At 41.0% G+C, this 126,302-nt stretch overlaps 2 protein-coding genes and 1 long non-coding RNA gene across 27 annotated transcripts; 1 reads left to right on the top strand and 2 right to left on the bottom strand.

Annotated features, from left to right (window-relative positions):
* The first annotated feature begins 22,827 nt into the window (after nt 1-22,827).
* On the top strand, nt 22,828-111,128 carry Slco1a5 (solute carrier organic anion transporter family, member 1A5). Of its 25 annotated transcripts, none has more exons than XM_087659403.1 (18): nt 28,840-29,086; nt 32,296-32,451; nt 50,732-50,834; nt 50,936-51,031; nt 71,721-71,830; nt 77,180-77,321; nt 78,664-78,796; nt 83,682-83,788; nt 87,229-87,375; nt 93,078-93,176; nt 94,233-94,454; nt 96,927-97,091; nt 98,627-98,822; nt 102,321-102,486; nt 103,836-104,008; nt 107,698-107,762; nt 108,894-109,011; nt 110,326-111,128. In XM_087659403.1, the coding sequence occupies exons 5-18, from the start codon at nt 71,771-71,773 to the stop codon at nt 110,543-110,545; spliced, it is 2,013 nt and encodes a 670-aa protein (XP_087515529.1). In that variant the 5' UTR covers nt 28,840-29,086; nt 32,296-32,451; nt 50,732-50,834; nt 50,936-51,031; nt 71,721-71,770; the 3' UTR covers nt 110,546-111,128. The 25 variants fall into 25 exon arrangements, with proteins under 25 accessions (XP_087515527.1, XP_087515545.1, XP_087515540.1 ...); XM_087659400.1 differs by having other exon boundaries at nt 28,888-29,086; nt 50,712-50,834; XM_087659404.1 differs by lacking the exon at nt 28,840-29,086 and adding an exon at nt 30,512-30,778.
* On the bottom strand, nt 39,094-46,360 carry Iapp (islet amyloid polypeptide). Its single transcript, NM_012586.3, has 3 exons — nt 46,278-46,360; nt 45,895-45,989; nt 39,094-41,260 (listed from the first exon to the last, which is right to left on the bottom strand). Exons 2-3 carry the CDS (start codon nt 45,975-45,977, stop codon nt 41,062-41,064), a joined length of 282 nt encoding a protein of 93 aa, NP_036718.1. The 5' UTR covers nt 45,978-45,989; nt 46,278-46,360; the 3' UTR covers nt 39,094-41,061.
* A 3,409-nt stretch (nt 111,129-114,537) lies between the features above and the next one.
* Nucleotides 114,538-120,516, bottom strand: LOC148006351 (uncharacterized). Its single transcript, XR_015686249.1, has 2 exons — nt 120,200-120,516; nt 114,538-115,617 (listed from the first exon to the last, which is right to left on the bottom strand). It is a non-coding gene; the product is annotated as an uncharacterized LOC148006351 (long non-coding RNA).
* Between the last annotated feature and the right edge of the window lie 5,786 nt (nt 120,517-126,302).

Raw genomic sequence — 126,302 nt, 5'->3', positions numbered from 1 at the left:
TGTGTGTGTGTGTGTGTGTGTGTGTGTGTGTATGTATGTATGTATGTATGTATATATGTGTGTGTATGTATGTGTATATGTGTGTATGTATGTATGTATGTATGTATGTATGTATATATGTGTGTGTATGTATGTGTATATGTGTGTATGTGTGTATGTATGTGTGTATGTATGTATGTATATGTATGTGTGTGTGTGTATGTGTGTATGTATGTACATATGTGTTCATAAATTTTCCTGGGGTTTACTGTTGGCCTGATTTATATAGGTCAGCAATGTTTATTTGTTTTTTTTTCTTTTCTTTTCTTTTTTCTTTTAATAAAGGCCAAGAGAGTAATTGTGTGGCTTGGAGAGCCATGTAGTTGCTCTGTCAATTCATTACCAACTGTTTTTGAAATGTGAGGATAGTCATGGTGGTGAGTGAATGAATTAGGGCAGCTATACTCGAATACAGCTTTTGTGGATGCTGAAATATGAATTTTATAACTCATGCATGTAGTCTCAGCCCAGGGAAAGGTGAGGTAGGAATCCCAACCTTCAAGACGGAGGAATGAGTTCTTCAGTTCCAGGGCAAGAGTTCATTTCAAAACCCAAATAGATTAGCATTTTAATTCCTTTCTTTTTCTTTCCTTCCCCTCTCTCCCTCCCTTTCTTACTTTCTTTCATTCTCTCATTCTTTTTTTCTTTTGTCTTTCCTTCTTTTTGACAGGTCTATCCTGGAAATTGCTTAGTAGCCATGCTGAATTTGGCTTCTGATTCTCCTCTTCTACCTCTGAAATGTGGGTTACAGGCATGGCTCCTAACACCTTAAAATAATTAGTACTGGACATTGTATATGCTAAGTGAATACTATACTAACTGGGCGATATACCCTGTCCCCAACCTGGCTTTCTCTGAATATCCATACTCCCTCTACCCGCTGTTCCCTGCAGGGAGTATTTTGAAAGCTATAGTACAGCATCACAGGCAGAGTACTCACACCTGTGCACACAAGGCACTGAATGGTTTCCCTCATATAGATTCCTCCTGTCTCATTTATAGTGATGTCTGCACACACACACACACACACACACACACACACACACACTCATGTTCTCATAAGCACTGGTCTGTTTTCTATTTTTGTAATTCTGCCATTGAATAGTACAGAAACAAATAAAATCAGGCAATTGAGCAGTCTTTCAGAATTGTCCCCTTTTACTTCCCTTGATCATTTGGAGATCTTATTTTTGGCATGCATTGATCATTACATCTGTTTAAGATGGCTCTCTCTGCTGACCCTTCAGGACTGGAGTGGTTGGCTGTCATTTACATCAAGGGGATGGACTCAGTCTCACATGTGGCTCCCTTGGTTGTTGGGTGACGGGTTGAGCCTCTTGCTTATTGCTGGGAGAGGATACTGTTCTCAGGTGGTCCCTTCAATGGGAGTTGCCGTGGTACCCCTGGGGAATAAAGGCTTCCACTGGCTTTTCTATGGAAACATAGGAGCAGTGCATCATTACTATGCTGCATGGACATTTTGGCTTCTCCTGTGGTCGGAGGCATGTATGGTGACAGGCAAGGTTGATAGTCCCGACTCCAAGTTTTCCTTTTGTGATGACATCACAAGGACATTTGCAGGGTTCTGCAAGGCTGGGAATCTATATTCCACCTCAGTTGGCATCAGTCTTCACCACCATTTCTCTGCTATTTCCTTGCCTGTCCAGGTTGCCTCTTTCCTGCTTCTCTAATTGCAAAGAACAAAGATGTCTTTGTTATGTTTTGGTGTTGTCTGTGACGAATGGTATTTTTGGGTTTCTGGTTTCTCCACCAAAGGTGGATATATGAGAGAAAGAAAACAGAATGAAACAAAGGAAATGGGGTCCCCATGCACTTAGTCTATTTATCTTCCAGAGATGAAGCACTGTGTATTTCATGTGATTTCTCTGGACCACTGAGTACTAAGTACTTGTGTTACATGTCATTAAATGTCATTTAAAGACATAAGAATTGTCCTTCATTTACGAGTGACACAAACACAGGTTATGAGTCAAACTTGGCCCATGGGCTGGCAGTTCATTATTGCTCCATTCTAGACTGGTACTGCCTCAGTGGAAACCATCTTACCCTTTAAAACCTTTCATGCATGACTTTTATAGTCCATGTCTTCTTGGGAACAAGCAAAAGAAACTCATCCTAAGTATTGCTGTTCTGTTCTGAGACTCCATTTCAATCATAGAGTGAAACTAAGTTCAAGTTTCAAGGTCTGAGGGGATCCTGGGGATTTCCTAACAGCTGACCAGCTTCTAATTCATCTTTTGTTCCCCTAAACATAATGACTATTCCTAACCACAGAAGAACAAATGGACTTGATTGGTTGGATTAAAAACCTACAGTTAACATAAATCAACCACGTAAGGAAAGTCCTTTTCCTAAATCCTTATTGGTAGAATGTCACTGTAACTTGGCATAGGTGTTTGTGATTTTCCAGCTTAAAAGCTCTGTAACATTCTGGCTCAGGGTCACAGTCCAGATCCTGAGTCTGTTCTGCAGCCCTGATTAGTCAGTAGTGGCTTAATTATAATGATTTTTTTTGTCATCTGCATTGACCTGGTGTTTGAGTTGTGTTGAATCTAAGCAGACCCCATAACAGTCGGAGGCTTCTACAATCTGAAAAACTCCTTGTCTTTTCTACATTGGTTATCTCTTATGTTTTCCACTCAAAAGGCTTCCTTTTGGGTAGTCTGTGGAGTTCCTCACTGGGCCACACTGTATGTGGGAAGAGTTTCCTCCTGTATCTGCTGACATCCAGGATATAGATTAAAAAACTTCCTCTAGAGTTTTGGCTCCTTTGTAAGAGTCCTCTACTAGATTTTCTTTGCTGTCCCTCCCCTAAGGTATCACGTCTAAATGCTGGCTAAAATTGCCCTTACTTTAGAGCAACCAGAAGCAGCCTTTGATGAGTGTAGGGCTAAACCATATTGATCTTTTTTCCGTTTCTCCATGGAGACCCATGGTATGCAGAAATGTGTACTTTTTGGGCAGGAACTAGGTATTCTGTTGTGCCGAGGCCTTGCAGTGCCCTGATCAAATCTGATCTAGAGCAAAGGTCAGGATCTTATTTTTACAAGGTTAGTTATTATCTGAACATTGTAACATGCGTGCATGTCCTACACTCACACTAAGGTCTAACAGTCTTTCCAGTATTTTCTCAAACATCTCAGTAAACTCGCATCTCATGTCTTTTTATAAAAGCATTTCTTTTTAGTTTTTATTTATGAACATGTTTCTGCCTATGCTCGCAGATGACTTTGAGAGCCAGAAAAGGCTGTCGTATTCCCTGGAGATAGTGTTATAGGCCATTGTGAGCTGTTGAGTGTGGGTGCTGGGAACTGAACTCCCATCCTCTGCAAGAACAGCAAGTGTTCCTAACCACTGAGCCATCTCTCCAGCCCCAGCATTTCATTTTTTCTTATCCTATTCATTAATTTATTTAGTTATTCACTTTACATCCTGATTGCTGCCCCCTCCCTCCCCTCCACACAGCCAAACATTGGATGGAGCTTAGGGAGTCTTATTGAAGAGTTGGGGGAAGAATTGAGGGCACAAGAGGGGATAGGAACTTCATAGGAAGACCAACAGAGTCAATTAATCTGTACCCTTGGGGACTCTTAGAGACTGAACCACCAATCAAAGAACATACATGGTCTGGACCTAGATCCCTTACACACATGTAGCAGATGTTCCATCCAGTCTTCATGTTGGTCCCTCAACAACTGGAGTGGGGACTGACTCTAAAGTTGTCAACTATCTGGATCCCCTTCTCTTAACTGGGCTGCCTTGTCTGGATTCTGTGGGTCTCTGCCTTGTTTCAGTCAGCTGCTGGGTGGAGTCTCTCAGAGGGCAGTTATGCTAGGCTCCTGTCTGCAAGCATAACGGAGTATCGTTAATAGTGTCAGGCGTTATTACTTACCCATGGGATGAGTCTCAAGTTGGGCCAGTCAGTCACTGGTTTGCGATTAGCCTAGACTCTGCTGCATCCTTCTCCCTGCACTTCTTGTAGACAGGACAGATTTTTGGTCAAAAATTTTGAGGGTGGGTTGGTGTCCTTATCCCAGGTGTCCTGACTGGGTACAGGAGGTGGCCACTTCAGGTACCATATCTCCACTGCAAATAGTCTCAGCTAGGGTCACCCCCACAGACTCCTGGGAGCCTCTTCCATGCCAGATCCCTGGCACATCCTAGAGATACCCCACCCTCGAACCCCACCAGCCACCAATTTCCATTAATTCTTACCCTCTGGCCCTTTCTACTGTCTCTCCCTACAGCTGATCCTGACCCCTCCATTTCCCTCCCCCTCCCACCTTGGTCTCTCCCTCTCTCTGCCTCCCTGATTAGTTTGGTCCCCCATTGAAGTGGGATTGAAGCATCCTGACTTGGACTTTCCTTCTTGTTAAACTTCTTCTTCTCTTCCTCCTCCTCCTCCTCCTCCTCCTTCTCCTTCTCCTCCTCCTCCTCCTCCTCCTCCTCCTCCTTCTCCTCCTCTTCCTCCTTCTCCTCCTCCTCCTCCTTCTCTTCCTCTTCCTCCTTCTCCTCCTCCTTCTCCTTCTCCTCCTTTTCCTCCTCCTCTTCCTCCTCCTCCTCCTCCTCCTCCTCCTTTGGATTTTTTTAATTTACATTTTAAGTGTTACTCTCTTTCCCAGTTTCCTGGACATAAGCTCCCTATCACATCCCCCTCCGCTTCTACTATAAGGGTGTTCCACTCTCCATCCATCCCCACTTCCTATCCCCCCCTAACGTTTCCCTACACTGGGGGTTCCAACCTTGGCAGGACCAAGAGCTTCTCCTTCCATTGGTACCCAATGAGACCATCCTCTGCTATATATGCAGCTGGAGCCCAGGGTCAGTCTATGTATAGTCTTTGGGTAGTGGTTTAGTCCCTGGGAGCTCTGGTTGGTTGGCATTGTTGTTGTTTTTATGGGGTTGCAAGCTCCTTCAGCTCTGTCAATCCTTTCTCTAATTCCTCCATGGGAATTCCATTCTCAGACTAATGGTTTGTTGCTAACATTCGCCTCTGTATTTGACATGTTCTGACTGTGCCTCTCAGGAGACAGCTATATCCGGTTCCTGTCAGTATGCACTTCTTAGTTTCATCAATCTTTTCTAGTTTTGGTGGAGATATATATATATATATATATATATATGTATATATATACATATATATATATATATATATATATATATATATATTGTATACCCATGTAGGGCAGGCTTGGATATTTTGTTCCCCCTTTTAAGAAGAAGTGAAGCATCAACACTTTGGTCGTCCTCCTTCTTCAGCTTTATGTGGTCTGTGGATTGTATCTTGGGTAATTCGAGATTTGGGGCTAATATCCACTTATCAGTGAATGTATACCATGTATATTTTTCTGTGATTGGGTTACCTCACTCAGGATGACATTTTCTAGTTCAATCCATTTGCCTATGAATTTCATGAAGTCATTGTTTTTGATAGCTGAGTAATACTCCATTGTTTAGATGTACCATATATTTTTTTAAAGATTTATTTATTTAATGTATGTGAGCACACTGTTGCTGTCGTCAGACACACCAGAAGAGGGCATCGGATCCCATTACAGATGGTTGTGAGCCACCATGTGGTTGTGAGGAATTGAACTCAGGACCTCTGGAAGTGTAGTCAGCACTCTTAACCATTGAACCATCTCTCCAGCTCCCATATTTTCTGTATCCATTCCTCTGTTGAAGGGCATCTGAGTTCTTTTTAGCTTCTGGCTATTATAAATAAGGCTGCGATGAACATAGTGGAGCACGTGTCTTTGTTGTATGTTGGAGCATCTTTTGGATATATGCCCAGGAGAGGTATAGCTGGGTCCTCAGGTAGTACTATGTCCAATTTTCTGAGGACCCTCCAGACTGATTTCCAGAGTGGTTGTACCACATTGCAATCCCACCAACAATGGAGGAGTGTTCCTGTCACCTGAGTTTTTATCTTAGCCATTGTAACTGCTGTGAGCTAGAATCTCAGGGTTGTTTTGATTTGCATTTCCCTGATGACTAAGGATGTCGATCATTTCTTTAGGTGCTTCTCAGCCATTCTATATTCCTCAACTGAGAATTCTTTGTTTAGCTCTGTTCCCCATTTTTAAAAATAGGGTTATTTGGTTCTCTGGAGTCTAACTTCTGGAGTTCTTTGTATATTTTGGATATTAACCCTCTATCAGATGTAGGATTGGTCTTTTCCCAACATGTTGGTTGCCGTTTTGTCCTAATGACAGTGCCCTTTGCCTTACAGAAGCTTTGCAGTTTCATCAGGGCCCATTTGTCGATTCTTGATCTTAGAGTAGAAGCCATTGGTGTTTTATTCAGGAAATTTTCCCCAGTGACCATGTGATCGAGACTTTTCACCACTTTTTCTTCTATTAGTTTCAGTGTATGTGGTTTTATGTGGAGGTCCTTAAGCTTTGTACAGGGCAAAAGAGTGGATCGATCTGCATTCTTCTACATGCTGACCTCCAGTTGAACCAGCACCATTTGTTGAAAATGCTCTTTTTTCCATTGGATGGTTTTAGCTCCTTTGTCAAAGATCAAGTGACCATAGGTGTGTGGGTCCATTTCTGGATCTTTAATTCTGTTCCACTGATCTACCTACCTATCTCTGTACCAACACCATACAGTTTTTATCACTATTGCTCTGTAATACTGCTTGAAGGTGATTCTTTTATTGTTGAGGATAGTTTTCACTATACTGTTTTTTTTTGTTATTCCAAATGAATTTGCAAATTGTTCTTTCTAACTCTGTGAAGAATTGTTCTTTCTAACTCTGTGAAGAATTAAGTTTGAATTTTGATGGGGATTGCATTGAATCTGTAGATTGCTTTTGGTAAAATGGCCATTTTCACTATATTACTCCTGCCAATCCTTGAGCATGGGAGGCCTTTCCACCTTCTGAGATTTTCTTCAATTTCCTTCTTCACAGACTTGAAGTTCTTGTCATAAAGATCTTTCACTTGCTTGACTGGAGTAACACCCAGATATTTTAAGTTATTTCTGACTGTTGTGAAGGGTGTCATTTCCCTAATTTCTTTCTCAGCCTGTTTGTCCTTTGAGTAGAGGAAGGCTATTAATATGTTTGAGTTAATTTTATACCCAGCCACTTTGCTGAAGTTGTTTATCAGGTTTCATACTTCTCTGGTGGAACTTTTGGGGCCACTTAAGTATACTATCATATCATCTGCAAATAGTGATATTTTGACTTCTTCCTTTCCAATTTGAATCCCTTTGATCTCCTTTCGTTGTCTGATTGCTCTGGCTGGGATTTCGAGTACTATATTGAATAAGTAGGGAGAGAGTGGACAGCCTTGTCTAGTCTCTGATTTTAGTGGGATTGCTTCAAGTTTCTCTCCATTTAGTTTAATGTTAGCAACTGGTTTGCTGTATACGTCTTTTACTATGTTTAGATATGGGCCTTGAATTCCTGTTCTTTTCAGGACTTTTACCATGAAGGGGTGTTGAATTTTGTCAAATGCTTTCTCAACATCTAACGAAATGATCATGTGGGTTTTATCTTTCAGTTTGTTTATATAGTGGGTTATGTTGATGGATTTCCATATATTAAACCATCCCTGCAAGCCTGGGATGAAGCCTACTTGATCATGATGGATGATCATTTTGATGTTTTCTTGGATTTGGTCTGCAAGAATTTTATTATTTTTGTATCAGTATTCATAAGTGAAATTGGTTTGAAGTTCTCTTTCTTTGTTAGGTCTTTGTGTGGTTTAGGTATAAGCATATTTGTGGCTTCATAGAAGGAATTGGGTAATACTCCATCTGTTTCTCTTTTGTGGAACAGTTTGATCAGTATTGGTATGCGGTCTTCTATTCTGCACTACACCCATCTGGTCCTGGGCTCTTTTTGGTTGGGAGACTTTTAATAACTGCTTCTATTTCTTTAGGAGTTATGGGATTGTTTAGATGGTTTATCTGATCGTGATTTAACTTTGGAACCTGGTGTTTGTCTCGAAAATTCTCCTGATTTTCCAGTTTTGTTGAATATCGGCTTTTGTATTAGGACCTGGTGGTTTTTTTGAATTTCCTCAGATTCTCTAGTTATGTCTCCCTTTTTATTCCTGATTTTGTTAATTTGGATACACTCTCTGTGACCTCTGGTTAGTCTGGCTAAGGGTTTATCTATTTTGTTGACATTCTGGAAAAAGCAGCTCCTGGTTTTGTTGATTCTTTGTATAGTCCTTTTTGTTTCTACTTGGTTGTTTTCAGCCCTGAGTTTGATTCTTTCCTGCCTTCTACTCCTCTTTGGTGTATTTGCTTCTTTCTGTTCTAGAGCTTTTAGGTGTGCTGTCAAGTTGCTAACGTATGCTTTCTCCTCTTTCTTTCTGCAGACACTCAGAGCTATGACTTTTCCTCTTAGCACAGCTTTCATTGTGTCCCATAAGTTTGCGTATGTTGTACCTTCATTTTCATTAAATTCTAAGAAGTCTTTAATTTCTTTCTTTATTTCTTCCTTGACCAAGTTATCATTGAGTAGAGCATTGTTCAACTTCCATGTATATGTGGGCTTTCTGTTGTTTTTGTTGTTATTAAAGACCAGAATTAGTTCTTGGTAATTTGATAGGGTGTATGGGATTATTTCAATCTTGTATCTGTTGAGGCCCGTTTTGTGACCGGTTATATGGTCAGTTTTGGGGACCATGAGGTGCTGAGAAAAAGGTATATTCTTTTGTTTTAGGAGAAATGTTCTGTAAATATCCGTTAATTCCATTTGGTTCATAACTTCTGTTACTTTTTCTATGTCTCTGTTTAGTTTTTGTTTCCATGATCTGTCCGTTGATGAGAGTTGGGTGGTGAAATATCCTACTATCATTGTATGAGGTGACATGTGTGTTTTGAGCTTTAGTAACGTTTCTTTTATGAATGTAGGTGCCCTTGCATTTGGAGCATAAGTATTTAGGATTGAGAATTCATCTTCTTGCATTTTTCCTTTGATGAATATGAAGTATCCTTCCTTATCTTTTTTGATAACTTGTGGTTGAAAGTTGATTTTATTGAATATTCGGATGTCTACTCCAGCTTGTTTCTTGGGACTATTTGTTTGGAAAATTATTTTGCAGGCTTTTATTCTGAGGCAATATCTGTCTTTGTCACTGAGATGTGTTTCCTATATGCAGCAAAATGCTGGATTCTCTTTTGTATCCAGTCTGTTAGTCTATGTCTTTCTATTGGGGGAATTGCGTCCATTGATGTTAAGAGATATTAAGGAATAGTGATTGTTGTTTTCTGTGATTTTTGTTATTAGAGGTGGAATTATGTTTGTGTGCCTCTCTTATTTTGTTTCTTTGCAAGGAGATTAGTTTCTTGCTTTTTCTGGGGTATAGTATTCCTCCTTGTGTTGGAGTTTTCCATCTGCTTTCCTTTGTAGTGCTGGATTTGTAGAAAGATATTGTGTAAATTTGGTTTTGTCACGGAATATCTTGGTTTCTCCATCTATGTTAAATGAGAGTTTTGCTGGATATAGTAGCCTGGGCTGGTATTTGTGTTGTCTCAGGGTCTGTGTGACATCTGCCCAGGATCTTCTGGCTTTCAAAGTCTCTGGTGAGAAGTCTGTGCAATTCTGATAGATCTGCCTTTATTTGTTATTTGAACTTTTCCCTTCCTTCATTTAATATTTTTTCTTAGTTTTGTGCATTTGGTGTTTTGATTATTATGTGATGGGAGGAATTTCTTTTATGGTCCAATCTATTTGGAGTTCTGTAGGCTTCTTGTATGTTTATGGGTTTTCTATCGCCATAGTTATCTCCCTTTTTGCTTTCTTTTTTGTTTCTCTTTCTATTTTTAAATCCTGGATGATTTTGTTCAATTCCTTCACCTGTTTGGTTGTGTTTTCTTATAATTCCTTAAGGGATTTTTGTGTTTCCTTTTTAAGGACTTCTATTTGTTTACCTGTGTTGCCCTGTATTTCTTTAAGTGGGTTATTTATTTCCTTCTTAAAGTCCTTTATCATCATCATGAAGTGTGATTTTAAATCCAAATCTTGCTTTTCCAGTGTGTTTGGAATCCAGTATTTGCTTTGGTGGGAGAACTGGGCTCTGATGATGCCAAGTAGTCATGGTTTCTGTTGCTTAGGTTCCTCTCACCATCAGGTTGTCTCTGGTGTTAGCATGTCTTGCTGTCTCTGCACTTGATCTTAGCCAAAAGACTGAGAAGCGATGTCTTGCTGTCTCTGACAGTGGCTTTATCCTCCTGTAGGCCTGTGTGAGAGAACTCCTGTAGACTTGCTTTCTTTCAGCTGGATCTGGGAACAGAGAGCTGCTTCTGAGGTTGTGTGACCTGAAGCCTCCAGGGGGATTGCTTGGCTGACAAGAGTTGATCTTATCTCTGCTCTCAGGTGTGTAGGTGCTCCTGACTTTCTGCTCTCAGCTCAGGCAGAAACCTGAAAGGTCCTGCCCCTGACCAATCCTAGGTCCCTGTGCCCAGGGGGCACTGATGACACTAGGCAATTTCCTCTTCAGTCAGGAATGTGGGCAGAAAGTAGTTGTCTCCTCTGAGTTCTCAGGAGTGTCTGAACTTCTGGGAGTTCAGCTCTCTCCCTCATAGTGTTTGGGTGCAGGGAGCTGTGGGACTGGTTCAGTTCAGTTCGGGGTACAGGTAGAAGCCAGCAGGTTACTGCTGCTGACTGCTCCTATATTCCTGTATCCAGAGGCCACTATGCAAGTTCCTCTTGAGCCAGGAATGTGAGCAGAATTGGGCAGAAGTGGTGGTGTCTCCTGAGGTCTAAGAATTGTTCACACTGGGGTTGGGGATTTAGCTCAGTGGTAGAGCGCTTGCCTAGCAAGCGCAAGGCCCTGGGTTCGGTCCCCATCCCTGAAAAAAAAAAAGAATTGTTCACACTTCTGGGAGTTCAGATTTCTCCCACATAGGACTTGGGTGTAGGGAACTGTGGGACTAGTTCAGTTCAGTTCTGGGAACAGGCAGAAACCACCTTGTTAAACTTCTTATGGTCTATGGTTTACATCATGGGTATTCTGTACTTTTGGGCTAATATCTATTTATGGGTTAGTACATACCATGCATGTCCTTTTGAGTTTGGGTTACCTCACTCAGGATGGTATTTTCTAGGTCTATCCATTTGCCTGCAAAATTCATGATGTTCTCATTTTTAATAGCTGAATAGTATTCCATTTTGTTACTTTATGTATCCATTCTTCATTTGTGTTGTTTCCTTCTTTGGGATATTATCAACAAAGCTGCTATGAATATAGTGGATCATGTATCCTTGTTTTATGGTGGAGCATCTTTTGGGTATATACCCAGGAGTGATATAGCTGGGTCTTCAGGTAGAACTATTTCTAATTTTCTGAAGAACCATCAGATTGATTTCCAGAGTGGTTGAACAAGTTTACACTCCTACCAGTAATGGAGCAAGTGTCCCTCTTTCTCTAGATTCTCTCCAGTATATACTGTCAATTGAGTTTTTGATCTTAGCCATTCTGATGGGTGTAGATAGAATTTTAGGGTCACTTTGATTCTTCCCTGATCACTAAGGATGTTGAACATTTCTTTAAATGTTTCTTGGCTGTTTGTTATTCTTATGCTGATAATTCTGTTTAGCTCTGCACTCCATTCTTAAAATTGGGTTATTTTTTTTGTTGGTATCTAACTTTTTGAGTTCTTTACATGGTCTTGATATTAGCCCTCTGTCAGATGTAAGGTTGGTGAATTTTCCCAATCTGTAGGCTGCCATTGTATCCTATTGACAGTGTCCTTTGCCTTAAAGAAGCTTTTCAATTTCATAAGGTCCCATTTATTAATTGTTGAACTTAGAGCCTGAACCATTGGTGTTCTGTTTAGGAAGTTGTCTCCTGTACCAACGCATTGAAGGCTGTTTCCTACTTTCTCGTCTATGAAATTTAGTATATCCAATTTCATGTTGAGCTTGTTAATCCAGTAGTATTTGCATTTTGTGCAGGGTGATAAATATGGATCTATTTGCATGCAGACATCCAGTTAGATAAGCACCATTTGTTGAAGATGCTTTCTGTTTTCCATTGTATGGTTTTGGCTTCTTTGTCAAAAATCAAATGTCTATAGGTGTGTGGGTTTATTTCCAGGTTTTCAATTTGTTTGCATTGATAAATATACCTGTCTCTATATCAATACCATGCTGTTTTTATTACTATTTCTCTGTACAACAGCTAGGAATCAGGAATGTTGATACCTCCAAGAAGTACTTTTATTGTTCAGGGATCATAGCTATCCCGAGGTTTTTCTTTTTCCATATGAAGTTGAGAGTTGTATTTTCAAGCTCTGTAAAAAATTGTGTAGGAATTTTGATGGGAATTGCATTGCATCTGTAGAATGCTTTTGGTAATATGGAGTTCTGTGTTAATTCTACTGATCCACAAGTATGGGAGATCTTTCCTCCTTCTGATATCTTCTTCAGTTTCTTTCTTCAGAGACTTGATGTTCTAGCCATACAGGTTTTTCACTTGCTTGAATAGCAGTAAGCAAAGATATTTTATATTATTTGTGGCTATTGTGAAGAGTATTTTCCTCCTGATTTCATTCTTGGTCCACTTATTATTTGTATAAAGAAAGCTACTGTTTTTTGTTTTTGTTTTTTGATGTTTTTTCTTTTGCATGAATTTTGTATCCAGCCACTTTGCTGACAGTGTTTATCTGTTGTAGGAGTTTTCTGGTAGAGTTTTTGGAGTCACTTATATATACTATTACATCATCTGGGAACAGTGATATTTTGCTTTCTTTTCCAATTTATAATCCCTTGATCTCTTTTAGTTGTCTTATTGCTCTAGCTAGAATGTCAAGTATTATACTGAAGAGATAGGGAGAGGGTGGACAGCCTTAGCTTGTCCCTGATTTTTGTGGAATTACTTTAAGTTTCTCTACATTTAATTTGATGTTGGCATCACCTCCTGTAACCAGAGAGGAACCTCAGTGGATAACGTTGCAGGCTAGGAATGGGACACAAACTCCACAGGAAGACCAACAGAATCTCAGAGCCAACCAAAGAACATATATGGGCTAACGGTTGTATGTCTCCTGATCATGTGCTGCAGATGTGCAGCTTGACCTTCATGTGGGTCCTGAACAACTGGAACAGAGTTTATTCCAAAAGCTGTTGCCATACCTAGGGTGTGTTCTATAAGCTGGGCTGCCTTGCTGGGCCTCTGCGGGAGAGAAGGCAGAGAGGAAGTACCTAGCCTCACAGAGACTTGAAGTGCCAGGGTAGGGGGAATAACCAGGGGAGCCTCCACCTGCTCAGAGGAGAAGGGTGACTGGGAGTGGGGCAGTGAGCAGGATATAAAGTGAATAAATAAAAACAATAAAATTAATGATAAAAATTTATGTTGACTGTTGGTTTGGTGCATATTACCTTTATTGTGTTTAGGTATGTGCCCTATATTTCTTATCTCTCCAAGATGTTTAACACGGAGTAGTGTTTGATTTGGTCAAAGGCTTTTTCAGCATCTAATGAGATGATCGTGTGGGTTTTTCTCTTTCTGTTTGTTTATATGGTGGGTTACATTGGTGGACTTTCATGTACTGAACCACCCCTGCATCCCCGGGAAGAAGCCTACTTGATCATGGTGAATGATGTTTCTGATGTATTCTTGGATTTATTTTGCAAGTGTTTTAGCATCAGAGTTTGTAAGGAAGATTGTTCCTGTGATTCTCTTTCTTTGTTGAATCTTTGTGTGTGGTTTAGGTATCAGGGTGACTGTTTGGCAATGTTCCTTCCTTCTGTTTCTAGTTTGTGGAATGGTTTGACGAGTATTGATATTAGCTCTTCTTTGAAAATCTGGAGGAATTCTGTGCTAAACTTCTCTCTCTCTCTCTCTCTCTCTCTCTCTCTCTCTCTCTCTCTGGAGAATTTAATGACTGCCTTTATTTCTTAGTGGTTAAAGGACTATTTAAACAGTTTACCTGATTTTGATTTAACTTTGGTAAATGCTATCTTTCTAGAAAATTATGCATTTTATTTTTATTTTCCAATTTTGTGGAGTACAGGTTTTTGAAGTAAGACATAATGATTTATTTGACTTTCATCATTGTCCGTTGTTATGTCTCTCTTTTCATTTCTGATTTTGCTAATTTGGATACTGCCTCTCTGCCATTTAGTTAGTTTAGCTAAGGATTTGTCTATCTTGTTTATTTTTTCAAAGAACCAGCTCTTGATTTTGTTGATTCTTTGTATAGTTCCCTTTTTTTCTTACTGATTGATTTTGGCCCTGGGTTTGATTATATCTTGCTATCTACTCCTCCTGTATTCCTTTCTTCTTTTCTTCTTTCTTTTTTCTTTCTTTCTTTCTTTCTTGCTTTCTTTCTTTCTTTCTTTCTTTCTTTCTCTCTCTCCCTCTCTCTCTCTTTCTTTCTTTTCTTCCTTCCTTCTCTCTCTTTCTAGAGCTTTCAGAATCGTTAGTATAAGAACACTCCAATTTCTTCGTGAAGGCACTTAGTGGTATAAACTTTCCTCTTAGTACTGCTTTTGTAGTGTCCCATAAGTTTGGGTGTGTTATATCTTCATTTTCATCGAATTCTAGAAAGTATTTAATTTCTTTCTTCATTTTTTTTTCACCCAGTGTTCACTGAATGGGAGGTGTTCAGTTTCCATGAGCTTGTAGGCTTTCTGTTGTTGAAATCTGGTTTTAATCCATAGTGATCTGATAATATGCAAGAGGTTATTTCAATCTTCTTGTATCTGTTGACAGTTGCTTTGTGTTCAAGTACATGGAAAATGTTCAATGAGGTGCTGGGAAGAAAGTGTATTGTTTTGAGTTTGGGTGCAATGTTCTGAAGGTATCTGTTAAGTCCATTTGATTCATAACTTCCATTAATTTCATTATTTTTTTTTTTGCTTAGTTTCTATTTAGATTACCTTTTCATCAGTAAGAGTTGGATGTTGAAATCTTCCGCTATTACTCTGTGGGTTTTGATGTATTACTTAATCTTTAGTAATGTTTCTCTTAAAAATGTGGGTGCCCTTGCATTGGGGCATAGTTATTCAAAAATCTTGATGGACTGTTCTTTTGATGAGTATGAAGCGTCCTTCCCCATCTCTTTTGATTACTTTTGGTTCAAAGGCTATTTTATTAGATCTAGAATGGTTGTTTCAGTTGTTTCTTGGGTACATTTGCTTGGAAAACCTTTCCCTACCCCATTACTCTGTGGGAGTGTCTATCTTTATCTTATAGGTGTGTTTCTTGCAGGTAGCAGAATGATGGATCCTATTTATGAATCAAGTCTTGTAGTCTGTGTCTTTTTATTGGGGAATTGAGTCAATTGATGTTGAGAGATATCAATGACCAATGATTGTTATTTCCTGTTATTTTGATGTTGTTGTTGTTGTTTGGTGGTGGTGGTGGTGGTAGTTGCAGTGTGTGTGTGTGTGTGTGTGTGTGTGTGTGTGTGTGTGTGTCTTCTTTTGGTTTTGCTGTGAAATTACTAATTTTTTTTGTGTTTGGTGGGTGTAGTTACATTCCTTGTGTTGGAATTTTTCTTCTAGTATCCCCTGTAGGCCAGGATTAGTAGAAAATTATGGCTTAAATTTAGTTTTGTCATGAAATATCTTGATTTCTCTGTTTTCGGTGACTGAAAGTTTTGCTGGGTATACTAATCTGGGCTAACATCTGTGCTTTTGTAGGGTCTACAAAACATCTGTTCAGACCATTCTGTGTTTTACAGTTTCTGTTGAAAAGTCAGGGGTAATTCTGATAGGTCTGCCTTTATATATTACTTGTCCATTTTTTTTGTGTGGCTTAAAAACATTTTATTAGATATATTTATTTCTTTACTTACATTTCAAATGTTATTCCCCTTCCTGGTTTCCTGTCCATAAGCCCTCATTCCCTCCCCTACCCCTCCAACATACGGGTATTCCCCCATACATCCCCCTCCCCCATACAGGGATTCCCCCGTATACATCACCCTTATTGCCTGCCCCATATTCCCCTGCACTGGGGGTCCAACCTTGGCAGGACCAAGGGATTCCCCTTCCCCTGGAGCCCCAACAAGGCTATTCTCTGCTACATATGCAGTTAGAGCCCTGGGTCAGTCCATGTATAGTCTTTTGGTAGTGGTTTAGTACCTGGAAGCTCTGGTTGGTTGGCATTGTTGTTTCTGTGGGGTTGCAAGCTCTTTCAACTCTTTCAATCCTTCCTCTATTTCCCGGCAAGGGGGTCCTATTCTCAGTTGGGTGGTTTGCTGCTAGCATTGACCTCTGTATTAGACATGCTCTGGATGTGTCTCTCAGTAAAGAACTATATCCGGTCCCTTTCAACATGCATTTTCTAGCTTCATCAATCTTATCTAGTTTTGGTAGCTGTATATATATATGGGCCATATGTGGGTCAGGCTCTGAATGGCCATTCCTTGAGTCGCTGCTCTAAACTTTGCTTCCATATCCATTCCTATGGATATTTTTTTCCACTTTTAAGGAGTGGGAGCATCCACATTTTGTGGTCTGTGGATTGCATCTTGGGTAATTCGAGCTTTTTGGCTAATATCCAGTTATCAATGATTGCATACCAAGTATGTTTTTCTGTGATTGAGTAACCTCACTCAGGATGATATCTTCTAATTCATTCCATTTGCCTATAAATTTCATGAAGTCATTGTTTTTGATAGCTGATACTCCATTGTGTAGATGTACCACATTTTTTCAATCCATTCTTCTGTTGAATGGGTTCTTTCCAGCTTCTGGCTGTTATAAATAAGGCTGCTATGAACATAGTGGAACATGTGTCTTTGTTATATGTTGGAGCATCATTTGGGTATATGCCCAAGAGAGGTATAGCTGGGTCTTCAGGTAGTGCAATGCCCAATTTTCTGAGGAACTTCCAGACTGATTTCCAGAGTGGTTGTCCCACCAACAATGGAGGAGTGTTCTTCTTTCTCCACATCCTTGCCAACATTTGCTGTCTCCTGGGTTTTTTTTTATCTTAGCCATACTGACAGGTGTGAGGTGGAATCTTACAGTTGTTTTGATTTGCATTTCCTTGATGACTAAGGATGTTGAACATTTCTTTAGGTGCTTTTTGGCCATTCGATAATCCTCAGCTGAGAATGTTTTGTTTAGCTCTGTACCCCAATTTTTAACAGGGCAATTTGGTTCTCTGGAGTCTAAATTCTTGAGTTCTTTGTATATTTTGGATATTAGCCCTCTATCAGATGTAGTATTGGTAAAGATATTTCCCAATCTGTTGGTTGCCATTTTCTCCTAATGACAGTCTCTTTTGCTTTACAAAAGCTTTGCAGTTTTATGAGGTCCCATTTGTCAATTCTTGATCTTACAGCATTAGCCTTTGGTGTTTGGTTCAGGAAATTTTCCCCAGTGCCCATGTGTTCGAGAAACTTCCCCACTTTTTCTTCTATTATTTTGAGTGTATCTGGTTTGATGTGGAGGTCCTTGATCCACTTGGACTTAAGCTTTGTACATGGTGATAAGAACAGATTGATTTGCATTCTTCTACATGCTTACCTCCAGTTGAACCAGCACCATTTGTTGAAAATGCTATCTTTTTGCTATTGGATGGTTTTAGCTCCTTTGTCAAAGATCAAGTGACCATAGGTGTGTGGGTTCATTTCTGGGTCTTCAATTCTGTTCCACTGATCTATCTGCCTGTCTCTGTATGAATACCATATAATTTTTTTATGACTATTGCTCTGTAATACTGCTTGAAGTCAGGGATGGTGGTTCACCAAGAAGTTCTTTTATTGTTGAGTATAGTTTATACTATCCTGGGCTTTTTGTTATTCCAAATGAATTTCAAATTACTCTTTCTAACTCTTTAAAGAATTGAGTAGGAATTTTGATGGGGATTGCATTGAATGTATAGATTATTTTTGGCAAAATGGCCATCTTTGCTGTATTAATCCTGCCAATCCATGAGCATGGAAGATCTTTCCATCTTCTGTGATCTTGCTCAATTTCTTTCTTCAGAAACTTGAAGTTCTTGTCATAAAGATCTTTCGCTTGCTTGGTTAAAGTCACACCAAGATATTTTATATTATTTGGGACTTTTGTGAAAGGTGTCATTTCCTTAATTTCTTTTTCAGCCTGTTTATCCTTCGAGTAGAGGAAGGCTACTGATTTGTTTGAGTTAATTTTATACCCCAACACTTTGCTGAAGTTGTTTATCAGGTTAAGTAGTTCTCTGGTGGAACTTTTGGGGTCACTTAAGTACACTATCATGTCATCTGCAAATAGTGATAATTTGATTTCTTCCCTTCCAGTTTATATCCCTTTGACCTCCTTTGCTGTCTGATTGTTCTGGCTAGGGCTTCCAGTACTATATTGTATAAGTAAGGAGAGAGTGGGCAGCCTTGTCTAGTCCCTGATTTTAGTGGGGTTGCTTCAAGTTTCTCTCCATTTAGTTTGATGTTAGCTACGGGTTTACTGTATATGGCTTTCACTATGTTTAGATATGGGCCCTGAATTCCTGATCTTTCCAGGATTTTTATCATGAAGGGGTATTGAATTTTGTCAAATGTTTTCTCAGCATCCAATGAAATGTCCATGTGGTTCTTATCTTTGAGTTTGTTGATATAGTGGATTACATTGATGGATTTTTGTATATTAAACCATCCCTGCATCCCTGGGATGAAGCCTACTTGATCATGATGGATGATTGCTTTGATGTGTTCTTGGATTCAGTTTGCAAGAATTTTATTGAGTATTTTTGCATCAATATTTTTAAGGGAAATTGGTCTGAAGTTCTCTTTCTTTGTTGGGTCTTTGTGTGGTTTCAGTAATTGTGGCTTCACAGATGGAATTTGGTAGTGGTCCATCTGTTTCAATTTTGTGGAATAGTTTGGATAGTATTGGTATGAGGTCTTCTATGAAGGTCTGATAGAATTCTGTACTGAACCCATCTGGACCTGGGCTCTTTTTGGTTGGGAGATTTTTAATAACTGTTTCTATTTCTTTAGAAGTTATGGGGTTGTTTAGATGGTTTATTTGTTCCTTATTTAACTTTGGTACCTGCTATCTGTCTAGAAAATTGTACATTTCCTCCAGATTTTCCAGTTTTGTTGAATACATTCTTTTGTAGTAGGATCTGATGATTATTTTAATTTCTTCAGATTCTGTTGTTATGTCTCCCTTTTCATTTCTGATTTTGTTAATTTGGATACACTCTCTGTGCCCTCTGGTTAGTCTGGCTAAGTGTTTATCTATCTTTTTGATTTTCTCAAAGAACCAGCTCCTGGTTTTGTTGATTCTTTGTATAGTACCTTTCTTTCTACTTGGTTGATTGCAGCTCTGGGTTTGATTATTTCCTGCATTCTACTCCTCTTGGGTTTATTTATTTCTTTTTGTTCTAAGCTTTTAGGTGTGCTGTCAAGCTGCTGACATATGCTCTTTCCTGTTTCTTTTTGCAGGCACTCAGAGCTATGAGTTTTCCTATCAGTACCACTTTCCTTGTGTCCCATAAGTTTGGGAATGTTGTATCTTCATTTTCATTAAATTCTAAGAAGTCTTTAATTTCTTTCTTTATTTCATCCTTGATCAAGTTGTCATTGAGTAGAGCATTGTTCAACTTCCATGTATATGTGGGCTTTCTGTCATTATTGTTGTTATTGAAGACCAGTTTTAATGTGTGGTGATCTAATAGGATGCATCGGATCATTTCTATCTTCCTGTATCTGTTGAGGTCTATTTCGTGACCGATTATATGGTCAGTTTTGGAGAAGGTTCCATGAGGTGCTGAGATCAATGTATATCCTTTTGTTTTAGGATGGAATGTTCTATGAATATTTGTTAAATGTATTTGGTTCCTAACTTCTGTTAGTTTCTCTACATCTCTGTTTAATTTCTGTTTCCATGATCTGTCCATTGATGAGAATGGGGTGTTGAAATCTCCTACTATTATTGTGTGAGGTGCAATGTGTGCTTTTAGCTTTAATAAGGTTTCTTCTATCAATGTAGATGTCCTTGCATATGGAGCATAGATATTTTAATGGTTTTTGGTTGAAAGTCAATTTTATTTGATATTAGAATGGCAACTCCAGCTTGTTTCTTCGGGCCATTTGCTTGGAAAGTTGTTTTCCAGCCATTCACTCTGAGGTAGTGTCTGTCTTTGTCCCTGAGGTGTGTTTCCTGCATGCAGCAAAATGCTGGGTCCTCTTTATGTATCCATTCTGTTAGTCTATGTCTTTTTATTGGGGAATTGAGTCCGTTGCTGTAGAGATATATTAAGGGATAGTGATTGTAGTTTCCTGTTATTTTCGTTGTTAGAGGTGGAATTATGTTTGTTTGTCTCTTTTTTGGTTTCATTGCAAGCAAATTATATTTTTGCTTTCTGTACAGTGTATTTTCTCTCCTTGTATTGGAGTTTTCCATCTATTATCCTTTGTTGGGCTGGATTTGTAGAAAGATAATGTGTAAATTTTGTTTCATCATGGAATATCTTGGTTTCTCCATCTATGTTAATTGAGAGTTTTGCTGGATACAGTAACCTGGGCTGGCATTTGTGTTCTCTTAGGGTCTGTATGACCTCTGTCCAGGATCTTCTGGCTTTCATAGTCTCTGATAAGAAGTCTGGTGTAATTCTTGTAGGTCTGCCTTTATATGTAACTTGACATTTTCCCTTACTGCTTTTAATATTCTTTCTTTGTTTTGTGCATTTGGTTTTAACTATTATGTGACAGGAGGAATTTCTCTTATGGTCCAATCTATTTGGAGTTCTGTAGGCTTCTTGTATGTTTATGGGCATGTCTTTCTTTAGGTTAGGGAAGTTTTCTTCTATAATTTTGTTGAATATATTTACTGGCCCTTTAAGTTGGGAGTCTTCACTTTCTTCTATACCTATTATCCTTAGGTTTGATCATTGTGTCCTGGATTTCCTATATATTTTGGGCTAGGAGCTTTTTGCATTTTACATTATCTTTGACAGTTTTGTCAATGTTTCCTATGGTATCTTCTGCCCCTGAGATTCTCTTTTCTATCTCTTGTATTCTGTTTGTGGTGCTTGTATCTACTGCTCCTTGTCTCTTCCTTAGGTTTTCTATATCCAGGGTTGTCTCCCTTTGTGCTTTCTTTATTCTTTCTATTTCCATTTTTCAATTCCTCCACCTGTTTGGTTCTGTTTTTCTGTAATTCTTTCAGGGATTTTTGTGTTTCCTCTCTAACAGCTTCTACTTGTTTACTTGTGTCTTCCTGTATTTCTCTAAGGGAGTTCCTTATGTCTTTCTTAAAGTCCTCCATCATTATCAAAAAATGTGATTTTAAATCTAGATCTTCCTTTTCTGATGTGTTTGGATATCCAGTATTTTCTTTGGTGGGAGAACTGGGCTCTGATAATGCCAAGTAGTCTTGGCTTCTGCTGCTTAGGTTCCTGCGCTTGCCTCTAGCCATTGGCTTGTCTCTGGTGTTTGCTTGTCTTGCTGTTTCTGAGAGTGACTTGACCCTGCTATAGGCCTCTGTGTCAGCACTCCTGTAGAACTGTTTTCCTATTTTCTTTCAGCGTTTCCTTAGAACAGGTGCCCTGATTTCATGTGTGTCAGCACTCTTGCAGACTGTCTTCCAGCTCTAGGCATGCGCAGGAATCAAAGGAGCCCCTGATTGCTCCTGTAGGTCCTTGAACCTTGTGGGCACAGTTAGCATTATTTGATTCTCTCTTGGGTTTGGACTGTGGGCAGAGGGTATTATCCTCTGACTTCTCAGGAGTATCCACACTTCTGAGGGTCCAGCTCTTTCCCCCATGGGATTTGGGTGCAGGGAGCTGTTTGGCTGGTTCAGTTCGGTTCTGGGCGCAGACCAGAACTGTGGGAAGCAGCGGTTGTCTGTTCCTATATCCCTGTATCCAGAGGCACTGTGCAGTTTCCCTTTGAACCAGGGATGTGGGCCATGGTGTGCAGAGGTGGCAGTCTGTCCTGCGGCCTCAGGATGTCTGCACTCCTGGGTGGTCTGCTCTCTTCCCCACGGGATTTGGGTGCACGTAACTGTTTTGCAGCTTTTAATATATATATATATTTCTTTTTGGCTCCAATATCTTTGAAGTTCTCTAAACTTCTTGTATATTTATAGCCATCACTTTCTTTAGGTTAGGGACATTTTCTTCCATGATTTTATTGATATTTTCTGGGCTTTTAATCTGGAAATCTCCCTCTTCTATTCCTCTTATTTTTTAGGTTTGGCCTTTTCATGATGTCCCAAATTTACTGGATGGTTTGTGCTTGAAACTTTTAGATTTGCCATATTCTTTGACAAGGCATCAATTTTTTCATTCATATCTACTCCGCCTGAAATTCTATCTTGTGTCTCTTATATTCTGTTTGTGATGCCTTCATCTGTAGTTCCTTTTCTCTTTCCTAGGTTTTCCATTTTCAGGGTTGCCTCTGTTTGTGTGTTTTTTTTAATTGCTTTTATTTTCATTTTAATGTCATAAATAGTTTTATTCATTTCCTTCACCTGTTTGATTGTTCTTTCCTGTATTTTGTTAAAGGGTTTATTTCTTTCCTCTTTTAAGGCCTCCTATCATCTTCATGAGATGAGATTTAAGCTCATTGTCTTGTTTTTCACGTGTGTTGGGATATCCAGGGCTCAGTGTTGTAGGGAGAGCTGGGGTCTGATGGTGCCACATTGCCTTGGCTTTTGTCAATTGTTTTTGTTTGTGTGTGTGTGTGTGTGTGTGTGTGTGTGTGTGTGTGTGTGTGTGTTTGTGTGTGTGTTGGTCTTCAGCCGTCTGGTGGTCTCTGATGTTGAGTGGCCTGGGAATCCCTAATGGTGGCAGGCCCCTGGTTGTTTTGGGTGGCAGCAGGCCTCTAGGAAAACAGGTTGAGCTGGTAGTCCTGGTTGTCCTGGGTGGCAGCAAACCTCCAGGGAGGCAGGCTGTGCTGGTTGTTCTGAATGGCAGCAGGCACCCATGAAGCCAGGCTGACCTGTTACCTGTGGACTGGAGTGCAGATCTGGGATTGCAGGTAGAGGTGTTGATTACAATATAGAACTTAGAGGGGATGGGGTAGACCTCCTGGCTGTTGGGTTTGTGTGTGTGTATGTGGGGCAGGGTTGGTCCAGCAGGCAGGGCATTGGGGTGTGGTTATTACAGGTGACTGTCCCAGGTGGCAGCAAGTCCCCTGGGATGCATGATGAGCTGTGGCCTGGGGAGTAGAGTGCTGAGTTCATTTCTTAAACTTTAATTTCTTTATGATATTGGTTGCATCCTATCTTCTTCTACATATTTTTGTTTTGTGTGTTTAGGGTTTGTATTTATTTTATCTTGTTTTAAATTAACCTTTTAGGAATATTGAACAAATGAAATTATTTTACAAGACTTAAAGACAACAGCACCAAATGCCTTTAGACACAGCTGTTTTCATGCCTTCATGTTGTTACTCTATTTTTTCTATTTAAAAAGCTAAAATCTGTCCTTTTTAAAGATGTGTTTACTTCTTCAGAAGACTGTAAGTCATCCAGTGTACACAACATGTTTTCACGTATACCAACGTATATACAATGCAATATTCCTTTATTTGAGAGAGGACCTTGCTATGGAGTCTCAGTTTTCCTACCAACTTGCTGCATAGCTCTGCCTGGCCTGAGAACTTGTGCAGATCTGTCTAGCCTAGAATTTGTGGTGTCCCTCCTGCTTCTACCTCCCAAGTTTTGACATTACAGTCAAGAGCTTTCACTGGATTACAAAACTACTTTTTGATACATTCAATGCAATTATAATTGTAGGACCAGAATTCAGTGTTCTCATGTGTTCCTCCTTTCCCCAAATCCCCAGACATTCTCTTTGTTGGCTTCCTCCCTCATTTGTGAAGTGACTCAAAGCAAGAGGCAACCACGTCATCTTTCAACCCATTTCATTTCCTGTTCTGACAGAAGACAAGCGGCCTTGAATACATGTCTATTCAAAGAGGAGGCATTATTTGTGACTAAAAAAATGAGAGCTGCTGGCTGAAACAAAGAAATGGGAAGAACATGTTGTTTGTAACCAAGTGGCACTTATCAGCAAACAAAGTTTCTAGATGGCGATATCATTCTTTTGACATTCAGTCAGACATGGCTCTGCTTTTTGGGCAAGTCAGTTTTGTCAGAGAATAATGGAGTTTATATATTAAAAAAACTTATCAGAATGATGAATAGTAGACATAATAATATGGAGTCCATGACCTAGAGACCCTATCCAATGAGTTACCACGGAGTTTTCTAGACTTTTCCTTATAAAAAGCATTGGTCAGTAAGTCCTTGGTGTATCTGCCCAAAGCACTCTGAATGTGCACAGGAGATATCTGGTAAGATGGGGCAGGAAGAATCTAAGAGTCAGGATGGAGAGGAACATCACAGCATGCTGTCATCTGTGCATGACATGGTCATTGCACACACAAACTCAAAACTCAAAAGTAACTTTGGTTACTTTCTCAAGACCCGCACAAAATTGTGTCAATGAAAAATCCTAGCATGGATTGAGGAGAGGTTCCCAGGCTCCCAGACTACATGAAGACTATTGGTAGCTGGTGGCTCTGGCCCAGGGAGAGTCACTTTTCTTTCTTTCTTTCTTTTCTTTTTTTTTTTAAAAGATTATTTATTTATTATATATAAGTACATTGTAGCTGTCTTCAGACACACCAGAAGAGGGCATCAGATCTCATTAGAGATGGTTGTGAGCCACCATGTGGTTGCTGAGATTTGAACTCAGGACCTCTGGAAGAGCAGTCAGTGCTCTTAACCATTGAGCCATCTCTCCAGCCTGAGAGTCACTTTTATTTTTTTAAATTCCATATATATAGATAATATTTCAATTCATTCTTTGAGAGTTTCATGTTTTGATCATATTCATAGTCTTTCCTAACTCTTCCCAGATTCATCTCTCCTCCCCAACCCACACAATTTGTTTCTGTTTTTTTTTTTCTTTCAAGACCAGTTAAAGCTATGTGCTACTCTAGTTTTAATTCTGTAATGGAGTTTTTGGGATCGGCATGGAAGCATACAAAGAATTTGTAAAATTTAATGTGAAGCCTCACAGCTTCCATTTTGAATGACAATTCTTTTTTTTTTTTTTTTTTTTTCCGTAGCTGGGGACTGAACCCAGGGCCTTGCGCTTGCTAGGCAAGCGCTCTACCACTGAGCTAAATCCCCAACCCCTCGAATGACAATTCTAATTTATGTAAGTTTATTAAGTTGTGTAGACTTTGGGTCTAGTTAATTTTGATGTGCGATGGTTTTGTTTATTTGCAAGTTTGTATTTTTAAGCAATAAAGTTTACTTTAACAAAAGAGACCAAAACTCCACAGCTAATAAAATAAAAATACTGTCTTAATGCTCACTGTAGTAGAGGCACTGTCTCCTCACAGATCTTCCCAGACCACCACAGCCTGCAGCCTCTTTGCGTCTTTTGCTTGTGTCTGTCACTTTGGTTGGTTTTGTAGTTCTGGTGCCTACCACAGGCTGTTTTCTTAAATCCTTTCATCAAATCTTTGGGGAACATTGACAGAAGTTGAAGAAGGGCAGGAGCACAGCAGGAGGAAGGGATCAGATAGGGACAGACCTACCCTTTTTGACAGACGTAATTTTTTTTTTTTGAGGTAGGTCGGAACTTGCTTATAGAACAGGCTGGCCTTGAGTTCACAGGGATCTGCTTGCTTCTGAATCCCAGGTGCTGGGATTAAAGGCACACATGTCACCACTGCCCAGTCCAGACACAGGGAATTTGATTATTTCTTTTGAAGAGAGATGGCATATATGAATGCACGATGTGCCATAACTTCTTCTGGAGAAAGAAAAGTGAGAAATTAGGGAGAAATCTTTTGCTACATCTATTTAGTGAATATACTTAAAGGCTGCGAGGAGTGGATGTATGAGTGCTTGTGGGCGCAAGGACAGTTAACCAAGACAACTGGAACATGTTTCCAGTCTCCTTCGGTCTCAGATGTCACCAGCTTCACGCATCAGCTGCTGTGGGTGAGATTTCTCATTATTTCAGTTCTTCCATTATTTCCAGAAAAACAGACCTACAAATGCCTGCACAGCATCACGCTCCATGGGTAAAACTGGGCACTCTTCCAGAGTGGGAGGCTGGTTGATCTCTCTGGTCACCTCACCCAGAGGGTGACTTAGAAGTTCCTGAGTGTTTCTGTGCACGGGCCAGCCTAGGAACCTATGTGTACTAACTGCCTATTTTAATCCTCTTGCTAACTCAGAAAATGGCTACTGTCATGATAACATCTTTGCAGAGGAAGAAACTGAGTAGTATAGACAGACTCTGATGATCCCAAGATCCTGCACATGGTAAGCAGCACATGGTGAGGGGGAGGTAGGAAGAGCAGGAATTCAGTGCCAGCCTTGGCTACACAGTGGCCTCAAAGCCAGAACTTGTCTCAAAAATAAAAGTAAAAATGAAAATAAAAGTAGTGACTGGATAAAGGGCTCAGAAGTCAAGAAAACTTGTGGTACAGTCTTGAGGATCAGAATTTAGAATCTGTCCCCACTAACAAGCCATTGTCCCACAGACTTCTATAATTTTAGCTCTGATGCAGGAAGAGACAGAGGCTCTCACTGGGGCTTGAAGGTTTCCAAATTTGGCCTAGAAATGTAAACTTCGGGTTCAGAGAGAGAGACAGGGCTTCAAAGGGATAGTGGAGAGTGACAGAGAAGGACACTGGTGCCCTCTTCTGGCCATTGTGCCCACGTATAACTGTGCATCCCTCCTCACCAGCATGCGCGCGCACACACACACACACACACACACACACACACACACACACACACACACACACACACATGCGTGCACATGCACACAGCATGTGCATGCACACAAAACACACAAATCTTTTTTAAAAAATTAAAGTACAGGCTAATTAGCTTACCCAAAATGACAGGTAGTGGCTGTTGGATGTTGGAGCTGGGATAAGGCAAGGCTTTAAATGACATGAATAGCATGTCACATTTCACCAATAAGTGAACAACCACTTTATTATTCAAGATAACAATCTACTATATTACTTTAATTTCATCCTAAATTCCCTAGGGACTATCTCATGGCTCAACATGGCTCTAGTCCAATCCGGCTAGAAAAAAGAAAAATCTCCGATCTGCTAACTGGTGAGCTCTAGTTCTCTCAGGGCAATCTGGTGTTCATGAGGACCAGCAGCATCCTGGGAAACAAAGGTCTGCTTGCAGCCATGACCCCATTTATTCCTGTCAAGGTTTCTGTAGCCACTCCAGACACACCGAAATATGGGCATTCATTTTATTAGACATATTTTCTTGGTTCACGTCAATGTATGTTGTGTGGGTGGCTTTCAGGGAAGAGGACATCAGATCCCAGAGCTGCAGTCACACGAGGTTATGAGCTTCTCAATGCAGATGCTGAGAGCCAAACTTGGTTCCTCCGAATGAGCACCAAATACACTTAACTGCTAAGTGAGTGAGAACGGGGGACATGGCTGAGGAGAAGGTTGGATTGTATATATAAAGAAGAGAGTAGTCAGAAGCATCTGGAAGGCTCCAGATTGAACAGGGCCATGAAGGGTGGGGGCAAGAGGAGAAGGAAGTAGGGAGAACCAGGAGAAGCCCAGAAGAGGAGCTGTGGGCTAAAGGGCCAAGAGGGTGCCTAGTGAAGATGGCCAACTTGTACAGGGATCAGAGAAGCTAGCATGAGGAAAGCAGAGCCTGGGCTGGAGACATTTAAGGTAGGGACAGGGTGAGAAGTGCTGGGAGGAGCCCTAGGTACTCAGAGAGACTTTGTCCTGGCTTTATTTGACATGACACTAAGTAACAGCATCTCTCTGGTCTCTTCATTTCTTCTTTTTATGCGTTCGTTGTTCTTTTGTGTGTGCAAAACCCTGTCCATGTGAGTCTGGGTATGTGTTCTTGCAGAGGTCACAGGTCAGTTTTAAGTGTCACAGAGGCACCATCCACCTTGGGTTTTTGAGACAGGCTACTTACTGGCCTGAAGATGGTCAAGTAGGCTTGAATGAGTAGACAGGAAGTACCAGGGATCTGCCTGACTCCACTTCTCAAGTGTTGAAACTGTGTATTTATGCCAGAACATAAGCTTTTAAAAATAGGGTTCTGGAGATTAAAGCCAGATCTCAGACTGTGGGCACTGAGAAGCAAGGAGGGGGGCATAACTCTATTTTATGCTTGTAAGTCTTCTCTCTCCTTTTCTCTTCTTATCCTCCTTCCTTCCTTTTTGTGTGTGTATGTGCACATGTGCGTGTGTGTTTGTGTGTGTGTGTCACCAGTGTACATTTCTATTTCTCTAAAACATACTCTGTTTCCTTCATATTCAGTGAGTCTCTCTTTACTGGCCAGAGGACAAAGAAGATTGGGAGACCCACTTTTACCCCAGAAGATCAATGATTCCAGAGACAGAAACATCTCTAGTAGAAATGTAGTAGACACCTTTACAGCAATGGACAAGAGTAGGACATCCAAAACACCCAAAACACCAAACACTTTTAAAGTTGCTGCCACATCCCCATCACACACACTGGGGCCTCCTTTTCTATATGAGTAGCCTGCAAGGCTTACCTAGAAACTCAGTGACTCTGTCTTTAATTCTTTAAGTGATGGAAACACAGAATCCACCTGGCAGGGATATCATGCCTCTACTTTGTTGATGGGTTAACCTCCCCAGACCCTCTGTGCACATCTAAATTTATGAAGTGAGCAATTATAAATGTACGTAAGGCTTGTTAATGAGGAGAAGAAAAAATCTGAGGGACAGTAACATGAAGTAACATTGAGGGAGTTTTCTGTGGTCTTTTGACAAGATGTTTCAAATGGAGCCAAGGCCACTGAGGAGTTAACTTCTTGGAACCAAATAAATCAGGAGGAGGAGTCCCAGGCTCCAAGTGGCTAATCTTGGAATCTGTTTTCAAGATTATAACCTGTTTTATGCAACCCTCAGAACCAAATAAACTTTAAGTAAGGATTAGAAGTTACATAAACAAAGATCTCTTTATTCGCCTGCCTGTTTTCCCAAGGCACAGGAGCCTACACTCTGCAGTGTGTCTTCCTGCCAGTCTCTGGGTAGTTACTTTTGACAGCATCAATGAACTTATAGACCAGAAGCAACTGTCAATGGAATTGGAGAGGAATGCTCAGGTAAAATTTGCTCATTTCCTCTGGTTGTTGTGGGTGCAATCCAGCAACTTTTGCTTGGGAAAACAAGAGGTAGATTTAATTGTAAATTATAAATTTAAGGTTCTCCGAGTTTTCTCATATTGGCTCTTTAAATTCTTGGTAGCCACAGCAACTAGATTTAATACAGGATTGATTCTGTGCAATGGCCACATGACTGCTTATTCCGACACAAAGTCTGGTGTGCCTGGGGTTCTTAAGTGTGTAGCTACAAGGGGTTTGGTGGATTAGAAGAGTCCAACCGGGTCTCAGGAGTGTTGTTTGCTTTCTGCTTTGTCAATGGCCTAGAAGGACTCTCTTCCTTTGTTTAGTTCTTCTGTGTCAACCTTTCCAGTTCCCATAAGCTTGCTTTCTCCATAGGTTCTTATCTCCCACCCTTCAAGTCTCAATGGAGAGCCATCTCCATCCATCCTGACCACACAGTGCTGAGAGTCTCACACACACACACACACACACACACACACACACACACACACACAGAGAGTCACACACACACACAGTCACACAGACACACAGACACACACTCTCACACACAGTCTCTCTCTCTCTCATACACACACACACACACACACACGCACACACACACACACGCACACACATCACACTCCTCATGGGCATTCATGCTAAAATAATTAAAAAAAGAAAAACATTGCTCAAAAACAAACAACAAACAAACAGTAACAGTCATTTGTTTCTTATCTTCAAATTCTTTTCTTTATTCACAAAGAACGTGTGAAAACAAATGTCACGGCATGTAGTCATAGACGTGGACCCCGGTCATTCCTTACTTTAAGACCATCTGATATTCAGACTTTGCTGCTATCTTCATGTCAAGGCACATTACAGACTACTTTCTGCGTCAGCACGCATATATAAAGCATGGTTGTTCTATAGGTGACAGCAGGTGGGTCCCTCAAAGTGAAATCACACAGGCTTGGTATCCTGGTGTTCACAGACCCACTACCCCGCCACTCCACACCCTGCCACTGGGTATTGGGCAGTTCTTCATTTCCTTCATTTACTGCCTAAAGCCAGGGTGTATATTGTTTGGGGTGTATTTTCTCAGCGCCTAACGGCTCCTGTAAAACCCCACGTTGGTTATTTCCCTTTTTTAGGAGTTGAATTTTCCCTCACATTAGAGTCCCAAACTGCCTTTCCTGTGTGTTTCCCACATTTCCCGACACCATCACTTTTATACAACTTGTGGTCTTTTTAAGCCTGGGAATTATCAAATCCATCAGTGGGAAGATTAGGTAAGGGGATTAAAACAAAGGGGATTCACCTCTGCTGCTGGTCAGGAGGTTTTCCTGGCAGTATTTCTAGCCTTTTGGTTGGCTGTAAAGAGGGTTCTCTACATTTCAAGTGGTTTATCCAATGGACACAAAGCTGTCAGTCCAGGCACGGAAGGCATTAAGTGGTTATTAAGAGAAATAGAAATGGTACAAGATAATACGGACCAGCAGCCCCACCGCCATCACTGACTGACTTTCCAATCAGCTAATTAATTTTGCAGAAGTTTCTGTTGTTTATGAAAGACAGAGGGCTCATTTTTAATTATTCTTATTTTGTATGAAGATTTAGTTTTATCATTACCATTTGATTATATGACTCCCCCTCTTCAAAAGAAAACAAAAACCAGAGTCCTTCTAGCTCAAGGTAAGCCTGAATTCACTGTGTACACTAAGCCAGGCTCGAATTTGCAGAAATCCTCCGGTCTCTGCCTCCTGGGTGCTGAAATTGCAGGCCTGTTCCAACAGTCCTGGCTACTTGAATTCTTCATAGTTACATATTTAAAAAAGGAACTAATATACCAATGATTTTTGGCAAGTGCTTATTTTCTTCAGGTTTATTAAAAGCAATCAAAAATCCACAGAGGAATTTGGTATTTGGTCATGAGATTCATTCCTTTGTCGATTTCTGAGAAATATTTGAACTATATTACTGAGATTTATGTAAGAATTACCCATGAATTAGATAATACTAACTCTAACCAAACGATGAGTTGCTTGCTGTCTAATGTGGGACTTCCTCACTGCCTAGTAGGTCAAGGAAAGGTTTATTTACCTTTGGTACCATTTAATTTTTTCCCCTAAATCTGGAACTCTCTGGGATGCTTCACTACAGATTTAAAACAGATTGAAAAATAACTTTTGGAGAATTTTGTACATAGGTTGATTAAAAATGTCCTTAATGATTCAACGTGCTTAATAAAATTAGAGAGATTATCATTCTCTGAGCAGGAGTAATCACCCTTTTATTTATTTATTTTTCATTGTTTTGCACTAATAATGTGTTTCCAATTTTGCACATTGGAAAACCAACTCACATTCCCCAAATCCATATTTTGGGAGCTTTATAAAACCAGCATTTATTTATTTATTTTTATCTAATTTAACTTTTTTGTTTTACTTATTCACTTTACATCCCACTCACTGCCCCACTCCTAGTCAACCCTTCTTACAGTCCTTCCCCATTTCCCCTCTCCTCCTCAGAGCACGTGGGCGCCCTCCTCAATATCCCCCCTACCCTGGCATTTCAAGTCTCTCCAAGGCTAGGTTCTTCCTCTCTGCTTCCTCTCCCACTGAGGCCAGAAAAGGCAGCCCAGCTAGTAGAACACATCCTATATACAGGCAACAGCTCTTGGGACAGCCCCTGCTCCAGTTGTTCAGGACCCACATGAAGGTCAAGCTGTCCATCTACTACATATGAGTGGGGAGGCCTAGGTCCAGCCCGAGTATGTTCTTTGGTTGGTGTTTCAGGCTCTGAGATCCCCAGGATCTGGGTTAGTTGGCTCTGTTGGTCTTCTGTGGTGTTCTTATCCCCTTTGGGGCCTGCAATCCTTCCTCCTATTCTTCCATAAGAGTCCCAAAGCTCCATCCACTGTTTGTCTGTATCTGTCTGAGTCAGCTGCTGGGTGGAGACTCTCATAGGACAATGCTCCTGTCTGTGTGGTTCGGGAGTCTGATGGAGGTGAGGAGAGACTGTAGGAGAATGGAGAGCAATCAATCTTAACAAAGGAAACAGTTTTCCTGAGGTTTAGGGTGTGGACACTTCAGTGGCTTTTGAGAACATTTGCCTTCATTCTGCAAACACCGCTCTTAGGATTTTAAGAGTGCAATGGAATCTTCTGTTGAAAACCTATAAAGCTCAAGTACTTGGCTCCTACTACATAGGACGCTTACAGGAAGCCTGGCCTCGTGGGAAGCTCCCTGAGGAAGAGGGAAGTGAATGCTTAGATGAAGGGGAAGGAAAGCATGAACATTTAGTGGAAGTGAGAAGAAACCATGCAAGAGGAGATTGGAAAGACAGACAAACAAGATGTCTAAACTGTGGGTACATTTTAGGTTTCTTTTGTGTTTTTGTTTAAAGGAAACTGACAATAAATTTCCTTAAACTTATTAATGCCTGTGCTAAAAACATCGTGAGTTCTAAATATACACATATGTTAATCAGACCATAGGGTTCTAGACTATCAATGGGCTTACAAAGAAAGTAGACTAGAATGTGTTTTATGGGGCTCACAAGATGGCTCACTGGAAAAGGCATTTTGCTGCCAATCTTGAGGATCTGAGTTCAATCCCTGGCACCTACATGGTGTAAGAAAAGAACTGATTCCTGTGACTTGTCTTTGGACCTCTACTTAGCAACATTTACTAGTGAATGAGTGAATGAATGAGGTATGAAAGTCCCCTGTGTTTAAAGAGCTAGGATTTCTTTTTAGTGAGAGAGTTGGGCTGTGTGAGTTTCATGTGAGATTTCCTCTACTTAGCAACATTTACTAATGAATGAATGAATGAACAAACGAATGAATGAATGAATGAGATATGAAAGTAGTCCCCTGTGTTTGAAGAGATGGGAATCGTTTAGTGAGACAGTTGGGCTGTGTGCTGGCTTCCAGCTCCTTGAGGCAGCGGCAGCTTTCCTGCTCTTGAACTCAAGCCCAGTACTCACGACTTTATGGAATTTATTCTTCCATGGCCACCTTCTTAGAGGACAGGGTTTGGGCTCCAGAACTACACAGTGGCTTACTATTATCTGTAACTTCCATCCCAGGGGAGTAATGCTCTCTTCTGGTCTTCATGGACACTGCATGCACTTGATACAGAGACATGCATGCAGGAAAAACTCACATAGACATAACATCAAGATAATAAAAAAATATTAGTAAAAGAAGTTCAAAGTCTGGTGAATTTGAGGCCATCCTGAGATACAAAGAACCCACGTGCAGCTGTCACATGAAATGCAAAGGAACTATGTTTACTTTTAAGATGTATTTGCTTGTTTACTTCTTTTATGTGAAGGGGTGTTTTGCCCTCATTCATGTCTGTGCACCACATGTGCAGCATGTGCAGAAGCCAGAAGATCCTCTAGGACCGGAGTTACAGACAGGGGTGAGTTGTATGTGGGTACCGGGAATCAAATCTGGGTCCTCTGTAAGAGCAGCCAGTGCTCTTAACCACCAAGTCTTATGTCTCCACTTTGTTCCTCCTTATCTGTTGGTGGTCAACGGAAAATAGTGATGCTATTGGGGCTCTGCTCTTCCCCATTCCCACCCCCATCAGAAGATTCTGAGGGGAGAAAGCAGGAGGCAGGTGGTGGTGGTGCTGATAGAGACCTCATGCAACCAGTGAGGACCAGTCTTCTCTCTCCAAAGCGGGTTTTATTTACCAGCTCATTTAATTGGGGGTGGGGAAGGGTATTTAAACCTTTGTGGAGGTAGAAGGAGGCTTTCAGAGTGAGTCTATGTCATTGGCTAGGGCTAAAGTCCTGGGTGTGCTTTATTTGACTGAAGAGGAAGAGAGAAAGTTTAACTTTGGCTACCACTACATGATCTCCTTTGGTGGGGACAAAGGTGGTGGGCACAGGACTACATGCTCTTGGACATCCTGGTCCAAGGCAGGGCAGGGAGTGGTCCTTACTCCTAACGCTCTTGAGATGAGATTTCCAGGATTGGATAGGACTTGACACCACTCCTGTTTCAGACCAGTTTCTCCAGTTTCCACAGTATCCTGGCCCCACATAGTAAGACTAGTATGAGATTAGATTTAGAATCAGGACTAGAAATGGCCCTATAATGTGTGGGAGAGAGAAGGCTAAAGTCCCCTTTGATGTCACTACAGGAATCGACTTGTTCAAGGTAGCCATGCTTGTTATCCATTTCTGTAAATGTTGCTTAGGGCAAGGGCAGACATACCCCTGCAGCAGCCTGTGTGGGCAAACTCATATTTGATATGAACGCCTGTAGAGCGGAAAAGAGTGTGAGACGGTAGCAGGAATGGTTGGGCGGGGCACGGAAATTCGAAGGCAAGAAACATCTTCCTTCTCTCACATTCTTCCTGGACCTTTGCCAGTTTACAACGATCTAAACTGTAGATAGGACAGGCATGGAAACTTGTTCCTGTAAACCCAGCACTTGGAAGGTCAAGGCAAGAGTATGGCTATGCGATCCAAGTCAGTGTCGGTTACAGACCTGAGATCTTGTCTTGATAAATGTCTTTTATACAAATTTGCATTCTTCCTCCCTTCTTAAAGATAGTATTAGAATGACTTTAAAGCTTGCATATTTATATGTATACAATAAAACAAAATGACGATATCTTAGAAACTGGACATATATATTATTTATATATTTTTATTTTATATATATAATGTGTGGGGTGTGTGTGTGTGTGTGTGTGTGTGTGTGTGTGTGTGTGTGTGTATGTGTGGTTATTGTACACTCCTTGACCTGGAAGGTTTCTCTATGTGATTGAAAACTTCTATAAAATTCTTAAACAACATTTGGGATAATACTATGAAAAGCCCAGAGGAAGTCTTTGATATCAGTGTAAGTGTCTTGTTAGAATGTCCCAGTGACATGGCATTTCTATTGGTATGACCCTGGTTGCTAGTCTATAAATTTTGGTGCTAAATGAAGCCAGTTGGTATGGCTACATAATATTTGAGTTCTGTAGCATACTGTAGCATCAGAAATATACACTTTCATGAATATAGCTTTGACTCTATTATCGTGACCTTTTCCCTATATTTCCACAAGAGAGAAACGTATGTGCATTTAAAGAAGGGTTCAAATATTAGACCATTTCCTAATCAGAACACTGTCCACTGAGGTCACTAAGACCTCTCTGAGTCTGTGGAGGCAGCTCAGGTGGCAGTGTACTCCTCGGGCAAACAGGAGGCCCTGCGCTTGTTCCTCAGAGTCCATGTAAAAGGAGATAAGTGTGATGGCACGGCTTTGTCACATCAGTGGTGGGAGACTGGGGCTGTGTCTTTGCGATCTTTGTGTGTGGATCTTTGACTACTTGTGAGCTCAGGCCAATGAGACACCCTTGTCTTCTAGGTATTTGTCCGTTTGCTTGTTTTTAGTGATGGGTGGTTACTAATGTGTTCCTCGAAGCCACGGGAATGAAAGTGTATGGGTGGTTATAAAAACAGAGGAAAAAGCCCCAAAGCTTCTCTGAAGCTGTCCTCCATCCACACAAGAAAAGCCCAGGGGAACCACAGTGATGAGGATGCATTTTTAAATAAGTCAACTTTGTTCTCCATGTCTTACAGCTAGAAAGATGATTTGCCTCAGGTTAGTGGTCACAGTGAGCAAGCTCTTTGTTGGAGGTAACTGTATTATCCATCTTGGATGATCCAGCCCCTGCAGCTTACTGTATCAAAAGGGAAATCTGTACTAGAGACTAGGGCCACCTCAGGCATTAAGGGAGCGTCACACATTTCTCAAAGCAGCCACCCTGGGCAGTTGCTGGACTGCAGTCTGTGCTCACAGTGGTGAGGTACACAGGGCTGCCTCTGCACCCAGATATATTCCAGAACCTTAGGCCTGCAGTGTTTTACCAGATGTAGCTACTAGGGTCTCCCAAACATTTAGAACCCATGAGTTTTCTCCCCTTATTACTGTCTGCTCAAAAGGCTTGGGATTAAGGTGGGCCCAGGTGTGAAATCTGTTGATTGATTTATTTCAACATTCCATGCTTTGGATGGTGTCATAATAATCTAGAAGGCAAAACTTTGTTGTCCTGCCAAGTGTTTTTTACTGAAGTCCTCTGCTGTGTTCTGTCCCCGTCTTCTCATGTGTATGTGTGCACATCTCTACTTCATGCACAGAGCAGGAAATTGAAACTAAAATTGTTCAGAATATATACAAAGGTTTGAAAACACATCTGGGGTGCTCAGAGAGCCTTGCCTAGTTCCCAAAGCCTGCACTGGTCAGCCTGCCAGCTGCTCAGCATGACGGTGGCCTATTATTATTTTCTTTTAAAAATATTAATTAATTAATTAACATCATACAGCTTTCTGCCTGCATGTGTACCTGCAGGCTAGAAGAGGGCATCATTACAGAGATTGTGAGCCACCATGTGATTGCTGGGAATTGAACTCAGGACCTCTGGAAGAGTAAGTTGGTGCTCTTAATCTCTGAGCCATTTCCAAAGTTTAATTAGTATTTGACTCTTTAGCATCTTAATACAAAACCCGACTTTCACTTTAAGACTCAGGAATCTGAATATACTTTGGTAGAATCTTGTGCGTAAATAATAAACTCAATATCAAATATAACTGTAGACTCAGACTTTGGATGTCTTCATGCTTAAAGGACTGGCTCTGATTTGCTGTTTAGTGGTAATTCTTTAGAAACTATTCTGGAAAGGTCTGGGGGATTCCTAGTCACAGCTGACTACTCCAACCCTGTCTTTTTCCTATTTAGCATTTCAGATCTTCAAATTCAAAGTGGAAGAGAGGATTTGGATCTCAGTCATGTCTTTTTACATGACAGAAAATGGCTGTGATTGTGTGCAGAGCCCAGAGCCTGTTCAGAGGCATTGGGAAGCCAAGTGGCTAGGACTCCTTGATGCATGTCTCTGGCCTTTCAGCTCCCCTGGGCCCTTCCCCTGCCATTTATCCTCTATGTTATGCCTATCCATTCCCTTAGGGCTTTGCTCTTAACTAGTTGCTAACTAACCTTAGTTACTACTCTGTAAGAATTTCCTCTGGAATATATATATATATATATATATATATATATATATATATATATATATATATTTGTTGTTGTTGTTGAATTAGAGACTCCTGAATTTTGCATCCCTTCTATGTACAGAAATTAATCCTCTCTCTCTATATATATATTTGTTGTTGTTGTTGAATTAGAGACTCCTGAATTTTGCATCCCTTCTATGTACAGAAATTAATCCTCAGAGGTCCAAGCAAATCCCTCAGTTTCATTTTGTTTTGAGAGAGCTCTTTCTGGAGAACTAAGGCCAGATTTGAACAATGCCCCTGCCTCAGCCTCCCAAACGCTGTGATAACAGGTGTGAACCATCATGTCTAGCACAGAATGAATTTCAAAAACTGCCCAGTTATAGGAATCATCATTTCTGTGATATGTAGAAACCAGATTTATCTGTCTGTTTGTCTGTCTGTCTGTCTGTTCATCCTATCTCTCTATCCATCTATCTGTCTATTGGTCTTTCTGTCTATCTGTCTGTCTATCTGTCTATCTATCTATCTATCTATCTATCTATCTATCTATCTATCTATCTATCTACATATCTCTGTATAGAAAGACACACACACAAAGACATACACTAGACTTAATTTCCCTTTTTATAACTTTTGCTTATGGAGTTAATTTGATATAATTTGTTAAAAGTTTGTTAAATATGTGGTGCGACTGTCTCAATCATCAACTTAATGAGATCTAGAATGACCTGGGAGATAAAACTTCTGAATATTGTGGGAGATTATCTTGATTAAATTAATTGAAGTGGGAAGACCCACCCAAATTCCTTGATGGTGTGCTGGTTCTGGTTTTATATCAACTTGACACAAACTAGAGTCATCTGAAAGGACAAAACCTTAATTGAAAAAATGCCTTCCTAAGATGCAGCTATAGGGCATTTTCTTAATTAGTGGTAGATGGCAGAGGGCTCAGCCCACTTAGGTGGCACCATCCCTGGACAGGTGGTCCTGTGTTCCATAGGAAAGCAGGCTGAGCAAGCCATGATAAGCAAGTCACTCTGCTGCAGCCTCCATGGCCTCTGCATCAGCTCCTGCTTCCAGGTTCCTGCCCTGTGTGAGTTTCTTCCCTGATTTCCCTCGGTGAGGTGATGGGCAGTGCTGTGGAGGAGTAACTGAAACAAACTCTCTCTTTCCCAAGTTGCTTTTGGTCACGATTTCACCACAGCAGTAGAAACTTGACTAAGATGGGATCCCGGACTGCAGAGACAGGCGAAAGGGAACCAGCATAGCTTCATTGCTCTCTGCCTCCTCCTGTGGGCACTTCCTTCTGGCCGCTTTCAGCTGTGCAGCTTGGTGTCCCCACCGTGATGCACTGACTGGACTCTGGAAGCATAAACCAAAATAAGCACGTTCTCCCCCAGTGTCATATGTCGGGGTATTTTACCACAGTAAGAAGTAACCAAGGCCCGGGGTAAAATTTCCACCAACTTAAGTTCTACCCGTGGAGGATTTTGGATTCTTCCTCCTCCTCCTCTTCTAATCTGTTTATAAGAGGATTTTCATAGCAGTCCTTGGGGACCCTAGCCTTTGTTCTAGAAAACAGCAGGACGTTCTCACAGGGAAGACAGTGGACTCGCAGAGCCTGAATCTTGCATGGCTGTGTCAAAAGTTTTGTAATTCTAGATGTGATTGTGCAGTACAGACGTTTTTGTGTTCCTTGGCTCTCAGAGCAGGAAGAGATCCGGTGGCATATACCCTATCAGCATGTGGGTGGATGATTGCTGAGCTATTTCTCTCTCTGTTTGCCTCTGAGGCTTTGTCTAACTTATTTTTATGTCCAATTAGGCTGCTGACCTTTACTATATTTCTCTTTCCCACTTTTCAAGTTCTGTCTTTTAACAACAGAAGTACACTCTGTGATATCAGTCACCTTACCCCTGGCTTAGGTACAGTCATCCTGGCTAAGTTAGCCATGGCTAATTGGACATAAAAGGCGTGTCAGGCACTTTAGGTTAGTTCTACCCTTTAATAAAACTATTCAAGGAAGGCATCGCTATCTTTGTTTTATAAAGAGAATGTAAAAAGCTACACTCTTTTAAAACCTCATTGCACTCTACAGAATTATTGTTATCCCAAAGCCCATTGCATTTGCTCGTCCGCAGATGACAGTGATTCCAAATGTATGCACCGAACACCTGTTTTGTTAAAACAATCATCTGAAGTAGTGCGAGGAGCATAGATAGCGACCATACAACTCTGACCTCAGGGAGCTTACCGGACAGACAGGCAGACAAATGAGCATGGTGACAAAACTGTATGTTAGAAAACTGTATGTTGAGCTTCTCCAAGGTAGTTTTGAGGTCATAATCACCATGATGGTATCAGATACAAAAGTTACACACACACAGTTGTCAGTAACCGAGGGAGTGTTTGAGCCAACGGGTGTCGGAAGAGTAATGTGGATATCTCAGAATTCAGAGGAATCGGAGAGGACTGGGAGAGGCTCTGCACACAGAGTATGCACCATTTGCACAGAACTGAGCACATCCCAGAGGTGACGGTAGCTGTTGGGAGTGACCAGAGTACATAGCCAGGCGTGGAGGTATGCTAAGTGTGAAGTGTGCAGTGGACAGAAGTCAGATGCCCAACGCCCATGAGTAGCTGTGATGAACCTGTGACCTGAGATCCCATGGGAAAGTCGTTGGAAGTCAGCGTGTAGCTGTGATGAACCTGTGACCTGAGATCCCATGGGAAAGTCGTTGGAAGTCAGCGTGTAGCTGTGATGAACCTGTGACCTGAGATCCCATGGGAAAGTCGTTGGAAGTCAGCGTGTAGCTGTGATGAACCTGTGACCTGAGATCCTATGGGAAAGTCGTTGGAAGTCAGCGTGTAGCTGTGATGAACCTGTGACCTGAGATCCCATGGGAAAGTCGTTGGAAGTCAGCGTGTACAGCGCGTGGTGCACAGCGCGAAGGCCTGAGCGTGAGTCCTCAGGACCCATGTGGAAACGGACAGTGGCTTCTATAATCCCAGAACTCCTATGGTGAGATGGGTGGAGGAGTAGGAGAATCCCTGGAAGCCTGGCATTTCTGGCTAGGGGACCAACAAACAAAGAACCAGTCACACAGGTAGATGGCGAAGACTGACACTGAGTATTGTACTCTGACCCCCACATACATACTTCAGCACATATGTGCCCCCACATGTCCATCAAACATATCACGCACGTGTGCAGACGACAGTCATGCCATTCTTCTATTTGTCCACGACTGAGCCAAGAGAATAAGTTGGCATACAGGTTTGGTTTCTAGTTTCCACAAATCTTTAAGGCATTCAGAATAGAAGACAGGATCCTTCTGCTGGATACAATTATGTTTGAGTTTTGCTGAAAGATTCCTTAGCAGAATAAACATGTCATTAAAGCTCTCTACAGAGAAAAAGAAACAATAAACTCCTCGTGGATACAAACAACCTTTATCCTTTAAAACAGCCTCTTACTACCAACAAGGACAACAAGAAATAGAATTAAAAAGTTTAATTAAATAAGTACAAGATTTTGCTAATTTATTTTGAAATGTCATCTTAGCAGGTATTTAGAATGCTTGCTTTCCAATGTCTAGAATCAGAAATTTACTATGAGCTGTTAATGACTTTTCAAGTCCACCATCCCACGCCCTCCTTTATTGTTAAACTTGAGTCATAGAGTTACAAGGTAAAAACAGAAATTTTAAGTGTTCCTACGATATCGATGTACAGCCAAGAACATGTTGTGATTAGAGAGGTATTCACCCTGACCTTTATCAACACTCAGTTTAAAGCACGTCTTAGAATAAGAATTTACAAACACAGCAAGCACAGGCACGTTGTTGTACATTCTCACTTGGGCGGGAATGGCAAAGGCACTGTTACATTATTCAGGAAATCATCAGAGCATTTACACAGGAAGTAATAAGAGATACGGGAGTACATTGACTTTACAGGAGTAAGAAATCCAGGGATTCCCTATTTGGATCCTCTGCCACATTCCTCTTCCCATATGTATTGGATCCCACATTGGTTGGTGGGAGGACTGGACCAAGGTTGTTGCTGGAGCGAACCAAGAAGTTTGCCAGACGTTGTGTGGCACATGTGGCTGTGTTGCACTTCCGTTTGTCCACCTGAGGGTTGGTACCACTGAACAAATAAGAAAGAAGAACCAGCTTGAGAGGCAGCCATGTCACCCTCACCATTGTTTTTTATAGCAGTCACTCAGTGCTTTGGTTTGCAAACATCTGTATCACAGACATTTAGAACATGCAGAAGAATCAATTGTTGACCACAAAAAGCACATAACACCTATCACTGGGATCAGCATTCTGGTTTGTAGTACAAGGAGTATCTCTTTGGGTACTTGGCATTCATTCTTATAATAATAAAGTCTTTATCTTATATTCTTCTAAGTGCTGGTGGACTTATTTTCTGTTACATAAAAGGGACAGGAATGTATGATTTATAGCTTGCTTGGAAATGTGGAGATTCACAAATTCTACTCCTTTCCTCCTTTTGATAAAAAGTAAAGTGTATTTTTAGTATGTTTCTTGAGCTTACAGTGCAAAGATGCCATAAAGGGAACTCCGCAGTGTGCAACATTGAAGACAAAGTGAGATAGCTCAGGTACAGGAAGATACGTACGGAGTCACCCAACCCTTGAGGCATCTCACCCAGTCACATTTGTGAATAAACAAGGAAGTGGCATTCTCCCAGTACATGTTCTTCATGGGTCTATAGCTGGTTATTAACCAATCTTCAAGGTGAAGATGTCTCAAGGTGGCTGGTCAGCAGTTGGCACACAGTAAAAAAGATTTGCACGCTAAAACCTTTGTTGTGAGAGCCGATCTCACGTTGAGTGTTCTTATTACAATAAACAGCATAGAAAAGACATTACAAAAGACAGGCAATGTCAGGTCATCTAAAAGTTACTATAGGCTCTGTGGTATAGAGTTACAGGAAGCATGAATTGATCACTGTTTCGGCACTCCTCTTCGTGAGAGTCCTTGACGTGAATATGTAGACTTCTGCTTCCCCAAAACTTTATTGTAGGGCTAGGCAAGCTGTGACAACCAGAATCTTTCTATGTCAAGGCTGTTGAAGGTCATTACATTTTTAGCCCCCAAACAACTAAATACTAATAGTAGCAATAACTCATAAATTATAACCATGACTTAAAATTCATTTGAATTTCAGCTTATTTATTTATGCATTTACTTATGTTTGAGTCTAGCTACATATCCCAGGCTGGCCTTGAGTTTTCCATGAAACCCAGGGTAGCTTCCAACTTGTCATTACCCCACTTCTCCTAAAGACTGGGTTTACACATATGAACCACTGCACCCAGATTTGTGCCTCTGTTTGAGCATTTACTTATTTCCACTCTACATTCCTGGAATAGCTCATGTCTCTGTTGCTCAGCTTTCTGCTTGTATAAGAACACCTGAAAGAAATCAAATTGAAGACAGGAAAGACATTTGGGCTTACGTTTCTGGAGTGTTCAGCTGAGGGCCATTTGGCCATTTTTTTTTTGGGTACTCTGGATGCAGATCTCAGTAGGCAGTTGGGAGATGAAACAGGCTGGTGATTTCGGGGTAACCAGTGAGCAAACAAAATACAAGAGGTGGAAGAAATTGTGTTCCCCAAACTCCCTCGAAGGCACAAGGCCAGTGACTCAAAACCCTCACTCTGCTCGCTCTCTCTCTCTCTCTCTCTCTCTCTCTCTCTCTCTCGGAGTGTCTACTGCCTTCTACAAGTTCCATGGGTTCAGGACCAAACTTTTAAGACTTGGGGGCTTTGAAAGCTATTTCAGTAATAAGAACTTTCAAGATGGAATTGTAAGTGGATATAAAGCAGTGACACTCCCTACGGTGTTGATTAGGAAGTGTTTTCATTTTCAGATCCACAATGGTTGAATACTGCTGAGGTTTGGATCCATGTACAGTGGGAAGTAATAGTTATGGGGTTAACTACTACTTGCCCAAGACCAAGTAGATATCACACCAGTGGGGAGTAAGTGCAATAGCTATCTCCTTGTGAGAACTTTCTGGAGGAAGTCTTGACTCACTATTGCTTCTATGTGGAGGTATCCTAAGCCTAAATGTTTTATATGAAAGATTTAAATTATCTTTCTTTCTTACTCCCTACTTTTCCCAGTTGCAGAAAGCTCATCACGCAGCATCAAGTGACCTGGTTCTTTGTTTGGTGTAAATACATAGTAAAGAAGCAGGCAGTAGCCAGAGGAAGCCCACCGTGGGACACGAAGGCTTGTTTTAATTTGTTCATTTTTGAAGCAGGTTCCCACTTCTAAATCTCAGGCCAGCACCATCTTCCTGCCTTTCCTCCATAGTTGAGGGATTACAAGTGTGTGCCACCATACTCAGTAGGATCTATATGTTTGGTCTGTATCCATCTCAATAGTATTGTCTCTTCTTTGAAACCATAGTATACAAGAACAGTATATTCACAGAAATGGCTTAGTGCTTTCAAGAGTTTTGGTAATGTTTCCAAACATTGGGTATTAAATTTTAAATAAAGATGACATTTTCTAAAATAAAGCTAGGATTAGAAGTTGCTCTGTGAACCAGAAAACTGATAGATAGATGATAGATTGATAGATAGATAGATAGATAGATAGATAGATAGATAGATAGAGCATAGATGATATATATAAGAGAGTAGACATCATGGACTACTAATGCAGTGTAATATCTGTTTGAGGATGCTCTTAGCAGTGATGGGGGCAGAGTATAGAGATCTTTACAGGCAAGTTGTGGGTCTGGACTTTGACAGCTGACTATCGGGAAATAACAGCATCTAAAATAATTCTAAATAAAGCATTATCTTATTGAGTTAACGAAAGGACCACCACTCTCAGGAAACGCTCATCAAGAACTCTTAAGCTCAGTTTCATAGATGCAAAACTGCTGCCCCCAGGGGAGCTTCCACCTAAAGAGGATGAGAGCATGCACAAGACTGTTCAAAGTAATCATTAGGATGCTGGGGAAGAGGGAACTGGCTAGTGCAAGAAATGATATCTCCACTTTAGGCATTTTTTCCTAATAACTTGCCTATATTAACATTCATATGTAGAGGTGTGCAGACACTCCTGGGAGCTCCCAGTGATCCAAGTACATATGAGTGTGTGCATGTGTACATCCCCCATCCCCAAAAAGGTACTGATATAAAGACATGCTTGAGACACATTAGGGAGATCTTGTTAGTGTGCACAAGAAAACTGATTATAAGAAAACAGAAAAATAATCTGACAGACAGTAATGCAGTGAATTATTCTATTTTGGGGCTAAGTTCACTGTATAATAGCACCCACAGACACACTTGCTAGAGGTGCTGAGCAGATCTCTGTATGTTCTAGGAGAATAATGCAAATTACTAGCAGATATATTAGTTATACTATTGAATTCCCATAATCACTCAATTGTTCTGCTTACTAGGGATTTCATATTGGTTTTACAGTTATTTTTAATCATAAAAAAAGCCCATTGAAAATCACAGTCAGTTCTGAGAACACCCAGTGAAGCCAGCCAGGAAAGTTTTGAGAAGACAAAAGCCATTTTCTGATAATTCCTGGTATTAGTCATAGTGGGTGCTGTAGAAATGTCTGCACATTGACACAGCCCTCCACCCAAGAACAAACACACCAGAGAAAATAAAGAGACGATGATGCTGATTCTAATGAGAGACGTAAATTGCATCCTTTTTCAAAAGTAAATTTAATTCTTTGAGCTAGCCATGAATGGCTAAGTTTGGTCTTTTAGAAATCTATGGCGCAAGATTGATTTGGGCACAAATTCTCATTACATTATTTAAATGAGATTGATAGAACTGGTCTCAGGAATCTTTTAAATGGATGGAGAGTTATAGTTTTAACTGGTTTCCATCTGAAGGTTATAATTACTACGATTCTGCTAGCTGTCTTAAATTACCTTCGATTTCTTCAAACTATCATTTAGTTGTCTTTGTTCACTTTTAATATTCCCAACAAGCCTTCCTCAGAAACCATGATTATATATATGTACAGTCAACTCATTAAAAACATTTCAGGTACCACTAGTTCACATTCACAGAGGCCCAGAAGTCACCTTCTGATGCAGAATAACTTCTTATATCTCTGTAATGTCATGTATGGAATGACTTTCAGATGACTTTAAAACTAATCCTAAATTTAACTCCTTAAAGCCATGCATTTGCTTCCTATTTTTTTTTCCGGAGCTGGGGACCGAACCCAGGGCTTTGCACTTGCTGGGCAAGTGCTCTACCACTGAGCTAAATCCCCAACCCCACTTCCTATTTTTATGACGTCGGTTTTCAGAAGAAGATGTAGAAGTTTGGATACTTACAGATCCCCCTGAGCAGGGAAAAGAACCTATAAGTATTCATCAAGATTCCAATTGACATGAAAACATTTTATTTTTGGTTGGCATTCCTTCAGTTTCTTTCAGTACTGCATTCAACAGGGTGAATGTCTGTGTCTCAGTTGCCCTGTTAGTCTACCCTAGCTTTACCCCTGTAGGTTCTAAACCATTTTCAGGCAAACGTCTCTAATGATGCCTTCTACTAAACGTCCTACGAGCCAATCCTCAGCTGCTGACCTTGTCCTTAAAGAACACAGGGTTATGAAACCATTCAGCCCCAAGTACTTCTCGTTGCCAGTATTTACGTAGAAATTAAACAACACAGAGGGTATTCATTACATAGCACTGTGGAATCCTGATTTCCCCACACTTTTCAAAGGAGGTAGGAATGTTCAGGTCACCAACCTTCCGACAGGTGTAGCTCTCAAGTGGCCGAGTGCCACCGAGAGGATGAGGAGAACAGCTGGCAGCCTGGAGATGCACCTCATGTCTCAAGATCCCTGAAAAGAAAGAACACCGAAGTCAAACCACCTCCTTCAGTTCTGGTTGACACAAGTGTAAATTGGAACCATCAAAGGAAATTTAAAGTTTATTTTACAAAGAGATCTCTGATGCTTATCATCTTTGAAATAGTTCCAAATGTTCAATTTTCTTTTAAAAACAGCCTGAGAATTTTTACTATAACACACTATTCATTTACTCTTTTTCCTGAAATGTGTCCTACGGGTAACACAAAGACGGTTTTCTTTTACTAAGTAATATCTTCCAAAGCACGGGGGATCCTTTACCTTTCAGTGGGCAGTGGCAGCAATAACAGATAGTGTGCTGGCAGCCTGAAGCTTCAGGAACTACAGCCCAAGCGTGCACGCACGGCTTGGTAATCGGCGAGCTGACTCTTATATATCCCTCAACTTGCTTAGCTCTGTTACCAGAGAGACTGTGTCATTAGTGTCCATCCTGCGGACGGAAAGTGTTTCATTGGCAGCTGGAGCAGGTGGGCCATCAACACATTAACACTTAGGTAAATATTAGCAGACCACATACTGAGTGCCTTTGTGTGGTTGATGGTGCATCAGGGCCTGTAGGAGTTTGGAGTTTCCATTTTGTGCAAAAGACAAGTGAATTTTTGAACAATTAAGTCTGACAGTAAGGAAGTGACTTTGAAAAAGATAGTAGTTAGGAATAATAATAAAGTGTGTTTGTATGCAAAGAGAATGCTAGGGAAATGGAGACATTATAGCCGAGAACAAATGATCTGTTTCTCAGTGTCACGGACACTCAGAAATATTTTATAATACCACAGTAAGATCTATTTTTAAAAAAAGTCCATAAGAGGGAAAAATAACTGGACTCAGATTATAAAAAAAGACTACAGGGAATTCAGGTGGAGAATATGAAGTGGGGAGCATTCTGGGAGGGGTCGGAGGGAAGAATGGGGGCTGAATGTGTTCAAAGCATATTTGTATGATCGTATGGCAATCTCAGGGGGGAAAGAAACAACGTGTGTTGGAAAAGGAAAACAAAAGCCACTCATAACGAAGTACAGAACACCAACTCTTTATGTCTAAAGATTTATTTCTCAGGAATTAGACACCTCATTATACATAGGCACACATGGTTTGCTCATGACTAATTGATTGATTGATTGTGTGTGTGTGTGTGTGTGTGTGTGTGTGTGTGCATGTGCATGTTTAAGTATGTTTTTAAGTGCCTACATGTAGAGACCTGAAGACAAGGACTGGAGTCATCCTTAGAAGGGCTGACTTGTCTCCCTTGAGACATACTCTATCATTGTCCTGGAACTCAGCCGTTTGGTTAGAGTGGCTACAAGGGGATCCCCAAAGACCCCTTGTTTCAGCTTCTCCCGTTCGGGGGCTAGATGCACCTACAATCATACGGCAGATCCTCATGTGAGGCAAGCACTTCACTGACCGAGTTGCCTCCTTAGCTCCTGATTCCTTACTCAAATGGAGTTTGTCCTACAACAGCTTTCCAAATTCCACATTGTTTTGACATGCAGCCCCACATTGTCCAACCTGGTATTGAACTCCGTATGTAGTGGAGGATGACCTTGAACTCCTAATCTTGCCTCATCTCTGAAGAGCTTGTATTGCAGGACCCACTCCTGGCCTTTAGTCCATGTTCACTCTCCTAAAAGTGGCTCTTTATGCATGATAGGTAGCATGTAATTTCTATGTAGACTGTTGTAGGCATTGTATGTCAGCTCTAACCACTTAACCAGCTGTACCAGCTTAACCATTGGTATAGACAGAAAACTGACTTGCCTGTAGACAGACGCAGTTCCAGATTGTACTGTGTGAATTTTATAAAGCCCTTTTGATCTTTACTTTTGGTCTGTGAAATTTCATCTGATGTGTTTTGGGCTATAAATTTCATCAGAGTTGGAAAACCCACATTTTAAATACATAGACTTGAGCCTTCCCATTCTGGGCTTGAACCCCAGGCTCCCTGCACACTAGGCTCCCTCCACCACTGAGGGATAGCCCAAGCCCTCAGCATCTCTTTTGTTCCTGACACTGAACTGAATAAGAGTTAGGGAGGTGACTTGGAGGTGAGGAGAACTCAGTTCCTGCTTGATGGAGCTTTAGGTCTAGCCAGTGTAGAGGCGTCAGCAGGCAGCAGTGGAGGGAGTGCTGATGAAATCATCCTGAAGGCATTTCAGCCTAGGATCTCATGCAGACAGGGATGCTCAAGTGACCATTCCAGCTGGAGTCAGACAACTTGGGAAGCCAGTGCAGCCCATCAGCCCGAAGGAGAAGCTCTCTACTGGTCAGAGCTTGGGGAACTGTGGGGAGTACTTTCCCCTGTGAACATTCCAGAAATAAACAGTATTGTTAGCTTTATATGGGTATGGAGTAGGGAGATTGTCCTGCGTACAGGGGCTAAATCTTGCATGGAATGAGTCTGTGATTAACTTGTTCATTTTATTTCTCTTATTTAAATTGTTTTCTGTGGTACTCATCTCAGTATGACATTATAACATTTCATGAACTGTTCCAAAAGGTTCTTTAGACTTAATATACTTACCTCTTTGGCATTGAGTGTGCCAAAATTCTAAACAGATATGAACAGGTACTTTTAATTAAAAAAAAGAGAGAGAAATACTGAAATAGAACCACTATTAAGATATGTATCTGCTTGGAAGAAACAGAAAACTAACAAGGTTGTGGTAGCAGTGCATTAGTAAGGAGTTACTAATGAGGCGATCTTGCTGGCGGGTAGGGTACAGATTGTGCAGAAGGCTTCAGGCAAATGGTTCAAGTGGAGGGGCACTTTGTCTCAGGCGTCCAAGATTCTCTGATCCATTAGGGATTTATGGGGGGTGGTGAGCTGTGTGTATTTCTTTCAGTTTTACAGATGTTACTCAAAGTCAATGCATATAATATTCAGTCCATCAGTCATTTGGTGAGTGAAACTTACCTAAAGTTTGAAAATACATGGGTCATTCATGGAGGAACCAATTCTAACTCTTCAGCATTAATTTTATCAGAATCCAAGGATGTTACTCCTTTGCATTTGACCTTTCTCTTCTCTTCTCTTCTCTTCTCTTCTCTTCTCTTCTCTTCTCTTCTCTTCTCTTCTCTTCTCCTCTCCTCTCCTCTCTTCTCTTCTCTTCTCTTCTCTTCTCTTCTCCCCCCCCTCTCTCTGTGACAGGGTCTTCCTATGTATAGAGAATGACCTGTAACTCACCTATATAGCTTATGCTAGTGTCATAGTTAAGCTTTAGTTGTCGACCTGACACAATATAGAATCAGCTGAGGGAAGAGAAATAGTTTCCATTGGGCTGGCTTGTATGTGGGGTTGTGTATGTCTATGTGGATTCTGTTGTTGTTGTTAATTGATATTGTTAAGACCCCATTCACTGTACAGATCACTATTCCCAGGCAGGGGTTCCTGCACTGAATTAATTGAAAGACACCTACCCGCCCAGCCAGATTTGCTGGTTTAATACTGATGATTGATGATCGACAGATTTCATTGCCAGATCTTCTTCACATCCTAAAGTACATGTTTGATAGGAAGCGCTCAGTGCTTCCTTACAGAAAAGCACAGAAAAAGAACCACCCAAAATTGGTGTTTTGGAGTTGTTTTCCTTAAAATTGCATCAGGTAGATGGACATTGTCACCCAGAGGAAAGAAAGCAGCATGCTGGAAAGTCCAATGGGGTTGTCGAAAAGGAATCTGAGTAAACGTCATCTATTTCCTATGACGTCGAACCCTTTCAGCTCTTGTGGAGATGAAATTGAAAGCAGATGAATTTCCATGAATCCATAATTATGGCCTGGTTATTAATAAATGTAAAGTGTCATTTAATTAACCCATACTGATGAGTCACAATTAAGTCTTTTGCAAAAAAGACTCAGGAGGAAATGAAGCCCTTGGCCATAGTCAATTATTGCCATGTCTGCCTAAGACACAGCCAAGGTGATGACAACCTGAAGACTGGATGAACTCAGAAAGGTCATAGTTTATATTTCAACACGTGTCTATGTGTGTTACACAACAACGTCTTTCAGGCGGGAGAAAATGCTCCAGTGATTAAGCACACTTAATCTCCCAGAGGATTCAGTACCCAGCACCCATATTGGGAGGCTCACGACTTCGTGTAACTCCAGCTCCAGCCGATTTGACATGTCTAGCATCTGTGGGCACTTGTACTAACATGCATACACCCTCGTGCAAATACACACATTTACGCATAATTAAAAACAGTAAAAAGAAAGTCTTAAAAAATAATGCCCTTTAGGGAGTTGCTTTACAATTTCTTGATGAACTGGAGATGACGCTTTAACTGTTCAGTGTCCTGACGTTAATTCTGTGCAGTCTCATAATTGCAGAATGGTGATAGCTCCCTTGCCAGAAACAACTGGTTTTAATGATTCCAAGGAATTCTGTTGTTATTTTCATTTGCGTTCATCCTCCTCACTTCCATCGGTGTGGATCCATCTGCCTTATTTTTGGGTATTCGTTGATCTTTGTTGACTAATTTCTTTATATATGATAATGTATCCTCAATAGACTTGCAGAAAGGAAGTATTTGTGGTTTCACCAACTCTAACTAATGTCCCAAGTGAGAGGCCGCAAGCCTACTTCCTGGTAGGTTTACAGAAACTATTGACTCATGAAACCCAGAATATGAAACTAGAGCATGGCCTCATGGTGTTCAGATTATAACGAATGTTTGTTTACCTGTAAGACAGTCAAGTGTGGCTCTACCTAGGTGAGTTTCTGCAGCCGACAAATGAGTGAAGACACATCCCGAATGTGGGCAGCTTCATTCTACTGACCGTACCACAGAACAGAATAGAGCAAGAGCAAGTCAGGTAAGTACCAATCTTATTCTCTTCCTGTTCCTAACTTAGGGTGTCATGTGAGGACACACGCTTGCCAAATGCTAACTATAAAATGTTTCCAAATTTTCCAGAAGGCCTGTTTGGAAAACCTTTGTTTTGCCTGAAAAGCCCTCACACCTTGTGAAAGCACCACTGAGTCACCGGCACGGCCGGGGTTTTCTACTTCAGTGAGTTCTCTCTGACCCTTTAATTAAGAGTCCCACGATGTTTGGATTTCCACTGGCCTTGTCATTTTAAATAATTACTACCTGTGAGCTGAGGACACAACTCAGTAGATAAAGTGCTTGCAAAGCAACCATGCAGACTGGAGTGTGAATTTTCAGAACCGTGTAAAAATAGGACAGGTATGGTGTCAGATAATCCCTGGAGATAGAGGATTCCCTTGGTGAGCTGGCTAGCTAGACTAGTGGTCGGGTTCACATGCGAGAATCTGCCTCAATTAACAAGGTGGAGAATAATCAAGGGAAATTCTCAACATGAATTCATGCCATGTCCCAGGTATCTATGGGACAAGTCCTGAAAGTTTAACAGACGTGGGAAGGGCATGGGTGGCACCATCCTAGGGACTAGGGTTTTCCAGACTGAGTGAAAAGAAGAAAGGGAGCTGAGAATGAACATCCATTTCTTTGCTTCTTGACAGTGGGTGCATTGAGACAGCCACCTCTCAGTCTTCCTACCACCTCCCCGCCATGGTGGATTACACCCTCAAGGTGTGACCCAAGTAATTTCTGCCTCATATTGCTTCTGTCAGATATTTTGTCTCAGAAATGGGAAAAATAACTACTGCAATGATCAGGGAAGTAGACTGTAACCCACTGAGTAGGATAAAATATGTAAGTCCATGCTGTATTAAATTAGTCTATATTGGGAGAGAAGGGAAGCCCTATTCTAGAGCAGAATCCCTCTAGTGCATTTAATACAACGAAGTGAGTTTTAAATTTTCACTGGAAGCTAAAAGTAATTAAGGATAGATAAGAGACGGTATGATTGATAGAACTCCATACAAACATCCTAAGAAACAAATGGGGAATTAGTATATTGATACTGATGGAATTGGAAGGTCCACATGGACTACATAGTCAAAGCTCACCTTTCTAATTCTGAAACAAAAGGGTGTCTTCGCACTTTGGGAAGACATAGAATCATTCAAATAGTATAGTATTTCCACTCAAACTGTGTGATATTTCCCCCTTTTCATGGGAATATATATACATCTATCTATCTATCTATCTATCTATCTATCTATCTATCTATCTATCTATCTATCATCTATCTATCTATCTATCTATCTATCTATCTATCTATCTATCTATAGAGACAGGAATTTTGAAAAGCTGACATTCTTAAAATATTTTAATTAAAAATCTAAGGATGTATGTCTTTGTGTCTGTTACAAGTGTGCTCATGACTGTGGAGGCTGGAAGAAGGTGTTGGCTCTCCTGTAGCTTGAGCTAGAGGTGGTACAGAACCACCCGATGTGTTCTGGGAAGAGCAACAAGTGCTCTTAACCAATGAAACATCCCTTCAGCCCCATGATACTCTCTATAAATGGTCAGGAATCTCCCTCTTCCCTAGAAAAGGTTGAGTCATTGCTTCTTATCCAAAGAAAGGACGGATACTCACATAGACAGGACGTGGAGAGTGGATTGGGTCTTGGGAAAATATTAACAAACCTATAAAGAGGCTGGGCTTGCTGGGCAATCGTCACTTGCTACCAGCCATGAGGACCCGAATCAAATCCTGAGAAAACACACACACACACACACACACACACATGCACACACACACATGCATGCACACACAAACCTCCCAATAAATAAGTGTAATTAATTGTTTTCCAAAAATTAAGAGAATTATTAGTACAAAGGGCAATAACTGGAATATAAATAGTATATCATGTACTTCGTATTGATCAGTGTTAAATCTAAAACTTTAATGGCAAGTGTTTTGGTTATATCAACATAAAAATTTACAAACCAACACTGATGCCTCAAGAAATGGCTTAAATAGATCTCTTTATTAAAAGTCTGTGTTGATGAAGTCATTTGTGGTGGGGTGTCCTCTGTAAACAGGCAGAGAAGTGATCAAGCAGTTAGTGACCGTATGCACCTGCTGAAAACAATGGGAATTTCAGCTTTCAAGGTCTGTGTTGAGGCGCTGTAGCAGGTCTGTGTGTGCATGGACTACTACAGTATTGTGTTTCCATGGTTACTAAAGGAGGATGTGATTGGACCAATGCTGTCAATCCCCTTTGACCTATGTGAGCCCTGCAGAAAGCTTGCCTGTCCAAAGAGGTGGGTGCTCTGAGTCTGCTGTTTAACATTGTACTCTCAACGTTGAGCCTCTGAGGTCATTCAAGGCAGGGGCATGTGGGTCTGGTTTTGAGGCTGTTGCTTCGGATGATTGAATGTGTTGTAATCAAACACGAGGAAAAGCTTAAAATCACGAAAGTAATCAACAGTACTCACAATCACATCATGCTTTCATGATAGGACATGCTCAAAACAGATGATCTCAGAGGGGTTCAAATCTACCAAATACCTGTTCATCATGTTAACAGTAGAGAAAATCATCACTCAGGTCACCTGAGTAGAAATGCCTCAAAGTTACAAATGTATTAAAGAATCGTAAAGGTGTGGTAGTTACAAACTGGATGGTGTCAGAGGCATTCGTTCCTCCATTATCCACAGTGTAGCTCTGCAGGCTGGCTACCCTTTGGAAATGGTCTTCTAGCAAACAGAGACATTATTTTCCAGAGGGTAGGCAGCTCTGATGATGTGTTTTTCAATATAGCACATGAACCCCTTCTGTAGGGAGCTCTAAGATGGGAGACTGGGGCAATATCTTAGTGCGTAGAGTATACACACGGCCTTCATACGTACATACATACTCATATACACAGATGCACTCAGTTACACACAAACACACAAACACACACACACACACACACACACACACACACACACACACACACGCGCGCGCGCACATGCACCCAGGCACAGAAATTAAAAAATGAAGAAAAGACATTAATACAAACACCACATGGACATCCTGAGTTCGGAGGACGAAGTCACTCACTGTCAAGTACTTGGTATTCACACAGAGTGGAACAGTATACGGCAGCTGCATTTGACCCCAGTGTTTGGAAATCACATTTCTGGTGTTATGCTTCAAACATAACAGAAGTAGAAGCTTCTGGAATGGTAATGAGGCTTCATTAGAGGTGTAGATAAACAGGTGCATCTAATAATAAGGTTCATGGCCTTCTATTATGATAATAAAAATCCATTATTCAATGGAATTGCTCAGATCCAGCAAAGAGAATTCAGCTGCCCTTGTAGAACCTGAGGGAACATTCTCTGCACCTTCTGTGTCTGCGAGTGTGCTCACCTTTGACGCACCCTGCACTCTACAACTGTGGTCATCACAGAGAGATCCGAGAAGTTCAATGATACTAAAAGGAATGTCCTTCATTCATTCTAAGCACATTTGAACTCAAACCCCTCATGCTGTATGGGTCATTGTTACGGAAAATTGCCAAGATACCCAACAGTAAGAGTCTGGTTGTTTTTTATTCTTAGTCACTCTCTTAGACGTATTTATAAAAGTAATACAAGATATGAAATTCAACCTCCAACACTAACTGGAATTAGTTCCGTCACGCTGGCTTACTGTCACCTTAATTCTCTGTGGAATCTCACCTCCGTGAACCTCTTGTTCCTCCCTGAAATGAGAAATAAATAGGTACTTCTCTGTTTTCTGCAGTGAGTGGGAGGCAGTGGTGTGCACTGGCGTTTCCAGTGGGAGGCAGTCCCTGCTTGAGGGCTGTCCACTTTTATTTCCAAGCTGCTCCTGAAGTAGTTCGAAGTTTGTAAGATGTCAAAATTGAGAAGCAGAAGTTTCTTAACCAAAAAAAAAATGGAGTATAGTTGTTCGGTTGTGTATATGACTTCAGACAAAAGAGATGAACATTTAGCAATCACCTGCTGTATACAGGACCTTGTCATGGCTGCTGTGGATAGGAAATCATAAGTGCTATTTGTGGTTAGTTCTCAGAGCAGGAAGAAATCATCACAGGACTGGGAATAATTAGTTTTGCAGACATTTTAAGGAGACATGAGAGGAGCTGTCAATCATGTGAGCCAGGGATGTAAGGATGGTATGGGATGAAAAGGTTTGTAGTTAGTAAGATGATTCAGTTGGTAAAGGCACTTGTCACTAAACCTGACGACCCGAATCCTGCTTCCAAACCTCACCCAGTGGAAAGAGAGATCAGACTTGTGACCCCCACAAATGTGCCGTAGCACACCATTGCTTGCACCCACGCACAGGAACCATGTATGTGCCCACACCAACAGTAACTTGATTTTTAATAATCAAAACGATTGAGCCTACAGAACTGAGCTGCAGCAGGACAACTAAAGTTCTCCTCTTCTGATCCAGTGGCCTGCCTTCCTGCACTGGCGTGCCAAGGTCACCTTCTGTGTTGATGATCAGCTGTGCGATGTCCCGCCACACACTGGATACACCTGACTGTGGAACACTTATGTCAGAATCTGACCGCCCTCCTCTCTCCCCTCTCACTATTTTATTCCATATGTCGCTTATTAGAGCCCGTGAGGCAGCAGCCTGTGGGTTCTTTTTTTTTTTTTAAGACCTTTGCTCTTTCTCCTTACATAGCTTGACCCCCAAAGTTTGCTGTTACTGATATTTTTTTTCTACTAACTTCTAAAATGATTGTTTTTAAATAGATGACCCCACCTAATATGCTTTGCTTAGGATAATGGGGAGATGGTGATACCTGGCAATAATTACTACAAACAAATGTCTTCTTTCTTAAATATGATGTTATTTAATGAGAGATATGCACTTTTGTGGTCAACTAATATTGTGTGTGAAAATGACTTGTTAAATAAATTCAAAGGTAGCAAGTTGAAGGTTGGCATTCACTGTATATGTTAGATTGTTAAATTCAGAAGACACTGGTTTCATAATATTTCAAAGACTTTTTATAAATGATCAATCAACTTTTATAATGTTCATTTTCTTTAAAATTGAAGAGATAACAAGAGCGGTTTTTAAACTTTATTTGCAGATATTTATCTAAGTCTGAAATGCCCAGAAATATATATACTTTCCTTTGTAATTTTTCCCAAATACTGATTTCTTTTTTTTTTTATTAACTTGAGTATTTCTTATATACATTTCAAGTGTTATTCCCTTTCCCGGTTTCCGGGCAAACATCCCCCTCCCCCCTCCCCTTCCTTATGGGTGTTCACCTCCCAACCCTCCCCCCATTGCCGCCCTCCCCCCATAGTCTAGTTCACTGGGGGTTCAGTCTTAGCAGGACCAAGGGCTTCCCCTTCCACTGGTGCTCTTACTAGGATATTCATTGCTATCTATGAGGTCAGAGTCCAGGGTCAGTCCATGTATAGTCTTTAGGTAGTGGCTTAGTCCCTGGAAGCTCTGGTTGCTTGGCATTGTTGTACATATGGGGTCTCGAGCCCCTTCAAGCTCTTCCTGTTCTTTCTTTGATTCCTTCAACGGGGGTCCTATTCTCAGTTCAGTGGTTTGCTGCTGGCATTCGCCTCTGTATTTGCTGTATTCTGGCTGTGTCTCTCAGGAGCAATCTACATCCGGCTCCTGTCGGTCTGCACTTCTTTGCTTCATCCATCTTGCCTAATTGGGTGGCTCTATATGTATGGGCCACATGTGGGGCAGGCTCTGAATGGGTGTTCCTTCAGTCTCTGTTTTAATCTTTGCCTCTCCCTTCCCTGCCAAGGGTATTCTTTTTCCTCATTTAAAGAAGGAGTGAAGCATTCACATTTTGATCATCTGTCTTGAGTTTCGTTTGTTCTAGGGATCTAGGGTAATTCAAGCATTTGGGCTATAGCCACTTATCAATGAGTGCATACCATGTATGTCTTTCTGTGATTGGGTTAGCTCACTCAGGATGATATTTTCCAGTTCCAACCATTTGCCTACGAATTTCATAAACTCGTTGTTTTTGATAGCTGAGTAATATTCCATTGTGTAGATGTACCACATTTTCTGTATCCATTCCTCTGTTGAAGGGTATCTGGGTTCTTTCCAGTTTCTGGCTATTATAAATAAGGCTGCGATGAACATACTGGAGCACGTGTCTCTTTTATATGTTGAGGCATCTTTTGGGTATATGCCCAAGAGAGGTATAGCTGGATCCTCAGGCAGTTCAATGTCCAATTTTCTGAGGAACTGATTTCCAGACTGATTTCCAGAATGGTTTTACCAGTCTGCAATCCCACCAACAATGGAGGAGTGTTCCTCTTTCTCCACATCCTCGCCAGCATCTGCTGTCACCTGAGTTTTTGATCTTAGCCATTCTCACTGGTGTGAGGTGAAATCTCAGGGTTGTTTTGATTTTCATTTCCCTTATGACTAAAGATGTTGAACATTTCTTTAGGTATTTCTCAGCCATTCGGCATTCCTCAGCTGTGAATTCTTTGTTTAGCTCTGAACCCCATTTTTAATAGGGTTATTTGTTTCCCTGCGGTCTAACTTCTTGAGTTCTTTGTATATTTTGGATATAAGGCCTCTATCTGTTGTAGGATTGGTAAAGATCTTTTCCCAATCTGTTGGTTGCCGTTTTGTCCTAACCACAGTGTCCTTTGCCTTATAGAAGCTTTGCAGTTTTATGAGATCCCATTTGTCGATTCTTGATCTTAGAGCATAAGCCATTGGTGTTTTGTTCAGGAAATTTTTTCCAGTGCCCATGTGTTCCAGATGCTTCCCTAGTTTTTCTTCTATTAGTTTGAGTGTGTCTGGTTTGATGTGGAGGTCCTTGATCCACTTGGACTTAAGCTTTGTACAGGGTGATAAGGATGGATCGATCTGCATTCTTCTACATGTTGCCCTCCAGTTGAACCAGCACCATTTGCTGAAAATGCTATCTTTTTTCCATTGGATGGTTTTGGCTCCTTTGTCAAAAATCAAGTGACCATAGGTGTGTGGGTTCATTTCTGGGTCTTCAATTCTATTCCATTGGTCTATCTGTCTGTCTCTGTACCAATACCATGCAGTTTTTATCACTATTGCTCTGTAATACTGCTTGAGTTCAGGGATAGTGATTCCCCCTGAAGTCCTTTTATTGTTGAGGATAGCTTTAGCTATCCTGGGTTTTTTGTTATTCCAGATGAATTTGCAAATTGTTCTGTCTAACTCTTTGAAGAATTGGATTGGTATTTTGATGGGGATTGCATTGAATCTGTAGATTGCTTTTGGTAAAATGGCCATTTTTACTATATTAATCCTGCCAATCCATGAGCATGGGAGATCTTTCCATCTTCTGAGGTCTTCTTCAATTTCTTTCCTCAGTGTCTTGAAGTTCTTATTGTACAGATCTTTTACTTGCTTGGTTAAAGTCAAACCGAGGTACTTTATATTATTTGGGTCTATTATGAAGGGTGTCGTTTCCCTAATTTCTTTCTCGGCTTGTTTCTCTTTTGTATAGAGGAAGGCAACTGATTTATTTGAGTTAATTTTATACCCAGCCACTTTGCTGAAGTTGTTTATCAGCTTTAGTAGTTCTCTGGTGGAACTTTTGGGATCACTTAAATATACTATCATGTCATCTGCAAATAGTGATATTTTGACCTCTTCTTTTCCAATCTGTATCCCCTTGATCTCCTTTTGTTGTCTGATTGCTCTGGCTAGAACTTCAAGAACTATATTGAATAAGTAGGGAGAGAGTGGGCAGCCTTGTCTAGTCCCTGATTTTAGTGGGATTGCTTCAAGTTTCTCTCCATTTAGTTTAATGTTAGCAACTGGTTTGCTGTATATGGCTTTTACTATGTTTAGGTATGGGCCTTGAATTCCTATTCTTTCCAGGACTTTTATCATGAAGGGGTGTTGAATTTTGTCAAATGCTTTCTCAGCATCTAAGGAAATGATCATGTGGTTCTGTTCTTTCAGTTTGTTTATATAATGGATCACGTTGATGGTTTTCCGTATATTAAACCATCCCTGCATGCCTGGGATGAAGCCTACTTGATCATGGTGGATGATTGTTTTGATGTGCTCTTGAATTCGGTTTGCCAGAATTTTGTTGAGTATTTTTGCGTCGATATTCATAAGGGAAATTGGTCTGAAGTTCTCTTTCTTTGTTGTGTCTTTGTGTGGTTTAGGTATAAGAGTAATTGTGGCTTCGTAGAAGGAATTCGGTAGTGCTCCATCTGTTTCAATTTTGTGGAATAGTTTGGATAATATTGGTATGAGGTCTTCTATGAAGGTTTGATAGAATTCTGCACTAAACCCGTCTGGACGTGGGCTCTTTTTAGTTGGGAGACCTTTAATGACTGCTTCTATTTCCTTAGGAGTTATGGGGTTGTTTAACTGGTTTATCTGTTCCTGATTTAACTTCGATACCTGGTATCTGTCTAGGAAATTGTCCATTTCCTGAAGATTTTCAAGTTTTGTTGAATATAGGTTTTTATAGTAAGATCTGATGATTTTTTGAATTTCCTCTGAATCTGTAGTTATGTCTCCCTTTTCATTTCTGATTTTGTTAATTTGGACACACTCTCTGGGTCCTCTCGTTAGTCTGGCTAAGGGTTTATCTATCTTGTTGATTTTCTCAAAGAACCAACTTTTGGTTCTGTTGATTCTTTCTATGGTTATTTTTGTTTCTACTTGGTTGATTTCAGCTCTGAATTTGATTATTTCCTGCCTTCTACTCCTCCTGGGTGTATTTGCTTCTTTTTGTTCTAGAGCTTTTAGGTGTGCTGTCAAGCTGCTGACATATGCTCTTTCCTGTTTCTTTTTGCAGGCACTCAGCGCTATGAGTTTTCCTCTTAGCACAGCTTTCATTGTGTCCCATAAGTTTGGGTATGTTGTACCTTCATTTTCATTAGATTCTAAAAAGTTTTTAATTTCTTTCTTTATTTCTTCCTTGACCAGGTTATCATTGAGTAGAGCATTGTTCAATTTCCACGTATATGTGGGCATTCTTCCCTTATTGTTATTGAAGACCAGTTTTAGGCCGTGGTGGTCCGATAGCACGCATGGGATTATTTCTATCTTTCTGTACCTGTTGAGGCCCGTTTTTTGACCAATTATATGGTCAATTTTGGAGAAAGTACCATGAGGAGCTGAGAAGAAGGTATATCCTTTTGCTTTAGGATAGAATGTTCTATAAATATCCGTTAAGTCCATTTGGCTCATGACTTCTCTTAGTCTGTCGACATCACTGTTTAATTTCTGTTTCCATGATCTGTCCATTGATGAGAGTGGGGTGTTGAAATCTCCCACTATTACTGTGTGAGGTGCAATGTGTGTTTTGAGCTTTAGTAAGGTTTCTTTTACGTATGTAGGTGCCCTTGCATTTGGGGCATAGATATTTAGGATTGCGAGTTCATCTTGGTGGATTTTTCCTTTGATGAATATGAAGTGTCCTTCCTTATCTTTTTTGATGACTTTTAGTTGGAAATTGATTTTATTTGATATTAGAATGGCTACTCCAGCTTGCTTCTTCTGACCATTTGCTTGGAAAGTTGTTTTCCAGCCTTTCACTCTGAGGTAGTGTCTGTCTTTGTCTCTGAGGTGTGTTTCCTGTAGGCAGCAGAATGCAGGGTCCTCGTTGCGTATCCAGTTTGTTAATCTATGTCTTTTTATTGGGGAGTTGAGGCCATTGATATTGAGAGATGTTAAGGAATAGTGATTATTGCTTCCCTTTATATTCATATTTGGATGTGAGGTTATGTTTGTGTGCTTTCATTCTCTTTGTTTTGTTGCCAAGACGATTAGTTTCTTGCTTCTTCTAGGGTATAGCTTGCCTCCTTATGTTGGGCTTTACCATTTATTATCCTTTGTAGTGCTGGATTTGTAGAAAGATATTGTGTAAATTTGGTTTTGTCATGGAATATCTTGGTTTCTCCATCAATGTCAATTGAGAGTTTTGCTGGATACAGTAACCTGGGCTGGCATTTGTGTTCTCTTAGGGTCTGTATGACATCAGTCCAGGATCTTCTGGCCTTCATAGTTTCTGGTGAGAAGTCTGGTGTGATTCTGATAGGTCTGCCTTTATATGTTACTTGACCTTTTTCCCTTACTGCTTTTAATATTCTTTCTTTATTTTGTGCGTTTGGTGTTTTGACAATTATGTGACGGGAGGTGTTTCTTTTCTGGTCCAATCTATTTGGAGTTCTGTAGGCTTCTTGTATGCCTATGGGTATCTCTTTTTTTAGGTTAGGGAAGTTTTCTTCTATGATTTTGTTGAAGATATTTACTGGTCCTTTGAGCTGGGAGTCTTCACTCTCTTCTATACCTATTATCCTTAGGTTTGATCTTCTCATTGAGTCCTGGATTTCCTGTATGTTTTGGACCAGTAGCTTTTTCCGCTTTACATTATCTTTGACAGTGGAGTCAATGATTTCTATGGAATCTTCTGCTCCTGAGATTCTCTCTTCCATCTCTTGTATTCTGTTGGTGAAGCTTGTATCTACAGCTCCTTGTCTCTTCTTTTGGTTTTCTATATCCAGGGTTGTTTCCATGTGTTCTTTCTTGATTGCTTCTATTTCCATTTTTAATTCCTTCAACTGTTTGATTGTGTTTTCCTGGAATTCTTTCAGGGATTTTTGTGTCTCCTCTCTATGGGCTTCTACTTGTTTATTTATGTTTTCCTGGAATTCTTTCAGGGATTTTTGTGTCTCCTCTCTATGGGCTTCTACTTGTTTATTTATGTTTTCCTGGAATTCTTTCAGGCATTTTTGCGATTCCTCTCTGTAGGCTTCTACTTGTTCTCTAAGGGAGTTCTTCACGTCTTTCTTGAAGTCCTCCAGCATCATGATCAAAAATGATTTTGAAACTAGATCTTGCTTTTCTGGTGTGTTTGGATATTCCATGTTTGTTTTGATGGGAGAATTGGGCTCCGATGATGCCATGTAGTCCTGGTTTCTGTTGCTTGGGTTCCTGTGCTTGCCTCTCGCCATCAGATTATCTCTAGTGTTACTTTGTTCTGCTATTTCTGACTGTGGCTAGACTGTCCTATAAGCCTGTGTGTCAGGAGTGCTGTACACCTGTTTTCCTCTCTTTCAGTCAGTTATGGGGACAGTGTGTTCTTCTTTCGGGCGTGTAGTTTTTCCTCTCTACAGGTCTTCAGCTGTTCCTGTGGGCCTGTGTCTTGAGTTCACCAGGCAGCTTTCTTGCAGCAGAAAAGTTGGTCTTACCTGTGGTCCCGAGGCTCAAGTTTGCTCGTGGGGTGCTGCCCAGGGGCTCTCTGCAGCGGCAGCAACCAGGAAGACCTGTGCCGCCCCTTCCGGGAGCTTCAGTGCACCAGGGTTCCAGATGGTCTTTGGCTTTTTCCTCTGGCGTCCGAGATGTGTGTGCAGAGAGCAGTCTCTTCTGGTTTCCCAGGCGTGTCTGCCTCTCTGAGGGTTTAGCTCTCCCTCCCACGGGATTTGGGTGCAGAGAACTGTTTATCCGGTCTGTTTCCTTCAGCTTCCGGGGGTGTCTCAGGCAGGGTTCCTGCCGCTCCTGGGCCCTCCCCCACGGGAGCCCAGAGGCCTTATACAGTTTCCTCTTGGGCCAGGTATGTGGGCAGGGGTGAGCAGTGTTGGTGGTCTCTTCTGCTCTGCAGCCTCAGGAGTGCCCACCTGACCAGGCGGTGAGGTCTCTTTCTCTCACGGGGTCTGGGAGCAGAGAGCTGCTGCGGGCCGGGATCCGTGGGTGTGGGACTTCGGGTAAACACAGAAAGTGCCCGGTCCTAGAGGAATTCTGCTTCCGTGTGTCCCAAGCTCACCAGGCAGCTTTCTTGCAGCAGAAAAGTTGGTCTTACCTGTGGTCCCGAGGCTCAAGTTCGCTAGTGGGGTGCTGCCCAGGGGCTCTCTGCAGCGGCAGCAACCAGGAAGACCTGTGCCGCCGTTTCCGGGAGGTTCAGTGCACCAGGGTTCCAGATGGTCTTTGGTTTTTTCTCTGGTGTCCGAGATATGTGTGCAGAGAGCAGTCTCTTCTGGTTTCCCAGGCTTGTCTGCCTCTCTGAAGGTTTAGCTCTCCCTCCCACGGGATTTGGGTGCAGAGAACTGTTTATCCGGTCTGTTTCCTTCAGGTTCAGGCGGTGTCCAAATACTGATTTCTGAACCATAAAACAATATACTTGAGGTACTGGAGTAAAATTTTAATTAAAAAATGAAGTTTGATTTTTTTCAATTTTTTAAAGATTTATTTATTTTATGTATATGAATATACTGTTGCTGTTCTCAGACACACCAGATGAGGGCTTTAGACAGATGGTTGTGAGTCACCATGTGGTTGCTGGTAATTGAACTCAGGTCCTCTGGAAGATCAGTCAGTGCTATTAACTGCTGAACCATCTCTCCAGCCTGATTTTTCCCCTAATTTTTATTATTTTATTTACATTCCGGTCATTGCACCCCTCTTTATCTCCCTTCACACAGTTCCTCATCCCATCATTCCTCCCCCTTGCCTCCAAGAGGGTGGTCCCCCCATCACATCTCCGCCTCCCCCAGAGCCTCAAGTCTCTTGAGTATTAAGAACATCTTCTCCCTAAGACCTGACCAGGTAGACCTCTGCTGTATCTGTGCCAGGGGCATTGGACTGGCTCATGTATATTCCTGGTTGGTGGCTCAGTCTCTGGAAGCTCCCTGGGGTCTGGGTAAGTTGAGACTGCTGGTCTTCCTATGGAGTTGCTCTCCCCATCCCCTAATTCAATCATAGGGGTCTCCGACTTCAGTACAAAGGTTGGGTGTGAGTATCTACTTCTGTCTCAGTCAGCTCCTGGTAGAGCCTCTCAGGGCACAGCCATGCCAGGCTCCTGTCTGTAAGCACATCATAGCATCAGTAATAGTGTCAGGCCTTGGTGCCCCCAATGAGATGGGTCCCAAGTTGGGCCGGTCGTTGGACTGCCTTTCCCTTAGTCTCTTCCCCATTTTTGTCCCTGCAGTTCTTTTAGACAGGAACACTTCTGGGTCAGAAATTTTGACAGTGAGTTAGTAACCCTGTCCCTCTGCTTGAGGCCCTGTCTGTTTACTGGAGATGGGCTCTTCGAGTTCTCTCTTCTCAATGTTGGATATTTTGGCTAAGGTTACCCCACTGAGTCCTGAGAATCTCTCACCTCCCAGGTCTCTGGTACTTTCTAGAGTGTTCGCCCACCTCCCACTCCCTATGCTGTTCATCTCCATTCATTCTCTTGGCCCTCCAGGATTCTCTCTTCTCCCCTTCCCTGATTGTGTTCCCCCTTCTCCCTCCCCCTTCCACCCAGATCCCTCCCTTCTTCTGCCTCCTGATCATCAGGAGAAAGTAATTCATCAAACTATTTTTCTTAAGCTCCAGATGGCCTCTCTCAACGCCAGTGCTCCTCATGCTCCCCTCTTTATCCAGTAGTCCATGAGACAAGCAAACACAAGGACACATAACCACAAATGAGCACTGGAAGCTGTCTAATGACCCGAAGCATGATGCTGATGAATGACAAGTTATATATATACACACCTCTGATGGAACCAGCCTCTGATCAACCCCAGTACTTATTCAGAGCCCCACGCCATTCCCTTTGTGTAACTTATTGTTTTCCATCATCCACGTAGAAATCTGAACCATACTACTCTAACATCAAATGTATGTGGTCTGTTCAGTGCCTCAGGGAGGCATTTGATCATTCAATGGTTAAGGGTGGAGACTGAGCACAGCCTTGGACTGATTCATTAAACTCAGATCTACGTAACGCAAAAGAACAGAGCAAATAAGGAGACTTGACACATGCCCTGAGCAAAATCAAAGATAGGAATTAACAACATTAGTCTTGCTGAGAAGTACATAGTATTCTAGCTAATACTAAAGAGTCAAATCAATTCTAGTAACACTAATTAATTTTCCAACTGTATTTTTTTTCCTTTGAGGAAGGCTCGCCTTCTGTATCTTAGCATGGAGTGCACTTTGAAGACAAGGCTTACTCCGAACTTACCACTATTTCCATGTCTCTCCCTCTGTAGTGCTAAAGCTAGGAATATAGGCTTGTGTGCTCTTCATCCTTTATTTAAAAGGATTTATCTTATTTATTTGTCTGTGAACTTATATCCATGTGCCCTTGGCAGCCAGAAGCAGAACTTCAGCATTCCTTGCTGGAATTTAAAGGGTTCAAGGGCTATCTGAGGACTGTACTAGAGTCCCATGCACAGTCCTCTGGCCAACGAGAAGGGCGTTTAAGTTCTCTAGCTTACTAATCTTAACCAGAAAAAGGTCACCAATGACATTTATAGTATGCAACAGGAATTTCTGAAGGAAATTTAAAGTGAATTTGACTGTAAACGCATTTAGAAGATTCTGGCTTAGGACGTACACACACACACACACACACACACACACACACACACACACACACACCTGAGAAGGGTCATATTGCTACCAAGGAAAGACAATTGGTCTTTTCTTATGGACAGACTGTATTGTATGAAATTCTGGTGACTGTGGCCTTTTTACAGTGCTATTGAAGAGATGAGTTCATGCATCCCAACATTGAATGACCAAATAGTTCCCTGAAACACTGAATAGAAAGAATGACCTGCTGGCTGCAGGGCTAAATATTGGCTGCCTGACGTGACATCAGGCAGTTGTTGAAACCCTCTGTCCTTTAAATCCTGTATCTTTAGAGTTGAGTGACAGTACTCATTTCAAAGGACTCCAGGAGAATTTAATGAACTGATATGACAAAAGTTTCCAGAATAATGCATAAAATTTGTGAAGCATATGTCAGGTTGATATCTCTTATTTATTAGCTATAATCTCCTATGATGTCCAACTTTATCAACATAATGTGCTCTCTATATGAGACCAGAGCTGTCTTTCCAATGTAGCAGCGGTCCTTCCGGAACAAAGACTCTTCTAGACATTTCTTGTGTATTAATCACTCAATTGAAAAGCACACATCACAGGTGGAGGCCGTAATATCACTCTGAGCTGTAAATAAGCAGGAGTTTCAGAGTGTGGTGGCTAGTCTCTTTTGGCAAGTAGGTTTCTTGGCGGTAATCTTCTAAACACTTGGTCTTTTCCTTGTGGACAGACTGTGCTCTGTGAAGATCTGGTGATTGCAGTCCTTTTTACAGCACTATTGAAGGGATGAGTTCATGCATCCCGCTCAATAAAGAGAGCAGTTGACGCGATCACAAACCCTTATGTTTACTGTCACTCAGGGATGTAAGTGTAGGAACTGAGAGCTACAGATATACACAGAAGATGTCTCCTGATGTCCCCTGAGGACTTAAGTCCAGTATGCAGCAGCAAATAGCTACTGTTGGCTCAGTGTTGCCTGAGCCCATTTCATAATGTGCATTAAGCATATTTAATGCTGCAGTGAGGATTCTGGTTGTCTTGGTTGGTGTTCATCTGGCCTCACATCCATTCTCACCCATGCTCTTTCAGTCCTTTTTCTCAGAGACAGACATCTGAAAACTAAGGTTCCCTGTTCATCAGGTAACTCTCTTAAACTGTGTTACTGGGAAATATTTGTGTGACACAGGGATCGTGGAGAATGGGAGAAATAGCAGAATAATTCTAGCCTCCAATGGTGGCTTTATGTCCTTGAGGTCTTGAGCCTCTGCGTCTTTGTACTTTCCCTTTCTGATACAGTCTTGTCTTTAGCCTGCTCTCCAGTTTGGCTTCCTAACTCTTCTTTTTGCCCTTGTGGCTATTTTCTTACATTAAATTCTTCTGGCATCTAGCATGAACTCTACTTTCTTACCAGTATTTTGAAAAAGAAAGATGCTGTTTCCATCGACAGAGTCTGAGTGGCCTTCAATATGCATGTAGATAGTTTGCAAACATATCTTCAAACTTGTGCTTATTTCAAAGCATGAGTGGTTAAACTATTCTACTGCTCCCAATGACACTATTTTGTTACACGCATGAGAATAGTTTTCATTCATATTTTCCCCCTGAAACTGACTGCATCATGCAATACCTACCCATTACCACTTAATGATTTGTCTTTCCAAGTAGCTTCTGAGACCTCTTGGCAGTCATGAGGGGATAAAGACACAAACCAGCATTGCTGCAAGTAGGTATCAAGAGTGATACCTTCGGGGTTGGGGATTTAGCTCAGTGGTAGAGCGCTTGCCTAGCAAGTGCAAGGCCCTGGGTTCGGTCCCCAGCTCCAAATAAAAAGAAAAGGAAAAAAAAAGAGTGATACCTTCAAACTGGCTTGGCCTGACTTTTGCTTTAACCAGAAATTGCAGGGTTTCAACAGGACTATGCATGAAAGAGCTTAAAGTCTGGTAAGACTTTGGTCAAAGCATGTGTCTCAAGTGTAGAAAACTGGCATCGGCAACTATCTCCTCATTCTCTAAATATGTTTGGTGCAGGAGTGATGTGATATCATTCGCTGCTGGTTCTGTTAAAGGAAGAACTGGTGTTTCAAGTTTCTTGTTCTGCTTCTCAATCTAGCCTTAGAACACTTCCAAAGTTATGAACTTGCTAGACTGCTAATGGTTTCTCTGTGTGCTAGTCTTGTTTTGCGTGGTATGGGTAATGTTCTTGATGTCTGGTTAAGATTTCCTCGAAGGGCACATTTCACAAACCTTGAATGTAGGAAATAAAAGCAAACCTGTATATGCCAGGCTTAACAGGTAGATTTCAGTATTTTCTCCTTTGATTTCTGATTGGAAGGAGCTGACCAGTGTAAAATAATTTGCTAAGAATCAAACAAGTCATTGTAGGCTCTCTGTGCCCTTCCTTGGCTGGGTATTGGTTGAAAGTGTTTCAGCTGGAAGGTACCCAATAGGCTGTCTCTCATAGAAGTAATTTGAGGATTCTGGAAACAGGTGCTTTTCATAAGATGTTTGCTGCCGTGAATTTCGTTTTCAGTCACCAGGGAGAACATCGTTTTCTGAGGCATCTTCATGTGTGTACTTCTCACTTGGCCAAGGTAAAGCAAAGTCTTTTTTTTTCCTTAAAAGTAGTACAGAGTGGGTAGAATGAACAGGATGCATTTTCTGATAGCTGCCAATTGTGTGGATACTGAGTGTGAGTGACTGTTCACTTTGTATAGAGTTTTATTCTCCTGTGACTGAGATGTTATTAAGGAGCACCAACCGAACGGTGCCCCCTCCCTGGCCTTTCTGCTCAATGAGTATAGAGTGTCAGTGCGGCATTCTAGAGACCTGCTTCGTAGTATGCTCACCACCTAGTTAGCAATTCTGCGCCGCCGTATTCTTAAAAAGTTTGAGAGCAGACACTCCATCCTGCATCTTTAAAACAAACAATGAAAATGGTTCAGAGTTGTGGCCCCTTTTACCTGAGAATGGATGTAGTGTGCTCCCACTCCTCATGTGAATACTAAAGGGGGGGAGATAACATTTTTTTCTTTGCTTAATTAAAAGAACAATGTGCTGTTTTCTTGAGCATTGATGATTGATGTGGATTAATCTGTGATACTGTGTGATCCTGGGAGCAGGAGTCACTGTTTAAACAATGCTGTGGTCACTAGGGACACTACTCACGTGGTTGTCACATACTCTTGCACGTTTCTCATCTAGGTTCAACGTGTTCAGTAGCATAACGTGACATTGACATGCTTCAGTATTGAGTTACACGGGTTTGGTTGAATCAGTGAACCGATGCTCCTTTGTCTTTGTTTCTCTACAGGCATGTTTAAAATGTATCTGAAAAGGTAGACTATTTTTCATAGAGAAGGTTGGCACCTTACAAGGAGGTGGTGGTTCATTTGTTAACACTGAATCTGTTTTCAAGTGCCTGGCTTTATATGGTTTATTTACTGTTAGTAAGACACCTGTTTGTAAAACTTCTCTGATACAGCAAATGTGTTTTCAAAGGAATCTTCAAGGTGGTGATAAAAACTACCCAGTTGATTACCTAGTGCTCGTGGAAAGAAATATCCAGTGAGACTTCTGGGAACTAGATCCAGTTCTTCTTGGCTGAAAAAATTAAAAATAGATATTTAGAGTGGTTATATTTTAGGCCACGAAAGAAAGCAAAGATAGCTTTGACGTGGGAGAATAGTAAGTTCTTTCTTACTGATAGGCAGAGTGACCAACCTGGGCTCAAGCATGGGCAAGGAAGAACAGAAGAAAGGTTGATAAGAGGATGTACTGTGGATGAGAAAAAGAGGCAGTTGAGGAGAGCTGAGAGTTTGATGTCTAATGTACGTTTGGTATAGACTTAAATCATGAGATTCCTCTTTACTACAAATAACCCCCTTCTACAATTCTTTCCAAAGTTAATATTCAGCCCTTTCAGGAAGTTAAATGGGCTCGAAGTTTTATGTGGGAGCCCGGAGACTGAGGTTTTCATTTGTATGTCTGTTCAGAACTGCCAAGATAGTCCCTATAATTTTCATCCATATTCTGTGAATTTTCTTCTCTCTGTCCACAATAAGTAAGTTGTACCTTAGCATAAGTATCACAGTATACATCTATCTATCACCACTATATATCAAGCACAGTAATATTTATATGTGTATACACACACACACACACACACACACACACACACACACACACACACACATGCTTCCCAAGAGAAGCATAGGTTCTTAGGGATCTGGGATTAAGAATCTTTCTCTGGTGACTGAGGCATCTTGAGTGACCTCAGTTTTCTATAGAACAGCAAACTTGTCTTGTTCTTTGTTGAATCTTGGTGCTTCATGCAGTGACTGGCACATAGTAGGTGTTGGAAAAGTATTTGTCATAACTGCAAGGCAATAAAGAGAACTAGAATCATACATCTAGTCATCATCTAGTGGTGACTGGGATTTGGAACTCTGGTAAATGTTTTAGATGTTTTAAAAAAAATTAGAACCTTTCTGCATTAATTGTAGAATAGCCATTGTTCAGAGCATTTTCATACACTAGTGCTGTGGATTCTGCTTAGAAATCATATGGATATGCTAAAATAAATTTTGTAGATTAAATATGAAATTAAAATACTTTGGTGGTGATGAAAAATATCCTACTTTCAAGACACAAAATAAGTAAAGTTTGATGAGGTTGGAACAGTTGAATAGAGATCAACTCAATTTCTGCATTGCATATAAATGCTTGTGCTGACATGTTGCCTATACAGAGAGGGACATGTTCACCCATACATAGTATGTAGGTCATAAATAATCACATCTACTTCTCTGTTTAGGTGTCTGGTCTTTTCCTAAACCCTACATTTTAAAACATAGAATCACTGGATTTGTTCACAGGTGGTAGACTGACTTGCTGATTTTACTTAGGTTATTTTCACAATTAAAATTCGGTATCTCCTCAGGTTTCTTTGAATCAACAGTGTATAAGAGGGCCTTTCTTCCTGAGACTTCAGGGAAGTCTTGGAATGCAAGGAACTCAGGAAAGAAGCCTGGTCACACAAAATTTGTTGGCTCAGTGAGGCAAGGACTTTGTACAAACACAATGGATGTCTTTGCATTCTTTTTTGTTGTTTTTATATCACATTTAATCACATTAATGACAGTGGGATAGGTCCTCTCATCATTCACAGTCCTTAACAGGAGCTCTTCCTGTTAACTGCTTTAACTGTAGAGAAATTTGTGAGAGGGTCACTGGCCAGGTCTGAGTCTCTCTAAGAACTAAGATGACTAGGTGACAGTTACCGTGAAAGCCACCGTCTCCATGCTACAAGTATAAAGGAAACACCAATGTTTTTGCATGATTAAAGGCAGAAGCCTTTAGGAGAGTTCAAAGCATGTCACATTTTCATGGTCTCATTTGCTTTGGCTAAAGAATCAAAAAGCTTTGTAATAACCACGATGTCATTAGCTTACGGTCAGAGCCTCGCAAGTTCAAATTCCAAGGCTATCTTTAATATAACCAAGGAATGAGCATAGTTATTTGCATTGGCTTTTTTTTTTTTTACTAGAAATCCAACAAACCCAATCTCCTCCCACGCAGGTATTTATAACAGTCAGAATAAAAAGACCTTCCTAAAGAATTTTATGAGACTGAAGATACTGCTTAAATTGTTTCTATTCAGGAGATTGGGAGCATGTGTGTGTGTGTGTGTGTGTGTGTGTGTGTGTGTGTGTGTGTGTGTGTGTGAGAGAGATAAATGTACTATTTGGTTTGTGTGTATGGATTTGTATGTGTGTATATTATGGAGGCCTGAAAGCAGTGCCACATGTGTCTTCCTCTAGAATGATTCTGTACTCGTGCCAGATCGGTACACTGCAGTGACCGTGCTGTCTGGGTGCTCCTAATGTTGGGGTTATAGGCACATGAAGAGAAGCTCAGCTTTTACTTGGCTGCTAAGAATTCAAACTGAGGTCCTCCAGCTTAGGGATCAACATTTTTATCCCCCGAACCTCCTGTGCTAGACACTGTCCTCTACCAACTCCACACTGGCTGGAGTCATTTGGGAAGAGGCTACCTCACCTGAGAAAAACATCCCAGTGAGATCGACCAATGATCTAGCCTGTGGTACATTTTCTGGATTGATGATTGATGTGGGAAGGCTCACATCACTGTGGGTAGGGTAATCTCAGGGTAGATAGTTTTGGGTTGCATAAGAAAGCAGGCCTAGCACTTCATGAGCATCAAAGCAGGAAGTAGTGTTCCTCCATGGTCTCTACATTGGCTCCTGTATCCAGGTTGCTGCCTTGAGTTCCTGTCCTGACTTCCCTCAGTGATTAACTGTGACATAGAACTGTAAACTAAACTAAACTTTCTCCCCTTTAATTTGCTTTTAGTCCTGGTATTTTATTATAGCAATAGAAACCCTGATTAAGATATTCTAGCCCTAAGACAGTATTTGTTGTTTGTTGTTTTTTTTCCATTTTTCTTTTGTTTAATGAATGACATATTATAGTTCAGTAAATAAATTAATTAATAACTGTCTGCTTTCTTCGAATGATAGGAGTAAGACTGTTTAAAGAGTAGACATCTGGAAACAATCAGAAGAACAATATGGGAGAAACAGAGAAAAGGGTTGCAACCCATGAGGTCAGATGCTTTTCCAAGATCAAGGTATGGAATTTTTCTGCATATGCATGTTTATACTTGTGGAAGCCTTATTAAACAATCATTGAAAGTGTTATTCAGTTTGCATGAAGTTTTCCAACGCGAAAGGTATTTTACCCAATGTGTTGTTAATTCCTTGTCTTAAAGAAGTTGGTTTTATATTTATAGATGCTTCACCATGATTATCCAGTCAAGAAAATTAATCAAAATGATTTAGAACAGGGGTTCTCAACCAGCAGATCGATACCCTGTGGGAGTGTCAAATGACTCTTTTGAAGGGGTCATACAGATGTTTACATTACAATTAATAACAGTAGCAAATTAGTTATGAAGTAACAACAAATATAATTTTATAGTTGGGGGTCAATACAACACGAGGATCTGTATTAAAGGGTCACAAGCATTAAGAAGGTTGAGGACCACTGATTTAGAGTGCCTTAAAGGAGGGCGGGTTTAAAATGTTTTAGGTGTGTATTATCTTCTGGTGAAACTTAGCTGGAGATCAGAGGTCAATCTTTAGGGGTTTCTGACAGAAGGTCAGAGGTCACCGCTAGGAAAGGTTCCCTGATAGAAGGAAGGAAGCACTCTGTTGATTATTATGTAAACATGGCTTATGATCCAGTCTGAAGAATATTTTCCTCAAGATTTGGCAACCTAATGATCATTATTTTTAAGAAAACAGTCCCCCCCCCCTTTTTTTTTGGCTGCTTCAGTCTTTTGCAGTATTTTGGAGACAACTATTGTTCTCCTAAGCTGCAAGGGCATTTTTACATCACAGAATGTGACCTCAGGGTTAAGTTTACATCACTTAAGTTAACTCAGGAAGTTTGAGCACTGGCCCAGTTTCAGTAGAGCCCCTCAAGCTTTCTTTGCTAAGCTGCTTTTTTTATTTTGAGTTTTTTTTTATTAACTTGAGTATTTCTTATATATATTTCGAGTGTTACTCCCTTTCCCGCTTTCCGGGCAAACATCCCCCTAATCCCTCCCCCTCCCCTTCTTTATGGGTGTTCCCCTCCCCATCCTCCCCCCATTGCCGCCTTCCCCCCAACAATCTAGTTCACTGGGAGTTCAGTCTTAGCAGGACCCAAGGCTTCCCCTTCCACTGGTGCTCTTACTAGGATATTCATTGCTACCTATGAGGTCAGAGTCCAGGGTCAGTCCATGTATAGTCTTTAGGTAGTGGCTTAGTCCCTGGAAGCTCTGGTTGCTTGGCATTGTTGTACATATGGGGTCTCGAGCCCCTTCAAGCTCTTCCAGTTCTTTCTCTGATTCCTTCAACGGGGGTCCTATTCTCAGTTCAGTGGTTTGCTGCTGGCATTCACCTCTGTATCTGCTGTATTCTGGCTGTGTCTCTCAGGAGCGATCTACATCCGGCTCCTGTCGGCCTGCACTTCTTTGCTTCATCCATCTTGTCTAATTGGATGGCTGTATATGTATGGGCCACATGTGGGGCAGGCTCTGAATGGGTGTTCCTTCTGTCTCTGTTTTAATCTTTACCTCTCTATTCCCTGCCAAGGGTATTCTTGTTCCCCTTTTAAAGAAGGAGTGAAGCATTCACATTTTGATCATCCGTCTTGAGTTTCATTTGTTCTAGGCATCTAGGGTAATTCAAGCATTTGGGTGGGCTAATAGCCACTTATCAATGAGTGCATACCATGTGTGTTTTTCTATGATTGGGTTACCTCACTCAGGATGATATTTTCCAGTTCCAACCATTTGCCTACGAATTTCATAAAGTCATTGTTTTTGATAGCTGAGTAATATTCCATTGTGTAGATGTACCACATTTTCTGTATCCATTCCTCTGTTGAAGGGCATCTGGGTTCTTTCCAGCTTCTGGCTAGTATAAATAAGGCTGCTATGAACATAGTGGAGCACGTGTCTTTTTTTATATGTTGGGGCATCTTTTGGGTATATACCCAAGAGAGGTATAGCTGGATCCTCAGGCAGTTCAATGTCCAATTTTCTGAGGAACCTCCAGACTGATTTCCAGAATGGTTCTGTCTCCTATCAAAAGCTAGTTTTACCTTTACCCAAATACTGATGCAAAAGAGGCTTCAGAATCAGCTCCTGGAAAGCACTTTTACCTGCAATGGGGTACAAATTATTGGAAGCCAACTCCCCTCAGGTTATCCCTTAGTTCTCACTTCTGAGGAGCCTAGATGCGCTGGCTGCTAACCTTCCCCAGATGCTTATTACATGTGTCATTTTGGGCCAATCCATGCGACTTGTTTATATTTCAATGTTTTCATCCGAAAAGGTATTAGTAGTCTCACTTTTTAAGATAAAAAGCACTCTGGTACTTATACATGCCAGACAACTCCTCTGTCTCTAATCTATGCTTTCCTGTTGTAGTAAATATTAAAAAATGCATGAACCTTTTAATCCCCACTAGTACCGGCACCCATAGGACAACATGGTACTACGGGGTACTTTTATCTCAGTGGCTCCACACTGCCCCCAAGCACTCTCAGATCCTGGTGGTCCATGAGCCGTGGCACCTTGCCACACTGCTCCCTAGAGTTAGTGCTGGCACTGGAGGGCCATACAGAACTAACCATAATTTATCTCTGGTTGATATCTCTCTCGGTGGCTCTCTGCCAGCCACAAACTCTCTGGTTCCAGCTACCTGGTACAATCAGGGCTCTCGAAGTCCAGCATGGGGCTGGCCTATTATGGCTCCCTGACACGGACTCTGCCTATACTCCCAACAACCAAGTGAAATCAGGACTCAATAAACTATAATTTATCAATCAGATTTATATGTTAAATTCTCGATCTAATACATCCACACAATAAACTCACAACCAATTAATAAAGATATAAACTGTCCACCTAGATAAGATAAATTGACCTACAGAAATCCTTAAGAAATATTCATAACAACCTGTATATTTGTAGAGATACATGGCAAGGATGGTTTACGTCTGCCTCCATGTTGCCTGTCTGCTCTCTTCTGCTTCTCCTTTTCCTTGTAAAACCTTGGTTCCCACCTCCCTTCCTTCTCATCCAATGACAGGCCTCGTTTTTTTTTGTGTCTGCTTTCACCTGTTTAAGGACACTAACCTACACCTTCCCTTCCATTTTTAAGACGTTTTACTTTCTCTAAATTTATGTTTTATATTATGAATATTGATGTTCTGTTCTCATACACATTGGTGTACCCGTTGTGTGCCTGCTGTCCTTGGAAACCAGAAAAAGGTGTTAGAACCCCTGGAACTGGAGATGATTTTGAACCATGATGTGGGTGCTGGGAAGTTAACCCAGGTCCTCAGAAAGAGCAGCCAGTGCTCTTAACTGCTGGGCTGTAACTCCAGCTTCAAAGTTAGGATAACTATGAATATTGTAGTTATTAGCTACTAGTATTTATAGCATTTGTAGAGAAACATCATTAGGTATCTTTACAAACACTGCTTTTCAATGTCATCCTTGGTTCTTGTCTTGAAGTTTCCATTGCTGTGAAGAGACACCACGATCACTGCAACTCTTATAAAGAAAAATATTTAATTGAGGATGTCTTATGGTCAGAGGTTTAGTACACAAACACACACACACACACACACACACACACACACACACACACTCACAAAACCCAACCAACCAACCAACCAACCAACCAAAAGAAAAAAAAAATCCTCCAAACTCATGAATCCTGGAAAAGGATTCCTAGGGGTATGAGTGTTGATGAGGAAGACATGAGGAGAAGAAAAGAAAAAATGATAACACAAACATACCACAAATCACACGCAGCAAATTTAATCAATAAAAACTATTAAAGAGAAAAGGGAAATTTTCTTAAGGAGCCCAGGGAGATGCCTCAATCATTAAAGTACTTGCTTTGGAATAGGAGGTCCTGAGTTCAGCCCCCAAAACCTACATTAAAAGCTAGGCATGGTGACATATGACTATAATTTCATCATAAAGAGATGGAGTCAGGCAGCTATTTGTAGCTCATCAATGAGCCAGCCTTGCCTCCTGGGTGAATTCCAGGCAATTGGGAGTCCCTGGTTTATTTTTATTTTTTGTTTTTGTTTCTGTTTTTTTAATGCATATGATTCTTGATGAATGGACTCATCCCAAACACACACACACACACACACACACACACACACACACACACACATACACGTAAAGAAAGTTTGAAAAAAAAGGAAAAAAAAGAAAACTCCCTTACAAGGAGTGGAAAGACTGCTCCAAAGGGGTTTGCTTTAGACTCTAGAGTGCTGAGGTAAAAAGTGGGTAGATTAGTGTCATGAATACAGATGTTATGTAGCAGGAGACCTGAATGAGCATGGCCACTGGTTTCCTTTACCTCTGCACAGAACCAAGTACTTTAGGAGAAGAATAGTGCTCACTGCTACTTATTTAGCTTTTCCCCTCAAAACATAAATAGAATAAAGGATCTTCCCAATTCTGGTCATTTTAAAATGTGGTAGATCTTGCTTTTATATACAGGTTCTGAAATATGAAATCCATGGGAATATTATCCATATCTTCTGAAAGATTATCTCAGTGATTGGGATTTGGAGTTAGAAGGCAAACATCTACACTTTTGAACTCTACTGAATTTGGCATCCACACTTTCCAATTCCTTCCTTTGCATATGTTTCTGCTCAGGTTTATCTTGATTAATTGTTATTTGTGACAACAAATTTATGAGCAAAAAGTACTAATCTAACACAGAATAATTTGTGTATATAGCCACTCTTTATCCTGCACCCAAGGGACCCCCAAAATGTTCTTCCCTGTTTTCTATGCCATTAACACCACTTGGACTGCTCAGATAAGGTGTTACAAAGAATATTGCACCAAGAAGAAAAAAAGATATCAGTTTCTGTGGTCATTGCCTCCAGCAGTGAGAATGTAGCTTTTTTGTGCCCAAGAATACAAAACAAGAGGACTAAGTATTGATCTGGCCAGGAATATCCAGAGACCTGTCATTCCTGCATAGAGAACATAGTAGACTTGCTGCAAACACAATGCCCTAGTATGTCCGTGTTCTCTTCCTTCCCTTCCTTAATGGGACAACACTTGTCCTGAGGTAACAGTATAGTACTGTAGACCCATTACTAGCTGTGCCTTACATAGAACAAGTTCACGTCTTTCTGTATGAATAAGGTACACTGATTAATGTGCAAAGCCATACCTATCAACAACATGATGATCAATGAACTATTCTAACTGCATGTCTAGAGTGATGATTGCATGGCAGAGGAGAGGTTACACTTTAAGGTTCTTGCATGTTAAAGGGTGTTAATTTTGGATATGGTCATCCATCTCCTGGGAGGTTGTTTTGCCAGTAGATGACAAATTAAAAACAATGTCCTCATTTTCCTTAAACATTTTTCTTCCTAGATGTTTCTGTTGGCATTAACATGGGCATATGTATCCAAATCACTATCAGGAATTTATATGAATACCATGCTTACACAAATAGAGAGACAATTTGATATCCCCACATCTATAGTTGGATTCATTAATGGGAGCTTTGAGATTGGTGAGTTATTCATTTACTTATTTTTATGTGTTGACATTTTCTCCTCATTTCCTGCATTATGCTGTTTAATCTGACTTGAGTTACATGCTTCCTGACGTTGATGGAAGAGCCCGGTTAAGTGTGAAGAAGCCACTTATTTAAATACTGTCATGAAGGCAACCAATCAGTGCTATATACCCTGAGAGGGTCCCCTCTTCTGACAAGTGGCAGAAGATTAGGAGCAGCAATATCTAATTCTATCATTTGGTAACTCAAAGAGAAACTAAGAGTTTTTATCCCTTGGCAATTTAAAAGATTGCTGTGGGAGACTTGGGGAACTTATGTTCCAAAAGAGAGAGCAAATATTTCCCTCCGCTACTGTCTCTGTGAGATTGATGGCTCTCTACTCCTAGTCTCTAGAGAAAAGAAGGATTCTTTCCTATGTTTGAGTAGTGTCAGACACAATCCCAAAGAAGGGTGAATGAACTTCACAGCCCCTGATTTTGGGTGATAAACTGGGATATGAGAGTACAAAGTGCAAAAGAGAGGAAGATTTCCTCTATAAACCAAGTGACATGGTCCTTGGTGTCTCTTGTTTCTACCTTAATCATGGTTTTTACTTTCTTCAAAGAGAAATCGTCTTTAAGTACGTAAAGCAAGACAGCAAAGAAAGTTCTCCCTAAGTTATCCAGGATTATCTTGACCTCACTCTGTAGCACAGGCTGATTTTGATCTTGCAGTCCTCCTTGCCTGGCCTTTCAGTAGCTGGGGATAGCTGGTCTGTGCTACCAGTCCCATAGTTCTTTCAACTCCCAAACATGCTTATCAAAGGCACCTCTGTCAGTACGGGGCTTCCCAGCAAGTTTTGTAAACCAAACTTTCTTATAAACCTTGAAGATGAATGTTTGCCTTGACCCTTTGCCTACTGTGATGAACACCTAAGGCCTGCTTAAAGCATTAGGACTCTGAACAGTATTATGCCGTCTAAGGAAAGAAGTGACAATAGAAGCAGGCATCCAGCTTGGCCATGCTGAGCAGTACAGGTGTTTTTAAATGGTGAGCTAATACGATGAACCCATGTGAGACAGCGTAGGGCAGGAATGAGCGGGGTGGTCAGAGGTGACACGCAGGACTACACTTGCTTTTGTAGCCCATACTAAGGGACGGATGATAGAGTTTTAGTATTTTCCAGAGAGGAAGAGATTCTTCCCTCAGGACCACAAAACATCCCAATCCCCCATCCCTGTTTTCTTTATGTAGATATTGAGCAATGAACCCTAGAGTCCAAATGCTGGAGAGGCTGTTGACTAAGAGCTGCTAATGCTTTCCTGAAACGCGTGTTCTCATTCTTCCCTCTTCCCAGGAAATCTTTTGTTGATTATATTCGTGAGTTATTTTGGAACAAAACTGCACAGACCTATCATGATTGGTGTTGGATGTGTGATTATGGGCCTGGGGTGTTTCTTAATGTCATTACCTCATTTCCTCATGGGCAGGTGAGTACTCCAATCCTTGATGATACTTTAGATTCAATTCTAAACTACAGGAAATGAAGCTTAGAATTTCCTCTCTGGGAGGATCAGTACTCCCCCAAAGTACAGGGCGATAATTTGGAAAGTAGGTGAAGTGGTATCTAGTCTGCCCATAGGATGTGTGACTCTTGTGGCCTTGGGTTCATTTAAGGTCCCATCCAGCCCGTCTTTTGTGTAGTAGAGACTTGAGCCAGCTCTTTCATGGATTTAGACACACGACTGGATTCTCTGAATCTCCTAAGCCTTGTGCTGAGTCCTTGTGTTTTGATACTTTGGTTACCAGGGGTCTACACTTGCATAACTGTAGGTCATCAGGAGATAGATCAACGTCAAGGCTGATTTTTATTCTCACCTTTGCTGAAGTAACTTGCACAGAAAATTGTAAAAGTGGAAGTATGTTGAGTTACTTCTTACTCTTCTCATTCCTGGTTTCAAGGAACAGTTTTCAGTTCTATTTGTCTTCATGTTTTGTTAGCTTTTAATACTTAAATGTTAAATGATACACAGAACTTACTATCTATATTTGCATGACTATAAAATGTTACCTTCATAAAATCATGCTGTTCTTTGTCATAGAACTCAACTTTTACATAGATTTAATATTTAGCATGTGATTTGTTTTTTCATTTGATGGGCTTTCTTTTTGTCTCTCACTATGGCACAAGTTCTTCATTGCCTGGCAGTGTGACATTCCCCAGTACAGGTCAGAGGCTTCACTGTTGTCCTTTTGCTGTTGTCTACCATACTCCCCTGTCTCTGAACTGTGAGCTCACTGCCCTTTCCTTGGCCTCCTCCATCACTCTCTTCCTTATGAATTTGTTTTTCTCCCTTCCTTCCTCTTCCTCTCCCTCCTTCTCCACCTCCTCTTTTTTGTTATTTATTTTCCTTTCTTTTGTTTTAAAGACCTTTTACCTATTTTATATGTATGGATGTTTTACCCGTATGCATTTGTGCTCTACCTGTGCGTCTTGTGGCACACAGAGATCAGAAAAGAGTGTGAGATTTTCTGGACTGGAGTTACAGATGGTGTTAGCTACTGTGCGATTGCTGGAAAGTGAACCCAGGTCCTCTTCAAGAGCAACAAGTGCTCTCTGCCACCTGGCCCTCTCTCTAGCACCCCCATCCCCACCCCACTTGCTTTTCTGTTTGAGACAGGGTCTTGCTATGTAGCACAGGCTTAGCTAGAATTTAATATGTGGCTAAGACTGGCCTTAAACTCATGGTGATCTTCCTGTTTCAGTCTCCCAAGTGTTGCTACTACAAGGACAAGTCATGACAATGACCTTGTTTTGTCTCTATCTTGCTCTTCAATGCTCACTGGAGGAGCATCCTCTTCTGTGCTTTCCTGTCCGCACTCCCACACTTCATTCCTTAGAGAGAAAATATGTAGTCAGAGTTCGTGGGGGTTGAAATTAGAATTAGTACCACTAAGCGTGTGATCAGTTTCTAATTCTCCTGACAGGTTTCATTCTTAGCTCCACAGTCTGAAACTGATGACCCTTGTTAGAAGTCCTTTGCCAGCTCTATTAGATGCCTGCACTCAGGACATTTTCCGAGGTTTCTGGGACTCTTTTCTCTTTCATACTATGTTCTTCCCTCCTTCCCCTCTTCCTCCTGCAGCTGCTATTTGGGCAATGGCTCCTCTGTTCTATTCATTATCTTGCCATCTTCATTTTCTAACCTCATGTCTTCTCATCTCCTCCATAGTCCCTTGGAGATTTAACGTTGTCATCCAGTCTCTTAAATGGGCTTGTCACTCACATTATCACATTTATGGCTTTTTATTGTCAAGAACACATCTCCACCTCAAATATCTCTTCTGAGGGGAACATCTTGTTATTTTTCTCAAGAATCCAGTGTCTTTTCCTGTGTGACTCTTTCTTCCTGTCTCCATTGTCTCTGGCTCCTTCAAGTGTAGCTTTCCTCTCTTTTGTCTTTGACTTTACTGGAATAGAGTTTCCTTCATGATTGTCTTGGTTTTTTATTCGTGTCTAAGAGAGAATAAAAACAGGAAGCCAACTTGGAGTTCAGTATATACACGTAGACTTGGTTAATGGCAACCTTTTGCCTTTTTCATAAGGAGAACTCAAAGGTGATTGAACATGGACTGGGTGATTTTTGAGCTTTCTCTGAAACCTAAATAGCTTGTATATCTAGGAAGGAATTGTCCATTCTTGCTATAGGGGTAGAAACTCGGCTACTAGCCAGAAATGGAATAGGAATATCACCTTTATTATGCAAAATTTTAAAACCTGTAATGACCCTCCTTTTGGGCCTCTGTATCCTCAGTGTCCCTGTTCGTATCCTCTTGTACCTTCGAGCATATCTACTTGAAGAGATGAAAGGCAAGCCTGAGGCTCGCTTTAGACTCTGCCTTGTGAGCCCAGCTGGGCCCTGCATTGGGAATCTGCTTATGCAGCTTCCCGGGAGGCCTGGAACATGTCCTGTTGCTCCCATAGCATGATAGTGATGGTTACCTTTTGATTCACTGGCAATTTGCGTATCCATGTCCCAGTCTCAAAATTTTATTGAGTTTAAGTTGATTATACTCTATACTTTTAGTCTCTCATTTACATTTTTAAATTACTTTTGTGTTTGCTGTAGTAGTTGGTGTTTGTGTATGTGTGTGTGTGTGTGTGTGTGTGTGTGTGTGTGTGTTTGTGTGTGTGTGTGTGTGCTATCACATGAGGTCAGACAACAACTCTCAAGAGTTGATTCTGTCTGCCATCCCTGTGGTACCTTAGGTGGAATCTAAGTTGTCAGGCTTGCATACAAGCATCTCTAACCACAGAGGCATCTGGTATGTCACAAGACACACTCTCTCTCTCTCTCTCTCTCTCTCTCTCTCTCTCAATACAGTTTCATGTAGCTCAGGCTGGCCTTGATCTCACACTATAGTTAAGGATATTCATTCACTTCTGATCCTCTTGCCTCCCATGTGCTGGGATTACAGACACTCCCTACCAGGTCTGGGTTTACAGGGTGTTCAGAGGGCTCAGGATCAAACCCAGGATGCCTGACAGAGACCGATGACCACCTGAGCTACATCTCCATATCTGAATCCCTTTATATTTGTGGAAGTAGATTTGTCCCCTTTCAGTTTGAAATCTTTTTATTATCTATTTTTTTTGTCATTTTGAGGAATAAATGGACCTTGAATGAACAATACAAGGATACTGGACCAAATGAAGGATGGTTTATTTTCTCCAGTGGTTTTACAGGGAACTGAAAGGAATTTTAAAAATATATTTAACTTTCTGTTCTAGTCAAATCAGCATCAAGAAATATTTGACTGTTATTGTGTTATTGTGTTTTTCTACCTTCTTCTGAAGGTGACAATTCTTTGAATTTGTCCTAGTCTCTTGGGATCATGAGTAGAGAGACACAGGCTCTTGTCTACAGTTTACTGTCCACATCTGTGTGGGTCTCCAACTAATTGTTCTAAGGGGAAGTTACTTTGATTTTTATGCAGTATCGTAAAGCAAAGAAATGAAAATGTTGGCAAGTATAGCTCTCCACTCACGCAGAATTCAGCAGTCTGTGTCTTCCCCTTGCTGTCTTTCATCTAAAAAAGACTTAGAAATCAACCAGCATCCTCTCTACTGGAGAGAGACTCAGACGGGCACATTTTCCTTTATACTTGCATTCTGTCATTATCTTTCTAGGACAATGATCATTGGTGATTTGCTCAAAATTACTGACCATAGTTTATTAGCACTTTTGGTCTCATGACACTGTGTTGTCAGGTGATGGATTCTGTCACCTCTCATTATGATGTGTGTGTATTTTTCTTCTATTGAAGTCATTGAAAACCGTGAAAGAATGATTACTTGAATTCCCAGAAAGGTAAGATAGAGTCACAGCTCAGACAACCCAGAGTAGGTGTTTTGTTTTGTGTTGTTTATGTCTCTCTAGAGATTTTGTCTTCTTAATTCTACTTTATTGTATCTCTTTTTTCTTTTCTTTTTTCTTTTTTTTTTTTTTTGGTTCTTTTTTTTGGAGCTGGGGACCGAACCCAGGGCCTTGTGCTTCCTAGGCAAGCGCTCTACCACTGAGCTAAATCCCCAGCCCCGTATCTCTTTTTTCTTGCTTTTCTTTCTTGACACCAATTATTTCTAGGAAATAGTCATATAAAAATCACGAAAGTTGACATTAGAGAATCTGAAAGTTAGTTTACTTTCATGGCTTGGGAGCCAAATGTAAGTACGGGCATTTTTGGTGATTATCAATCTTTTTTGATACTACTGATTGCTTAGTTGATTTTTTTTTTTGGTACTTTGGGGGGTTGGGATGCAGTTTTTCATGAAGCCCAGGCTGCCCCCAAACTTGCTGTGTAGCTGAGGGTGGCTTTGAATTTTGGATTCTCTCATCTCCACCTCTCAAGTGCTTCAATAAAAGGCATGGACCACCACACCCCGTTTATGTAGTTCTAGAGCTTAAACCCAGAACTACATGTCCAGCCTAATGATAAAGCTTTCTCCTATCTCTCTCGCTGTCTCGCTGTCTGTCTGTCTGCTGTCTGTCTGTGTGCCTATATGTATGTGCTTGTGCTTATGCATTTGCATGTGTGTACACGTGTCTATCAGGGGACAACTTTATATCGTCATTCCTTTCCTGCCACTTCCATGGCCGTTTCAGGGATTGAACTCAGGTCATTAGTCCTGTGCAGTAAGTGCTTTACCTGCTGTATCATCTTGGTTGTCCTGCCATAGAATTCATGATTAGACCGCTGTGGAAACGTTTTTGCTGGCTCTCAAGACCCTGTTTGCAGGGAAGCAGGAGCCAGTAATCTGCAGATGCTTTCCTTGCACTCAACACCTCACAGTGAATGTTTCCTGTGTCCACACAGATACGAATATGAAACAACGATTTCACCTACAAGCAACTTGTCCTCAAACAGCTTCTTGTGTATGGAGAACAGATCCCAGACCTTAAAGCCAACGCAAGACCCAGCAGGTTGACTCCTGCTTCTCATTGCTTTCTGCTCAGAGACTTGGCCATAGGATGCTCTTTTATGAAGGGCTTTAGTAGGACACTGGGTTTAGTGGACACTTAAGACAAATGAACACAATTTATTTCCTTCTTCAGAGAAGGGAGGTGTGTAATAACCTAGAATACTCTTCCTCCTGAGTTTGAATACACATATTAAGAATCCTTTCTTTCTTAGGCAACACAAGAGAGTTAGTATTCCAAGGAAAAATAACTTAGAAGGATACATTTAGACATATGAGGTGATCTATGGATTGGTCTATTTGGTTTCCTGTTGCTGTAATAAAACACTGACTGAAAGCAACTCAAGAGAGGAAAGAGTTTATCTAGTTTACCAATTATAGTCCACCATGAGGGAAGCCAGTGCAGGAACCTGCAGTTACAGACCAAAGCAGAGACCATTGGGGAATGCTGTATCCTAGCTGGCTTCTCTGTCTTGCTCAGCTACATCTATTCTACAGCTTAGGCCCACCTGCCCAGAGGTAGTGCCACCCACAGTAGTCTATGTCATCTCGCATCACTTAGCCAAGAAATAAAACACATCCTAGACATGCCCACAGGCCAGTTCGATGGAGGTAATTCCTCACCTGAGAGTTCTTCTTCTTGGGTGTCTAAATTTGTGTCAACTTGACAAAAGGTATCTATCACAGTGATTATACAAGTAGGAAATACAGACAAAAGGAAGCTTCCCTGGATCTATGCTGTGTACCATGGGACAGTGGGCACATATGTCACAGTTTCCTTTGTCACCCAGGAATTTGCCTTTGAACCTCCTTTTCCCTCTTTGACAGAGACATAACTTTGCAGTTCAATCAAACAGTGATGCTTCCTTTATTTCCTCTGGGCCCAGGCCCTGTGATACAGGCTCAAGTCCACTCATATATGGTGTTAGTTACTTTTATATGACTGTGGTTAAAAGCCAAGGAAAGGACTCAAGGGAGGAAATCTTTGTTTTCCCTCACAGTTTCAGAGGGTTCAGCCTGTGGTCACTTGGCCCCATGTTTATGGACAGAGTACCATGGTGGCATGAGTCTTGGCTGATACTGGCCTTTATTTCTTGGTGGGTAGTAAGAATAGAGACCAAGATACAGGAAGTGGTGGGATATAATCTCTGTGATCATGCAATCCCCATGACCAACTTCCTCCAAATAGGCCCACCTCTTACCTTTCAGTACTGTTCAATGATGTAAGTCTCATGACTGCATCAACAAATTGTCCATTGATTATGTCAGAGCCATGATGGCCTGTCTCTGGACATGCCCTCACAGACACAGCGGGGTGCCGTGTAAATGTACTGCATGCATTACTTGCTTCTGTTTTACTCTGATAGACACCATGATGAAGGAAATTTATAAAGTAAGAGTTCGTTGTGTCTATAGTTCTATATCAGAGGTTCTCAGCCTTCCTAATTCTGTGACTCTTTAAGACACTTCCTCATGTTGTGTTGACCCCAACCATAAAAATATTTTCTTGCTACTTCATAATGGAGTTTGCTACTATTATGGATCTTAGTATGAATATCTGATATTTCTGATGGTCTTAGGTCACCCACTTAAGTGACTTAGAGGGATGCGAAGCAATCAGGGCAGGGAGGCATGGTAGGAAGAACAGGAAGCTCAGGGCTCACATTTCTACTGTTAGCATAGGACACAGATAGAGCGATCTGGAAGTAAAATGAGGCTGTTAGCTCTTGAAGCCTGTCTCCAGTGGCATTCTTCCTAAACCTCCCCTAACAGCACCATCAACTAGAGACTATGAATTTAACACCAGAGCCTCTGGGCATTTCCACTCAAACCCCCACAGTATTTACACAGAGGGCCTGCTTTGGTTCCAGAACTGACATCAGGTTGCTCACAAGCACCTGGAAATATAGTCCTGGGAACTGGGTGCCCTCTTCTGACCCTCTGGGCATCTGCACACATGTGATTCATATATACTCATGAAGGTGCACACACTTACTTATCCATTTGACAAAGTGTTTTTGAAGTCACATGTGGTAAAAGACCCAGCACATTTCCTCAACACTTAGTCTAGAGCTGAGTCAGCAGAATCACCTCAGGCCAGAGCATCTCCATTTTATGCTGGATTCATGTCACAGAAATTGCAGCAGTCTCCACGGTTCGGATGGTCACTGCCTCAGGAAATCTATGGAGATCAAACTTGAGCGTCAAAGAGCTGCCACGTCTGAAGCTCTGCGCTTCAGAGACCTCCTAAGCATGGCAGTATGAATCAGTGACCTGCATGCTAGCATTTACCTCCTGATTAGACAGTAGCTCCCATGCTAGCTTTCTCACCTCTTGATCTGAGTTTTGAGAAGCCTCCCCTTATACTTCTGACTTTGCAGTTCATGGATTAAGATTCTCCCCAAGCGAAGAGCCCCAGAACTGCACTTAATTCTTTCAGTATCTGATCCTTTCTGCTTTACCTTGGAAGAGGGTTCAGCATCTCCCTGCGATCTCTAGATGGAAACCGTCTTGTTTATCAAAGATAAAATCTGAATACCTAGAGATAGAAACTGACTCACTGAGCTAGGAAAGGATAAGCAATAATCTCATGGCCCAGTTGTACTTAAGACATTCCTGGGCAGTGCTAACCAGTCCACAGGAGAGGGTGCCTTGTCCTTTACTTCCCTGAAGTCATGACGTCACAGCTTCACTTAGCTGCGGCAATTCATTTAGTTTTGAACAAATTTGAGAGGCATATGCAAACCTTCAAAGATTTCTCCTTTCGCCTTTCAATTCTTTTTGGCCTAGTTTTTGTTATTCCACCGGTCACCTGCTACTCCAATTGTTGGGAGTATTTGGTTGATTTTAAATGATGGACTCTGAATAAAAATATGCTTACCAAGCAGTTAAAATCTTTAGTTTCTACAGTGTAATTGAGGCCTTGGGGAATTCAAGCTTCCATAAAACTTTGGTCTGTGTTGTGTAAATACAGCATGAATTGTCAGAGATATATACATACATTTGCTTATTGTTTTTTTCTTCCTCAGAGTTGTGGAAGAAACGGGCAGTGCACATATTAATACACTCGATTCTCTGCTTGGTAGAAAACAGACTCCCTGGATGTGAGGGAGTCTTTGTTTTTGCTGCTGACCTATTTCTATGGTGTAAATATTCCCAAGCAATGCATTGCCCCCAAACACTGAGCTGGGAAGCAGCATCTCCTGTAAAGTCCTGTCTTCCACCTGAGCGGGAATTGGCTCCACCATAGCCCTTCCACTCTACTGGTTAGAATTCTTTCAAATTACACAGTTAGGGTGAATGGCTGAGTCACAGCCAGCAGAGTAATATAAGTCACTCTATGGTCATGGGCTTGTACCTGAGAAACATTCACAGAAAAATTTAAACTGTCAATAACAGTTGACTGTCAAAATACACATGTATTTTTCTCTTGTTTTAATGCAGAGTGTATAAAAGAAATGAAATCATTAATGTGGATATATGTACTGGTAGGAAACATTATACGTGGAATTGGTGAAACTCCCATCATGCCCTTGGGTATTTCCTACATTGAAGACTTTGCCAAATCGGAAAACTCTCCTTTATACATTGGTAAGTTTGAAAATCATTCTTAGTGTCATTTCTAGGATAGCAAGTTCTTGACATGTAGGAATTGATAATCGATTTGGGTGGTTTCCAGGGTATGGGCAGAGTCCTACAGCTCTGTAGATAATAAGATTTTTCAGTGTGGGGTTGACCAGTAGCTCCAGAAAAGGCGTTCATCCAGCTGCTTCTCACTGTTAGAGAGTCCTGTGATTTGCTGACCCTACAGTCCTCTAATGCCTCCATGCTGTCTCTAAACTGTTAACAGATTCTCCAACATTGCTGGAAAATGTTCTTAAATTCATTTGTTTTTTTCTATTTTTGCTGCTTTTAGGTTCATCTGTAAGTTACTGCAATTTGATTATTGGCCATTTCGTGTCTGTAGTATTTTAACATACAGTTTTACAGTTCTCTCTCTCTCTCTCTCTCTCTCTCTCTCTCTCTCTCTCTCTCTCTCTCTGAATGTGTGCATATGTGTGTGTGTGTGTGTGTGTGTGTGTGTGTGTTTTACTTGCATGCCAGTGTGGTGGTCAGAAGACAGTTCTGCTGACACTTGCATGCCAGTGTGGTTGGCCCAGGGATTGCACTGCTGTTTTGGGTTCAGGTTTGGTGGACAAATGCCATTTCCTGCTGAACCATCTGACTATCCCTGCTGTGTTTTCCCTTGTCATGTTCTCATAAACATTCTTGCATAGGAAGCCTTACCAAACATTGTTAATCATGTCTTGTCTGTCATGTTCTCCATACCAACTGGTTTCTTATTTACCAGCTGCTCTATTTTACTGCTGGAGACCTGTACTCTGTGGCTCTATGAGGTTAATGATACTGTTTTCTTCCTTATAATCCCTCAGCCTATGTATTTCCAATTGGCAAGGGCCAAGTTAGTGGCTACCTTCTTATGTTGTCTCCTAAATTATCTTACTTTGTTATGAATAATTTGCATATGTTCTTGAGTAAATCCATCAAATTTGGATGTTTAGTGGTTTCCAGGGTGTGGGCAGAGTGCTAGGGCTCCATAGGTCATGAGATTGTTCAGTTTATAAGCTGATTATAAACTATAACTTTGTGTATAGAGAAGTGTTATATTAATTTAGACTTATTACTTAAAAATAATAAACAAACAAAAAACCAATGGGCTAAAAGAAGACAGGAAAAGATTTAGAATTGATTAAGATGAATTAAATTTAAAAGTAGCTTTTGTCTCTTTTTAAAGACTTTTTAATTTGGCAATATTTTTTGTAGTGTTAATCTAGTCATTCTGTTCAGATCCCTTTACCAACATCTAGGGAAAAAAATAGAATCATTTTCCTGCAATAAATTTTAAAAATATGGACTTCTTTATCAAAAATATATAGAGAAATTATAAATATAAAGCTATAAAATATTATAACTATATTAGGATAATAAGATATATAATTTTTATATATTTTATTTAGTATATAAATAACAGTTTCATAATTGAAGAGCTGCATAATTACATAAATATATATGTGTAATATATATGTCAAGTAACTAAAATAGAAATTTAGAATGCAGTTTTATATATGGTTCTGTAGAGATATAGAAGCCAAATGTAAAAACTGAGAGCTATCTCTGTGGACTTTAAGTTAAATCAAGAAGAAACGAGGACTATTGGTCCACACACCGGCAGATTCTTTTCTTAGTGTGCATAGTAAGAGAAAGAAAATCCAACAAGGAGTATTCATGGGAACAGGCTGAACAACGCATGTACAGTTTGGAGAAAGTGTTAGGAGAAAGCAGACAGAAGAGGCTTGGCCAACAATATCCAGTAAGTCAAGGGCATAAAGATCAAAAGTGGACAGGATCCAAGATGGTTGTAATACACAGCGCTCCTGCAGGGAGCTAGAAGCTGTGAATGAGTTGAGCCTCCCTGATACCTCCAGGCCTGGGGTATCCCACACCAGGCTTTTGCTCTTGACCCTCAGCAGCCATGTGTGGCTCAGTGAAAGAGTGAGAAAATGTCATTGACAAGCGGGACACCTTCTTTCCCAGGAAGGAAGTCCCAAGAGTAGAGCTATGCTGAAGATGCTGTACAAGAAATTCATCACAACACACACTGCTTTGGAAACTGTTCTGATTTCATTTCTGTTTCTGTGAGGAACTCTAACTTCAAAGAGAAAGGGGTTCACCGGCTTATAGTTCCAGCACAACAGTAGCAGTAGCAGGAACTGAAGCAGCTGCCACGCTCATAAGAGCAGAGAGTGAATGTATGTATGCTATGCCTTTGTTTACATGGCTGTGCTCCATTTTAGTGTTTCTCCACTCCACACATAGTTCAGAACTCTGCCTAGGAAATAGCACTGTGCACAGTGGGATTGCTCTTCTCACATTAATTAACTTAAGGTAATCTCCTACCCACATGTCCACAGGTAAATCGGATGTAGACATTACTTCGTTAAGACCCTTCTCCCAGGTAATTTTGTGTTCTATCAAGTTGACAATGAAAGCTAACCATCACGGAGACTCTGAAAACAGGGCTATGGAAGCATCAAAGGCCCTTACATCAGGCTTTGATGGGACTGTCTGTGACAGTACAACCTTGTCTTTGATTCAGCAAAAGAAAATTTGCTTTTGCAAATTTTAAAGCAAAAGGTGGCTTTAAGTAATGACTTCTGTGTTAGTCCACTTTTTAAAAAAATGTTTTTTATTGGGTATTTTCTTTATTTACATTTTACATATTATCCCCCTTCCTGGTTTAACCTCCAGACACCTCCCATCCCATTCCCCACTCCCTGCCTCCATGAGGGTGCTTCCCCACTGAAACACCTAAACCCTCCCGCCTCTGGACCCTGGCATTTCCCTATATTGGGGCATCAAACCTTCACAAGAAAAAGGGCTTCTCCTCCCATTGATGCCCAACTAGGTCATCCTCTGCTACATATGCAGCTGGAGCCATGGGTTGTTCCATGTGTACTCTTTGCCTAGTGTTTTAGTCCCTGGGAGCTCTGGTGTATCAGGTTGGCTGATATTGTTGTTCTTATGGGGTTGCAAAGCCCCTCAGCACTCTCAGTCCTTTCTCTAACTCCTCAACTAGGGAATCCTTTCTCAGTTCAATGGTTGGCTGTGAGCATCCACCTCTGTATTTGTCAGGCTCTGGCAGAGCCTCTCAGGAGACAGCTATATCAGTCTCCTGGCAGCATGCACCTCTTGGCAATCCTAATAGTGTCTGGGTTTGGTGACTGTATGTGTGATGGATCCTCAGGTGGGGCAGTCTCTGGATGGGCTTTCCTTCAGTCTTTACTCCACACTTTGTCTGTCTATTTCCTCCTGTGAGTATTTTGTTCCCCCTTCTAAGAAGGACTGAAGCATCCATACTTTGGTCTTTCTCCTTCTTGAGCTTCATGTGGTCTGTAAATTGTATCTTGGGTATTCTGAACTTTTGGGCTAATATCCACTTATCAGTGAGTGCTTACCATGTGTGTTCTTTTATGACTGGGTTACCTCACTCAGGTTGATATTTTCTAGTTCCATCCATTTGCCTAAGAATTTCATGAAGTTATTGTTTTTTAATAGCTGAGTAATACTCTATTGTGCAAATGTACCACATTCTCTGTATCCATTCTTCCGTTGAAGGACATCTGGGTTCTTTCCAGCTTCTGGCTATTATAAATAAGGCTGCTATTAACATAGTGGAACATATGCTCTTGTTATATGTTGGAGCATCTTTTGCATGTATGCCCAGGAGTGGTATAACTGGGTCCTATGTAGTACTATGTCCAATTTTCTGAGGAAGCTCCATATTGATTTCCAGAGTGGTTGTACCAGCTTGCAATCCCACCAACAATGGAGGAGTGTTGCTCTTTTTCCACATCTTCACCAGCATCTGCTGTCACCTGAGTTTTTGAGCTTAGCCATTCTCACTGGTGTGAGGTGGAATCTTGGGGTTGTTTTGATTTGTATTTCTTGCAGATGATATGATAGTATATTTAAGTGACCTCAAAAATTCCATCAGAGAATTCTTAACTTCAACAAAGTAGCTGGATATAAAATTAACTCAAACCAGTAGACTTTTTCTAATCAAAACATAAATAGACTGAGAAAGAAATTAGAAAAATGACAGCCTTCACAATAGTCACAAATAATATAAAATACCTTGGTGTGATTTTAACCAAGCAAGTGAAAGATTTATATGACAAGAACTTCAAGTCTCTGAAGGAAGAAATTGAAGAAGATCTCAGAAGATGGAAGGATCTCCCATGCTCATGGATTGGCAGGATTAATATAGTAAAAATGGCCATCTTGCCAAAAACAATCTACAAATTCAATGCAATCCCCATCGAAATTCTAATCAATTCTTCATAGAGTTAAAAAGAGCAGTTTGCAAATTTATTTTGGAATAACAAAATACCAGGGTAGTGAAAACTATTCTTAACAATAAAAGAACTTCTGGGGGAATGACCATCCCTGACCTCAAGCTGTATTACAGAGCAATCGTGATAAAAACTGTATGGTATTGGTACAAAGACAGGCAGGTAGATCAATGAAATAGAATTGAAGACCCAGAAATGAGTCCACACACTTATGATCACTTGATCTTTGACAAATGAGCTAAAACCATCCAGTGGAAAAAAGATAGCATTTTCAAAAAATGGTGATGGTTCAACTGGCAGTCAGCATGTAGAAGAATGCAAAATCAATCTATTTTTATCACTTTGTACAAAGCTCCAGTCCAAGTGGGTCAAGACTCCACTTAAAACCAGATACACTCAAACTAATTCAAGAGAAAGTGGGAAGAGCCTTCAACACATGGTCGCTGGGGAAATTTTCCTGAACAGAACACCAATGGCTTATGCTCTAAGATCGAGAATCGACAAATGAGATCTCATAAAACTGCAAAGCTTCTGTAAGGCAAAGGACACTGTCATTAGGACAAAATGGCAACCAACATATTTGGGAAAAGATCTTTACCAATCCTACATCTGATAGAAGGCTAATGTACAATATATACAAAGAACTCAAGAAGTTAGACCGCAGGGAGACAAATAACCCTATTAAAAAAATGGGGTACAGAGCTAAACACAGAATTCTCAACTGAGAAATATTGAATGGCCGAGATGCATCTAAAGAAATGTTCAACATCCTTAGTCAGTCAACTTTTTTTCCTTTAATAAATGCCCAAGACAGTGTTTTATAATGAACAAATATTCATTTGGCTCACAGATTTCAAGTATATGGTCTATTTGCCGAACTATTTGGTTTGGGGCCTTTTATAAGGCAGGTCATTTTAATGGGAGGATTGGTTGAGGAAAACCATACATCATATGACTGGGGAGTAAAGCACAATGAAGGGAACATGGCTCTAGTCTACATGATCTAAAGACCAACCATGTTGCCCTGCATGGGAAGGGTTCTATCAGACTCTAGTGGTGCCCCCTGGCAAACAAGTCTGTAATAGAGGAGGGTCCTGGGAATATTCCATTTGAAATAATGGGAGCTTCTTAATATTTGTAAAAAAAAACAATGTAGGTATATGAAACTCACACATGTACATGTAACATATATATGTATGTATATGCATATATATGTTATATACATATTAAGCTTAATTTCTTTACATGTTCAATATATAAAAGTATCTGAGGTAGTAAGGTATGTAGCTCAATGAATATTATAAACACTTCAATTTCAAGGCTTTTTTTAATGTAAGCAAAATATATGGTTATGTAACTCCTGTGTTTGTTTGCTTCCAGGGATTTTAGAAACAGGAAAGGTCTTTGGCCCAATAGTTGGACTTTTGTTGGGATCCTTCTGTGCAAGCATTTATGTAGACACAGGGTCTGTGAATACAGGTAATAATGCATTTTATTTCTATAGCCCATTCCCTGAGTCTGGGAGAATGCTCAGGAATGCTATACCATTGCCTCCTTTGATCCTCAGTTAGCAATTATCACCACTTACAGATGGCAGACCTAACAGGAGCAGAGATAAGGGTAAATTGCCTCATTCTGATTTGAAATCCAGTATTCTCCCACCATATTTCAGCTACAATTTGGTTTAAAATTTACTTCCATTGTTTTTTTCAATGAGTCAACCACTATGTCTAATAAAACAGATATTTCAGTTATGTAATAAGCTGTAATTTATAAAGGTTCCAAGTGACAAATGGATCATTTACTGCTGCAAAATGTATTACCACATACTGCTGGATAAAATTAATTTTTTATTGAATGCACAAGATATAAAAATTATTAGATAACATGTATTTTATGCTGTTGTCTTTATATATGTGTATGGCTGTGTGTGTGTGTGTTTGTCTGTGTTTAGATGTATTAGTATGCACTGTGATTGTGGGTATATGCCGAAGTCAGAAGAGTGCATTAGATCTCCCTAAAACAGAGTCACAGGATGTTGTGAGTTTTTATGTGGATGCTTGGAATAGAACTCCAGACCTCTGCAGGAGCAACAATAACTCTTAGCCACTGAACTGTCACTCCAGCCCCCTTCAACCACTGTGATGTTTTGAGACATCAGGTTAAAGCTATCTCCTTACATATGTCTCAAATCTTGTTTCTGCCATTTGAAACGTAGTTTTAACTCTTATGCCACGTAGCACTGCAGACCCTTTCCTTCTAATTTAACCTCTCCCAATTGATTAATGTCACGCAATTTTTCTAAAGGTCTGAATTAGACCCTGGTGGGTGGCAGAGGCCAATGATCTCAGCATTTAAAAGCAGAGATAGAGGGTTACAAGCCCAAGTTCTAAGAACAAGAACAAATTAGGAAGAGTTTACAAATGATATACAATGTTTATGATTAGATGAAATTATAAATCTTGATAATTTTTTTTTACAGTTCACACAGGAAAGAATGGTGCCAGCTAACGCAGTATCTGCATTTCTTCACAGATGACCTGACCATAACTCCCACTGATACCCGCTGGGTTGGTGCTTGGTGGATCGGCTTTTTGATCTGTGCGGGAGTGAATATCCTGTCTAGCATCCCTTTTTTCTTCTTTCCCAAAACGCTCCCAAAGGAAGGGTTGCAGGATGATGTGGATGGAACTAACAATGACAAGGAGGAGAAACACAGAGAAAAAGCCAAAGAGGAAAACCGAGGAATCACTAAAGGCAAACATAGAAACTAAATCTGTTTGGGTTAGCTGGGTCCGTGGTCAGTGGCCACTTGTCACTCGTGTTGAGTTGCGATAGTTTGTCACTAGTCATCACTACTCAGCTGTGTTAGCTGTCTTCCACAGTCACCACTTGGAAACAACTGACGTGACAGGCAACCTGACTTACATGACTTATAGTAGACTTGATGAAAATTTCAAGTCAGTCTGAACACTCAATGAGCAAATATGTTTCCCTGTCTTTTTAAAGTTTATTTTACATCAAGTATTACTCCAAGCTAAACAACATAAATAGCCAGGAATTCAAGATAAAAAGGTAAAAAAATATCTTTGATACGGAGAATGTTTCGTTGTGAGCATTGTTAAAGTCAAGGCTGAAAGGAAGAACATGACAGGTGACATAATCCTCTGTATGTGAAGGTGTGTGATAGTTTACAGGGCAATTGTTCCCTTAGAACAGACTGTTTTACTAGGAGCAGGAATGTAATTAAGCAACAAAGCAGAGGAGAGATGCTTCTGTGAGAAGCTAAGGTGGGACCGTAGAGTGTTGAACAGCACGCGTTCTTAAAACTTGGCACTGCTTTCACACTGGTGTGTGTTGAGACCTGATTTCTGTTCTCCAGAGATCAGAGATAGTGCTTAAGAGGCGTGGCTTGGGCTCTGGAATTCTGACAGTGTATAGTTGGAAGATGGGAGGGGACAGCGAATTCTGTCACTCATATCCTCCGACACCACTGCGCAATGAATGGTCACTTATCTGCCTTAAACACTAGAGACCATGGCTGAGCAGCCAAGCCACACTGGAAGACAGTGCAGAGGCTTGAAATTTCTCAGACTCATGGTCATATGACCAATTCTCCTAAAAGGGGAAATATTGACTACTGTGTGACTTTGGTCTACCAGATCAACCAAAACTTCAAAACTAGGAAAGAGCTTAGCAGAGAGTAAGACATAGACAAAGTCCTTGTGAGCTGTGGAGACTCGATTAGGAGGTCAGGGATTTCAACAGTCATGAGTGAGTTCCAAAGCTCCCAGGAATACAGACTGCAAACATCTCACTCACAAAGACTGAACTTGCCATTAGGATCCATTTCTTTTCACTAAACTGCTCTGTTTCTTCTTCTAAATGGTATCTTCATGATAGTTTTCTCCCAATAGTATTTTAGGCAATTTATGAAGGATAGCATAAAATTCACAAGTCAAGACAGTGGACATGAAGACCTATGGAGGGAAGAGACTATGAAGTGTGAGTTTCAGACACGCTGCAAACTTGGCTCTCACTTCTTAAACCAGGAACAGTTTCGGCTAAGTCACTAGGAAGGTACTTGGTATGCACCAAATGGGTCAGCATTCCCTACAGCGAGACCCCCATGTTGAGATGTTTATGAGAATCACTAGGTGATTTTAATGCACGGCTTGTTGTCTAGTACTGGTAAGATGCTGCGGTTGTGTGGGCAGCAGTGTGATACCAACAGCCTTCCTAAGCTGCTAGCATATCCATTCTTACACCACAGAGTGATAGCATCAGTGTTTATACTCAACCTTCATCAAAGCAAGTCTCTTGCAGATTCCAGAGAACAGACTACTCACTCTCTGGTGTATGAAGGACGTTAATAGAAAGAAAGGAGAAAAAGAAATGAAGGAGCGTGGCCACAGACTTGAATCTATCTCCTTATAGGTTTACTTGCTGGTACAATAGTGTTCTGATTCACATACAGCCTGTTATGTCACTAACGTCAAAGTGACTAAAACAATGATATATTGCCCCACCGGGGGATCAATCCCATATACAGTCACCAAACCCAGACACTATTGTGGATGCCAACAAGTGCATGGTGACATGAGCCTGATATAGCTGTTTCCTAAGAGGCTCTGTCAGAGCCTGACAAATACAGAGGTGGATGCTCACAGTCAACCATTGAACTGAGAATGGGTTCCCCAATGGAAGAGTTAGAGAAAGAACTGAAGGAACTGAAGGGGTTTCAACTCCATAGGAAGAACAACAATACCAACCAACCAGACCCCCAGAGCTCCCAGTAACTAGACCACCAACCAAAGAGTACACAGAGAGCAACCCATGGCTCCAGCTGCATATGTAGCAGAGGATGTCTTTGTAGGGCATCAATGGGAGGAGAGGCCCTTGGTCTTGTGAAGGCTCAATGCCCCAGTATAGGGGAATAAAAGGACAGGGGGGAGGGAGGGAGTGGTTGGTGAGTAGGGGTAGCACCCTCATAGAAGTGGGGGCAGGGGTATAGGGTAAGTGGTTTCCAGAGGGGAAACTGGGGAAGGGGGACAACATTTGAAAAGTAAATAAAGAAAATATCTATTAAAAGAAAGGAAAAAAAGAAATTTAGCCCCAAAGGGGTAAAGATCTATCAAATGGGTTTGTCTCATAGCACAGAATGTGTAAGAAGATTTTAGGAGAACACTGCACATGAAATGCAATGTCAAGTTAGCTCTTTTGTTTTAGATTTCTTGCCATTCATGAAGAGCCTCTCCTGCAATCCGATTTACATGCTTCTCATCCTTACAAGTGTGCTCCAGATAAATGCATTTATTAATATGTTTACCTTCTTGCCCAAATACCTGGAACAGCAATATGGGAAATCCACTGCAGAGGTGGTCCTTCTCATAGGTATGTATACTTGTTATTTCTCTAGTGTATTTCCCCATTGCGTAATGGCATGATAAACAGTAAGGTAGCAGGACTAGGTGATGACAACAAGATTGAAATCTGTTAGGACACTCTTGCAACTTTCTTCTTTCCAGTCTCCAGGGACATCAAGAAAGGATAGGGAAAGGAGGTGACCAGAAATACCCTCTCTGATCTCTCTCCAGGCAGAAGGGGAAATCATCATAGTTATCGCAATCTTGAGGGACGCTTTTATCAGTCAATTTTCAGACAGGCAACATGTTAATTCACAGAGGAATAGAGAATTAACTCACTGGGATTCTGTATCTTATTTCCACATTTTACATCCGGTCTTCAGTTCTTGTTCTTCAGATTTTTTCTAATACAGTTGCTCAGATCCCTGCTGGTCTGACGAGTCTGTGCAGTCACATTTTCTTTAGTACACTAAAGCCAGGGATCCTACTTTACTCTTGAAAATGGAGAATTACAGGCTGGCACTGTCCAGGTTATCTAGAATTCTCTGAAAGTCTGAATCCCTGTCCTCACCCTTAGATGTATAAAATTAAATGCAGTGGTGCGGAAGTGCAAAGGTTGGTTAAGTTCTTCTAAGCCTGGTGCTGGTGCTGTGTGAATCCACCCTATGCAGATCTTCTCTTCTCTTCTCTTCTCTTCTCTTCTCTTCTCTTCTCTTCTCTTCTCTTCTCTTCTCTTCTCTTCTCTTCTCTTTCCTTCTTCCCTTCTTTCCTTCTTTCCTTCCTTTCTTTCTTTTTCTTTCTTTCCTCCATCCCTCCCTCCTGCCTCCCTCCCTTCCTCTCTCCTTCCCTCCCTCTCTTCCTTCCTTTCTTCCTTCCTTCTTTTCTCTCTCTTTCTTCCTTCCTTCCTTCCTTTCTTTCTTTCTTTCTTTCTTTCTTTCTTTCTTTCTTTCTTTCTTTCTTTCTTTCTTTCTCTCTCTCCCTCTCTCTCTTTCTTTCTTTCTTTCTTTTTCTTTCCTCCATCCCTCTCTCCCTCCCTCCCTCCTTCTTTCTTTCTTCCTTCCTTTCTTTCTTTCTTTCTTTCTTTCTTTCTTTCTTTCTTTCTCATTGATTTTTATATGAGGAAAGAGGGTCAGGGAGTAAGAATGCTGGACAGCATCAACAGCACACAAAATATTCCATACTTGAGAACCATGGGCTCAGCAGCAACCTTCAAAAATCACCCAGAGTTGAGTCAAATTCCCAGTGTACAAAGTCAAAGGAAATACAGGGAACATCTAATATCATAAATGTATGTGTGTACATGTGCTTGTATTCATGTGTAAGTTGCTCATAAAGTGTTTATAACCTGTTTATATAAGAGTTTATAGAAAATGATTATAATTGCTGATTGTGTTTTTAAAATGATGTTGTAGAGCATTCGAAAACCTCTTTGTATATAATATGTGAGTGAGCGGGGTGTAAGATCATTCGCATATTAGAGTTAAATCATTTCTTAAGTAATATGTATTAGATAAATTGATAACATCTGCTGCTTGATAAATACTATTTTACTTGCCTTTACAGGTGTTTATAACTTACCTCCAATATGCATTGGATATTTACTTATTGGCTTTATTATGAAGAAGTTCAAGATTACTGTCAAGAAAGCTGCATACATGGCGTTCTGCCTCTCCCTGTTTGAGTACCTTCTGTATTTCTTGCACTTTATGATAACCTGCGATAACTTCCCAGTTGCCGGCTTAACTGCCTCTTATGAAGGGTATGTTTTTTTTTCCCTAATGATCATCGTAATGTTTTCACAATTGGTAGTCCATTTTCCCCAAGGGTTATATAGGATTGGATCATTTTATTATAACTTAGTGGCAGCGATCCGTGGTCATCTTGTATTTTCCTTCCACCCATCAATTCCATAGCAGTCCATACAATTGTAAGTATATAAAAAGGGTTTGGGGACTACCAGTGAGTAAGTTTATGATTCCACATACATATGGGTGGAGCCATGGTGATATCTTAGTCTGCTTTAAAGTCTAATAGAGAAAAGTAAATCTGAAACTTTTAGCCTAAATTATCCATGTGTTTAGTACTCCCTTAATGAGAAAACTTTAAAAGTGCTTGCCGAGGGGTTGGGGATTTAGCTCAGTGGTAGAGCGCTTGCCTAGGAAGCGCAAGGCCCTGGGTTCGGTCTCCAGCTCCGAAAAAAGGAACAAAAAAAAAAAAAAGTGCTTGCCGAACAGACCGGGAATCTCAAGTTCAGGTCTCCAGAGCGCGTGTGAAGCTTGGCATAGTAGGCTATCTGCCTGGGGCCTGCCCTGGTCTTATGGGGAATGGTACTGGGTGGGACACATCATTGGATGAAGGCCAAAGACTGAGAATTCCAGGATTTATAATCTTATTAGTTGTGCTTAAATAAGCTCTAGACTCTTACTCTGTAACTCCCTTACTATCTGTGCTGGTAAGGGCTGGTTTCCTTTCTCTCTGGCTCAAGGATCTCTCCTTTGCCCAGCAAGAGGTTTGGGGCTCCTTAACTCTTCTTGAACCTGAGAGGAAAAAAAAGGAAAAGAATTAGAATCCATTACATAGGCAAATATGCATAGGCACACACACACACACACACACACACACACACACACACACACACGCACACACACGCACACACACACACACACACACACACACACACACACACACACACTTTGGTCAAATCTGCCCACCTGTCTCAATCAACCGCACAAGTTTTTATGCATGCTTACATACATACACATAAGCTGACGCCCGTATATACAGACAGACATATAAATATATACATTTGGTAGATGCCCAAATACCTCCCACATACATTTGGAGAGATGGATGGGCAGATGTGGAGAACACACCCCCACCCCACCCCAAGCCAGCACTTTGTTTCTTTGCTCTGACCCTTTTATAGACAAAGGTTCTTAGAAAATTACCTCATAGACACAATGTTATACAAAAGGGGGTCACAAGAGGCTTTTGATATTAAGTTCAAAGCATCGTTTCATTCTGTAAGTTCATTAGGTGCAAAGTGACAGGTTCTCATGCTCGTTCCCTACTCTAGTGCACACCTGTGCCTCGTCCTTCCATTCACCCGAGAATGAATGTTTTCCTTTGATTATAAATTTGTCCCAAGTCGATTTCTCTTTTTGGTGTAATTGTGAAAGCTCATTGTTCTCCTTATTATGCATTCTTACTCTTCTACGAAAAGGGGGCACTTCCTTCCTTCTTTCCTTCCTTCCTTCCTTCCTTCCTTCCTTCCTTCCTTCCTTCCTTCCTTCCTTCTTCCTTTCCTTCATTCACTCATTTATTTCACTCTAGATTTTATTCCCCTCCTGGTCTACCCTCCGACTGTTCCACATCCCATACCTCCTCCCCACCCCCTGTCTCCACGAGGATGTTCCCACACCACCAGACCTCTAAACTCCCTGGAGCCTCCAGTCTCTTGAGGGTTAGGCCCCTCTTCTCTGACTGAACCCAGACCCAGGAGTCTCTGCTGCATATGTGCTGGAGGCCTCGTCTCAGCTGTTGTATGCTGCCTGGTTGGTGATCCAGTGTGAGACATCTTGGGGGTCCAGGTTAATTGAGACTGCTGGTTCTACTACAGGGTCACCCTCCTCCTCAGCTTTCTCTAGCTTTTCCCTAATTCAACCAGAGGGGTCAGCAGCTTCTATTCAGTGGTTGGGTCCAAATATCTGCATCTGACTCTTCCAGCTGCTTGTTGGGTCTTCCTGAGGGCAGTCATGATAAGTCCCTTTTTGTGAGTGCTGCATAGCCTCAGTAATGGTGTCAGGCCTTGGAGCCTCCTCTTGAGCTGAATTCCACTTTGGGCCTGTCACTGGACCTCCTCTTCCTCAAGTTCTTCTCCACTTATGATCCTGCAGTTCTTCCCGACAGGAACCATTAGGGGTCAGAGTTTGGACTGTGCAATAGCAACCCCGTCCCTCACTTGATGCCGTCTTTCTGCTGGAGGTGGGCTCTACAAGTTCCCTCTCCCCACTGTAGAGCATTTCATCCGGGGTTCCTCTTTTTGAGTCTCTGGTACATTCTGGAGGGTCCTCCCAACCTCTTACCTTCCAAGGGCTTCAGTCCTTTTCAGGGGGACACATTTTATTCTTGATTCTAGTTTTATTACATCTTTCTAGCAAAACAACTAAAACAATTTCTTAAAAACTTTATTCCTAAAGTTATTTGTATCAAATCAGGTATTCTATAAAATCATCAATTTATCTAAATAGTGCTAATTCATGAAAGTTCATCCTTATGTTGACCTGCAGGAGAGTTGCTCAATAGGGTGGGCTAACGTCCCGGAATCCTCAGGCTTTGTAATAGTGGCAGGAAAGATGTATCAGCGGTAAGAAGCCATCCTGTGATGAAGTCTCTTGGGACCTTGCCTCTCAGAGCTCACCCTTCTCAGACCATGGGAAAGACAATGGGCCATCTCTAGGAAAGTTGCCTGATAGCTTTAGCTTCTTCTAAATGGCTTCTCACAGGTACCTGGAATCTCTGTGCTCCTCCTGTGATCTGAGCGGCATAGTTAAACCAACCTCTGAAAGTTCACGGGCCAGCTCATTAGGCTTTGGAACACTGAACGACGGGGGACTTTGTCTCAAACAAGGTGGATGTTTATCTTGTGACATCCAAATGCATGTGCATGTACACATGTGCCTACACACTCACATGCACACACACACACACACACACACACACAAAACACAAATGTTCACACATGAGCGAGTTGAAGAGAGAGACATAGAGAGAGATATTAAAAGTAGGGGTTGGGGATTTAGCTCAGTGGTAGAGCGCTTGCCTAGGAAGCGCAAGGCCCTGGGTTCGGTCCCCAGCTCCGAAAAAAAGAACCAAAAAAAAAAAAGTAATATTTCCTTCAAAACGCTTAAGAGTTATAAGATTTAAATAATTTCAAACATAAAGTTATAGGAAGTTGTATGTATATCTATCATCTGATTTGAATCATGTGACCACTGGAAAAGATAACTTCTTATGCCAAGGACATAATATAGGGACCACATGTTGATATTTGGATATTTCTGTTTCTGCTCTAAGGAAAGACTCTCCCTCTCCCCCTACCCCTTCTCTTTCTCCCTCTCCCCCTCCCTCCCCTCTCTCCCCTCTTTATTTCTGTGTGTATATGTATATGTTTGTATGCATATGTTGAGATGACTATGAAAGTAAAGTTCTTGAGTAGGTTTCTCAGTTCCCATACCATTATTTTAAATCATTTCAGAGTTCACCACCCTCTGTATGTGGAGAACAAGGTCCTTGCTGACTGCAACAGAGGGTGTAGCTGCTCAACGAACTCCTGGGATCCAGTGTGTGGAGACAATGGCCTAGCATACATGTCCGCCTGCCTCGCAGGCTGTAAGAAGTCTGTTGGAACAGGAACCAACATGGTAAACATCCTTTCCCTGTCTGGGCTGATGTTTGTGTACTGAATTAACATGTGCTAATGATTTAAGCCTACATCTGCCAAAAAGCAAAAAACAGTCATGCTTAACACAGATTAATATTTTTTTGTGAACAACTCAGTTTATTCTGTCTATGCACACTTTATACTCTAAAGTGTGTGTGTGTGTGTGTGTGTGTGTGTGTGTGTGTGTGTGTGTGTGTGTGTGCGCGTGCGCGCACGGTAGGAAGGTACCTGTGCATATGGAGACCAAAAGGCAACCTCAGTTGTTGACTCTCAAGTCCATGCACTTTGTGCTTCTGAGACATGATCTCACTGGTCAAGAATTTTCTGGTTCTGTTAGACTTCTTGGGAAGTTAACTCAGGTGGTCACCTTCAGATCCAGTTTTGCAAGCACATCCTCCATTCATGCACCTTTCTCATGTGTGCTGGGATGAGAACTCAGGTCCTCATGCTTGTGCAGGACGTTGCTGACTCCCCAGCCACATCATGACCGTTCAGTGTAATAAGGAATCAAGCATTTTTTCCTTTCCCTAAACGTTATAACATGGAGAGATTGTAAATAATTAAAATAAATATGAATTTTCACTCTTAATCAGAACTGGGAACATAAGTATTGACTTTACTTCTTAGACAAACTCCTCTGTTGGATACATGGCTTTGTTTATGAGTTAGCACCTAACTATCCCACCAACTGTCTGAGATACATGTTGTTTTAGTACTTACTACTACGTAAAATAAAACAAAGCCATGTTTATTTACTTTTTAAAAAGCTATGTGTAGGCTAGGATGTTGGCTCAATGCATTTGCCACAAAGCCTTAAATTTGTCCTGGCATGCCCACACCATAGAGAGAGAGAATTAATCCCCATAACTTTTTTTCTGACTTCTTCATGTAGGCAGTGGCACACACATATGCACATATATGTATACACACACATAGAAGAAAAACAAAACCAACATCTAAATACATATGAAGAAATAAAATATGATTTGCTTTCAGGATAATTGAATTTTTGCAAGTTTACTCCGTGTATTTAGAAAAAATTACCAATTTTAAAAAATCTACCTTTTTCTTTAATATTTTATGATAAAGTTCTGAATTGTCAAAAAGAGATGTAAGTAAAGAGGACAAGTAGCCTGAGTTTTACTTACTTAGTATTTTTATTTAATGGCATTTGTACTCAAACTCAGGTCCTTATTCAGACTAGATGAGTGCTCTTCCTCTGAGTCATATTATTGACCCAACGCTCTTCATTTTTATCCAATAGGCTGTGCAGATACTGAAGGTTCCTATTAATAAGCTTCTTCTTTAATGGGACACTTTTTTTGACAGGTGTTTCAAAATTGCAGCTGCATCCGGTCATCAGGAAATTCATCTGCAGTCCTGGGGTTATGTAAAAAAGGCCCTGAGTGTGCTAATAAACTACAGTACTTTTTAATCATGTCAGTAATTGGCAGTTTCATCTACTCGATCACAGCCATACCTGGGTATATGGTTCTTCTGAGGTAATAGGTAACTCTTTCATTATGGCCTTCTCTCTATTTTATAGTGTGTTCATATTCGATAGTATGTTGTGATTTGTGTGTGTGTACATGCGTGTGTGTGTGTGTGTGTGTGTGTGTGTGTGCATTTGTATAAAAGTGACTTTTATTCACAAAATGAAATTGTCTTCCTGAAGACTTACTGCTAAATAAGCTCACCCTTTCTAGTTCGTAAACTCTGGATAGTTGGTCCAGTTCACTGGTCCTGTCTCAAAACTCTCCCGCTGACTGATTCAAACTGGCTTCTCTCAGCTTCTTATTGAATTGTCCTGTTTGGCCTCAAACTAACTCTTGACAATTTATTCCTTCCCATTCTCTGCCTCCTTCTGTCTTCACTGGTGTCTAGCTTTTTCTCTCTGTAACCCATCTCTGTAAAACTGCCTTCTTTCTCTGTGCTGCTTGCTCTCTTAAGTCATCTCTCCTGTGCTGTTCTTGTCAGAGTTGGGTGTGTCCTGTCTCTGACTCGTTCTGTTAAATCTTTCTCTGATTTGTCACTTTCTCTGCTTCTCAAGTAGATGTCTCTTTCCAACATGGCTGCTTCCTTCTTCAAACGAACATTACCATAAAGGTGTGTACTAAGTGTGTGTGTGTAATCCAGCCAGAGGGATTAAGGGCATATCATTCTAGCTAGATCATTCAGACCTAGAAGGTTTTCACATATGATTTCTTGCCAGAGCAGCCATGTTGCTGGGTTAAAATTCCTGTGTGTGTTGGAGGAGGGGTCCCATGTGGCACTATAGTACAAACACGGGGAGGTCAGAATGTTGGAGAATCAGTTCTCTCTTTTCATGTTCTTTTGTAGGCAGGGTTTCTCTTCTGATTTCTGCTTCTGTGCTGCTTGTGCACTCCCACATACCTGGCCCTCACGTTCCCAAGTAACTCTGTTTCTCCTCCTATTTCACTGGGGTGGGGGGATGCTTAGATCATAGATGCATAACATTGAATCAATGTTTTCACTTTTAACTTTTAAACATATATTCCTGGATTCTATGGATTAAACTCAGGTCATTAAGCTTTTGTGGTAAGTGTGTTTACCCTTTAAGCAACCAACAGATTACATTTAGATTTCTTTTTGGGTCATTTATTAAATTTCTTCTTCTGAGAAAGGCCCTTGGAGTCATGGTTCCTAGAACCCCAATGTTCTAACATACCTCTGTCAATACTCTTACTCTTATACACAGCTAAATTTAACAATGCTTTCAAGTTTGCTGGTATTTTCCTTATTTCCTGTTCCCATATTTACCCCTTATTTTAAGCCCATGAATGGACATCTTCTTTTGACAGGTGGAGAGTAGTTGCCACTTAGCTAACTGACTGGCAGAGTGTGAAATTCTTTGTGTAAAAGGACCAGGCTCCCTTGACAACCTGAGCTCATTCTGCCTTTTATAAAAAACATGAATTTGGTAACAGGTAATCTCTAATGAGGAGGAGGTACTTGAATGCAACGATAGATGCCCAATTCTAACCTAAACTGAGGAAGTTGCAGAGCAAGTTTCAAAGTTCATTTTCTTAACAGGTGTTCCTTCTAGTCTAGTGAACTCTGCACCCACCAACAATGGGGAAACAGTTCAACCTGCCTTTTCTTGTCTCATTAGAATTCAGAGGCAAGTTGAGTTCACCATGATGTGTAACTCATACATACAAATTTTATCCTAATACACTGGACTAAGTTTATCACTTTTCCCTTTCCCCATGCTTTTCTGATCCCTTGCCTACATTCCCTCTGCACCCCACTCTCCTCCTTTTCCAAATCCCTTTCTCCTTTCCTTCTCCATAGCTTCTGCTTCCTTCTTCTTCTCTTTCCTTCTCTTCTCTTCTCTTCTCTTCTCTTCTCTTCTCTTCTCTTCTCTTCTCTTCTCTTCTCTTCTCTTCTCTCCTCTCCTCTCCTCTCCTCTCCTCTCCTTTCCTTTCTTCCCCTTCCTTCCCCTACCCCTCCTATTCTCTTCTCTTTCCTTCCCTCCCCTTTGTTCTTCCTTTCCTCTGAGTTTACTCATACACACTCACTGGAATAGGCTACATATATGTCCTTATATATTTATTTTCTATTGTAAGATTTAATGTTCATATATTTGCAAAAATGGAGATTTGGTATATGCCTTGTTCTAATTCGTATGCTCAAAGACAGATAACAGCTAAGGATATTGCAAGTTCTTAAGATTTATTCAAGCAAGTCAGGGGCATTTCACTGTGACTTCTATTACCCCATCATGTGCCTGGCAGATTCAGCTGATGGGGCTAAGTGGTGTCTCTTTTCTCCTCACTACTCCAGATATGTCAGTTCCAAAGCTGCATGATCAGTTGATAAAGGACGACTTTCCTCATAAGGAGGAAGGTCATGGGTAAAGGGCAGGTTAGCAGCTGAACTCTCCTGTTAGAACCTCCAAACATGCTCTCAAGAGATGCTCTCATGTTTACAGTGCACCTGTACCCACTTTCAGCCCTCACTCAGTTCCCAATTATCTTACTTTCTGATGTTGACTCTTCCACTGAGGGAAAAACAAACAAACAAACAAACAAACAAACAAAAACGTGGCTCATTGATGTTTTAATGTATGATCATTTGAAACATCTTGTGCATATATGAGTGTGTGTGTGTGTTTGTATGCTATGCTATGAATGTTGAAGTGAGAGGACGCTTCACAGGTAATGGTTCATTCTCCACCATGTTGGTTCTACACATTGAACTCAGTTTGTCAGTCTCTGTGGCAAGCAACTTTACCCATTGAGCCATCGTGTAGGCCTTATCATATAATTTTTTTAATGTAATGAGGTTGAGGTGTATTCAAATTATTTTTCCCACACTTCTTTGTTCATTCTTGCTGAATTTCAAGGTTGCAATGTAAATGATGGATGATACAGTATTATGTTGGCATGATAAAATTAATTTTCTAGTTTGTTGTGCTTTCTTGAACTCTTTCATGGAATTACTTCAAAAACAAAATCCCAACAATTGCATATATTATGATTTTCTTATATAAATGTGTGTATTTGGTGGGAGAAGACCACATTTTATAAAAGCTGTCATATTCCTATTTTTATGAATAGTTTTTAGTTTTTATCCTTATAGCTTTATAGGGCTCCACTTTGTAATTTTCAAAACCACCTCGAATCTACTTTTTTAGGCAGCACAGGAAAGACAAATGTCTAAATGTTTAACTCCATATAACAAAGTTATTTTTAAAAATGTTATAGCCTATGTGATGGACCTTTTTTGTTTATCTGTATGACTACCTTTATCATATCTTGAGTTTTTATATAATGTGTTTGGTCTTTAAACAACATGGCAACATGCCTAGCGAACAACTTGAAGAAAGATGTATTCGGTTTGTGGCTTTAAAGGTTTGGATCCATTATGGTGGGTATGGCATGGTGGTTGCCATGGAAACAAGGAAACTATTCATCTAGGTTAGCAGACGATTTCTAACTTTTAAAGGGCTCAACCTTCTCTAGACTTGTGGAGGTCCGAGGACAGCTTTCAGAAATCTCAGAGTGACAGAGGTAGGGCTGTATCGTCATTACTTCAGGATAAAAAGCTTAGCATTAGAAGTATCACTGCCATTGGGAGGATGCTAGGGCAGGTAGAGATTCGCAGGATGTAATTTTATGTATGTATATGTGTATGTATGTGTGTATATGTGTATGTATTTTTTCAGGTGTATCAAGCCTGAAGAGAAGTCGCTTGGGATTGGATTACATGCATTTTGCACAAGAGTATTCGGTATGAAGAATTTTGCTAACATATCAAACCAATATTAAGTGCTTAGTAACCTGATTAGTTTTACATGAATAAGAAGATAGTAACTATCTTGTCAATGCAAAACACAACTCTCACTTTAAAGGGAATAAGGGTTTCTTCTAGAATCTAACCTGACAATTACTTGGGTACATGGACTCGGGTCATCAAAACATCAGGTTCCAATATGCGGGCAGTTTTATGATATTTGTAGCTAGAAAGCAAAGGAATCCATGAACAAGGTATTTCTTAAATAGTTCTATGGGCACAATCAGGTAGGTTGCTTACAGCACGGAGGGAGTTCTGTGCTGTATGCTCATATGCTGTCTGGTGGCTTTCTTAGTGTTTGGGTGGGTGGAGGCTGGAGACCTCTTAAGTCAAGATGTCTCCAAAGGCTTCCTGTGATAGTCATTTGAATAAGGTCGGGCATAGGAATGGGGCAATGTATATTTGCCAAACGAGGTAGAGAAAAGTTGTCTCTCGATCTGCAATATCCCAAGTATTCACATTGAGGAAGTTCCATGACCTTGTAGCATCTTTAACATAGGTAAACTTTCCCCACTCTACACTAAACTTCAGTTTACAAGCCTTTGTGTTTGGAACTGCTTCCTTGTAATGAGTCTGAGAACGAAGTAACTGTAGAAATGAAAAATATTTTCCCTTGTCTTTAAGGAGCTTACTTGAGCTTAGTTACACATTTTATCTTTTAGAAGATTAAAAATAACATGTGAAGGGAATGGTTATGTTTGTTAAATATACAGAAAACTAGTAGAAGACATTTTAGAAAATACATGAGGTCCATGATTATGAACTCAATGAATGATTTCTTAGCACCTTATACATAGTTTTCATTTTTGTGATCTAAAATGTTTATATTAACTTATAATTCCTAAAAGTAAGTTTAGAGTCATATATGTATATGTATATATTCCAATATATATTCCAACATATTATAATACATATTCCTATATATTACAATACCTATATTATTATACACACACACACACACACACACACACACACACACACACAGAAGTACTTCCAAATAAAATAGCACATCTTTCTCTTTTCTTTCTTCCTGTCAATGAGCTGTTTGTCTTTCTGTCTTCATTGCAGCTGGCATTCCGGCACCCATTTACTTTGGCGCTTTGATAGACAGAACCTGTTTACATTGGGGAACCCTGAAATGTGGTGAGCCCGGGGCATGCAGGATGTACAATATAAATAACTTCAGGTAAATGTAACTTTTGAGACTTACTTATGTAGTATATAAAATATCTCCATTCATATCTAACATTCTCTTGAGTGATAGGATTTCATTTTTAGAATGCACATGGATGGTATAATCCCCTACTTATATATTTTAATATATTCCCATTATTTTAAAATTAATTAATACATTTAAACCTTAGTGGGTTTCCTAACCAAACCCTCCACAATACTTTATAAAAGGAGAAGGTATTCTGCATAGAGGCTCTGGAACAGGAGGGCATTGCTGCATCTTGAGTCAATCTAACATGGTGAAACACTGGAGATAAAGAAAACAGCAAAATACAGAGACCTGGAACAAGGGCATTGTATGTGGGAGCAAATTCTCTCATTTCCTACAACTCCATATTCATGGACAGAGAGGAGGGACTCTGCCCTTCTGCAGCATTTAGGGTGACAGAATCCCACCACATCCAGGCAGCGTGGATTCTAGCATTCTAGATTGTCGAATGTTCAGAGACCTCTCATGCTTGCAGCTTGAATAGATGAGAAACCCATGGGCTATTCTTAAAAGGAACCTGCTTTCTAAATTTTACTATTGGTCTCATCTCTGGGAATCTATACATGTTCCACTGTGCTTTCAGGGTCTAGTGGCCTCATGAATGCAACTTGTCTCAGTCAAGAGATTTTGATACAAACCCACTGAGAGTGTCACTAAGGCAGAGGATGTTGCCACACAGAAGTAACTGGAGCTCTTACCCCTAAGAACCAAGAGACTAGAGAGCCGGCCCTCTGAGATTCAGGTGCATCAAGTTGTGTGTAGTTTCATGGTGCTGCTCGGAGTAAAATTACCTAATGGCGATAATGGCAGAGGACGCATGGCGATCTAATGTGAAGTAATGACAGAAGAGGAATGACGCTGGAGTACGAGGACTTCGGTCTCATTGGATGCTCCATTAGAAAGTGCTGAGTGCTAAAAGCCCAGCACGTGGTGCTCACACTCTTGGTGACAATTTAGTCATCAACTAAATCTCTCTGAAACCATACTCACTGACACACCTAGAGATGTATTTCTATAATGGCTGCAAATCCATTCAGGATGGAAATAGAAACTGTTATCAGCAAAATTAAGAAAATGCATTTAAACTTTCATGATGAAACTTTTTTTTGACATATTAACAAACAGAATAAACAATTCAGCAAAGTAGATTACATAAAGTACATGGGAAAAATAATCACCTAATATTTTTATATGGAGAATAAAGGGTTTGTAAGAATATATAAAGTTGGCTTTCACTGAACACATTAAGATCTAATACATATTAATTCTTTTCAATAGGCGCATTTACCTAGTGTTGCCTGCAGCTCTTAGAGGATCAAGCTATCTCCCTGCACTCTTCATTCTGATACTTATGAGGAAATTCCAGTTCCCTGGGGAAATCGACTCTTCAGAAACTGAACTTGCAGAGATGAAGATCACAGTGAAGAAAAGTGAGTGCACAGATGTGCATGGAAGTCCTCAGGTCGAGAATGACGGAGAACTGAAAACGAGGCTGTAATGAGTTTTCTACTGCCCTGTGCAAGATCATGAACAGAATGCATACTTCATGTCCTTTGCGTCACGAGAAGCACTAGAGCAACTCTTTGATGCTCTCAGATGCACTCTGGCATTCAGGTGCATCAAGTTGTGTGTCGTTTCATGCTGCTACTTGGGGTATTTTAGGAGTATTTTTCTAAAATATATCAGGGCTGGATACAGTGTAAGATATTCTCCAAAGGCCACTGTCTCATCCTCAGGAGGTCTCTAATGTTCAGTGTTCATATTATTCATGTGTCCTCAGAGCACATGGCTACTAACTTTCAAAATCAACTTAGGGTAAAACCTTTAAGGAGGGGACAGTTAAATATCTCAGTGGAGAGGTGTGCTTTCTACCAAGCCTGACAAGGTGGGTTTGATCTCTGGGACCAACATAGTAGGCCAGAACCAACTTTTTCCAGTTGATCTTCTCCCTTTACTCCTGTACTGTGGTGAATATGTCCTACCACAAACAAACAAATAAAAAATTTAGAAAGTATTAAAGGCTGATCGGTTTGCTACAAACTTTGGATTAATAAAATTCAAGGTAAGCATTAGAAACAAAATCAAGTTGTCGTGGTTTGAATGAGAAATGTCTCTCCTAAGCTCAGGGAATAAGACATTTGGTTTCCTGTGTCTGTGCAACACATTGGAGAAGAAAATCATAGGAAGTAAGCTGCTGACCTCAAACTGCCTGAGAAGTGAGGAGAGAGGTATTGGAAGGGCCGGAAGCCTAGTATCTCTTTCAAGGGCTTATCATCATTCACCCAAATTCCCCCTCTATGCCCCATCTCTTAATGCTTCCACCAACTTTCAATGGGGCCTTGAAGAAGACTAAGGAGTTATCATGGGATGGTTCAAACCCAAAATGACAGCAAACAGAAAGTAGCCTAACCGAAGAGCTTTTTGTAGTTATCTTCAAGGTTGTTATGATTTACCGAATTAGGGACTGTGTATTATAAAAGAAGAGATTCATGGGGATGGAGAGATGGCTCAGCAGTTATGAGCATGTGCTACTCTTGCTCAGGTTCTGAGTTTAATGACTTGCAACACATCAAGATTCTCACAACCAATTGTGACCTCGGCTCTGGGTTATCTGATACCTCTGAACTTCCAAGAACCTATGCTCATATGCATTTGTCTAGTGTCTGAGACTTGCTCCTTAAGAAGGAGGTCACCTTCCACTCTACGAACACACGTCCTTCCTTGATACTTCTTACTGGGGAAAGCAGCCAAAAAACAGGTATTGGTGTGCTTGGGGATTTCCTTGTGGTGTACCTGAGGTCTGGGAAGGTGGAGTATTATTCTGAGCTTTATACAATAGCTAGAATCAAACAATGTTTGCCTATTCAGATGTGCTATAGATAGAACACTATCGATAGATGGTCTTCAGAAACCTTAAGGATCTACAGAAAATGGTATTTGATGATGTTCTCTTAATAAAAGATCTTTTCAGACAATGAGCCAGGATTCCTTCTGGCAGTAACCCCTGTTCTGTCTCAAAGAAGATGAGCATTGAAGAACCTCCTTGTGGAGTTTGCTTCAAATGTGCCAAGCTTGCTGGGGACAAGGTCAGCAAGTCCTCCAAAATTCTTACTTCATAGGAAAGTCTGTCAGATATCCTGGGCCAGAAGGCTGAATATGGATGCTCCAACTACACAGAGAAACCTTGGGTGACTATCTAGGCGAGAGCCACCTCTGTCATTTCTATAGTTTTGGAAGATGCTTACCTATGCTTCCTGAACACTCAGATAATGTTTGTTTATTCTGCGGGGTCAAAGACTAGGGAATTAAAATCTCCCATTAAGCTAAAGTTGTTTAGGATTTAAGAAAATGTCTCAATGCCAAAGAAGTTGTTTTCAGGTTGATGATGCAGGTTACTATAGAAACTGGATTTCGGCACAGAACTCTGAACTCACTAAGACAGGATGAGTAACAGAATACTTTCTGCAAGGCTGCTAAATGCATACAGTCTGGGCATTGTGAAGATGTGCCAAAGGATGTCCTGGCATGAGATGTGCTGAGTTTGAATGATGTTTTATGATATCTTGGGATGACATACTGAAACGGAAGGACTCATGGCAAGATTGTGTCCCTGTGGGCAACCTCTAAGTAACCCCTCCTCAAAACACTGAAAATTTTTGGTCATCAGCTAAAAAACATTGGAAGAAGGAGTACAAAAAGAAGCCCATAAGCCTTAAATAGCACATGGCATGAAACCCAAGGGGACCAGTGGCCATAGGCCTGCTAGAAGCTTCTATTTTGATTACACCCAGTAGGCTTCTCTTGCTCTACCATGGAATACACAACCATAGACCACCTTCTACACTTGATCTTAGCCAAAAGGCCGAGAAGTGATCATAGACCACCTTCAAAACAACATTTGATGTTTATATTCTGAATCAAAATAAGAAGAAGTATGTTAGAAAGAATTATTCCATACCAGTGTTTTTCATAGTTGTAATGCTGGGAGCCTACTTTTCTGCAATTATGGGACAGTTATCAGAGTTTGAAATAAAGACAATCAAAGTGCTGAATAATAGTAATAAGAATGTAAAGAACTGGGCTGGAGAGATGGCTCAGCCGTTAAAGGCTAGGCTCACAACCAAATATATAAGAATGTAAAGAACTAGAGAACTGAACAAATAATAACTAAACAAGAGAATTAAAATAGGCTGTGGGATTACTGCTTTTAGGACATAAATTTCTTTTTAAAACTTATTTTTATTTTTAACGCATGAGTGCATATGTAAAGTATGCATGTTTGTGTGTATGGGGGGTGTCGCATACGTTGTGCATGCATGTGTGGAGGCCAAAGGCTTATATCGATGCCTTCTTCTCACAAAATCCACTTAGCTTTTGAGACAGGGTTTCTCACTAAACCTGGAGCTCTCTGATTATAGCTAGACTGGCTGGCCAGTGAATACTTGTGATCCTCTTGTCTCCTGGCCTTAGACTAAGGTAACAGGCATGCATCATGTTCTTATCACGTCAGTGTACTTTGTAGGTGTTGGCATCTAAACTCAGGTTCTTCCACTTGCATCCCAAATACTTTACCCAATAAACATTCTCTCCAATGCTCAGGAAGCATATATTTTGAAATAACAGTCATGCTAGGAGTTGTCCATATAAGCTATAACTTATCTGTGTCTTAGTCAGGGTTTCATTAGTGTGAAGATATACCATGACCACTGCAAGTCTTATAAAGAAAGCTGTTTAGCTGTGGTTGGCTTACAGTTAAGAGGTTTAGTGCATTGTTGTCATGGATGGAAGTGGTGCACCATGTAGGCAGACACTGTGCTGGAGGAGGAGCAGAACGTTACTACATCTGGATCAGCCGGCAGCAAAAAGAGAGAGTCTCTGAGTCTGGTTTGAACACTTGAAACCTCAAAGTCCAACCTTGGTGACACTTTCATTCTAACAAGGTCATGTCTACTCCAACAAGGCTACACCTTCTACTCTTGCCATTTCTTATGATCCTATGAGGGCCAATTCAAACTACCACGTTTTCCTAGACAGTCTATGAAATGTGATCAAATGAGGTAGATGAAAAGTATTATTATATAGTTGCTGACCTCGGGAAAATCCATAGGCTCAATCTCATTATAATTGAAAGCTTTGTTCATTACTGCTAGCACAACAGTAGTTTCTGACACAAACCTGAGACCACCTTGATAAAGATGGTGAGGTAAGTTTGTTTTCAAAAGGTGAAAATGACAAGAAGACCTTGAGTGTCTGCCCACGTAAGCCAAGAGATATTTGGCTCTGCTAAGATTAAGTGGCGAATGTCTGTACCAGCAGTTTACAGAAGACAAATGAGCCATTAGTCATAACATAATAAGTAGATGGTGATGGGAGTACATTTATGGCTCTGTGGCAGTCACTGAGTCAAGGTTACTGGGAATTTATCTTCTAGGAACTGAGGACAGAGACAAGTGGCTAGTAGGTACAAAGATATATGTCTAGCAAAAATTGTTTTGTTTTTTTTTTTTGTTTTTTTTGTTTTTTTTTTTTGTTTTTTTGTTTTTTTTGCTGTAATCACACGAGGAAGATTTATTGTGAGCGAGATGAAACGAGAGCTCAGGCCAGCATGCTGGGGTCGAGACTCATACGCCACACAGGGAGTAGAGGAGTTCGACCCCGACCTGAGTTTTCACAGAGCTTATAAAGGAAAAAACCACAAACCAGGGGGATCAAGAGGGAGGGAGGAGGGGAATTCCAAAACCATAAACTGCCCATACATTTAGGTCATATGCTAGTCATGTGTAACACTAGGCAACACACCCAGGACTTTGTGACATTGTGATTAGGGGTAGTGACATTTTCAGGGCCATTGGACCATTGTGGCCGGAGGCTATGGGTCATTGTGGCTGTTCCAGGAAACTTTTCATGCAAGAATGTTCCGGGAACCATTGTACAGCAAGGGAGGGGTGAAAAGTTCATGTTCTCACAGACCCTACTTCTTCTTTTTGGGTAGCTAGGCGGCTTATTATTAATTTTTAATCCTTCATTCCCCACTTCTTTTTTTGTTAATAGTTCTAATCCTAGAACTTCATGGAGAACTCAGCTTCATCTAGCATAACAGCTTGGTATTGTAGTCTTAACATGAGGATTCTAACCTGGACACTATCCAAGCCTATCCACCAAGGTCATGACTAGCTTTTAGAACTTCTAAGCTTATACGGACTGTGATCCCTGAGGCACAGTCCCAAGAAGTGTTAAGAGTACTAACATATGCAATGTTACATCATTTGTAATGGAAATCAAGCCTATCCCACACCTATCTTGATAGAACCCAGGACAAACATGACTGAATTTCCCTCTAGGTCCCAGCTCTCAGCCCCAACAGCTAGTACGCGGCTGGTGAGGGCTGAGAATTGACAGCTCTCAGGGTGGTCAGCAGCACCAGGTACGGTCCTTTCCAGCGAGGCTCGAGTGTCTGGACTCAGTGTAGCTGCAACCTGGAACTGATGGGATGTCTCAGGGGTCTCCGGGGCATAGGCTGCTGTCAGCTGTGAGCAGATTTCTTTCTGTATCACCTGTAGGTCTTTTAGCCTGGCACACAAATCATTATTACTATGGCACTATGACATGTTGGTTCAGTAACATCATCTAATACAGTCAGGGGGGCTGAGGCCCCATATAAGATCTCAAAGGGGGTAAGGCTGAATCTGGAAGGGGTATTTCTTGCTCTGAAGAGAGCAAGAGGGAAGGAGTGTCACCCAGTCTGTGCCAGTCTCCATGGTTAATTTAATTTGGTCAGGGTCTCTTTTAAAATTTTATTTATTTACTCTACCTGTCCTGAACTTTGAGGTCTGTAGATACAATGTAATTTCCAATTGACCTCTAAATACTTGGCCACACCCTGGCTTACCTTGGCAACGAAAGTAGGGCCTTTGTCTGACCAGATTACCTTGGGCATTCCAAATCCGGGGAAGATTTCTTCCAGTATCTTCTTGATGATTGCAGAGGCCGTCTCTCGTTTGGTGAGGAAAGCTTCTATCTATTCCAGAAAAAGTATCTACAAGCACTAGGAGATACTTGTGATTATATTTTTCTGGTTTTATCTCAGTGAAGTTCACTTCGACTTTTCACCAAACTCTCTAGGTCTCTTTGCCCTGTTTGCTTGCTAAGCATTCACTTATTGACATACCTTATACTTTCTACTGCCTCTCTGGCTAAAATCTTAAAGTCTATTACATACACTTAACTACTTGGACAAACTTTTTATCTCCTAAATGAGTCCATTTCTGTATTTGGCAAAGTGAGTCTTTTCTTTGTTCTCTGGGGAGTATAGCTTTCCCCTCAAGTGTGCCATTGTCCTTTATCTTTTAAGCAATTTGGGCCTTTTCTAAGTGAGGCCATCCCTTAGTCCAATCCTAGTTCTCAGTGGCTGTCTCTTGCAGGCCTGCAACCAGGATGGGCTCCTGCATAACCATTTTTCGAGCCACTTGATCTGCTTCGTTATTGCCCCATGTCACTGAATCTCTTCCCTCCTGATATCCTGAGCAATGAATAGTACTCACAGTTGTTGGCTTCATCAGGGCATCCAAGAGATGGCAAAGGCATCTGCGGCACTGATGTACTGGGGGGTTGAGGTTCAGCCATCCTAGATGACATTGTGTTGTCCACCATGGCAGCACCCACTTATCTCTGACCTTCATGAAGAGAACTGTTCCCGTCTGTGGACAAGGTAGCCTCGGCTTCCAGCAGGGGTCAATCAGCCAGTCGCAGAGGTCTTTCCTCCACCCATGGGCTTCTGCCAGTGCTTGACACTCGTGCTGTGGTGGCTCCAGGTCGGATTGGGCAGCAAGGTGACCAGATTGTCCCCAACCGGTGGAGAATCTAGTCCATGGCAGCTGACCAGTGGTCCCATCTTTTGGGACACTCTATTCAAAGGCAGAACATCAGCCACTCTATCACAGTTTAAGTCCTGGATTGGGTGATAATTGTTAGTGCCCGGCTGGCAGGAGTGATATGTTCCAAGTAGAACAGTGCTAAGCCATTCATCTCCCAGCATCAGGTACTGGTGCACTGAGACAGGTCTTAAGCTCCGCATACACAGTCTGTAGATATGCATACACATGGCCTCACCCAGCCATTTCAGCCCACGCAAGCCATTTTGGGGAGCAATTTTCTCATGAGCAAGGGATGGGGGCAGTCAGGGATGACTATGAACTAGTGGGTTACCCGGCCCACGCCAAGGTCCACTGTTCTTCGGGCAGTCCATAAGTATTGTTTGTTGCCAGCAGGCCCCTGTACCCAAGGTCTTTGGATACTGGCCCACTGGAGCATAGGAGCACAGAGCATTGGGTCCCTGTATCCACATAACAACTGGGCGGGCTTCCCTTCTATCTCTGTGCATAGCCAGCACCAAGAGGCTCTCCAGTGTCCCCTCTTGTTCTTTCTGGGGCAGTCCCTGACCCAATGTCCTTTTTCTTCGTATTAGGCACACTGATCTTTAGCCAGGAATTCTCTTCTGTTGCCAGGTACTGTCTTCTTAGGTTCCCTAACTACTGTGGCCAGTATATGTTCCTCTCTTGTCTTTTATCTCTCTTTAGCTCTCTAATTTCCTCTTCTTTTTGTCTCTTTTCTTCCCTAGCTTCCTGCTCTTTTTATCCTCTTTCTTCCTGTCTTTCTTTCTTTCTTTCTTTCTTTTTTTCAGTCTCTCTGCATCTTCTTCTACAGCTATTAGGTGCTGTCCACTTTTCTGCACAGACCCTGAACCACGCATCAACTTATTTTCTCTGCAACTTACAATAACTCTCTCAGTGACTTAGCTTTACCCTTCAAGTTTCTGTAACTTTCTCTTCATATCCTTTCCTTATCTTAGCCAGATTGGTGGGGCATTTTCCAGCCCCTAGGAGACCCACCCTCGGAGCCTGGGGGCAGACCTGGAGCACTCCCTACCTTCAGGGGTATTGAAGTCAACAGTCAGGAGCCTTCCATTCATGTCTGGAATATTCTTTCTGGCCTCTAGCAGGATTCTGTCTTTCCTCAGTGGTAAAGAAGATCTGTAACAGTTACTAACAAGCATCTCACGTGGGATGGTGAGAAAACAAGAGGAGAGAGGTCCACTGAAGAGGACAAATAGCATTTAGTCACACAGCTAAACCAGGAGGCCCTTTTTTTGGACAAAAAGGCCACTGTAAATATAAGCACAAGCTTTGTCTATGAAACAGAAAGGCGAGCAGAGAGGCAGCCTAGCTGTTACCGGCTGTCTCTCTGGGCTTAGATTTTCCCTTAAGGAGTACCTACCTCCCTTCAGTGTCAGCTTGGTGGCTTTGCCTCTCAAGAGAACCAGCCTCCAAATGACACTAGGCTTCTAGTAACAACTAATAACAAAAGGATGGAGAGATGGTTAGAACCTGGTTGCTAGATGCCAGGTGGCTGAAAAAAGAATCGTAACCAGTTCACCTGGGGCTATCAGGACCTCAGTAGTAGCCCTTTACCAAACTGTCTCACTGGGTTTAAAGGCCCATGGAAAAGAAAACATTAATCCTGACCTTGGCCACCGCCAAGTAATTTAGTGCTGGAGACTGACTCCTCCCTTGGAATAAAGACAGCAGATAAGGCAGGCTTCCTTAAAGAACTTCTCTAAATGAGTGCTCTCCTACTGTGAGCAAATGTCAGAAATTCCTTTCCTATTCTTGTTTTCCTTATAGCCCCACCTAGCTCTCAGCCTTTTTAGATTATTCTTCCTGTAGCATTTCTAACACAGCCTGTCCCTTTTTTATAGCCTATTAACAGTATTTCTGATCTTTTAGGCAGCTACGCACTAAGTGTCATACCGGCTGAAACTCCGCCTTTAAGATTCTTTGCTCCCAAGCAATATTTACTCACTTCTCTAGCTTATCTCAGCTGGCTGCGAGCACAAGCACAGATAAAACACTGTTTTAAAAATTAACTTTGGCTATCAACCAACACACTGCCACTAGAGCGGGGTCCACAAAATTAAGTTCCTTACTCACTAAGCATTAAGGGGACCAAGTAAAACTCTTCAACGAACAAAGCAAACAGTTTCATGATTTCAAACACAGTCGTCGGTCCAAGATTTTAAACACGGTTGTCAGTCCAAATTCAAACACGAAACAAAAGTCAAAAAGACACTGGACAATACCACAGAAAACAATCCAGACAAACAAGACCAAGACAAAGCATCCTATAACCAATTTCCACAGATGCCTGGTACCTTCAGTACCTGGCCCAAACTGCAGCTTAACCTTAGCTGCTTCTGGGATACCAAACACAGAAACAGAATACAGACAACAAACACTAACACATCTAAGCACACTTGTCCGTGCCTATACTTAAATAGGCAGCCGAACGCGACCTCCAAAGTCAAGTCACAGTCAGATCTTTTTGACTGTCCGTTGCCGGGTCCTCCCGACAAAATTCGGCTCCTGGAACGTCTCTCACGCGTCCCAGAGCCAGGACCCAACAAAGGCTGACTCGTGGAACGTCTCTCACGAGTCCCAGAGCCTGCGCGATTGGGGCGTCCCCCGGTGCGCTTTCTAAAAAGGAAAAAAAGAAAGAAAAAGACTATTCGGAGTAGGAATCCTTCATCTACTCACAGGCGCCATTTCGGGGTGGGGAACCTTCTTCCACCCGTGCACAGGGCAGGAAACCTTCTTCTGCCCAGACAGTGCACTAAGACTCTCGTGCACAGGGCAGGAATCCTTCATCTGCCCAGACAGTGCACTAAGACCTTAAACCGGTACCGAAAAACACAGACTACAGGACTTAATTCACACACACTCACACACGAGCACAAACAAAAGAGAAAAAAGAAAACAAAACCGACGTCGACTTCGTGTCGACCAGAGGCACTGAAACTGATCGGCAGGTCGCAGACCTTGCCTAACAAACCGGTCGTCAAGGAGTAAAGTCTCCTCTGGACCTATCAGATGGGGTTCACCAGGCGTCCCTGGTCCCCCCTTGTGTCCTCCTGGGACGTCTCCCAGGGCGAACGGACGGTGGGTACCTGGACACGTCTATCCCTATCCACCCCGCTCTCCTTCCTGGAGCGCGGTCTCACTGAGCGTCCGCAAAACCGAAACAGCGATCGCACCAGATTCCCAGACAGAACATAGACACAGACCCAGACACAGCGCTGAGATAAAACAGAGAATCTTACCTCCAAGTGGGTCTAGGACCCCTGGGTGGTCGCGCAGATCCCGGACGAGCCCCCAAATGAAAGACCCCCGAAGGGAGCCCCCCACTCAAGTCTCGGGAAAGACGCGCACCCAGTAGGACACAGACACCGACCTGCTGTAATCACACGAGGAAGATTTATTGTGAGCGAGATGAAACGAGAGCTCAGGCCAGCATGCTGGGGTCGAGACTCATACGCCACACAGGGAGTAGAGGAGTTCGACCGCAAAAATTGTTTTTAATCTTTATTTAAAAGACATCATATATACTAGTGGCTTTAGATTACATGAATAAAATAATTTATTCATCTTCATGTAGGCTAATGATTGATATCTTAGTTGTGCTGAGTACATATATACATATGTAATATGTATAATATATATGTATATATATATATGACAGAAATGTTTTTAATAACAATGAGAACCACCTTCAAGTTTATTTTTAGAAGACAACCAAAGGATATTTGAAAATGTGAGCCCTTAACTGTGTTAGTAGTAGTTAGTGCTTCACTAATGATTAATATCTTATTATAATGTCACTGATTAATATTAGACTAATATCTTATCAGAATGCCATTGATTAGTATTAAAACTCTGAGCTTTGGACATCTTAATAACCAATAGCATAACAAGAGGCAAGGAATCTAAAACCTTTTATATACCTTAAGTCATTTTCTCCAACCTTTACAACTTGCAATTTACAAACCTCAAATAATTTTCTCAGACCTTCAGAACTTTCATAACATTTTATATCCTCAGACTTTGGAACTTTATTTTAAGCGTTTATATCTTTAGTCCTTTATAATATGTGCAGTAAATCATTTTCCTAGCCTCTTATAACCTTCATTAACTCTAATTTTTAATCTGATTATTTACTGTGACACATAGGTGGTTGATTATTGATTGAAAATTACATTTTTAAAATAAAGGAATTGTAAAATTACATTAAAACCTGTTTCGTGAGTTTATCTCTTTTAGTGTAAAGCCTGTCTGTGTTTCAGTCTGACTTTCTTTAGCACGAGGTCTATTAGCTCTAACAAAAAACCAACAACAACAACAACAACAAGAACAACAACAACAACACAAAGGCCTAGTTCTTCCTTCTGAAAAGGGCTGACCAGGCAGCTACAGCTATCAGGACAGAAGGGTGCTCACTGTTATTAAAGTAAGAAAGGCACAGTTAGCCAGCATTATCGTCAGAGATCTGAGAAAGAAATTTAATCAGGAAGTATCATATGATTGGCCTCTGTAGCAATTAAAATGACACACACTTACCTGAGTGGTTACCTTGGATCTTCCATAGTGGTCTCAGGGACAAAGGTTGTCAGTTTTTGACACACACACACACACACACACACACACACACACACACACACACACAGGAGAGCATTCAGTCTTCTCCTGCCATACAGGGCAGCACTAGCCATAGACTATTTTGTTGATGAGGAATTTAGACTGACCTATCTTGGTGAGGCAAAGATGAGCAGTCAATTCTCCAGTGTCCTGCTTGTCCACAGTTTGGGCAGTGCCCTGGTGGAGGCTGAGGTGTGTGGCAGTGCTTTGCCTGGATGGCAGTGCTCCACAGTCCAATAGAGTCACTTGTGCCCTTTTCTGATTCTTTGAAGGAGACTTATAGCTGCCCCTAGGACCTGGCAGTTTTGTCTATCATGGGAAGCTTTAATTATTAATCATTTTAGAACCCATATTTCACAGATCGCTTAGGAGTTTGAGGACCAAATTTTAATTTATTAAGTATATTTTAAATAGGCTTTATTTGTTTTTGTTTACTTGCTTAAGGCTTAACCTTGAAAATATATACAAGAAGATAAATAAAGCCTGTCCCTGAAAATAAATTACATTTATAAGAAGAAGCATAGTTTCAACCATGCTGAAGAATTTGGTCACATATAGGATGACCAAGGAATAACATACATGTCTAATTACCCTTAAGAGTTTACATCAAGCTAATAGATTTTACAGGATTATCACTTTACAACTTTTATCTGTTTAAACTTTAGCCTTTATTAAGGCTAAGTTTAATTGAAGACTTAACTGAAAATCTTCTAGCAGAAAACTAAAACTTTAAACCATAAAAACAATCCATAGAGAAACTAGAAATCTTACAAAACCACAAATATAGCCCACAGATACACTAGGAACCTATTATTTCAGTATATTATGGTGTCTTGTATGGCTCAGTGTTCCAAATAGCTAAAGCTTAGCCAAGTTATCAAAGGCAAAGAGACAAGATATATATCTGAATAGACCTTAGAAAATTATAAACCTTATTTTTCAAATATATTTTATTTATAAATAAATAAATAAAGTCATTTTTCATCTAAAATTTTTAGTTTTAGGACAAATGTCATTACATGAAATCCATCCTAATTTAAAAATTCTTGGAGACTTGTTGCCTCTTATGTCTAAAAAAAGATAATCATAGTTGGTTTCAAGTTGTATATAGTAGCAGACAAAGACCTTGTATGCATAGATTTTTGAGCTATTAACCTTTTTGTTGTAAGTTTTAACTTTTTTTTTCTTGGAATTTCCCCCATCCTGAAATGGTCTTACAGATCCTAAATGGAAGAAAGTTTACATGTCAGCAAGAATTTTGAATATATATGATCTTGAATGGGGAAACTCTTATTTTTTTTAAACAAGACCAAAGAAAAGGAAAAGAAGTCAAAGAGCTTATTTATATTTTCTGATTATATTTAGCCTCCCTAATTTTTATGAGTACTTTTTTATTAAAAAAATTAAATAACATGAACCACAACAGTAACAAATTAGTTTACCATTTGTTGTAAGATTTCTTTTCTAAGGCAGTGTTAGACAACATCTGGAGCCCTTATCCTGGATATCTAACAGCTTTCCTCATTGTCGCATAGGTAGACCCCATCCTTTTTCTTAATTTTTTAGCTTGTATACCCCACTTTTCCCAGAATTCTTTGAGGTGTCATGAAATTAGAGCCTAATTGCATATGACATGCTTGAAGGAGTGACTTGATCCTCAGGTGAAAGTCTAATGAACTTGCCTATTTCTCTTTTGAAGGAATATTGACTTTTAGCAGATCCACCTCTAAGTATCTTAATCAGGCATTATTGCCAGAGTCACAATAACCAATGGTGAAAGTCAAAGGATGTTGGACAATTGTGATCTGCAATGTTGATGTACTGGAACTTTGTCACCATGGAATTTATACCACGTTGTCTAGAGTTTTAATGAAATGCTTTAGAGATAAGACTTTTATTTTATTTTATTTTATAACCAGTTTGTGTGTGTCTACAGAGGTAGGCAGATAATCTGAAAAGCTTAGTTGTCTAAGTGAGGGTTTTATTGCTGTGAAGGGACATGGTCAAGGCAAATCTTATAAAAGAAAATGTTTAATTGGGGCTAGCTTACAGTTACAGAGATTTATTCCATGATCATCGTGGTGAGAAGTATGAAGGCACACAGGCAGATATGACGCTGGAGGAGATGAGACCTCTACATCTTGATCCAAGGCAGCCAGGAGGAGGCTGGAATTCCACACTGAGTGGAGCATGCGCGTAGAGAACTCAAAGCTTTCCCTCAGAGTGACAAACTTCCTTTAACAAACCACATCTACTCCGATAAGGCCACACCTCCTAATAGTGGTACTCCCCATGGACCAAGCATTGGAATACATTAGTCTATGTGGGCCATAACTATTCAAACCATCACATCCCACTCCCTGGCCTCCATAGTCTTGTAGCTATAAAATAATGCAAACTGCATTTAGTCCAACTTCAAAAGCCTCCATAGTCTATTATAATTTCAACAATATTTAACATCCAAAGTTCAAAGTCTCTTCTGAAATTCATGTAATCTATTAACTGTAATCCTCTATAAAGTTAAAATAAAAAAGCAGACCAAGTATTTAAATACTACAGGATATGTGTTTCCATTCCAAACTCTGAATCTCCATGTCTGGTATCCATCAGGTTCCTTTCAGCTATGTTGACTGCAGTACAATTCTTTCTCTTGGGCTATTTCTACTCCATGTTAGCAACTAGGAATAGTCAGGTATCCCATGGTTCTGAGATCTCTAAACTTCTAGTTCCAATATCTGGGATCCACACATGATGTTCTGGGCTCCTGCAAAGGTCTTAGGTCATTTCCCCATCTCTGCCTTTGGTAACAGTCTAGGCTCTAGTTGACTCCACTCCACTGTTGCTGCTGTTTTTGGTGGTCATTCATAGCACTGGCATCTCTAGTACCCAGGGGTATTCTGCTGCAACCAAGCTTCACTTTCACTAATAGCCTCTCATAGGCTCTCTTCATGGTTCCAAGCCTCAACTCCTTTGATGACCTCTGCAGTCCGGGGCCATTAACTGCAACTGAGGCTGCACCTTCACAAATGGCCTTACCTGGATTCTCACTGTGGCAAGCCTCAGCTACTCTTCATGATCTCTTCATGCATTCAAAACCAGCACTACCTAGGTGATCCTTGCACATTAACAAGTCTGGCTGCTAGCCCGGTGATCTCTAGAACACAGCTTCTTTGTGCTTCCCAGATTTCACTTCAATGATGCCTATGTCTTCTTAATCATCATGAATTTCTTAGCTCCAGATTACCACTGTCAATTGTCCCAGTAATCACTTCTACTCTTGACCTAAAGCCAGAGCTGAAGCTGCCAAGTTCTGCTGCTTGCTGGAATTGGACCATGGCTGTTCATTCAATTATATCTACACCATCTTTCTTTTTTTCCATAGTTTTCTTAACTGCCTTAGCTTGGCTGTCCTAGAACTTGTTCTTTGAAAGGACCCTGAACTCAGAGGTCTACATTCCTCTGTCTCTTGAGTACTTGGAATAAAAACATGTACCACCACTCCTGGACCTAAGCTTTTCACAAGATCTTTATAAACATGGCCACTATATTTCAAGATGTTGGTTAAAGTTGTGCCTCTATCTGGATCAAAAGCCTGGGTCTTCTAGCTTCAAGACCTGGATCACAGGTGTGCCTTCTATTTCTAGAATGTAGTTCATTCCTAATGTACTCAAGTTAACAACTAAGAATAGCCATCACAATCCATCCCTTGTCAATTTGACACACAATCATATTTCCTTATGTTAAAATGAAAACAATAGCCAGGTCATAATAATCCCTAACATGGTATAACTATTTATTGTTCCACTGCAAATACATAAACAACAATCTTTGCTGTGTAGGATCTTGTCCTAAAGTCACACTGCCTTAATTCCATTTAATATCTTTAAACACAGAATTTAGCTCCATTCCACTTCCTAGTGCCCCTTTAATGTGTGAACCATATATTTTGTGTCTTTCTTTTCTCAGTTTGCTATGTCTGGTCAAAAGGCTCTTGTGAACCACAGGACAGAGTCTATGATAGTCTGTTTTGAAATTTCCTTTGTCAGTGCAATTAATCAAAATCTCTTCCCTTTAGCCTTAGGTAGACTCTTCAGGAAAGCAGCTATGTTCTTCACCAAAATATCATAATAACAGTTCCTAAAATTCTCCTCTGATTGTTCTTGAGCCAGGTTTCCACATTTTAAATCAGTCTCAGCACTACTCTCTCCCAAGTTCCTACTAGGATGGCCCATTAAGCTCTGCTTAAAGCATTCTACTGCTTTGATAATCCAAAGTTCCCAAACCACATTCTTCCAAAGAAAAGCCTGGTCAAGTTTATCATAGCAATATCCTAGTCCCTGCACCAACTTCTGCCTTAGTTAGGGTTTTATTGCTGTGAAGGGACAACATGAGCAAGGAAATGCTTACAAAGTAAAGAATTTAATTGGGGCTGGATTATAGATTTGGAGGTTTGGTCTATTATCATCATGAGGGGAAGAATGGTAGTATCCAGGAAGATACGGTACAAAGGAGCTGAGAGTTCTACATCTTGATCCAAAGACAGCCAAGAAGATACTGGAATTCCACACTGGGTGGAACTTGAGCCTACAGACCTCAAAGTTCATGCCCACAGTGATACACTTCTTCCAACAATGCCACACCTACTCCAACAAGGCAGTACCTTTCAATAGTGCCACTCCCTTTGAACCAAGCATTCAAACACAGGAGTCTATGAGGCCAAACCTATTCAAA

Source organism: Rattus norvegicus, chromosome 4 (genome assembly GCF_021556685.1).
Source record: "Rattus norvegicus strain SHRSP/BbbUtx chromosome 4, alternate assembly SHRSP_T2T, whole genome shotgun sequence".
In the NCBI taxonomy this organism is placed as follows: Eukaryota; Metazoa; Chordata; class Mammalia; order Rodentia; family Muridae; genus Rattus; species Rattus norvegicus.
The sequence above is the reverse complement of the archived record's forward strand: the minus strand, read 5'-3'. Positions and strand labels throughout refer to the sequence as shown.

Bases quoted from the DNA above. Each gene is read 5' to 3' on its own strand.
- Slco1a5 (XM_087659419.1), top strand. From the start codon at position 71,771: ATGGGAGAAACAGAGAAAAGGGTTGCAACCCATGAGGTCAGATGCTTT. The intron at 87,376-93,077 runs GTAAGTTTGAAA...GTTTGCTTCCAG, and splicing joins AAACTCTCCTTTATACATTG to GGATTTTAGAAACAGGAAAG. The intron at 94,455-96,926 runs GCAAACATAGAA...CTTTTGTTTTAG, and splicing joins AAACCGAGGAATCACTAAAG to ATTTCTTGCCATTCATGAAG.
- Iapp (NM_012586.3), bottom strand. From the start codon at position 45,977: ATGAGGTGCATCTCCAGGCTGCCAGCTGTTCTCCTCATCCTCTCGGTG. The intron at 41,261-45,894 runs GTTGGTGACCTG...TTATTTGTTCAG, and splicing joins AGAGCTACACCTGTCGGAAG to TGGTACCAACCCTCAGGTGG.